The sequence below is a fragment of the Mucor mucedo genome (genome assembly GCF_025094135.1).
Source record: "Mucor mucedo strain NRRL 3635 chromosome Unknown EV154scaffold_137, whole genome shotgun sequence".
In the NCBI taxonomy this organism is placed as follows: domain Eukaryota; kingdom Fungi; phylum Mucoromycota; class Mucoromycetes; order Mucorales; family Mucoraceae; genus Mucor; species Mucor mucedo.
The window spans coordinates 1-113,383 of record NW_026252421.1 but is presented as its reverse complement, the minus strand read 5'-3'; the positions used below and the strand labels follow the sequence as shown (position 1 = coordinate 113,383).

General features: G+C 36.8%; 40 protein-coding genes across 40 annotated transcripts; 19 read left to right on the top strand and 21 right to left on the bottom strand.

Annotated features, from left to right (window-relative positions):
• Window positions 1–2,293: 2,293 nt before the first annotated feature.
• EV154DRAFT_525111 (uncharacterized protein) lies at window positions 2,294–5,015 on the bottom strand. Its single transcript, XM_051603250.1, has one exon. The coding sequence runs from the start codon at window positions 4,875–4,877 to the stop codon at window positions 2,445–2,447; it is 2,433 nt and encodes an 810-aa protein (XP_051452738.1). The 5' UTR covers window positions 4,878–5,015; the 3' UTR covers window positions 2,294–2,444.
• Window positions 5,016–5,974: 959 nt separating this feature from the next.
• Window positions 5,975–7,798, top strand: EV154DRAFT_472116 (hexokinase-domain-containing protein). The gene is made up of 4 exons (XM_051597898.1): window positions 5,975–6,198; window positions 6,268–6,698; window positions 6,787–6,880; window positions 6,978–7,798. The coding sequence occupies exons 1-4, from the start codon at window positions 6,024–6,026 to the stop codon at window positions 7,688–7,690; spliced, it is 1,413 nt and encodes a 470-aa protein (XP_051452737.1). The 5' UTR covers window positions 5,975–6,023; the 3' UTR covers window positions 7,691–7,798.
• A 237-nt stretch (window positions 7,799–8,035) lies between these two features.
• On the top strand, window positions 8,036–9,036 carry EV154DRAFT_525108 (uncharacterized protein). Its single transcript, XM_051603249.1, has 3 exons — window positions 8,036–8,378; window positions 8,454–8,563; window positions 8,614–9,036. The coding sequence occupies exons 1-3, from the start codon at window positions 8,159–8,161 to the stop codon at window positions 8,683–8,685; spliced, it is 402 nt and encodes a 133-aa protein (XP_051452736.1). The 5' UTR covers window positions 8,036–8,158; the 3' UTR covers window positions 8,686–9,036.
• A 1,399-nt stretch (window positions 9,037–10,435) lies between these two features.
• EV154DRAFT_472113 (Septin-domain-containing protein) lies at window positions 10,436–12,208 on the top strand. The gene is made up of 6 exons (XM_051597897.1): window positions 10,436–10,588; window positions 10,657–10,679; window positions 10,754–10,865; window positions 10,948–11,158; window positions 11,222–11,842; window positions 11,905–12,208. Exons 1-6 carry the CDS (start codon window positions 10,582–10,584, stop codon window positions 12,179–12,181), a joined length of 1,251 nt encoding a protein of 416 aa, XP_051452735.1. The 5' UTR covers window positions 10,436–10,581; the 3' UTR covers window positions 12,182–12,208.
• Window positions 12,209–12,282: 74 nt separating this feature from the next.
• EV154DRAFT_555505 (TIM21-domain-containing protein) lies at window positions 12,283–13,129 on the bottom strand (the record flags this gene model as incomplete). The annotated part of the gene is made up of 4 exons (XM_051605277.1): window positions 13,052–13,129; window positions 12,848–12,987; window positions 12,435–12,778; window positions 12,283–12,375 (listed from the first exon to the last, which is right to left on the bottom strand). The coding sequence occupies exons 1-4, from the start codon at window positions 13,066–13,068 to the stop codon at window positions 12,283–12,285; spliced, it is 594 nt and encodes a 197-aa protein (XP_051452734.1). The 5' UTR covers window positions 13,069–13,129.
• A 188-nt stretch (window positions 13,130–13,317) lies between these two features.
• On the bottom strand, window positions 13,318–15,072 carry EV154DRAFT_55832 (uncharacterized protein). Its single transcript, XM_051605485.1, has 3 exons — window positions 14,843–15,072; window positions 13,687–14,761; window positions 13,318–13,606 (listed from the first exon to the last, which is right to left on the bottom strand). The coding sequence occupies exons 1-3, from the start codon at window positions 15,019–15,021 to the stop codon at window positions 13,604–13,606; spliced, it is 1,257 nt and encodes a 418-aa protein (XP_051452733.1). The 5' UTR covers window positions 15,022–15,072; the 3' UTR covers window positions 13,318–13,603.
• Window positions 15,073–15,106: 34 nt separating this feature from the next.
• Window positions 15,107–16,618, bottom strand: EV154DRAFT_525100 (chitin synthase III catalytic subunit). Its single transcript, XM_051603248.1, has 5 exons — window positions 16,329–16,618; window positions 16,187–16,267; window positions 16,008–16,111; window positions 15,805–15,915; window positions 15,107–15,709 (listed from the first exon to the last, which is right to left on the bottom strand). Exons 1-5 carry the CDS (start codon window positions 16,486–16,488, stop codon window positions 15,146–15,148), a joined length of 1,020 nt encoding a protein of 339 aa, XP_051452732.1. The 5' UTR covers window positions 16,489–16,618; the 3' UTR covers window positions 15,107–15,145.
• A 1,712-nt stretch (window positions 16,619–18,330) lies between these two features.
• EV154DRAFT_568924 (uncharacterized protein) lies at window positions 18,331–20,145 on the top strand (the record flags this gene model as incomplete). The annotated part of the gene is made up of 1 exon (XM_051606102.1): window positions 18,331–20,145. One exon carries the CDS (start codon window positions 18,331–18,333, stop codon window positions 20,143–20,145), a length of 1,815 nt encoding a protein of 604 aa, XP_051452731.1.
• A 614-nt stretch (window positions 20,146–20,759) lies between these two features.
• EV154DRAFT_576469 (uncharacterized protein) lies at window positions 20,760–21,766 on the top strand (the record flags this gene model as incomplete). The annotated part of the gene is made up of 1 exon (XM_051606492.1): window positions 20,760–21,766. The coding sequence occupies one exon, from the start codon at window positions 20,760–20,762 to the stop codon at window positions 21,669–21,671; it is 912 nt and encodes a 303-aa protein (XP_051452730.1). The 3' UTR covers window positions 21,672–21,766.
• Window positions 21,767–23,466: 1,700 nt separating this feature from the next.
• On the top strand, window positions 23,467–24,670 carry EV154DRAFT_55738 (nucleotide-diphospho-sugar transferase-domain-containing protein). Its single transcript, XM_051605424.1, has one exon. It carries the CDS (start codon window positions 23,524–23,526, stop codon window positions 24,574–24,576), a length of 1,053 nt encoding a protein of 350 aa, XP_051452729.1. The 5' UTR covers window positions 23,467–23,523; the 3' UTR covers window positions 24,577–24,670.
• Window positions 24,669–25,705, bottom strand: EV154DRAFT_55743 (uncharacterized protein). The gene has a single exon (XM_051605428.1). It carries the CDS (start codon window positions 25,383–25,385, stop codon window positions 24,801–24,803), a length of 585 nt encoding a protein of 194 aa, XP_051452728.1. The 5' UTR covers window positions 25,386–25,705; the 3' UTR covers window positions 24,669–24,800.
• Window positions 25,706–26,483, bottom strand: EV154DRAFT_55753 (uncharacterized protein). Its single transcript, XM_051605434.1, has 2 exons — window positions 26,191–26,483; window positions 25,706–26,128 (listed from the first exon to the last, which is right to left on the bottom strand). Exon 2 carries the CDS (start codon window positions 25,990–25,992, stop codon window positions 25,756–25,758), a length of 237 nt encoding a protein of 78 aa, XP_051452727.1. The 5' UTR covers window positions 25,993–26,128; window positions 26,191–26,483; the 3' UTR covers window positions 25,706–25,755.
• Window positions 26,484–27,514: 1,031 nt separating this feature from the next.
• EV154DRAFT_525090 (uncharacterized protein) lies at window positions 27,515–28,898 on the top strand. Its single transcript, XM_051603247.1, has 4 exons — window positions 27,515–27,813; window positions 27,869–28,138; window positions 28,200–28,283; window positions 28,339–28,898. The coding sequence occupies exons 1-4, from the start codon at window positions 27,552–27,554 to the stop codon at window positions 28,461–28,463; spliced, it is 741 nt and encodes a 246-aa protein (XP_051452726.1). The 5' UTR covers window positions 27,515–27,551; the 3' UTR covers window positions 28,464–28,898.
• Window positions 28,899–29,142: 244 nt separating this feature from the next.
• EV154DRAFT_486211 (uncharacterized protein) lies at window positions 29,143–29,775 on the bottom strand (the record flags this gene model as incomplete). The annotated part of the gene is made up of 1 exon (XM_051598828.1): window positions 29,143–29,775. One exon carries the CDS (start codon window positions 29,773–29,775, stop codon window positions 29,143–29,145), a length of 633 nt encoding a protein of 210 aa, XP_051452725.1.
• A 2,922-nt stretch (window positions 29,776–32,697) lies between these two features.
• On the bottom strand, window positions 32,698–35,663 carry EV154DRAFT_525077 (uncharacterized protein). The gene is made up of 9 exons (XM_051603246.1): window positions 34,940–35,663; window positions 34,664–34,875; window positions 34,479–34,610; window positions 34,244–34,420; window positions 34,038–34,183; window positions 33,869–33,983; window positions 33,552–33,813; window positions 33,266–33,488; window positions 32,698–33,208 (listed from the first exon to the last, which is right to left on the bottom strand). Exons 1-9 carry the CDS (start codon window positions 35,454–35,456, stop codon window positions 32,839–32,841), a joined length of 2,154 nt encoding a protein of 717 aa, XP_051452724.1. The 5' UTR covers window positions 35,457–35,663; the 3' UTR covers window positions 32,698–32,838.
• A 4,583-nt stretch (window positions 35,664–40,246) lies between these two features.
• Window positions 40,247–41,210, top strand: EV154DRAFT_576463 (uncharacterized protein; the record flags this gene model as incomplete). Its single annotated transcript, XM_051606491.1, has 2 exons — window positions 40,247–40,503; window positions 40,574–41,210. 2 exons carry the CDS (start codon window positions 40,247–40,249, stop codon window positions 41,208–41,210), a joined length of 894 nt encoding a protein of 297 aa, XP_051452723.1.
• A 7,702-nt stretch (window positions 41,211–48,912) lies between these two features.
• EV154DRAFT_525061 (uncharacterized protein) lies at window positions 48,913–51,006 on the top strand. Its single transcript, XM_051603245.1, has 3 exons — window positions 48,913–49,924; window positions 49,988–50,552; window positions 50,609–51,006. The coding sequence occupies exons 1-3, from the start codon at window positions 48,942–48,944 to the stop codon at window positions 50,993–50,995; spliced, it is 1,935 nt and encodes a 644-aa protein (XP_051452722.1). The 5' UTR covers window positions 48,913–48,941; the 3' UTR covers window positions 50,996–51,006.
• EV154DRAFT_525060 (uncharacterized protein) lies at window positions 50,855–51,976 on the top strand. Its single transcript, XM_051603244.1, has one exon. The coding sequence runs from the start codon at window positions 51,080–51,082 to the stop codon at window positions 51,815–51,817; it is 738 nt and encodes a 245-aa protein (XP_051452721.1). The 5' UTR covers window positions 50,855–51,079; the 3' UTR covers window positions 51,818–51,976.
• A 5,756-nt stretch (window positions 51,977–57,732) lies between these two features.
• On the top strand, window positions 57,733–60,085 carry EV154DRAFT_472100 (uncharacterized protein). Its single transcript, XM_051597896.1, has 3 exons — window positions 57,733–58,743; window positions 58,807–59,371; window positions 59,428–60,085. The coding sequence occupies exons 1-3, from the start codon at window positions 57,761–57,763 to the stop codon at window positions 59,824–59,826; spliced, it is 1,947 nt and encodes a 648-aa protein (XP_051452720.1). The 5' UTR covers window positions 57,733–57,760; the 3' UTR covers window positions 59,827–60,085.
• A 356-nt stretch (window positions 60,086–60,441) lies between these two features.
• On the top strand, window positions 60,442–62,441 carry EV154DRAFT_545757 (uncharacterized protein). The gene is made up of 4 exons (XM_051604671.1): window positions 60,442–60,688; window positions 60,742–60,913; window positions 60,968–61,108; window positions 61,165–62,441. Exons 1-4 carry the CDS (start codon window positions 60,479–60,481, stop codon window positions 62,280–62,282), a joined length of 1,641 nt encoding a protein of 546 aa, XP_051452719.1. The 5' UTR covers window positions 60,442–60,478; the 3' UTR covers window positions 62,283–62,441.
• Window positions 62,442–63,110: 669 nt separating this feature from the next.
• On the bottom strand, window positions 63,111–64,430 carry EV154DRAFT_525039 (concanavalin A-like lectin/glucanase domain-containing protein). The gene is made up of 5 exons (XM_051603243.1): window positions 64,087–64,430; window positions 63,700–63,997; window positions 63,526–63,633; window positions 63,392–63,464; window positions 63,111–63,331 (listed from the first exon to the last, which is right to left on the bottom strand). The coding sequence occupies exons 1-5, from the start codon at window positions 64,385–64,387 to the stop codon at window positions 63,251–63,253; spliced, it is 861 nt and encodes a 286-aa protein (XP_051452718.1). The 5' UTR covers window positions 64,388–64,430; the 3' UTR covers window positions 63,111–63,250.
• A 1,188-nt stretch (window positions 64,431–65,618) lies between these two features.
• On the bottom strand, window positions 65,619–66,740 carry EV154DRAFT_525038 (uncharacterized protein). Its single transcript, XM_051603242.1, has one exon. It carries the CDS (start codon window positions 66,513–66,515, stop codon window positions 65,778–65,780), a length of 738 nt encoding a protein of 245 aa, XP_051452717.1. The 5' UTR covers window positions 66,516–66,740; the 3' UTR covers window positions 65,619–65,777.
• On the bottom strand, window positions 66,591–68,682 carry EV154DRAFT_525036 (uncharacterized protein). Its single transcript, XM_051603241.1, has 3 exons — window positions 67,671–68,682; window positions 67,043–67,607; window positions 66,591–66,986 (listed from the first exon to the last, which is right to left on the bottom strand). Exons 1-3 carry the CDS (start codon window positions 68,651–68,653, stop codon window positions 66,600–66,602), a joined length of 1,935 nt encoding a protein of 644 aa, XP_051452716.1. The 5' UTR covers window positions 68,654–68,682; the 3' UTR covers window positions 66,591–66,599.
• Window positions 68,683–70,599: 1,917 nt separating this feature from the next.
• Window positions 70,600–71,709, bottom strand: EV154DRAFT_525032 (high mobility group box domain-containing protein). The gene is made up of 5 exons (XM_051603240.1): window positions 71,623–71,709; window positions 71,442–71,559; window positions 71,267–71,366; window positions 70,976–71,209; window positions 70,600–70,921 (listed from the first exon to the last, which is right to left on the bottom strand). Exons 1-5 carry the CDS (start codon window positions 71,627–71,629, stop codon window positions 70,688–70,690), a joined length of 693 nt encoding a protein of 230 aa, XP_051452715.1. The 5' UTR covers window positions 71,630–71,709; the 3' UTR covers window positions 70,600–70,687.
• Window positions 71,710–71,757: 48 nt separating this feature from the next.
• On the bottom strand, window positions 71,758–72,588 carry EV154DRAFT_606467 (HSP20-like chaperone). Its single transcript, XM_051607543.1, has 4 exons — window positions 72,455–72,588; window positions 72,277–72,387; window positions 71,952–72,203; window positions 71,758–71,896 (listed from the first exon to the last, which is right to left on the bottom strand). The coding sequence occupies exons 1-4, from the start codon at window positions 72,530–72,532 to the stop codon at window positions 71,843–71,845; spliced, it is 495 nt and encodes a 164-aa protein (XP_051452714.1). The 5' UTR covers window positions 72,533–72,588; the 3' UTR covers window positions 71,758–71,842.
• Window positions 72,589–74,411: 1,823 nt separating this feature from the next.
• On the bottom strand, window positions 74,412–75,499 carry EV154DRAFT_486200 (uncharacterized protein; the record flags this gene model as incomplete). Its single annotated transcript, XM_051598827.1, has 4 exons — window positions 74,412–74,576; window positions 74,660–74,667; window positions 74,779–74,918; window positions 75,351–75,499. The coding sequence occupies 4 exons, from the start codon at window positions 75,497–75,499 to the stop codon at window positions 74,412–74,414; spliced, it is 462 nt and encodes a 153-aa protein (XP_051452713.1).
• A 577-nt stretch (window positions 75,500–76,076) lies between these two features.
• EV154DRAFT_525027 (40S ribosomal protein S1) lies at window positions 76,077–77,402 on the top strand. The gene is made up of 4 exons (XM_051603239.1): window positions 76,077–76,166; window positions 76,243–76,258; window positions 76,332–76,370; window positions 76,553–77,402. Exons 1-4 carry the CDS (start codon window positions 76,163–76,165, stop codon window positions 77,292–77,294), a joined length of 801 nt encoding a protein of 266 aa, XP_051452712.1. The 5' UTR covers window positions 76,077–76,162; the 3' UTR covers window positions 77,295–77,402.
• A 184-nt stretch (window positions 77,403–77,586) lies between these two features.
• EV154DRAFT_429302 (PGAP1-like protein-domain-containing protein) lies at window positions 77,587–80,178 on the bottom strand (the record flags this gene model as incomplete). The annotated part of the gene is made up of 4 exons (XM_051596460.1): window positions 77,587–78,236; window positions 78,303–78,728; window positions 78,791–79,810; window positions 79,875–80,178. 4 exons carry the CDS (start codon window positions 80,176–80,178, stop codon window positions 77,587–77,589), a joined length of 2,400 nt encoding a protein of 799 aa, XP_051452711.1.
• Window positions 80,179–81,177: 999 nt separating this feature from the next.
• Window positions 81,178–84,708, bottom strand: EV154DRAFT_472081 (P-loop containing nucleoside triphosphate hydrolase protein). Its single transcript, XM_051597895.1, has one exon. It carries the CDS (start codon window positions 84,521–84,523, stop codon window positions 81,395–81,397), a length of 3,129 nt encoding a protein of 1,042 aa, XP_051452710.1. The 5' UTR covers window positions 84,524–84,708; the 3' UTR covers window positions 81,178–81,394.
• On the top strand, window positions 84,678–85,966 carry EV154DRAFT_525019 (uncharacterized protein). Its single transcript, XM_051603238.1, has one exon. The coding sequence runs from the start codon at window positions 85,023–85,025 to the stop codon at window positions 85,932–85,934; it is 912 nt and encodes a 303-aa protein (XP_051452709.1). The 5' UTR covers window positions 84,678–85,022; the 3' UTR covers window positions 85,935–85,966.
• A 3,957-nt stretch (window positions 85,967–89,923) lies between these two features.
• EV154DRAFT_55084 (Aspartate/glutamate/uridylate kinase) lies at window positions 89,924–91,026 on the top strand. The gene has a single exon (XM_051604950.1). The coding sequence runs from the start codon at window positions 90,022–90,024 to the stop codon at window positions 90,919–90,921; it is 900 nt and encodes a 299-aa protein (XP_051452708.1). The 5' UTR covers window positions 89,924–90,021; the 3' UTR covers window positions 90,922–91,026.
• A 106-nt stretch (window positions 91,027–91,132) lies between these two features.
• Window positions 91,133–91,990, bottom strand: EV154DRAFT_486192 (uncharacterized protein; the record flags this gene model as incomplete). The annotated part of the gene is made up of 4 exons (XM_051598826.1): window positions 91,133–91,471; window positions 91,526–91,672; window positions 91,733–91,797; window positions 91,852–91,990. The coding sequence occupies 4 exons, from the start codon at window positions 91,988–91,990 to the stop codon at window positions 91,133–91,135; spliced, it is 690 nt and encodes a 229-aa protein (XP_051452707.1).
• A 333-nt stretch (window positions 91,991–92,323) lies between these two features.
• EV154DRAFT_525011 (kinase-like domain-containing protein) lies at window positions 92,324–95,573 on the top strand (the record flags this gene model as incomplete). Its single annotated transcript, XM_051603237.1, has 4 exons — window positions 92,324–93,330; window positions 93,410–94,537; window positions 94,592–95,201; window positions 95,260–95,573. Coding segments are annotated over exons 1-4 (2,360 nt in total), but the record flags the coding sequence as incomplete, so codon positions are not given.
• A 278-nt stretch (window positions 95,574–95,851) lies between these two features.
• On the top strand, window positions 95,852–98,371 carry EV154DRAFT_451068 (uncharacterized protein). Its single transcript, XM_051597234.1, has 10 exons — window positions 95,852–96,119; window positions 96,175–96,341; window positions 96,400–96,515; window positions 96,571–96,636; window positions 96,701–96,831; window positions 96,890–97,133; window positions 97,184–97,235; window positions 97,290–97,370; window positions 97,427–97,492; window positions 97,553–98,371. The coding sequence occupies exons 1-10, from the start codon at window positions 96,039–96,041 to the stop codon at window positions 98,319–98,321; spliced, it is 1,773 nt and encodes a 590-aa protein (XP_051452705.1). The 5' UTR covers window positions 95,852–96,038; the 3' UTR covers window positions 98,322–98,371.
• A 1,003-nt stretch (window positions 98,372–99,374) lies between these two features.
• On the top strand, window positions 99,375–100,563 carry EV154DRAFT_555480 (uncharacterized protein). Its single transcript, XM_051605276.1, has 2 exons — window positions 99,375–99,628; window positions 99,687–100,563. Exons 1-2 carry the CDS (start codon window positions 99,405–99,407, stop codon window positions 100,468–100,470), a joined length of 1,008 nt encoding a protein of 335 aa, XP_051452704.1. The 5' UTR covers window positions 99,375–99,404; the 3' UTR covers window positions 100,471–100,563.
• A 265-nt stretch (window positions 100,564–100,828) lies between these two features.
• Window positions 100,829–103,442, bottom strand: EV154DRAFT_525007 (glutamate-cysteine ligase-domain-containing protein). The gene is made up of 8 exons (XM_051603236.1): window positions 103,171–103,442; window positions 102,995–103,116; window positions 102,641–102,934; window positions 102,285–102,579; window positions 102,117–102,233; window positions 101,798–102,058; window positions 101,357–101,725; window positions 100,829–101,295 (listed from the first exon to the last, which is right to left on the bottom strand). The coding sequence occupies exons 1-8, from the start codon at window positions 103,318–103,320 to the stop codon at window positions 101,002–101,004; spliced, it is 1,902 nt and encodes a 633-aa protein (XP_051452703.1). The 5' UTR covers window positions 103,321–103,442; the 3' UTR covers window positions 100,829–101,001.
• Window positions 103,443–103,536: 94 nt separating this feature from the next.
• Window positions 103,537–104,582, bottom strand: EV154DRAFT_525005 (Imidazoleglycerol-phosphate dehydratase-domain-containing protein). The gene is made up of 3 exons (XM_051603235.1): window positions 104,430–104,582; window positions 104,176–104,361; window positions 103,537–104,121 (listed from the first exon to the last, which is right to left on the bottom strand). The coding sequence occupies exons 1-3, from the start codon at window positions 104,556–104,558 to the stop codon at window positions 103,840–103,842; spliced, it is 597 nt and encodes a 198-aa protein (XP_051452702.1). The 5' UTR covers window positions 104,559–104,582; the 3' UTR covers window positions 103,537–103,839.
• A 472-nt stretch (window positions 104,583–105,054) lies between these two features.
• Window positions 105,055–106,280, top strand: EV154DRAFT_451059 (malate dehydrogenase, NAD-dependent). The gene is made up of 3 exons (XM_051597233.1): window positions 105,055–105,200; window positions 105,280–105,359; window positions 105,422–106,280. Exons 1-3 carry the CDS (start codon window positions 105,064–105,066, stop codon window positions 106,186–106,188), a joined length of 984 nt encoding a protein of 327 aa, XP_051452701.1. The 5' UTR covers window positions 105,055–105,063; the 3' UTR covers window positions 106,189–106,280.
• A 9-nt stretch (window positions 106,281–106,289) lies between these two features.
• Window positions 106,290–112,446, bottom strand: EV154DRAFT_525001 (SNF2 family N-terminal domain-containing protein). Its single transcript, XM_051603234.1, has 7 exons — window positions 112,275–112,446; window positions 110,900–112,194; window positions 109,888–110,830; window positions 109,577–109,814; window positions 109,306–109,486; window positions 107,252–109,230; window positions 106,290–107,181 (listed from the first exon to the last, which is right to left on the bottom strand). Exons 2-7 carry the CDS (start codon window positions 112,157–112,159, stop codon window positions 106,416–106,418), a joined length of 5,367 nt encoding a protein of 1,788 aa, XP_051452700.1. The 5' UTR covers window positions 112,160–112,194; window positions 112,275–112,446; the 3' UTR covers window positions 106,290–106,415.
• Window positions 112,447–112,451: 5 nt separating this feature from the next.
• Window positions 112,452–113,383, bottom strand: EV154DRAFT_54945 (ATP synthase alpha/beta family, nucleotide-binding domain-containing protein; the record flags this gene model as incomplete). Its single annotated transcript, XM_051604866.1, has 1 exon — window positions 112,452–113,383. A coding segment is annotated over one exon (826 nt), but the record flags the coding sequence as incomplete, so codon positions are not given.

The window sequence follows — 113,383 nt, the reverse complement described above, 5'->3', positions numbered from 1 at the left end:
AACACTGCCACCAAGCATTGGATCAACACCACGAATCATCACCGTACTTCTGTCACCAGCACATCGACCTTCTGTATATTTACCATAGAGAAGACTCGAAAATCGACCCTGTATTTAATTGTTGCGGTGTCTTAGACTCTCCCTACTTGCACTTGACGTTATACTGGCTGTCAAGAAAGAGAGAGTCAAAGATTTTCGCCCAGAGCTTGACCAGACTGTTCAGCTCAGTGTTATCTTTCATGCTGCTATTTAGAGAGCTGCTCCGATGACGATATATGTTGATGACATGAGCATAGATATTAAATATATGTTCCTTGTCACTGTTCAAAGCAGCAGATTCTGACTTTCTTGTACTTTGGTAGGCTTTGTCAAGGTCTGTTGTCATAAAAAAAGGGACGCGAGAACCAAAAGACAAGGAGAATTTAAACAGCAGGCAACCTGATTTGACTACGCTAGATATAGCTATAGAATACCACATCTAGGAAGTTAAGGTGCCAGAATACACGCTCACCAGACACCAAAAAAGGTGTGAGTTCACCTAAAAAGCGTTCTTCATTGCTTTATTGATTTTTTTTTAAAAGGTGGCTTGAACACTTGCTTGTTGAGCTTGATGTTAAACCGGTACTTGCTTTTCATCATGACCCATTCTTCGTCATTAAAAAATCTACGCTGTGAATCTGTAGATTCATCTGATAAGTCAATGATACTGTCAAGACAAAGACCTGCGACGTGCGTTTGCTTGTTGTTGAGTCATTGGTATTGTCTTGCTTCAGTAAACCAATCAGAATGTTTGAAATACTCAAACGCATCTTTTTCAATTAAAACCAGACAGTCCAGGACGGCTTTATCGTTATCCAAACAATAAAGGACATTTCCACCTGCTTAAATCACGAAGCACCGCTTAAAACAAGCCTAGCCAGCTTAAAGCCCAGGCGCGAGCCAATAAAAATGCGTCAGCTTCGCCTTGTCGCTTGATCCTTGTACCTACCGAAACACCATCAAAGAAAAGACTATCAGTCTCCACCTAGTTTTAAATGTTAGAGTATATGAAGCGACATAATGTTATTTTACCATCCTTACCTTGGGGGTCTCCGCTTTGCGTTTCATACGCGTGGCAGTCGACACTTCTCTATGCATAGACGAAGAGGCGGCCAAAAGACGACTTGATGCAGCTGCATCCAGATCAGCACGAAGGAGGTTTGTGTTCAGTTGGTTTCTGGCTTTGCTGCGCATTTCCCAATATAATAAAGCTTCATCTGTGTTAAGCACCTCGTAATTATGGAGCTTAACGTTTTCGCACCATTTTCTGACAACCTCAGGACACGAATCCCTGTTAAGGAGCGAGTCAATGGTGATTTCAAATTGGTATGTAGCACCATCTCTGCTGATATCAAAACAAGTTGACTCAAGAAATCTTACTGCGTCAAAGCTTTGGTAATCAGATAATACAATGACTCCGTAGTATGATACTAAGGAGTATTGCAATTAGTGTTCGGACTTTTCGAGCTTACGAGCAAGCTTCGAATGAGCTTCGAATGAGCTTCGCATGAAACTCGCTCAGTTATAAAGTGAATAAAAGTCACTTTAAATTCAAGGCTGCGAAAAGACGGACAATCACATTCTATTAACAATACTTTCTATTTCATTATTCTTTTTTGCTTTTTTAGTATGGTTTATACTTACAATCAAATGTAGATTAACAAACGTATCTAAAAAAATCCAGCCTTCTCAAATAAATGATACAAAAATTTAAGCTAAACTTGATTAAGCCGAACACGTGTACTGGGCGTACCTATAGTTGAAACAGTTAATAAGCTTTCCTGCTTATGTAAAATCCTATTCATGAAACACTGTACTCTATGTATTACAGTGTACGCCGTAGTTTATCATACACCGTGGGCCACTTCTCAAATTTTATTCTTATCAATTTGTATTTTACGTTAAAATTATATTTCAATAAATAATATTTTAAAATCATAACTATATTACTTTCACGTACAATTCGTGTATCATACTCTTGAGCGAATTCGAGCATTGGTTTACACAACCGAGCCGAGTCTACAAAACTCGAACAAGCTCGAACTTTTAAAAAAAAGCATTTGAGCGAGCTTCGACTGGAACACGAACGATGCGATCTTCATTCCGGATACTAAATTGCAATGATAAAATAGTAAAATGTGAAAATGACAAAATGTGAAAAATGCTTTTGTACGTGGAGCTTAAAATATTGGGTTTTAAATACCCAATATTTTCAATGCTTGCGTCATTATTTCATTCGGGAACAGTTCCGGTGTTTTTGTAACATACATTTTTTTTTTATTGATACAATTATTGATTAATGCGAATAATAATTTTTTTTTTCTAACTTGTTGGGGATAATTAAAAATGTGTAAAAATGGGATGGGGAGGAGGAGGAAATGGTAAAAAAAAAAGGAGGGTAGTGTCTATGCGTTCTTTAAATCGGTCATACGTTCCTGTAATTGTTCATAGGATTTGGTATCTTCAAAAATATCACGTACTTTACCCATTAAACCCTTCAGGATCAAACGAGCTTGATAACGCCAATCTGCACATACGGGAGCACCATCTTGTTTTTTATCACCTAAATTCTCGTACATATCTACGGTTTCAAGTGCGACAATGGTCACATCATCAAACACTGTCTCCTCAGTTTCGATACGAGGATCATGCATGACCGATCGATAGGCCTTGACCGAGGTTTCCAAAGCCTCGGCATAACGTTGCTGCCACAAATAAAATTTAGCACAGATCATCCAAATATCCGGTGAGTTGGTAATACGTGTCAAGATAACTTCTTCTAACAAACGTTGAACGTGGTGTGAGAGTCGAGCACCATCACGATCATGAGGATCTTTCCAGTTTTGAATGACATTTTCAACAATCATGCGTAAAACACCGATATCCACCGCCTTTTCACGAGCAGAATCCCATCTTAATTCGACAATACGTTGCATGGCATAGATGGCGTCTGCAAATTGTCCCACATCCACTGCCGTAAACAATAAATTCTCCCACATCTTCCAGCTATCAAACTTGATCTTGGTGGCTTGCTTCAACGCTAAAAAGGCATCTGTCTTACGGTTCATGCGAAGATAGATACTGGCTAAATTGTTCCAAGCTTCCGGTTGATCATCGTCCAAGGCAACCACACGTTGGAAAGCACGCGATCCGACCTCCCAGTTCTCTGCAAAGATGGCAGCGCATCCAAGGATATACCAGGAGCCTTCAAACAGAGGGTTGATATTGAGGGCCTTTTGGTAACTATCAATGGCGCCTAAATAATCTTGACGCTTGTATTGGTAAGAACCTAAACTACGCATAGCACGGGCATAACGATGGTTGGAGATTTCCCATGACTTGAGCCAATGGGCGGGTTCGGCTTCCAGGTCACCCAGAATACACCAGTACTTTGGTGAATTGGGGTTTTTTTCCATCAAATTCTTCAAAATGTCCTTGGCCTTCTCAGGTTGTTCCAACATTTGATAACAAGAGATAACATCTTCCCACATTTCTAAACGCTCAAAGATTTCGGCAGCAGATCGAATCACACCAAGTGACACAAAACGACGGGCTAACTCACGTTCCATTTCCCATTTACTAGGAATTAATAAATCGTAGAAATAAGCAAGACGTTCCTCTACACCTGAATCCTCCACTTTGACTTGATCTACCAAGGCTTGCAATTGAAGTGCAGAACGTTCTACGGTACGACCTTTATTGGATTCCAAACGCGAACGTAACAATAAACCCATGGTATGGACCATCCAATTATTGGCATTTTCCAGTACACGGGTGACATAAGGGACCATTTGCTCTGCAGTGATACCATGATCGGGATTGGTGTTCTTGACATTCAAACAAAAGGCGAGTAAAAGACATTGATCAATGACGTTCAAGTTACCATGACGTTGATCGGATTCGGTTTGATTTTTTTCGTTCTCAGTAAAGGCGATACGTTCCAAGACGGTATCGTCATTTAAATCCAAGGTCTCGGGACGAAGTGCATCTTCGTTGGTGCTTGACTTTTTTTTACTTTCGGCTAAAACGACCAGTTGTGAGATATCAAATGTCTGAAACTTTGTACGACGACCCAAGGAACCTGTCAGGGACCAGGTGAATCCAGATTCCTTTTGTGCTGATTCCATCTTTTCCAAGGCTTCCTTGTCTTGTCCAAAGAAATTATAAATTAATCCCACTTCCAAATCATGACGAATCTTGAGCGCTTCGGTAGATTCGGCATCCAACTTGGCAGATGTCAATTGGGCGGCACTCTCCTCTGCCAATGTCTTTAATTCGTTTTGAAGTGACGCTGTGAATTCATCTAATAACTGCTGTTGGATAAAGGTGGCACGCATGGCCCAGAAGGAACCTGTCAAGGTGTCGGATCGTACAGCGTAAAGTAATGTACGTGCCATGGCTAATAATCCAAGCTGTTGTGTCAAATGATAGACTTCTTCACTGTCAACCGAAAGTGATTTGAGGCATGCTTCATGAAGGGTCTTTTCTAAACTGTCGTCATGGTGGCCCAGGAATAATTCGGAGACGGAAAAGGCAAGCACAGGTCCAGTCCAGTTGACTTGCACAAAGGCATTAAGACAGGCAATACCTGTGGTCAGGATATGGAAACGCACGTTCTCATCGGTTACATCCAATTGTGAAAGACGGTCGCTGATCCATGCTTGAATGTCGCCTGAGGCCTTAAAGGCTTCTCCATCCACGTTTTTAAACACAAGGCTGTCCTTGATGACTTGAGCATATTTTCCTTGTTGTAATTGGTGTACGATGGTATTGAACTCGGTGTCGGCTGTCACGGGGTTATTGAGCACAATGGCTACTTCTGCATCGGTCATTGACATGTTATAAGTTGGAAAGAGATAGAACTGTCTCTTTTTCTTTTTTAAACTTTTGTATGCAAACTAAAAAAAAAAAAAAAAGCCCGAGAAAAAAAAAAAATTAAAATAAGCCACAATATTTGTAAGGGCAATTCGAATTTAAAGGAACAGGATGGAAGGAAGCAACGGATATGACTAATGTATCCTTGACTACCTTTTTTTTTTTCTAGCTAGCGGTTTGAAAAAAAAAGAGTGACAGCCTCCCAGTGATGCCTCCAATTTAGGCAGTCGTTCAGACTCTTGAGCATCCAAATTTAAGCATAAGCTATCTTTCTTCTTGCTATGCAAAGTACAGTCAACGTAAAATTAAACACTGAACCTTGGATTTACTACCAGCTTTCACTTTAGTTAACGCACTGGCTGCTAACTGTTTATAACTGTTGATTGAATCAACACTAAGAGAAGGTCCCCTAATTCAGACCTACCAAGTACTTTTTTAGGGTGACATTCAGCTACTCCAAACCTATCTCAACATGCTTTTTATTAGGTGTATCTGAATATGCTGTACTAAATCTAAATTTTATGAGAGAAACATGTATGGGAGTAATGTAAATTTTTTTTAAAAAAAGAAGTCCAAACTAATCAACCGAGGGAAGGGCAGGGCATCTAAAACTTTATAGCACCATTTGTGGAGAAACACGGTGGCACTTGATACCCCCACCCAATGATTTGAGTTTGAAATGACGTTCAAAATCATGCTAAAAAAAACGATTGGGATGTGTCTTTCGCAATGGATATTTTATGAATGCAAAAAGCACAGGTATATACAAAAAGGTTGTGCATACAACCAGACACTTATCATGTTTCTATATGGATGTAAATATAGATAAAGAAGGTAAATATTTACACGAATGATGATTTGGAGGGAACAAACAATGATGTAAGTCTTATTTTTGTGTGTGTGTGTGTGTGTGCACACAGGGAAACGAAACGATCTGTCCCCCTTTAAGGGTAAAAGCAAAAAAAGTGGGAGAGCTAGACTATAAAGAGTATCCCGAGTTACACAAGACAGACCTATATAATAGAGCACAAAGGAACGATGAGGTTGCTTTCTTTTTTCTTTTTTTTTCTTTTTTTTTTACTTTGTATTTCTAAATAAACAATTAAAAGATGTTGAGTGCAGATATCCAACATGCTGTACCACAGATTGATGGAACACCAGAACAACAAGAAGCCATGACAGCATTGCATCATGAATTCAACGTTACCACACAACGAGCACGTACCATTGTTCAACAATTTGTTGATGAAATGGAAAAAGGATTAGATCATGAAGGTGCTACAGGTAAGCGTACATTCTTTTTTTTTTTCTTACCGCGTCCCCCAACAATTAAAAAAAAAAAAATCTTCCCAGTTCCAATGATTCCCAGTTTTGTCACTGGTCGTCCCACAGGGCAAGAAAAGGGAAAATACCTTGCCCTGGATTTAGGTGGAACCAATCTTCGGGTGTGTGAATTCGAATTGAAGGGAGACGGTGATTTCTCGGTACATCAACAAAAATACGTGGTTGCTGAAGAGCTCAAGACGGGTGATATGCGTCATTTATGCGATTTCATTGCTGATTGTGTAGATAATTTCATTACGGAATTTGGCTCCCATCATGTAGACCACAGTATTCAATTGGGTTTTACCTTTTCATTTGCTGTCAATCAAACCGATATTAATCGAGGTACCTTGATGCATTGGACAAAAGGATTTAATTGCACAAACGCCATTCATAAAGATGTCGTCGTTCTCTTACAAGACGCCTTTCTTCGAAAAAACGTTCAAGTGCATGTGGCCGCCGTAAGTCCTTTTTTTTTTTCATTTTTGGGAAGTAAATTTTTATTTATCACGGGAAAATTAATTTCTTTACCCAAACCCAATTTTTCAGCTTGTAAATGATACAGTCGGGACTTTGATGGCAAATGCTTATCGTTACCCAAAAACATCAATGGGTATTATTCTTGGTACAGGAACCAATGCTGGTAAAGTATGGGGAAACAATAAAAAAAAATTAGCGGCTTACCTACAAATACTCACACGCCCCCCATTCAATTTATATATATATATATATATATATAGCCTACTATGAAAAGCTCGGGAAAATCAAGAAATGGAAAGGAGGAGAACAAGTGTTTGACGAGATGGTGATTAATATGGAATGGGGAACCTTTGATCTTGAACGTCGTGTACTACCTTTTACAATCTATGATAACAAATTGGACAGAGAATCCATCAATCCACGCAAACAATTGTTTGAAAAGATGATCTCTGGTATGTATCTGGGAGAGATCACACGTAATGTCATTTTACAGCTCGTGGATGAACGTATTCTTTTCTCGGGAGAGTCTTCAGCTGATCTCAACAAACAATGGGGTTTCGAAACCGCTTATCTATCCACCATGGTCGTGGATGATACGCCCCAATTAGACCATGTGCGTCATATATTGGAAGAAACACTTCAGATCCCATCCACCACCCATGGCGATCGTCAGGTCGTCAAGGAGATTGCTATTGCTGTGGGTCGTCGTGCCGCTCGTCTCTCTGCCTGTGGTGTGGCTGGTGTTTTGCTTCATACGGGTGAGATTCATACCGGTGCAGATATCGCTATTGATGGCTCTGTCTATGAGCATTTCCCTCATTTTGAAAAATACATGGTGGAAACCCTGCAAGAACTTTATGGTCAGGATATTGCTAATCAGGTCCAATTTTCTTTAGCAAGAGATGGGTCTGGTTTTGGTGCTGCCATGATTGCCATGATGGCTCACAAAGCTAGTCTTGCCAAGCAAACTTAATTTTTTTTTTATTAATTATGTGTGTGTGTGTGTGTGTGTGTATACACGCAGTTTTTTATTCTATTTAATTAAAAAAAAAGAGAGAATGATTCATCCTAAATTACTGACACTTGTAGCACTGTCCTTCTAAAACCCAGTTCATACAGTGTGGACCCAGTGTCTCCCTTTCTTTTTACCATGGTAACCCGTTCTTCGTGGGAACCGCTTCCGCAGAAAAAAAAAAGGAAGCACGTGAAGAGAGGTTCTATTTGATATCCATCCCCCCCTTTTTTTTTTATCCCAATCTCAACGAGGGGTGGCAAAAGGAAGTCTATTTTTATTTAGTTTTTTTTTGCCCCTGGAGGGGTTTGTAAAAAAAAACAAGCATGAATTTTGTCTAAGCCTCTCTTTCTAACCAAGCTGTCAAACAAATTTTTTTTTTTTTTTTAATTTTTTTCTTATTTATTCTCACTCTCTCTTATTTACACAATGTCTTCCCGTTTAGCTAGACAATCCCTAGATTTATTAACAAGTGCACCAACCAAAAAGACCAACCAGTCAGCGTCACAGGAATCAAAAAAGCAACCAAAGATTAAATTACCAAAGATCAACAAAGGCATCAAGAAGGTGAAACACGAGATTCGCTATGGACAACATCAAAAGACCCGAGCCTTGCAAGCCGAAATTCAAAAGAGAGATAATCCCATTGGTAAGTGTACACAGCGAACAGAAAGAAGGCAATATATAAGGGCAAAAGATGATAATGTTGTTGTTGTATATATAGAAAAGTTAAAGACGGAAGAAGAGGCCCTTGATGAGAGAATGAAGCGTAATGTACAAATTATGAAGCGAGCATTACGGTCCAGCAGTCTGGAAAAGAAGATTCACAAAGAGGTAAAGCACAATCCAAAGAAGAAGAATAGGGATTAATAGTGGGAGAATAGGTCATTCAGGAACGATTTGCCAAAAAGACGAAAAAGTGGAGCAGTAAAGTAGAGGACAGCGATAGCGAATAGTAGTAGTAATAAACTCGTGGCAACATGCTACACACAAATGGAGAGAGAGAGGATACACAAGGAAAAAATTAAACTCCACCTGATTAAAAAAAAAAAAAAAAAAAAAAGTATACAACAGTAATTAATTGCTTAATATATAAAGAATGGTGGTATTTATTACATGAAATTAAAATACGATTGGTATTATTGAGCTTGACTATTCGCTTTAACGAGAGTAGTGCCATCAACATTTGAGAATTTATAAGGATTGCTTTTTTCAGATATTGGGAAAATTAAATACTCCTTATAGGAAAAAAATCCATCTTTGAAAGGCATGAAGGCTGATATCAAAAAAGGGGGGAATTGTTGAAGAAAAATGAGTTGTATCTTTGGTAAAAAAAGCAATGTCCTCATGGGACAATTAGAAGCCATATCCTGCCAATGGCAAGGCACCAGATTTACTATGTACGGATCTCGTTTTACTTTTTTCTGATAAACTTCTTCTACTGTCACGATAACATTATTAACTTACCTTCTAACAATAATGATTACTTTCATTCATATTTGGCATGTCAATCGACGTAAAGACGAATATGTGTGTGTAGATCATCACGTGATTCCAAAAATAAATACGGAGTTTTAGATATTTCCCTCATTTTCAGTAGTAGTGAACAACTTTTGCATTGATTATATACTCGTTCTCCTTATGGTTGGTATTGTATGGTGCATCCTCTCTTATACGTGTGTGCTTTGATGTTGATCGTCTAGGATATACATTATTAAATGAAGAGTGTCGTATAGTAACTATATATATGAATAATGTACAACAGTGTTTACTAGTAACAGATCAAAATACAACATAAAAGCTAAATGCATCACTTGTATACTACCAATACAAGATATCCGCATTGTTACAGTTGGAATGGGGGGTAATTCTTCATTTTACGCGGTACAATAACTACCTGACATCCTACCTGTTCTTTTAGGTCTCACCATGGGTTACAAGAGTTGTTTCTACTACTTTCTTGTCTTCACTCGTCAATTTCGAAAAAGAGAGTGTTAGGAAACTTGCGAGTGAAACTCCTCTCACAACCCAAGTCTCTTATATACGATTTAATCAAATCCATATAAAATGGAAAAATATCTTTTTTTGAAGTACGAGTATACAGCCGTTTTGAGTATTATTTTAAAGTCGAAGAGCCAAACATGATATCCATGAGTAAAACAAACTTTATCTACATTAGATCCTTCATGACTACCAAAATATCTGTGTATTTAGGTTGACAGGGCGGGGCGGGGGAGGTCTTTGACTATCTTGTTCAGTATTAGCTATTTCGTAACCTCAAGGTTTGATAATTTGCCCTTGAGGTGATTGCTTGCTGCTACTGTATCTTTTTTGGTTGAGATGAGATCAGTTTTTTTATTAGCACCTTATTAATGGGCGGCTTTACCGAAAAAGAAGTCAAAAGTTGATATCCTCAATTGGGCTCCCTACTTGCTTGTACATCTAACCTGGAATTTGTACACTCGTTATTTTCAATGATTGTGGATTTTAGTGGGGGAAGAGTTCTATGTTTTGAAGACTATTTCCCTGAAGCTGTAGCAGTGATTCTCCCCATATTTAGAAATGTCTGAGTTTAAATTAAGGCTTTTCTCATTGGAGGATTTCCAAATTCCCCCTCCTTTTTTAGTTGTAAACACACCCTACCACCCCCCATATAAACAACTTGCACCCCCCTTTTTTTTTATCTTTTTAAACTCTTTTTTTTTTGTTACTTCCCCTATATATTTTTTTTTTGTCGTTGCTTTTTGGCTTCCCCCCCCTTTTCTCTCGTTTATCTTTAAACTTTTTTTAATTGGATTTATTCTCTCTTTTCTCTCTCTTTCTTGTATCTTTCTTTTCTTTATTAATAACACATGTCTGGTAAGTTTGATAAAATAATAAATAAAAAGAATAAAGGAACTAGTTAGCTAACCTAAGTTCTAAAACAGACCAAAACAATAGCCCCTCTGGCGTAAGTTTTTTGTTTTTTAAAATAAAGGCATGAGTGTACATCATCATCATCTTTTAACATTCTATTCAACACAGATTACTGTATTACGCAAAAAGTTGCAAGGTTATGTTGGTTTTGCTAACCTTCCTAACCAAGTGCACCGCAAGAGTGTAAAGAAGGGTTTCCAATTTACTACCATGGTAGTAGGTAAGGGGGTTTATTTTAGGAGTGGATCACTTTTAAAAAAAATGGGCACAAGGAGTTTTAACTTTTTTTTATTTAATAAAAGGTGAATCTGGTCTGGGTAAATCAACATTGGTCAACACATTATTCAACGCACAATTGTATCCTCCCAAGGAAGCTGTTGAATTAAGTCATGAAACCACACAAACTGTGGAGGTACAATCCATCACATCAGACATTGAAGAAAACGGTGTCAAATTAAGATTGACCGTGGTAGATACACCTGGTTTTGGTGATTTTGTGAATAACGAAGAAAGGTAACAGACCACGTTTTTTTTTTATTTGTCCCCCCCCCCTAAAATGTATAATGTAATGTATAGTTGGAAACCCATTTTGGATAATATTGAAGCTCGTTGTGACGCCTACCTTGAACAAGAGAACCGTGTCAACCGTCGTCGTATGGTAGATAATCGTATTCATGCCTGTCTTTACTTTATTGCACCCACCGGTCATGCCTTAAAACCTTTGGATATCGAATTTATGCGTAGACTTCATACCCGTGTTAATTTGATCCCCGTCATTGCTAAAGCCGATACCTTAACAGAGGAAGAGGTTGCTGCCTTTAAGGAGCGTATCTTGGCTGATATTGCCTATCATAAAATTCAAATTTATCAAGCTCCCGTCTATGAATACGATGATCAAGAAACCATTGCTGAAAACAAGGAGATCATGTCCAAGATTCCCTTTGCTGTCGTTGGCTCTGATAAAGAGTTTGAGATCGAAGGGGGTCGTAAAGTCCGTGGACGTAAATACCCTTGGGGTGTCATTGAGGTGGATAATGAAGAACATTGTGATTTTGTCAAGCTTAGACAAATGTTGATTCGTACTCATATGGAAGAACTCAAGGAGTTTACAAATGATGTACTTTATGAGAACTATCGTACCGAGAAGCTGACAGCTATGGGTATTCAACAAGATCCTTCTGTCTTTAAGGAAGTCAAGTAATGTGTTTATCCTTTTCTTATTTATCTGTGTACTTATTTGTTTATCAATTATTATGTAGCCCTGTTCAAAAGATGGAAGAGGAACGTCTTGCTCATGAGCAGAAATTAGCCAAGATGGAAGCAGAGATGCGTTCCGTCTTCCAAGCTAAGGTACAAGAAAAGGAAGCTAAATTGAAACAATCGGAAGAAGAGTTGTATGCTCGTCATAAGGAAATGAAGGATGCTCTTGATAAACAACGCTCAGATTTAGAAGAAAAGAAACGTCGTTTGGAATCTGGAAGACCTATGACTCCAGAGAAAACCGCTAAAAAGAAGGGTTTCTCCTTCAACAAGTAAAAAAAAAAAATCTATATTACCTCTCTCTCTCTCTCTCTCTCTCTCTTTCTTTCTTTCTCACCCACATTAATAAACACATACACAAATATTTCTTTTCTTTTTTATTTACGTTCAATGTAGATACGTTTGGAAGGTAAACCTTGACCTGGGACATCCACGTACAATTGTTTATATTCCCACTTTTTCTGTTCATTCTGCAAACAAAACTATTAACATTTCACCTACATACATACATACATTCTTCTTTTTTTACCTTAATCATCTCCAACATGACTGTGCCTTGGTTCTCTGGTCCCTCTACATAGAACCTCATAAACATGTGAGGCTCATTATTGGCATCTTCCACTACTTGCGACGTAATGCGACGATTACGTCGACGACTATTTCGGCTGGGCTCACCATGGCCCTTGACAGGTTCACCCAGTATAGCAACCAACTCCTCATGCTTACGAATCTTATCCACCGCGTCTGAAAAGACACTAGTCGCACTGTCCGAGCCAAAGAGTTCAGACCCAATGTAATATACAATTGTACCTGTAAGTGCTACACCTGCTAAAATCACACCTACATTCACCGTGGTTTTGGAAGCCACCACCACTAACCCAAGGGACGCGTGTTAATTCAAAAAAAAAAAAAAAAGGTCGTCGTTGTTGTTGTTGTTCTTACCCTTTTGTGGTGTGCTTAATTCACTCCATGGCTTCACGTTTTGTACTCCTAAAGCATGATTCGGCTTTTTAGGAACCGCAGGGGTTGAATAGAGTCTGCAACGTGTAGTTGGCTTGCAAATAAGACGTAAAGAGGGCGTACTTTTTTTAAAAACCTGAATTAGTACATGCGTTTTTTGCGTCATACAACTGTATTATTTTTTACCAGAGTGAACGAAGCATTATGTAAATAACAAAGAGAGGCGGGGTGAGGAAATTATATAAAAAGAAAAGTACCCGAAAAAATTATTGCTAGTTCGGTTTGATTTTCTTTTTTAGTGCGACTTCATATTTGAGGTACCCTTCTTTTTGAAAAAAGACAGTAATAGGCTGACTCGTGCTATTCATTACGAGAATAGAGAGGGGAGGCAAACCTTGATGCGTCTCTCTGTTTACTCAAATCTTTTTCTTTCGAAGGCAAATAGGAATGAGACTGAATAGGGTAGTGACATATCAGGCAAGATATTAAAGCAGTTCTGCTATTGACATCATTGGTTTACAAGGCTTTTTTTTTTTTTTTTTTTTTGGTACAAGGCTTTAATACTGTTGCGGTATCAAAATCTTATCTCAAATAACATTTTCCTACCAAGCAACAAATGAAGATGCGCTTGCAGGAGTTTCTTTCTTTTTCGAATTAACGATAATCAATAAAAAAAAGGGTTGTCTCGAATTTATTTCCTGTAACCATAGCACTTTTCTGAGTTTCAAACAAAAATTACTACTGTTTTTAAAAGAAAAAAAAAACGTGTTAGCTTTAATTTACAAGCGAGGATACACACAGGATTATTATTATTTTTTTACCTCCATATCAGCCAACATGGTTTGAATCTTGTTGGATGCAGCTTGAAGTAACTTTTTACTTATGGGTGTTTTCTTTGGTTGATGAAAATTTCGATCCGGTTTTCCACTAGGGTTCACTTGAGGTCGTCCAAAATATTGATCTGAGGAGATGGCTTTGGCATTTCCAAACTTGTCTCTCGCAAACGTATCTTCCTCCTCTGCCACGACGACTGCTTCCTTCTTCTTCTTCTGTGTACTACTTGTATTCAGTGAAAGTGACATCATCCCTAAACGTTCCTCTGTTTCCTTTACACTTTCATCCTTATCTCGATTCGATTCATAATAGTTCAATCGTGTTGAGGTGGGTGGTTGTAATTTAGGTATCGCTATCGTCGTCCCTTCGCTCTTCATGATTTGGTTGCGTTGGTTTCGTCCTATACTCTCTCCATCCATTCCTTCTTCTCGCATCTTTTCTTCTTGTAACGCTAATTGACTTTGTTGTTGGAATACGTTGCTTTGGACTTTACGTGCACCTAATTTACTACGATGATTGGTCTTGGGTTTAAACGTACGCTTGGTGGGTTTCACGGCCTGTTCAAATTGATCAAAAAAATCATCCACCGCCGCATTACCTTTGGGTGAAGGTGGCGTATGAGCGGCTAATTCGTCAAAAATTGAAGGTGGTGTCTCTTTCTGTGTATCAGGTGCTAATTCATCAAAGATGGAATTGCCTGTGTATGTTGTTGTCGTTGTTGTCTTTAGAGGTTTGAAAATATCAAAATCGTCCACATCATGTGTTGTGGGAGGTTCGACATGAACGGGTGGAGTATCGTCGAAATCAATGAGCGATGGCTGTTGTTGTTGTTGTTGCGGCGTGTCTAATTGAATTAAATTGGTATCTGGGACGTTGTCTTCTTTGTGAAGGACCCTTCTTTGTAGTTTCTCCTTGTACAGGAGACTGGCATGACTTGTGTACTTTGATTTCAAGTCTTTACAGTTTAAGACGGTTTCGCCTAATGCTTCACGCGCTTTAGCGTTACCACCCAGTATCATCATGTCGAGTTGGGGTTGAGTCCATGAGTCTAATAGAGTGGACCTGTACTCGTTGTAAGTCAAGATGCTTTGTGTGTGTGTGTGTGTGTTTCAACTTATTGAAAAGGGTTTTAAAGAGGCTTACTTTACAAAACTGATATGAACACCGAGATTACGATGAGCAGCAGCACAGTCTTGGCAGATAAAGATGCCTAACGTGACAGAAGCCCAAGTGGGTCCCTTGGCATTGCAATCAAAACATGCTTTATTGTGCTTTTTTTGAAGTAATTGTTTAAATGTGCTTGTCACTTGTGCTTTATCCATTTTTATAAGAAAAGAAAGAAGGAGGGGGCTGGGCCCTTAAAAATACTCCGTTCTTTTTTTTTTTTTTAAAAAAAAAAAAAAAAGGTATAAAATATAGATAATTTATTGAAAAGTAATTTTTTTTTTAATATGGGTATTGCTGTTGTTGTTGTTGTTGCTGATGATGATATTGTTGACCATATTGTTGTTGTTGTTGAGGTGGTGGTGTATATTGAGTTCCACCATAGGATTGAGAGAGTTCATCCTCTTGTAAAAGTTCCTTCACTTCCCAAATATTTTGTTTAGATCCAACCGAGAATTCCAAATCTTCCTTGGTGATGGAATCCCAGTATTTGTAAACCATCATGACAGCTAATAAAGTACAAATCGTACCAAAGAACAAGCCATCCACATAGTGTTTGACCTGATCACAGATGGTAACGGAAAAGATATAAAGAATGACTTGACCAATCACAAAGAAGGCCGTACCAAACAAGATATCACCCAAGGGCCAACGGTCGTCCAATGTATTGACCACTAAAATCATTTGTGAAATCACATAGACAATGAATGCAACACCATTAATAATGAAATAAAAAGCCCATAATGCACCGGGTTTCGTGAAAGTGAATGGTCCTATTTCTTTAAACGTTGCAATTGCAATAAATCCAGTCACCAAGAATATAACAAACGAACTAATACGGATCGACTATGTATACATATATATATATATGAGGGAGAGAGGGTGAAAATTAGCATGATTTCATAAATGATTACTTTTTCATGCAGCTTATTAAAAATTACCCAGAGTGATAATGGTGTACCGTCTTCTGCAAATTGAAATCCAACAAATCCATTCAGTAATAAACACCAAAATGTAGCACATAAAAATCCAACATGGACTGCTGTAAACCACTAAAAATACATCTTAAATTAATATATTCTTTTTTCATCGCACCCTCCCCCCACCCCTCTCCCCCTCCCCTTAAAAATTATATCTTACTTACTGGATAGACTGGAGAGGATGTAGGAATAATACCAGTAACAAGTAACATCTCTAAAAACGTAGTCATCATGTATAAATAGAAAAACATGACAATTTCCTTTCGACCTAATACATACACAGAAAAGAGTTAAATTGGGAAGAGAGAGAGAACAATCAATAGGTAATCTATATGATAGTTACCAACAGCGGTGTATTTGGATCGAATATGATAAATCATGATGGCCGTCATAACAATAGCCACAATATCAATCACAAGAGTTGCTGTAGGCATCAACAAAAAAGTTAGCGTAAAGACTCTTTCTTTTTATTTAAGACTATATACCAGGCTGAAAAACAAGATTTCCTCCAATATCAATATTACGAGAATAACAAACAGGCTCGACACCATTGACTTGTCCTATTAAAGGACAAAGTGGAAGAGCCACTGTCTGACAAACACCTGTAAAACTAAACGCTTCGAATTTGTATACAATGTCCACCATTTATTAAAGAAATGAGAATGATGATGAAAGAGTTAAAATAAAAAAATTAAAAAGGGAAACAAAAAAAAAACTATAATTAGGGGAGAGAGCCTTTTTTTTTGTGTGTGTGTGTGTGCGTGTGTGTGTGCTTAGTGTGTGTGTAGAGAGCTTGGGGCTTATTCCCAGAAGGGGTGTGTAACTTTTTACTCCCCAAATAAGGCACCCCGATCTACAAACAAGGTTTATTAATAGTTTTTTTTTTTTTTCATTTTTATTAAATTTATAAAACAAAATATATATAATGTCCAATGCCAAAGTCGATTTATCGTCAAATTTGCATCTCAGCGCATATTCAGCAAACCCGGCTTTCTAGCATCTCGAGAAAAAGGGTATTTTAGGCCCTAGAACCGAATATAGGATTCATCTTGTATTCAGCGAGAGGGAGCGCACAAACAACTTTCAGGTCTCTTCTAAAATGGAAACTTAATTGTTCAAATCATACGCTAAAGTCGTCACTAAGATACGTTAATCTTCTAATGCTTTTTTGCCTACTTTACTTTTCATCGTACTTTAAATACTTTTTATAAACCGAGTTGTGGTTCCCTCAACTCTTCTTTTTTTTTAATTTATCTTTTTACCTTCTGACAAGGCTGATGCTTTTGTTTATAATTCTCCCCCCATCCTAAATTGGATGTCCCTTCCAAAAAAAAAAAAAAAAAAAAAAAATAAGCCTCAGTGGTGATTTTGCGCCTAAATAATACAAAAAAAAAAAAAAAATGGTTGCTATACATAAAAAAACAGGATTTGATCAGGTAAAATAGACAAGACCCATGTTCTTTTTACATCTTTCACTAATGAATTAGACCTAATAAAACGATTTATATTAGCTTCCTAACGTAAATCTGTGTCACTTTCCCCTCCCTCCTCCTCTTCTATAGTAATTGACACCCAGTAAACAATGAAAATACTTTTTTTTTTCAGGGACAGATGAGATTCAAAAAAGTTTGTGTTGCGTTAATTTTTAAAAAAAAAAAAAAGATAGAAACTCCTTGGCAACAAAAATACTGGGTTGACCTTCTTTCGCCACCATGTAGTCTTTTCCATGTCACGTCTACAAAAAGTGACATCTCCCACCAGTCAGTGTACCTTTTCTTTTGTGTGTGTATATATATCTGGACAATAACGCAGGACTGGTTTTTAAGAGAGTGTGATTGATAAATATAATTAAATCTTTTTAAACTTGTTTCGATTTAAATGGTCTAGCCCCAGACGTTCCATCCTGAGCTTCTGTCTCAACAGCCATTAGTTTGAGAGATAATAAATAATAATAAAAACACGTGGTCCATGTTTATAATCACGAAACGTGTAGCCTTTACTTGATTTTGCAGTTGTATATTCTGTGCTCACCAATGTATCCTTCAGGTTAGGCCTAAAAGGTTTTTTTTTGTATCTGTCTACTTATCCAAAAAGATAAATCCAGTATTCTTTACTTTTTTTAAAACAAAATTTCGGTTTAGGTACACATGCGGGGGACGGGGAAGGACAGAGAAGAGAGCTCTGAAAAAAAAAAGGAGGAGTATTTAGCTGTACAACTACATCTATTTTTTTTCTCTGGATGTCAGTACTTGGCTTGTGTACTACATGATTATATATGATATGTATACGTCATTAATATATGCACATTATGTATCGGGTCTATTATAGATTCAATACCCTAAAACTTTGAAAGTTGGTACAAATCTGCTTAAATATATCCGTTAGTTATCTTGATTTATGAAGCCTTGTTAATCATGTATCTTTACATATTTATTGTCGCCAGTAAAGAGCAACTTTTCTGTTATTTTAGACTACTCTCTTTCCTGAATGAATACATTGCCAACGCAAATTCTCATCACAATATTCTTACATGTCAAAAAGAACGATAGACTCCAATGCATCCTCGTTTGCAAAAAATGGTTTACCTTGATAACGGAAAACGTTCTTTACGAAAATCTTCAATTCAGAAATATTGACATCTTTGACAAAGCGATCGATCTTTTTGATAAACAACCAGCGTTTGGATCCCATGTTGAAAGTTTGACAATCCAAAGCTGTGACATAGATATGATGTCTGTGTTTTCGATGCCAAGATATTTTCCCAATTTAAAATTTCTGGATTGGAAAGAAGATATTCGACCTACAGAAGAAAGACTTAGAAATGATTTATCGACCAAGGAACTTCCTCGTTCACTTGTATATCAACGCGAACTTAGAAAATGGAACCAACTGGAAAGTATTGATGTCAGGTTGGAAAAACTTCCTTTTTTGACGATGTTGCTTGAATCGTCATCACTAGATAGTTTGACTTCTGTCAAAATTTCCTTTAAGCCATGGCATGTAGACGACCGTTTTGGCAGCGAAACAATGATTAAGCTCCGTCCGATTGTTAAATCCCTCATAAGCAACATTAAGAGCGCTCCTTCTCTTGAACTTTTAGTAATGAAATGCGCTGTTTTGGATTTATCTGACATGGAAGAGCTACATGCTAGTGTACCCAAATTAAAATCATTGGACTTATTTTGCACTGCTATTTCCGGTGGTGCCACAGATGATTGGTTGATCAGCACAAACAAAAAGTCGGTTTTAGACAACAATGGCATGGCAGTTACACCGAATACAGCAAGCACCGTTACAGAGCTCTCCATTACTTTCTATAATACCATATCAGGAATACATAGCATACAGGGTGACTTAAAATATACGATGAAAAAATGGCTGATATATTTAGGATGCAAATATAATGATGCTGAAATCAATCTAAAAGGACGGGGTATCCCATGCTTGCCTGAAATCAGCAATTTCTATGAGCCAATGGTTACTATTATCAGAAAGGGGACAAATAGCACAAGATACCATGCCTTTCTTTACCCAATCACAAAATCGATTATGAATGCAATAGGTGACAGAAAAGTCGAATTAAAATCATTACATATCTATAGTAGCGGGACGATACAAGCTCTTCAAAAGCAGCTGAACATTGTAAAACTATCGAGACAAGCAAAAACTATAACTGGGTTGGAAATCAATTCCAGGTGTTTGCTTCTGAAAGAAAGTCTGGCATGGAGTGTTATTTCAAATAACCTGTCCGTTGACTACTTTCAGTCGTTAAGTATTTTAAGTGTTAACTGTACAATACACCATTGTGCTCTTACTGCGCTGTTTCAAACTTTGCCTCCATTGCTTCAAACTCTATTCTTAAGATCCATTATTCTTAAAGGGGATGACAAGGCTCTGCTGATGATGCCTACTGAAAAATGCAAAATCAACTCTTTATATCTCGGCTTTTCTTGCAAACCAGGTTCAACCATACATCAAATGAATTATGTCTTGGAATTTATACTACAATCTTGTCCGTCATTGACTGACTTTACATTACATGGTCAAACGTGGTCATCTGATAACTCTATGTTGAAGCTTTGGTTTTTCGACCATAATGAATTGAAGAAGATCACTATCAATTTTAATGGAATTCAGTATTACACTTTTTCTTTAATAGAAGAAAAAAGAGGTCTTCGATGGGCAAACTATGATAATCTGGCTGATTCAAGTGACTTGACAGTAGAAAAAATTCATATGGATATTTCATGGAGAAGCAAATATGTTAAGCTCGACTTGGCAAAGGTGCCTCAGAAATGGTAAGGAATAGTATATCATCAATTGTGTGATTAATGTACACATACTTTTTATTGGATTCGTTAAAATGTACAACCATTTAAATTATCACTATTAACTAGTAGCATCATTATTATTTAGTAATTCACTTAGGCCTGCATGGGTTATACCTTCTAAGATGAGTAAACCGGTGAATAGTGCGATATATTTTAACCAATGTTCTAATCCACCAATTAATCAAAATTGAGCTATCCGTCACTAAAGTTTTGTATATACTACAATTTAACAAGGCGTCTGGTTTATTAAAAGGTTATCAATGTCGAATAAAATTACCAAAGAAATTTCAAAAATGCATTGTTTCTGTAGAGTTTGTCAGCAATCAAACCCAATAAATCATGTTTCGGTTGGTTTTTCCTACACGTAATTCGTAAGATGTATCGTTTAGATATATTTAGTCGCTATTAAATCCGAGCAAGTCATTTAATCAAATGTGATACCTGTTCTATCTTAAAAGTTGTCACAAACCCGTTAAATTAATTATATCCTGATTCCAGCATGATTGTGGCATTATAATTAATCACACTTGAACTTTATAAAAGAAAAAAACTTATTTTCTTTCTTCTTTAAAATTATTCGCTTTCATGAATGAACTAAATACAGAAAATCTTATTACGGTCTTCTCAAATATATCTTCTATAAAGGGTAAACTCCAGTGTATTCTTGTATGTAAAAAGTGGTACATGATTATGGCCGAAAATTACCTTTACAAGCAGCTTAACTTCTGCAACATAAACAACTTTAACAAGGCTCTTGATCTATTTGACATAAAACCAAAATTTGGGAATCATGTTGAAAGTCTAACTATCCAAAGCTGCGAAATTGATATTGTATCTGTGTTTTTGTTGCCAAAACAGTTCCCTAATACAAAGCATTTATATTGGTGGGAAGATATTCGGACAGAAGAAGAAAGAATTAATAATGATATATCAATCAAGAATCTTCCTCATCCGCTTATCTATCGACGTGAACTTAGCAGATGGAACCAGCTGGAAAGTATTGATATCAGAACGGAAAGACTTCCTTTTTTGACAGTGTTGTTTGAATCATCGTTACTAGACAATTTGACTTCTGTCAAAATTTGCTTCAACCCATGGCATTTAGACGATTATTTTGACCGCCAAACATTGTCAAAGCTTCGTCCAATAGTCAAATCATTTATCAGCAACATTAAAAACGCCCCATCTCTTGAACGTTTAGTAATGAATTGTGCTGTTTTGGATTTATCTGACATGGAAGACCTACATGCTAGTGTACCCACTTATTATACCCGACCTTCGGGAGATAGAAACAAATCTATCATCCCCCCTCAATTATTCTGTGAAGAAAAACGCCGGTTGTTCCATGAGAGGGTCGTTATTGGAGAGGATAGCCCAGAAGTAGTTACGTTAGAAACAAAAGGAGCTGAGGATATGTTTGGATGGGTCGAAATGGTTGATGACACTTGGTACAATTCTGTAACTGGTGAAAAGAGTGACGTTTCGCCTTACCAATAGTGCTAAACTTAATTTTTTTTTTTTTTCATATATTCCCCTCACCTATTATCATACCAGTACTTGATTAAATAAAAATAATATAACTCAAACTGAACAACAAGACTACTGATTATTTTACATTGTATTCTTACTCACCAGTAAGAGTTATATATTCCCTGAAATAGATATATAAAATAACGGTTACGTTATTTTTATTTTTGTTTTTTGTTTTTTTTTTAAAAAACAACATGATAACTTGTCAAAAAAGAAGTAGTCTCTTATTTGATCATCACAAAACTGATTCAACATATCAGAAATAGTTATTAAATTGTAGAGTAATACCAACTGATAATAATTCGATATTAGCATTGCCTATCTTAGAAACAAGTATGCTCAGAAATTGAGTGATGAGTATCCTCAAGCTAGAGCAGGATTTTTCACTATTTAAAGCATTTCAAGAGGCGACATTTTATTCCTGTGGCGTTTTTTCCTTTTTTAAAAGAACCTGCTTTTCCGATTCCCTCAATAGCAGGTGAAATTGTGTCTCCTTTTTATCAACTTAGTCTCATCCCGTAAGGCATCAGCAGTTAAAAAAAAAAGTAATGGAAAGTAAAGAATCGACATGATTAGCGTAGGTCATCGGAGATTCATTTGAATCCACATTTTTTTTTTTTTCAACTTAAAAATAACCATGGACTGAATTATGACGTTATTTATTTAGCGCCGAATGGGTTATTTATTGCCTATCTCCCTGTCACTCATTGTTCAACTCTTTGCGTTTCACTCTGAAACATTTGTTTACCAAAGGAATCCCAGGAATCCTACATATCTAATTTACTACCGTCGCCATCTTCAGGGACAACCAGGGTGAGTGGCGATATAGAAAAGTCGGACATCGTATTTAATTAACCTTTAAAAGTGCGTCTAGAATTATTCATACACACACTATTCAAGTCTGTCAACCAGATTACATACTTCAAAAAACAAGGAATTAATTCAATGCCTTATTATATAATACCCGTTTAAACATGAAGAGTTTCAAACCTGCATCCTGAATAGAGTCTTTGTTATTTATTTGTATATACCGAATGAAGGAAGTAGTTCATCCAATGTTTCTTTGCAAAACGACGACTAACCCTATCCGTTATACTTTGGCCAGCGCATGAATATGGCTTTGCATTCCCCACTCTAAAATGAGCCATACGTCTCACTATATAATGGGCCCTTCTAATGGGCAAAATCCTCTTTCCTTGCCGAGTGCAACCCAGTTTAGCCTGGAAATGGTTAGATACGCTGCATAACTTATGCGGACTGTACCATATCTTTTATTTTCTCATTTCCACACCTTTGCTGAATCGAACTATAATTAAATATCCCTCTTAGTGGGGAGTCTCCCAGCTATTAGCATGATGTCAAGGGGATTACAGTTTAGCAAACACATTTTAATAATCTCCATTCAGAGGAGCAACCCCACTCCACTCCTTTCACTTGATTTATTATCGTTGCTCTTTAGACTAGGAAACAGAAATGGCCAGAAGGTATCCTGTATACCTGAAAAGCACAACTCCAGGGATCTCTTATCTGGTTTCCCAGGAACTGGGAAAGGGGATGCCTTTTTTTTTTTTACTTAAGCGCTATTGTTGCATTTGTTAGGTTTCACGAAGGCGGAAGTACGCTATATTTACAAGCAAATGTTTTATTGGGCTTAGAAAAAAAAAAAAAAAAAAAAAACTTCGTAATCTATAAAACGAGGTTACACAGAAAAAGACACTTATTCATTTAGTATTTATTTATTAGTTTGCTCCTCTTTTTTTTATTTTTTTTTCTTTTTTTGTTTACTTTTTCCCCTTTTTATATATACATATACACAACAATGATGGAAAGATTTTCAAGGAATAAAGCATTTGCTATGGTGCTGGCAGCGATCTTTGCCATATCGTTACTGGCCCTCTTATCTAATTTGACACCCAACCAATCTTTATTCAAGGGTTCCACTGAGGAAGTGTCGACATTGCCCATGGCGGACGATGGACCTGAAGAAGAAGATCTCGTTGAAATCAGTGCCAAACCACTTAGTGCTGACAAATGGAAGCCCAAGAGCTGGGGACGTTTAAGTGAAGAGATCGAAAAGGCTATTAGTGATAATGTTCGTATTGACAACAAGAAAAAGGGTCAAGAGCGTATTTTATTAACAGCAGTGGCCAACCAAGGCATGGCCGAGTACACATTAAACTGGATTGCGTCACTAAAGAAGACAGGGATGGATAAGAAGTTCTTAGTATTCGCTATTGACGAAGAGATGGTAGAGACAATGAAGGAGCACGGATATGGTAAACATGTAGTGATGATCCCCAAGCAGTGGTTCCACGAAAACTTATCAGGTGAATTTCAACCTTGGTTATCCAATGGATATACGCCTATTACCCACTCCAAGTCACTTGTGGTGGAACGATTACTCTATACCGACGTCACTGTTTGGTTCTCGGATGTCGATATTGTATTCACTTCTCCATCCATTTACGATTATTTGTTGATGAAGTTAAACAGCAGAAAACAAACAGAAACTTTGTTCTCTCAGGAAACCGAGCAAAAGATTATCAATTCTGGTTTTTATATTATGAGACCCACCAACACAAATAAGCGTATTTTGGATGCCTCGATCTATATTCAGGACTCTGAGGCAAAAAAGACCCCTCCTGTCACTCAACAGCGTGCTATGAATCGTGTCTTGGATGATTTAAATTTAAACTATCAAACAAGTAACATCGCTCTCTTGGATTTGGCTTTGTTCCCTCACGGTCGCATGTATTTTGATAATAATGTGCCAACAAAGTTCGGAATGACACCCATGATGGTGCATGCTAACTACCGTAAAGGTGACAACAAGAAGAAGGATTTGCAAAAATTCGGTCTTTGGTATATATAATTGTGGCTGATAAATAAATAAATAATAAATAAAAGCTTTCCCATTTTTCTAAAGACACAAGATTTCCTATTGTACTTAAAATAGTATATGACCTTTTCCTATAATCCGCTTTATACTTGGCAGTGACGCGTATGTACATCATTAATCACATGAGGCAAATAATTAACGCATAACAATGTTTGTAAGTAAAAGAAACAAGTTTTATTCCGGACAATTGAGTGTATTTAGTTATTCACTGGTGCCTTTGCCAAGATGAGTTGTGCATCTTTGTTTCTCCACGCTATATCAACATGCAATTTTTTCCAGGTCAGATCCCAATTCTTTACTGCTCCATTGTAATCCTCCCATTGAAGACCTTGCTTCCCGTCTTTCCATGAAAAAACATAGTAGTGGACTCCTTTGATATTAATTTTGATCGTCTTCAAATCTTCATGATAAAAGAAGCACAGTTTTAAACTCCTGATTTTGGATAGTAGCATAGTTCCGCTTAAAGAGAAATCAACTAGTAGAGGGCAAGACTGAATCACAAACTCCATGACTTGATTCTGCTGTTGCATGGTTGAGTTTTCTTTGCAATTCAAAGTGAGATACAACTTTTGGATTTTGCTTTTGAGTATAGGAACTATGGCTACGTTTTTGTCTTCATCAAAATGAACGGAATCCAAAGATAAGATTTGAAGTGAAGGCAAATTTTGAAGCAATTTAAGTGCACTTTGAAAAATAGCACAGGTGATACCCAAATCGAGCAAAGATTCCAAATGTAAATCAAGAACGATGGAATCTAAAATTGCGCCTTGTCTGAAAATCATGTTATTTGAATTAATCTTCAAGTGACATATAGTTTGTGCTTGTTTTGATGATTTTACCAAAAAGAGATCTAAGTATTTTCTTACAATAACATATTCAAGATCCTTTGAAGTGTGTATAAATTCCGGTATTTTGGGGAAACCGAAACGTGTCTTGGTATACAGCAGCACTAAGACCTTCTGGAAAAAGATGAATTGACATCAAGCGTGCTTCCAGCCCAGAAATTTGAATTCCCCGACCAACCGAGTCTTTGGCAGTTGAATTTCCCATCATTATGACGGATTTTCCATCAATCTGAAAATTTACCTTGATTAAACGTAGTTAACAGCAATCCGATGTTTCGTTGTGAAATAAACGATGTTGTGGCCAAGGCTAAGTTGCATTCAAAATTTTACCATTTTTGATGGCCAAAAAGCATGTATCATGGATAAGCTTGTCGGTTTCGTAGGTATTTATCGCAACTTCTTCAGCACATAAATCGATTTCGTTCCGACCATAATTTAGCAGCAAACGTACATCAATTTTAAATCCTTTTACTTTTTCGTGATCGAAATATTGGGCTTGTTTGCGTTTGGTAGTGTATAGGTTAATCGTTTCGCCTTGTTTCATTCTGATTATCTTTTTTATAGATACAATCCTCTTAATGATGGGAAGCCAGAGGGTGTACACGTCTTGCTCTGAAATGGAACCATTGTTTTCAATAATATTCTTAATCAAACTTGCATCTTCATGGAGAGTAAGGACCCTATAAAATATGGTGAGCTTTTTATCATTTTTAAATATTTATCAGATTATTCTTTCACTTACACATGTCTAAATATCTCAAAATATATAAAATTCACCTCGCTTGTCGATTCAAGACTTTGTAATTTTGAAATATACTTTAATGCAGTAAAAGTACCCTTCTTATGGCAAGTTAAGCAACAGCAGACCAATTATCAGTAACGTTTTTAGGAATAGATGCTGTTATTTCAAATTTGTATTTTTTGTTTAAATAGTCTCCCAACAGCTTCCGTTCTTGATCCGAAAAAATATACTTTTGATAATATACTTTTGATACACGTCTTTTTCATGAGTCAAATCCAAAATTAAGCTTAAACCAAGATCCATTACCAATTTAGCTTCGGAACCAATATTAACCCCCTTTACATATTCGTTATGAATATTCATGGCTTCTTGTTTGATTCGTTTTCCCACGCTTTCGGTTTGATTTTGGACTGTAAAGACGTTGTCAGTTTCTGATATGGTTGATTGTGTTAATGGTGCCTGTAGCTCGGAGTATCATCTTCTGAACTTGAGCTGATGATATCCACGTCCAAAGCCTTCAACAGCGCGTCTGCTTCAAATTTCGCGGCTTGATAATCTTTTGCTGCATTCGCCAGACCTTTCTGTGATTTGGTTTTACTTCTTAGACTATGAGTTATGCGGAGTGTCTCTTTATCAAGTTCTTCTAAATCCTTCAAATCCAGCTTGGTATGGATAACTTCCCGAAGATTAGTTTTGTTCTCCAAGTCAGAAAAGTAGTTTTTGCAAGCTTCGCCATATTTTGACACTGCCATATTAACTGCAAACGAAGTTTTTATGTTGGTAAAAAAGGTCAAGATAGCTCTTATAAATGAATCTGCATCTTGCTTCTTGCTAACTTTCCATTATGTGTCCAATACTTCAATTTTGATCCGTGTAGAATAAGATTAATTTTTCGACTTTTACCTTCATTTAAAGCTATTTCGAGTTAGGGACCAAGTCCAGTCAGGCTCGGCTTTTTAACAGATTTAGGCATGTGAATAAGGTTGATTCTGTTAAAGTGGTAAGAAAACGATAAATTTTTTCTTAAAGGCTGCTCTAAAAAAATTATTGATGACGTAAGATTTTTTTTAAATTTAGCTTTGCTTTTTGGGTGAATTCTCACCACAGAAGACGACACTCAGACAAAAAATAAATCATTAAGACTGCTTTTGCCTGCAAATTTTTTGTAATCTAAATGATTGTTTAGGCCCCGAGTGTCATAAGTGTCATAAGTGTCGTAAGTCCTATTAAACTCAACCACACCTTGGAGGACTGCTAATATACAATAAAAAAATTTTACATGGGAGGGGGGGGGGGGGCATACTACACCATAGCACCTTTTTCTGTTGTTACTATTTTACTATATTGTTATTATAATTCAAATGCCTTTGCAAAACTATTCCGAAGAAAGTAGACAACTCATCAGTGATTTTGACGCTCGAATGAGAGACTTGGTTCAAGAGACAGTTGAAAAGTTAATGCTGGCAGAAAACATTTCTAAGGCCGAGGCTGAAGAGGCCATTGAATTTAATCGTGAAGCAACGCAAGTAGTCTTTCGTAAACGTAAAAGCCCTTACAACGCTTTTACAGAAAAGTTGGCAGCAACTAGGAAAATGGATACTACTGCAGATGTTCAATCCGAAGGTATACTAAACTCACCGTAAATGCTAATTATATCTAATTGTTTGTACGTTTATAGGCTTAATCGCTTTTCAAAAAAATGCGTCTACGCTATACAAAGCATTGAACCCAGCAGAAAAGGCTGCATTGGTAACCGATTATCAACCTGTTAGTAAGCTTACTTCTGAGAAAAAGCACCTGCACCATCTGGAAGCAGTCTCAGAGATGAAGAAAATAATTCACTCCTACAATGCTCTCTGTGGTTCGGACTTCCTCGTTATCAGTGTATTTCCATTAAACGAAAAATCTGGTAATGTTCGTTTGATTATGCATATGCTAACTGCTGGAGGTAAGTCAAATATATTGGGGAGTGTATAGAACAAGCAGCTTACATTATTTTTAAACAAAAGAGCACTGTCTAAGTCTGAAAGACACGATGGGCAGCGAGTTGTCGGCTTTCTTGAAAAAGAGGAACCATGATGCGAACGAGAGAAGTATGTTTTCGTTTAAATTAGATTACTAAAATTATTACTTACATGTTAAAATAAGTATCTAAGCCATATAGTCAGAACGGCAATCTCTTGAGAAAAGAGTATAGTCAAAGAATTTTAGAGTTGTATCGTCAGTTTCCCCTACTACACAAGATTGACACTCTTACTGACATTTTACATTAGATACTCATCCAAGCGCAAAATTTGCTAAAGCATTTCCGTTCCAGAAGTTCAAGGATCAAACTGCTGATCTGAAGATGTTTGGGTGGCCCGAAGATGTCCCAGTTAGAAGGGCCCATGAGCAAACATCTGGCCAAATGCACCTCGTCCTTGAGGCAATTAAAGAAAATAAGATTTCTTTTGCTGTACCAGGTGCAGAAGCAGTTGATACAACTCCGGCTACGCTGGAAGTTTCTTCGCCTGACCTTGCCCATTAACAAAGGTAATTATATCCTTTCTTTTTCCTCGTTTAAATAAATTTAAATACATTTAATACTTGATTTGTTGGGATACTTTTTATTTTGCGTTTTACGTCTTGAATCCCATAAAGAATAAACTGAAATAAAGAATAAACTGAAATAAAGAATAAACTGAAGTAAAGAATAAACTGAAGTAAAGAATAAACTGAAGTAAAGAATAAACTGAAATAAAGAACAGACTGTGGAAATAAAGAACAGACTGTGGAAATAAAGAACAAACTGACATAAATTTAAGATTTTATTAATCTTTCCACTTATAATTTTTTTGTTATAAAACTGCTATGTACAGTAACGTTGCTTTATATGTTGGTTGAGGCTGTGATAGCAGTTTTTTAACGTTTTTCTTTAACAACAATATTTTATTTGACAATATATACACTATCTTATTGGGTATAATAGTACCCTGTAAAAGCTTTGCAATAGGCTTTAAGTAAACAGTTGAATTTAGACGTTGGAGTAGTCCAGAACTTCTGACAGATATTCATATGCTCGCGAGTATAGCTATTGCTGGAATAAACGGCGCTTAAAGGAGACGTCGAGTTAAAAAAAACTTCATGCTCGAAGTATAATTCGTAATTGCGTACTTCATGGGTCATGAGTGCGAAAGTTAGAAACTCCCAGTAGCTTGAGTCGCATTGCCAGTTGTTAAGAGTTGGAAGAGACATAATTTGTCTAGACTTTTGAAGTTGTAATTGCCATTGTTTAAGGCTGGTCTGGTACGATGACACTAAATTACTTTTATCCAAAGACTTCGACTCTTCCATTGCTGAAGTCAAGAACACTGCGCATTTGGGTCTGGTTTTTTCAGCTGTAACTTTTTTATAGTATCTATGGTTGGCTTGTTTCCTTCCACCTAATGAAGGTCGCCCAACATTTGCAGGGGGAGAAGCATTGTGAAATTTAAGTGCATGTCTATTTCGGTTAGAGGTCGAAGAAAATTCTCTTGAACAAACAGAACAACGCGACTTGCTTACGCTACAGTTGTATTTATCATCTTTCGTTGTAAGTGAAGTCATTTGGTTAAAGTGCTAATCTTGTCTATTTAATACATAAAAAAAGGTGTAAAAAGCAAATATTTTAGTTCTTTTAAATGCTCCTTTATGACTGTACGATACGGTGGAAGAGCAATCGACTATCCAATAATTGCGTCTGTTCTTTCATGTCGGGAGAGTCAAAAGATGATTAACTGAGCCACATGTCATGAGTAATATAGCAGCCGATGCTGCATGTAATAATTACGCTGTATATTATAACTTAGAGGCGTATGACAAACGTTATGTTTTATACTCGTTTGTAAGTAAAGCTCTCGTAACTATCAAAACTAGATACGCGCAGTACTACCAACGTCTGCAATTGACACATAAAAGGACTCGTAAGTGGAGGCATACGCTGTGAATTTATTACAATAAAATGATCATGACAATATATTATTACAATAAACATCTCCGAGCAAGCCTATTCTTCTCTACATGTTCTCATCCGAAATTTCAAATAACAAATATTAACTTACAGTGGCAGAGACAAGGCAACTTGTTGTTAGCGAGATGGGTGTGTTTATATTATACGCATTGTGTACATTGGCAAAGGCAATACACTATCTAAAACAGTTTGTTAGTTCTAGAGGAATTGTGATTACAATTTGTCAAGACAAAACAGTATACTTACTCCAAAGCTTAATTCGTTAAAACAAAAATATTTTACTGCCTAGAGATAACACGACGGGAAGGATATTAAAGCAAAGGCGGTACGTTTGATCGGAACACAGTAGTTACATAATCGGTATGTTAAAACTACTTGTTGCTAGCAAGGTGAGATGCCATGTAAGTTAAAAAGTGTAAGGGAGAAAAAAGTAAACAATCACAGGGTATGGGGCTGTAATCTTTCTAATAGAAAAAAAAATTATCTAATTCTATTGGACCGAACAAATGATTCGATTGCGCAATTATTCATCGATTGGATGAAAAAATTTTACTCTTGTATGTCCGATTTTTTTTTGGGATACCCCCCTCACTTTTTCTGAATTTCCTTTTTTTTTAAAAAAAATGGGCGATCTCTAGCTTTATTTTTAGCACACATGATCATTACTGCTTTTCAATATTCAACAAAAACAAAGAATAATAAATGTTTTCAAGTATAGAAGATCTCAGTTTTTTTTATAGTTATATTCAAAATATACTATTTAAATGTGGATATAAATTTAGAGGTATATAATATCATTGGGTTGATCATACAACCAATTCAGTGATTTTTTTTTACATTTCCTTGCAAAATAAATTAGGGCCAATCAAATCCGAGGGATCTGCATATCCAGGAAGTGTCTGTATTGACCATTATACGATATTCTTCTTAATAAAAGTATACAAAAACTATACAGATCAAAAGAAATTAAGTTTCTATATACATGTAAATTTCAACTGTCTTTTTAACCTTTTGTTTTTGCATCTATTTTGATCATTTTCCGATTTCTTGGTTTTTCACACTGTAACATTGCAAATTAGTTTTTTACATGTAGAATAAGTCCCTTCTGATGAAAGTACTCTTTATTTGGTATTTTCTAAAACCTGTAAACATATAGTATATGATATAAGCTTTGAAATAAAAAAAAATATTGTCTATACATGTTTTTATATAAAAAACCCTTAAAAACGAATTATGTATTTTGAAAAATTATGCATAATATGTGGTTATACCTGTTGAAAAAAAAAAGTATGTTTAATTTTGTATTCTTAAATGCAGTTATACTCTATTTTTTTGTAGCTTTCAGATGGTGCTAATACTTTTAGTGATTGTCTTTCCAGTTGTAGCATGAATGTCAAAAAAGAGCTTCAAAATGACAAATGATCCAAAAAAAACTTATACGTATACTATATACATCGCCCAAGCCATGAAACTTTTATATATTGATTTAAGTATAGTATTTAATTAATATTAAATGTAATTCGATGGTTTCTTGTAATATGAATTTAAATAATTCTGGTTTATAGTGTATTCAAATTCGACATTTATGAAATTAAGATTTTATTAATCCTTGCTGAAAAAAAAGCATGAGCCTAAAAAATGTCGTTTTATTAATCCATACTCGGGTGCCGCTTTTTTTTTTGCCCGAGCTTAAAATTAAATCTCTGGTAGAAGATCCATTTCCCCGGCGGCATTCAACAAATCCACCCCTTATCGTGATCGTACACGAGCCTAAAGTTTGTGCGTTTAATGATCCATGAAGGAATTAAGACATTGATATTAAGCTTAAAAGTTTATTATTTGTAATTTTTTTTTTTATTATTGGTTTTCATTTTCTTCTCTACTTTCACTCTCTTCCATGTCTTCTTCCCCATCATCTTCATCCTCCTCTTCACCTTCAGAAACCAGCACCAAGTCTTCTTCATCCTCAACAACATCATCACCTTCAAAATCAACGGTAGGATCAAGGAGGTTGGCAGTGTCAGACTGGGGTTCAGAAGCAAAATTGATAGGAGGGCTGACTCCAAGCAGCACCAAGTATCGCATTGAGTGACTTTTCCATTTATTGCTCTGTTCCAGCTGTCTTTCCAATAAAGTTTTTACACCCTCCGAGATCCCCTTCTCCTCCGCAACACCCGTTCTCTCGAAATCTTCAGCAGCCCAACGCTTTGCCCTTGTGAGTTCCTCGATCTCCACCTCTATATTGGAGAATAGGTTGTGCGCTTCACGCTGTTTTAATGTGAGATGTTAATTATATTTCACACATATAGAGAAACATATAGAGAGTTTATAAGTTCATTTACCTTTAAGAGCTTAAGTTCCTCGTTAGCGTTCCTCACGCACAACCATGGTTCAGTCTTGGGGTGGAGATCGATCCCCCAAAATGGGCTATTTCCATCCAGGAAGGTAGCTGCAGTTATACCTTCCTCTACGATAAAGACTTTAGTGGCCTAAACTTCTAATAACAATTTTGTACTTACGGAATTCCTGGTTGTAGATGTCCAGCAGGTCATCCAGGAGTTTTCGTTGCTTTCCAAGGGCCTTGCCATGTTGACCTGCAAGCTTTGTACCTTATAACGTATTACAATATTTAAAATTTAATTATAACAACAAACAAAAAATTAGGACTTACCAATATGTCCAGATTTGAACATCAAGTTGGTGGTAAACTTGTAAGCTTGCAGGTTGGCTCGCATAGCATCCTTGAAAAGCAACTTTTTTCGTTGGACGAAATCCTCCCACAAGCCAAGGGAGAGCTGGGCAGTTTCAGCGGACAAGTCGGCATAGGCGTGGGGGACGAAATTAGGTATTGTTTGCCTAATTTCATCAAGGACCTTCTCCTGCTTCTTCTCGATATCTTTAATTTGTTGCATGAAGAAGGTCTCCCCAGCTACCTTGATACTACCATCACTGGCCGATACCGTTAATACACCATCTAATCTGTCAATGGCTGCATTACTGGTACCGGTAGAGTTCTCATACATTTTAACTCTGTGATAAAAAAGACATGTTAAATTTAGATATTTTTAGTGATCGTTTCATTATTACCTAAATCTGAACAAGATCGACTCCAAAAGATAAAATCTTGTTACAGATCCCAATGATGGTGGCAAATCACTCCAGATTTTGCTGCACGACTTGCCGCTTCGAGTCAACGCCAGATGCCTCTCCCAAGCCAACGAAATCTCCTCCTGGTTCACACCCTTCAACTTCACTAATCCTGCCGCCAGGATCTTCTTCGTACTTTTGTACTTCCCGTACAAGACACTTGCTATAAACCAAAATAACGTCGTTAGTGATATGCACCATTTCCTTTACAAAAACAACATCTTACCCATTCCCCATTTTTTTTCCATGTTACGATGGCGGATGGCCAACGTAAGAGTCAGCCTTCTGTTGGCCTGAGACATCGGACGTGTAATGGTGACGAATGGTCTGAGTGAAGACCATAAACGTTCCGATGCCTCGCCGTCAGTCCTGCCGTACGATTCAATGTTTTTAGGATTAAAGCTGGACTGACAGCTAATAACATGCGCATAAGCATGAAAAACGGGGAGTGCAAGAGTGCCGTTAGCAGTCAAGTACGGGAAGTGAGTCTATCATAAGAATACATTAGCATTTATGCATCAACAATATTGAATGAGATGTTACCGTCAACGACTTCTCCAAGACACAAATGATGTCGTACATCAAGTTTACTGGCGTCTTAATGCTGTCCTTGTCTTCTTGAAACAAGTCGTGGAGAACAGATAGTGGATATTTAAATCTTTAAATAGAAATTGTGGTTAGTATAAAATAATTTTAAATGTATACAACATACCCTTCACCACTATCCATATCCACCATCTTTAGGGTGAGGTCATGGCGCGCACACGAAGCAGCAAAAAGTCCTTTCACGGGATACAGTTTGGACTTATATGAAGCGCCATTACCTGCAGCTCTGAATGAGTTTTCGTTTAAAAGAGCCTATTGATCGTATTTTCTTGTCAGCAAGCCAAATCGTTTCTAACCTTTCATAATACTTACATCTTTTGGTGGTTTTTCCTTTTTATAGAGCTCAACAGATTCAGGCTTCACCCATGCGTTCTCCACAGTATCAATCGTAAATAATTCATCAAGAAGACTTGCTTTCGACTTACATTTCATACTAAAACATCCATCCATAGTGATGAAAATGCGATCCATAGGATGATTGGAGTCCCTCTATAAAACATGAAGAGGTTACGATCTCATTTGATTTTAATTTATTATGTAAACATACACTGGGACAAGCAGGACAGCACATTGCCAGGTCTTTCAAATCTGTTCGTTGATTGACCTCTTTATCGGCGGCCAAAAGAAGTCGGTTGTACATGTATAGTACATTTCTGCATATATTAGCTGACAAACAACTCTACTCAAACAGATTAGTAGATATATGAAGACTATCTTTACGATAATAAGTACCTGGACGGGGTTTCCCCTTAAGTTGTTGTACAACTTCGCAATACCCTCAGAAGAAGACTTCAGGGTGTTTCGAACTTCATTAAAGAAGCCCAACAAACCCAAGTGGATTGCACTTTTGGGGCTTGAGGGAGAAGAAGGAAACATACCCATCAACATTAATGCTTCTGCCAAGGGCTTACAGCTGCAGTAACAGACTGATACATCCTTGATAGCTATTTCAAAATTATATTCAGGGTTAGAGAATACTAGTATTTTGTCGAATATTTTGCTCCTTACCATGGAAAAAGTACATTCTGACGGTCTTTGTCAGAAGTACTTTTTCACTACATTGGCAATCGAATGCAACTGGCGAATCAATCTCGGTGGATGGCAAGCCACCTTGCTTGCCAACAAAGATCAAGTAGCTGGTACACAATGTTTTAAGTACATTGTACCATTGATATTTCAAATCGACCTTTCTCTTTCTTTCAACAGAAGCCTTTTGCTCCTTGATTTCCTCAGGGGTCGGTTCATTAGAGTCATTACAATCGTTAGAATCAAAGATGTCCTCTTGTTTTTTTTGACGCTTTCTTCCGGGGCCGGCTCCCTGCTTGATTTCAATAACTTCAGATATATCTGTTGTCGTATGACGATCGTCAGGTGGGAGATCGTATTTAGGGCGACGAGTGTATTTGCGACGAGCAGGTTGCAACATAAAGATAGCATCTTCATCGAGTATAAGTTCGGGATCTAAAAGCGCAAGTCGTTTCATTTCTTCCAAACGTTTGTGTGTACTTCTTCTTGATTTTCCCATTGTTGTTGTTTTTAAAATTAAGTAAAGGTGAGAGGGGGTGGCTTCTTCCCGGCTGGGAGGTGCAAGTAAAGATCAATGGTCGTTCTTTAAAAAAAGTGGGTGGTGGTTAGTGTGCCAAAAATACCACTATAGTGTAGGTATTGGACTTATTGTAGTTGTCACATCTTCAAAATTAAACTCAAGTTATAGTGGTTAATGATAAATTTTAGAAAAACGATTAAATGCTTATTTAACGCATGGTATGCCCTCAGGTCTATTAAAATCATTTTAATCACAGAACTGGAGAGCCTTACGACACTTATGACACTTATGACACTCGGGGCCTAAACAATCATTTAGATTACAAAAAATTTGCAGGCAAAAGCAGTCTTAATGATTTATTTTTTGTCTGAGTGTCGTCTTCTGTGGTGTGAATTCTTGATACACGATCAATTTACACGAGATTTTAAGGACCGACTGAATAATAGCAAAAAGCGTGACGGCTCTCTCCTTATGGCTGTAGTTTTTTCACCCAACCAAATTTTAATAAATTCTGTAAATTTCAATCTCAAGCCAATCTTCTCTCTTAAATTTCTGTAAGTTGAGATTCAGAGCCAATTAAATGTCTGTATTTTCTGTAACTTTCGTACCCGCAGTGGATATTGCCACGAGGATCAATCACTATAAATGTTGATTTAAATGCTGTACATAACACTCTTCTCTCTTCAATTACATATTAAATGAAACCGACAAAAAAAGGTCCTGGAAAGTCTACTCTTCCCAAGAGTAATACATCAAATCTGAATTTTTTATCAAAAAAATGTGAAGTAATTGATGATCAAAGTACCCTAGATGGATCTCTTGTCCATGAAGGGTCGTTGGATGAACCTGAAGTATCCACATCTTCCGGAAATTCCATAATACCAAACAGTGTACAAGTTGATTTAAACTCCCAACATTATTTCAGTCGAATCAAGCTAAAACATTTTTTCTAATTCTAGCAAAGCGCTACGTCCGAGGTCGAAGGAATACATTACCTTGTGGATGAAGAAAGCACCGACGAGTAAGAGTTTATAGATTAGGCCTATATGAATAATTGGGACTTTAGATTAACTGTATATTTTACAGTGCAATTGTGGAAGAGGAGTATGAAATAACTGAAGAAGAGTTTTTGAATATTGATGAAGACGCAGGCAAAATCACCAAGGGTGGCCCATTGGATAAGTATCTTCAAAAAATCCAATTAGAATGTGATGTGCGTAATCCGTACAAGAATGGTACATACTGGATCAATCCTATGATGTCAAACTTTGCCTTGTCAAAAAGGCCCTCCCCGGAAGCCCTTTATTTGCCTAAAGTATTTATTTGGCTGCCTCATGCATTGTTAAATACTAGAGATGATAAATTGAAGTGCGTAACTCCAGGTTGCACAAACCCCTTGAACAAGAAAAGTTTTTTGGATGACCCCAAGGCGCGAAAAATTGTGGATGTGCATGAGTAAGTTATTTGTTCCCCCGGTATATATATTTATATTAAATCTGGTGTATCTAACTATTTTTTTTTAGAAATTTTTACTTGATGACATATCGTTATGAGTGTCCAAACAAGGAGCATGGTACATGTATTGGATCTGACAAACGAATAATTGAGCAGCTGCCTATCAGATTTCAGCTGGATTTCCCAGCTCATTTGACCCACAGATCAGGAATATCTAAAGATTTGGGTAAGCTGCTGAGGGCTGGTGCACAAAATTCTCTTGGTCCAAGCAAGGTCAGTCGCCTTTTAAGAGAATTCCATACTCTTAGACACGACGAAATCGAGCTTCGTTATCTTGACTCGTTAAAGCACACACAAAACAACACGTTGATGGGATTATGTAATACAAAAGCTACAGAGAGTACCGAGTTTTCTTCATTTGGTGACAAGGAACATTACGCCGGATCAATTCCCTCCGCAAGTTATCTTAGTTTTGTATATTGCTCGATCATAAATGATCTTCGGCCTTTCATGGACCAAATGACATCGTCATTGGGTGGAGAAGTTCTTAAAGCCGATCACTCTTTCAAGATTTTGGATCATATGGGAAAAATCAATGGTGTTTCTGTTTTTGGTGCTCTCTATACAGTGTGTAACGAATATGAAAAAATTCGGGCCCAAGCTTTAGTTCCGACTAAAGCTCATAGTCATCTTCAACCTGTCTACGATAAATTGATTGAAAGCTACAATATCTATGGTTGCAATTCCCCAAAGTTTGTCTTCACTGATAATGTTACTGCAGATCAAAAATTTCTCGAGTCTGTGATCCCAACATTGAAACAAAATGTTTCACACTATTCAAAAAAAAAAAAAAATTGATCGAAAGGGCAAGGGAAAAGAAATTGTTGATGCAAGCACTTCTAATGAAAACCAGCATCAAGACAACGCAGAAATTTTAAATGAAACTGATCAAATGGTGCAAACTGATCTGGCTCTTCCGATGTATACCCTTCCTTTACATGTCAAAGTCTGTGTTTTAGATAATTTGACAGCTATTAATTCAGTACTCAATAATCTGATTAAGATATCTGAAGATCGTGGCCCATTATGCGTTGGATTTGATTGTGAATGGTACTTCAACCGATCTCCATTTTCAATTGGTAATGTGGCTCTGGTTCAAATTGCACACGAAAACAACGTCTGGCTTATAAGATTGAACAAGTTTAACGAAAACAATTTTCCAAAGGCATTGAAGATCTTTTTAGTTGCTGATAAAATAATTAAAATTGGCCGGGCAGTTGGTGGAGATATGAAAAAATTGGAGCGAGACTTCAAGCTGAGCGAGGGTCATGGGAAGTTAGAATTGGGGACTTATTGTAAGAACAAAGGTGCAATTACAAAAGCAAACGTTGGGCTGGATTTTATTTGTTCCGCCGTTCTTAAAAAGAAATTACCCAAAGATAGCAGTTCACCAAGACTTAGTGATTGGTGCTCCACCAGTCTGTCAGAAAATCAAATCAACTATGCCGCATGCGATGCCTATGTATCATTGGAAATATTCAATTTTTTACAACATGTTACTCCAATTGGTACTCAAATTTTTGAAAATCCTAACCCAAATACCTTTGTATCTGTTCATGTCAAAGGAAGCAAACCAGCTTGTGCTTTTGGTTACACTACGGTGCCTACTGACACAATGCATAGTATGAAGAACAAAGCGGTAATTAAGATAACAAAAATTGCTATTCCTGGTACCACGATGATTGACTCTTTCGACAACACCAACAACAAATCCCTGAGTGATTTTGGTGACACACCTTTTGAAGTTGTAATTGATTTAAATCATTACCAGCTTTTTATTGCTAGTGAAAATTGTTTTGAAAATACAACTAATCATGCAAATCGCCCTGAAGAAACTTTGGATACCAGCTTAAACAACTCTGATGCTCAAAACATTTTACCCTCAAGAGTACTTAAAGATGTTTTCCATCTCATGGATATGATTCCGATTCAAAAAACGCATGGATTTTCCAAAGAGTTCTCAAGAAAGTTTAGAGATGCCTTGTTTGTAAATGTCCCGGAAGATGAAAGACTTGTGACAGAATACTTGAAAACTAGAAACATATCTTTAGAAAAAATGATGGTGAAAAATTCCGACTGGGTGCCTAAGAGAGTTAGACGATATGTCCCCAATCCATCCGAGCTATACCCTGTCGTGAAAATTTTTTTTGAGGTGTATGGAAATGCCATTTGTTCTGTCTCTGGAAACAAGCTTTTTGACAAAAAGGCTTGGAAGGTGTCAAACATGGTACTTGAAGCCATTCGACTTGGGCATGTCTCGTATCCTCCTGGTGTCTCTTGGTACTATCGAATGAGCAAAGATCAAAATGGTCTTCAGGTGTACAGATGCGTGAGAGGCACGAATTCTGTTGAAGGAGGTGTCCACCAGAATATCATCCGTAAATTCTCGTCCTTCAATGCCAGTCCCGCTCTTACCGACTGTGTCTTAGCAGATTACCGTCTCCGTCACAACATAACAGTAAGCTGCTATAAAAATAATTAATAGTACTTATGAGTACTTCATCTAATGTCACCTTGATTTTTAATTTAGGTTGGGTCAAAAAACAGATACGGCGTTATTCACAAGACCCATTTCTCGCCTTGGATCAACCAAGCGATTAATTTTCTCAGGGCTGAAATGAAACAAAATGTATTGCCCTCCTATAGTGATCCAAGTGGAAATACACTCTTTTTTGCCGCATCTTTGAGAAATTCGAGAGATAAAGCTACGAATTAAGAATAAAAATAAAGAAATTTGACGAAGTAAAATTATCAAACTGCAAAAATAAACTAAAGTCTTTATTATACAATAAATTGGGTTCTTTATATACATATTCAGGACTGGCTGAATATCAATCATTAAAGTGAAACCTGTCAAATATACAATAGGCGTATTGTCAATTAAAGATCGAGCATCTCATGGTACCTTCGAGAATCTTGTTATTGACGAGCGATCATATCATTGGATTGTATTATCTGGAATAAATGTATGACTATTGTTTTCTATATGTTGATGAGTAATCAATGCGTAGTAAATAGAGTGTAATAGCATGTATTTGATTTAAAGAGTAATGCAATAATGATTTATAGAAAGGTTATCAAATAAGAAAGAAAGAATTGATGATAGAGTTATATCTGTATATAAGATCGATCACAACAATCTTCAAAAACGTTCGGTATTTGTCGTATGCCAGAAAAGCTTATTGACACATATCATATGCAACGTAAAAACTACAAACTATGATAATGGTAACTGCTATCAGAAATTCGAAAGTATGACCGTCAAAAGCAAGCTAGTTCTATGTGTCAGTCCAACTGTACAAGTTACAAACAGAAACAAGTCCGTTTTTGGTGGTTTGCAACATCTGTATCTCTCTTATATGCAAGGAACAAAGATAGCCGTTACTCCAGTTCATACTGAAGAAGAAATGGAGTTGTATCTGTTATTACGAAGAAATAATCCTTCGCTTGCAAATCAAGTGTTCTCTGAAAAAAACATGGCAAGATTTTACCATCTTATGGTCTCAGCAGTGTAATGATGGCAAGAAAAAAAACATTTTTTACAAAACACCAGAAAATCTACGTCATTACTTTAATCAAAGAGAGGATCAAAGCAGATATCTCAACTCAGTAATTTTAAACAAAGAAAGAGTTGACTCTGCTTCTACCTTGATTAAAGAATCATACGAAAAAAGACCACTTGAAAAAGCTAATCGTTTCCTCCTATTACCAGGACAAACAATCATGCCAAATATTCAAAACTCAAAAGAAATACATCAACAAGATAACGCTTCGTCGACATCCAAACCTCTTCCTAAAATTATGCCATCTCAATACATCTATGCACAAAACTCCAATATGCCTCCCAATTTTAACTATTCTATGCACTTAAATAACATGTTTCCATCTCGCCTACCTCAAAATCTTATGCCTCAAAACCTTATGTCTCAAAACCTTATGTCTCAAAACCCTATGCCTCATAACCCTATGCCTCATAACCCTATGCCTCAAAACCTTATGTCTCAAAACCCTATGTCTCAAAACCTTATGAATCTACCTTTAAGCCCATCACATACGACGTCACGAAAACATCGACTCCTTTATTCCAATACACCACCACCCACTGTAATGTGTGAATCAAACCCTAAGCGAAAAAAAACAAGAACATGTGCACTTTGCCATAGCAATATCTGCCCCGGAAGCTCTAAAAGAAAATATTGTACATATAAGCCTCAATAAAGTATCTAATTCATCTCTTAAATTCAACGCTTTTCTTAGGGACAGCCAAATTTTCCTTAGGGACAGCCAAAGTGCACGTAGTCGCAACGTAAGATCTGTGATTTGGATGTTCTGTAGACCTGGGAACAAGGATATACAATCAGAAACAATATAACAATTACGAATAAATGTAAATATTAAACGATTTATACTTATTTTGACAGTTCTATCATCACTCTTTCGCCTTTGAGCTCGTTTGATCTTAATCTTACGCAGAAATATTAAGGTAAAGTCCAAACGAGAAGCTGAAGTAAGCTGTAAAACACATATACTGGTTTAAAATATGTTGGTTGTAATAAATGTGTATATATTTCAAGTTGTTAAGTTATATTGACCTCTTGATGTCTATAAAAGTATCATAATCCCAACATTACGACTACGCACACCCTGGCTGTCCCTAAGAAAAATGGCTGTCCCTAAGAAAAATGGCTGTCCCTAAGAAAATTTGGCTGTCCCTAAGAGACCCGAATAAAATAAATAAGGATGCTTAGACAAAATAACTGTATCAAAAACCTATGAGAAATAAAGTCATTTTAAACTTAAGCACGTCAATAATTAGGACTTCTAATAAGAACTTCAAAAATAATGTAATGTAACTAAAGTATTTTTTATAGAAAGCATGAAAAACATTAAAAGTTATGTCTGAAGAACTTAAGACTGATAGAATTAAGAGATAGGAATAAACAATACAAAATGTAAGTCTCAAAATTGCAAGTAAGAAAAGTTATGTCAAAGAGCATAAGGTTTATTTTGGTTTGTGAAAGTGAGGATAATTGTGGAAACTATAGTTTAGAAAAGAATGACAAAATCTTGCTTGTTACAGATATCAGGATATGATTGTCTAAGACGGTCATGATCCATGTCAATGACAGGTTTATCAAACTTCTTCAAACGTCCAGTGGGAGTGCGATGGAATTCCACTGCGTAGAAATGCGAGGACGAATATAGAAAAGTGATTGGCATATCGACGTTTTTCAATGGCATATTTACGAGAGGAAAGAAAACTTGTGCTTCACGGTTCACCCTAGGCTCTCCTGTATCTTTTAAGAGATACTTAACATGCCGAAAAGAATCACAGGCCGTTCAAACGTGTCTGCCACAACTTGGGGACAGCTGAATGTGCTGAACCACAAAAGTTGGTCTTCTTCTTCGAGACAATGTGATTTAGAAGAATTAAGTCGTCTAACCATCTTAATCTTTTCTAGTTCAATACACTTTTCATCTACAGGCTTATATAAAGTATCATGATACTGAATATACGTCTGTAACATTTGATGTTTGACCTTTAACCATTGACTTTGGTCATTATATACCTCAAGAGCTACAGCTCTAAAACCACAATTTCCGTCAGCTCCAACGTTATGAATCGCAGCAATTACATTTTTGGGGCTGATATGAATCCAATCAAAGGCCACATCCTTTTTAGAGTTGCGGTAGGTGATAACACTAAATAATATATAAATAAGTAGATTTAAGTCAAAATAAATTGTATTGTGTTAATAGGAATATGCAACTCTTTACCGATCATAATGCGATACTGATTTTTCAGTTTTAATATCGCTACCAGAAGAGGAGGGATCTTCGCGAACAAACATAGTAAGTTTTCTATTTTTTTGTTGAAGATCAATTTCTTTTTCTTCAAGGAACAGTTCTTTTCTCTTTCTCTCAAATTCTTCATTTTCTTTTTTTTCTGTTCTTTCTTTTTTATCTCTTTGTTTTGATGCTCTTCAAACAACTCTGATGCAATCTTGAGCCTTTCAGTGTTACTATTGACACCACGCTTTGACTTACGCCCCTTTCTGTTTGTATTTACGGAAGGCGGTTGCAGCTCATCCATTTTGATTTCTGGTTCTTTTATATCCAAATCAGCCTTTTCCAACACTTTGATGGCATCGCTGATTTCTTGCTGTGTTCCCAGCGAGTTTATTTTGGTAAACATACCATGCAACAGTTTCTCAACACGGAGCATCATTCGTTCTCTGTTGTTCTTTGGCTCGTCTTCTGTATGTTCTACAAAAATAAACATTAGCTTCGGATTTTTTCTTATTAGTAGCTGTAATAATAAATACCTTTAGTTGACGAAGGCATAGGGTTTCCTCTGCGTGCTTCGTTTTTATTGTCATTACCACTTTCAACAAGATACTCGTTGAAGTTTCTTTCTTCGTCATCAATAACTTATACGTCAAAAAATAAGAATTTACGTTTGCTAAATTTTAATTTATACACAACGTACCTTCTTGAACGCGGGTAGCAGTATCTACTACAATTTCGTCGTCTATTTTCTTACATGTTAAGTTCTAATAAAATGATGTGCTTGATATGTACGACTCACCTTCACCGTCTATATCATATATTGCTCTTGCTGTTTTCTCAAATGGAACTTCACCCTTGACTTTGTTTTCAGTTCCCACTTCGTCTATGGTTTAAAGATTGTATTTATGACTTCATTAGTTACTTATTTTCGGCCTTCAACGTAATTTTATGATATGATATTCCATCCTTCTTTGAATACAAAGCACGAAACATTAAAAGGCACAGATTGACAGTTATAATTATCACATACATTTAAGCAGGGTAACAAAAACAATAGCGTAGATACCAGTTCAATATATCACAATTGATGAAGGACTTTGTTTTATTTAAAATATTCACTGAGACAGCGATAAACAGAAACATGCATAACATATAACGTCCCATACTAAATGCCTCACATTTATAATTTTATAGCAAAAATGAAAGAAAAAAAAACTTACCAGGCTTCTCTTTGGTCACATTTTGATTGCTGTCACGGCTCCCGTCACCACATTCTCTAACCTCTTCATAATCTAGAAACCAAAAATCATTAAGCGCATTCGGCCAATATTTTTATGTAAACAATTACCTTCATCGCGCTCAAATCTCCAACGATTATCTACAATTGAAAGAGGCAAGACTCCAGGATGAATGCTGATAACGCATGGACACGGAAGACTATACCTTACACGATCCCAGCAATGCAGTCTTTTTCTTTCGAGACGAAATTATCTTGCAAGGATACAACAACGTTTTCTCTAATCGTATCCATAGCAAAGCGGACAACATTAAAAGCGAGGGCTTTAAATCGATATTCTCGGCTTTCGTCGAATGAAACAGAATCGATACTGATTCTTTCAATTGCTAATCTTCTGTATCTATCATCTCTCTACATTTTAAAAAAGATTGGTGTGATTATTTTACAAATTTTCAACTTAAACAAATCTTAAATGGACAAACCTTTTTTTCATAGTACGCATGCGTTCGTTTGGTTGTAAGCGTCATTCTGGAGGCGGATTGACTTTCCAGAGCTCTCTTAAGTCCCGAATGGAAACTCTCTGCTTTTCCAGATGTACGGTTTCCCATGTGGGCATGGTTATTGGCGTATAATCCAGCCCAGCGTTTCATCTCGTTTTCTTTCATTAAACTTTTTGTAAAATCAGTCATTAGCCATAAGCAAACAAGGAATGTTATCATAAATACTTACACATCCTTCAGATACGACAAAGCCATCTGACCGTTTTCTTTGAAATATCCTACAGTAGTGATCATTTTTTCGAAATTGTCACATGCTTTTCTGAATGATGACATATTCCAGCTACTCATCATTGACTTAAACTCGATTTCTGCTTCGGTGATACGTAAATTGTATTCGGCAGAAGCAACTTTACCAATCGCAAGTTTTGTCAACATGGTGTTCCAGAGATGCCACGAACATAACAAGTACTGACTCTCGGGAAAAACGTTTTCGATTGCATTTCGCAAAGCTTGCTCGTTGTCAGTAACGATGACCGAAGGTAACTTGTATCTGCTTTCGGTTGGCCAAACAGCATCCCTCAATTCTTCCAAAATCCACCGATACGTATTTTCCGTCTCATTGTTGACAAATGCGGCAGCAATAGCGAATGTCTGCAAACGGTTACTTCCTTTAATAGAGGAGGAGTTGCTGGTTCCGACAATGTTAACGAGTGACATTTTGTGAGCGTTTGTCTTATACGTAGCGTCAATTGTTATAGCTTCTGACCATAGTCTGGCTTCCTTTATAGCCTTTTCGTGAATAAAAAAAAGGCTCCTGACTTCCTGATCACCTTTCACCTGGATACGAATGACGTACCCGAGATTTTCTAATTCAGTGATAAGATGATACATCTCTTTTCCTCCATTATCATTCAAATACAAAGACTGGATGTTCTGGATGTCTTTTTTGATTATGTTTTTGACATTCAATGCTTTCAGGGTCTAATAACGTATATGTAATGAGTACATGAGATATTCTGTGCTGTTAAAAAAATAGTTACATCCATAACGCTGGTGACAGTACCTTTGTGTCCACTGGACAAAATTGAGTAGATTCTTTCCATAATTTCTGGACTCTGCTTACGATGAATAGCATAAGTTGTAACATCCTGTGAAATTGGGTGGTTATGGTGCATATGATTTTTAGTGACAGTGAATCCAAATAATGAAATCGAAGCAGGACAAAGAAACTTTTGAGTGCTTTTTTTGTAAACTGTTTTTTTTTTCAGGCACAGTTGAATCTTTAGAAGTAAGGTCAATGGTTTCATCAACCTCTTCATCATCAATAATCGAGTCATTCTTCTTTCCAAGTTCACGCTTGAAACCACCATGTTTACAGTTGTAAATAAACTGACCAAGTCGACGATGAGAGTCTTTGATTGAAAAACCTACGTTATACTTTTTTCCAAAGGTACTAATCGCAGTCTTAAGATCTTCCCTCGATTCAAAATACTTACCTACAGCAAAAGTACAATTAAATTCAGCATGCATGCTGTCGCGAACATTTCTGGTCTGAGAGAACATTATAACAACAAAAATAAAATGGTAACAAAAATTATCGGCGTTATGTCAAAAGTACTTCCTTCATCCCGCAGATACACGATCTACTGAACACGAAACATCACTCTTTTTCAAATTTTAAAGTCTACGTCACGCTTTTTGCTATTATTCAGTCGGTCCTTAAAATCAATCGTGTAAATCGATCGTGTATGAAGAATTCACGCTTTTTGCCAGTATTGTGGTCTAAGCATTGTTCCGATTTGTCCGTTCAATATTATGACATAGTTCACCCCCCTATCCAATACGTACCATTGTATAATGACCTAGCAGTAGATTGATGACAGTATAGGTAAGATTGAAAAAGGAATTAAGTTCTGCACTCAATACAAAAAGAAAAAGAACTAAGTTTCACATTCTCTTCCTATTATAGCACAAGTTATAAATGTTGGATGTATAGTATAGCAAGCCTATGTAAGCCCATGTTATTATGTCTGTTCAAGGCGGAACGTATGGTTTTATGTCAGTATTGTGGTCTAAGCATTGTTCCGACTTGTCCGTTCAATGTTATGGCATGGTTCGCCCCCCCGATCCAATACGCGCTGTATTCTATGAATATGGTAAGCATTTGTAAGATCCATGCTACTATGTCTGTTCAAGGCGGAACGTATGGCTTTAAGTGAGTATTGTGGTCTAAGCATTGTTCCGACTTGTCCGTTCAATGTTATGGCATGGTTCGTCCCCCCGATCCAATATGTACTATACTATAACGACCTAGCAGTAGATTGATGACAGTATAGGTAAGATTGAAAAAGGAATTAAGTTCTGCACTCAATACAAAAAGAAAAAGAACTAAGTTTCACATTCTCTTCCTATTATAGCACACGTTATAAATGTTGGATGCATAGTATAGCAAGCCTATGTAAGCCCATGTTATTATGTCTGTTCAAGGCGGAACGTATGGCTTTAAGTGAGTATTGTGGTCTAAGCATTGTTCCGACTTGTCCGTTCAATGTTATGGCATGGTTCGTCCCCCCGATCCAATACGTACTATACTATAACGACCTAGCAGTAGATTGATGACAGTATAGGTAAGATTGAAAAAGGAATTAAGTTCTGCACTCAATACAAAAAGAAAAAGAACTAAGTTTCACATTCTCTTCCTATTATAGCACACGTTATAAATGTTGGATGCATAGTATAGCAAGCCTATGTAAGCCCATGTTATTATGTCTGTTCAAGGTGGAACGTATTGTGGTCTAAGCATTGTTCCGATTTGTCCGTTCAATGTTATGGCATAGTTCACCCTCCTATCCAATACGTACCATTGTATAATGACCTAGCAGTAGATTGATGACAGTATAGGTAAGATTGAAAAAGGAATTAAGTTCTGCACTCAATACAAAAAGAAAAAGAACTAAGTTTCACATTCTCTTCCTATTATAGCACAAGTTATAAATGTTGGATGCATAGTATAGCAAGCCTATGTAAGCCCATGTTATTATGTCTGTTCAAGGTGGAACGTATTGTGGTCTAAGCACTGTTCCGATTTGTCCGTTCAATGTTATGGCATGGTTCTCCTCCCCTCCCCCCTTCCCAATCCATTATGCATTATGCTATTTTTGACCATATTGCCAGATCTAGACATACGTATTTCGGTATTCATGCCATCAAGCGTACTCATGATTAACTTGGTGACTTCATAAAGAAAATATGTATATACCACCCTTATATACCACCTGCAGGATTATTCCCGGACAATCGATGTCCGGTAGGTAGTGATAGCTCATTATACTTGTAGTATGGATTGATCCAACGGCATTTTTTAGGCTCATAAAGTTAATTACCACCTGCCCCCCCCTTTTTTTTAAGGTGTAGAGCTGGATCAATAAATTTTTTTTTTTTTTTTTTGACTCACGGTAAACTTAAATAGATAATAGGAACACAATAATACTTTATTATGCTTCACTTTACTTTACTTTAAATTAATTTGGATATCGTCTCTTTTGAAATGCTATATAAATGAGGCCTTTCGACAGTCAACACAGATTAAACAGTACTAACAAAATAGGCTTTCAAAAACAGCTTTGCTTTAGATTTCGATAAAAGTGAAATAACATACTTAGTTTTTCGCTGTAAGTATGGAAATGCTTGTAAGACTACAATTGATATCGTTGAAGAAAGAGAGAACAAACGATCAAGCTGTAAGAATAAGTATCTAATCCAATTAGGAATCAAGCATTGAAAGCTTGTACCTGTATAAGCAGTAGACCAATCTGATAAGGTTAAGCAAGAACACTTGCATAGCCATTTCTTGTCCACAAAAGTATGAAGGACAAGACGTTATTATACAGAGCACTGTTAATCTTGTAAAAAAAATGGAGGTAGGAAGGTTCATCCTATATATCACCTGCCAGATTTCACATAACGGACAGACGGTAATAAACTTTATGAGCCTAAAAAATGCCGTTGGATCAATCCATACTACAAGTATAATGAGCTATCACTACCTACCGGACATCGATTGTCCGGGAATAATCCTGCAGGTGGTATATAAGGGTGGTATATACATATTTTCTTTATGAAGTCACCAAGTTAATCATGAGTACGCTTGATGGCATGAATACCGAAATACGTATGTCTAGATCTGGTAATATGGTCAAAAATAGCATAATGCATAATGGATTGGGAAGGGGGGAGGGGAGGAGAACCATGCCATAACATTAAACGGACCACAATACTCACGTTCCGCCTTGAATGAGTTAACCAAAGCTTTAAAATTAAAAAATCCTTACGTCATCAATAATTTTTTTAAAGCAGCCTTACTTTTTTTTTTATATTTCAAAAATCGTTTTCTTACCACTTTAACGGAACAACCTTTTTCACATGCCTAAATCTGTTAAAAAGCCAAGCCTAATTGGAGTTGACCCCCAACTCGAAATAACTTTGAATGAATGTAAAAGCCGAAAAATAAATCCTATTCTACATGGATTAAAATTGAAGTATTGGACACATTATGGAAAGTTAGCGAATTGTGCATTGAAAAACTGCAAGAAGCAAGACGCTGATTCAATTATAAGAGCTATCTTGGCCTTTTTCACCAACATAAAAACTTCGTTTGCAGCCAATATGGCAGTGTCAAAATATGGCGAAGCCTGCAAAAACTACTTTTCCGACTTGGAGAACAAAACTAATCTTCAGGAAGTTATTCGTATCAAGCTAGATTTGAAGGATTTAGAAGAACTTGATAAAGAGACACTCCACATAACTCATAGTCTAAGAAGTAAAACCAAATCACAGAAGGCTCTGGCAAATGCAGCAAAAGACTATCAAGCCGCGAAATTTGAAGCAGACGCGCTGTTAAAGGCTTTAGACGTGGAAATCATCAGCTCAAGTTCAGACGATGATACTCCCGAGCTACAGGCACCATTAACACAATCAAGCATATCAGAGACTGACAACGTCTTTACAGTCCAAAATCAAACCGAAAGCGTGGGAAAACGAATCAAACAAGAAGCCTTGAATATTCATAACGAATATGTAAAAGGGGTTAATATTGGTTCCGAAGCTAAATTAGTAATGGATCTTGGTTTAAGCTCAATTTTGGATTTGACTCATGAAAAAGACGCGTATCAAAAGTATATTTTTTCAGATCAAGAATGGAAGCAGTTGGAAGACTATTTCAACAAGAAATACAAACTCAAAATTACGGCATCTATTCCTAAAAACCTTACTGATACTTGGTCTACTGTTGCTCAACTTGCCATTCACAAGGGTACTTTTACTGCATTAAAGTACATATCAAAATTTCAAAGTCTCGAATCAACAAGCGAGGTTAATTTTATATATTTTGAGATATTTAGACATGTGTAAGTGAAAGAATAATCTGACAAATATTTAAAAATGAAAAAAAAGCTTACTATATTTTATAGGGTCCTTACTCTTCATGAAGATGCAAGTTTGATTAATAGTATTATTGAAAACAATGGCTCCATTTCAGAGCAAGATGTGTATACTCTCTGGTTTCCAATAATTAAGAGGATCGTATCAATAAAAAAGATTATAAGGATGAAACAAGGCGAAACGATCAACTTATACACTACCAAACGCAAACAAGCCCAATATTCCGATCATGAAAAAGTGAAAGGATTTAAAATTGATGTACGTTTGCTGCTGGATTATGGTCAAAATGAAATCGATCTATGTGCTGGAGAAGTTGCAATAAATACCTTTGACACCGACAAGCTTATCCATGATAGGAGCAAATGCATTCGAGAATCAAAAGATATATGTGATCACCACATTGAGGCAGGATTGGGAAGAGACTCGGTTGGCTGGGGAATACAAATTTCTGGGCTTGAAGCACGCTTGATGTCTATTCATCTTTTTAGAGAAGGTCTTTTTGTTGCTGTATGCCAAGACACCTTTCTGTTTCCCCAAAATATTGAAGAATTGCCGGACTTTATGCACACTCTAAAGGGTCTTGAGTATCTCATTGTAAGAAAATACTTAGATCTCATTTTGGTTAATGCTGATATTTTGTTTATTTGTAGGAACGTAACCAAGTTGAAGCTAACAAACTCATTGGAATCTACGACAAGATAAATAGATCGTATAACCCATCATTGAATAGTGAATATAGCACCAGTACCAGTACCGGAACCTCCCATAGTACTTATAACAGCAACATGACAACTTCGCCCACATATTATACCCCACCTTCGGGACAAAGAAACAAATCCGTCATCCCCAATCAAATATTTTATAAAGAAAAACGCCGGTTGTTCCACGAAAGGGTTGTTATTGGAGAGGATAACCCAGAAGTAGTTACGTTAGAAACAAAAGGAGCTGAGGATATGTTTGGATGGGTCGAAATGGTTGATGACACTTGGTACAATTCTGTAACTGGTGAAAAGAGTGACGTTTCGCCTTACCAATAATGCTAAACTTACAAGCCTTTAACACCTGAGCTTGCTGACTACTTGGATTCCCATCAACGGGTTGCTTACATTGCTTTTGGGCAAATGGCTACGCCTTCGCGTCACAATATCCTTTTGATCTTGACGGGTCTTTTCGAAAGTATAGAAGCGGGATTTCTGGACGGTTTTATTTGGGCTACAGTTAATTCTGCAGAGTTTTTCCCTGAAAGTGTCACAAGCTCCTCAGGTACTGTTTATCAAGTGAAAGATATGCTGGATCATGCTCATCCTCATGCGCGTATGGTAAAATGGGCTCCTCAGACCGCTATTTTGTTACATACTTCTACCCATGTCTTTGTATCTCATGGTGCGTTAGGATCTTGGTATGAGTCTATGTATTCTGGTACGCGAATGATCATGTTCCCCTTCTTTGGCGATCAATTTGGGGATGCATTGACGATTGAACGAGATAATCTGGGCGGCCTTTTAAAACCGGATGCTTCCATAGCTACAGCTGTTCAACTCTTTAAAAGAATCAGCGAGGACAAAAATGGTGTTATTAAAGAAAACGTGCAGCGCATCCAGGCTCTTACTCAAATTAGAGCTCAACATGGTACTATACGTGGAGCTGATGTGGTAGAGGAGGTGTTGTTTACGCATAAGGATTCCCAACTTGCTCATCGTCAATCGGTTGATCGTCATATGTCTTACATTAAGTCTCATAATCTGGATATACTGGCTATGTTGTTATTAAGTCTTGGTTTAGTTCTGGCTTTTGTGTGCTATATGTCGTGCCAATATTATGCTACCAAGTTTTATAAGCAAAAGACGAAGAAACTTTAAAAAACAGATACTATGTACACACGTGTTTAACAGTCTTCTGATCATTGACTGGCTGCTTTTCTATGTATGCATCTTATTTTAATATTGTTTCTCTAGTATCATTGCAATGTATAATAAAATGAAAACACAGGAACATAGTTTCCGTCGTCTTGTCATGAACATGAACGTTATTTAATCAATGTTTATATTATTATTCCACGACAACTTTTCTTATCAGTAGCATGTATGCGCTCTTACTGTCGCATTTTATAACACTCTAATTTGCTAATTCAATAATAATTGAGTCAAAATCGGACGAGTAACAAGGAAAAAAAAAGTTTCAATATCAACTGCAGTCAAACTTTAGCGTGGAATCGGTTTAGCCGAAAAAGATGTACATCCTTTTTTTTATTCTTGATAATGTGTCAGTGAAAGCTAAACACCTATTGAAAATAAGGACAAACGCTTTTTTCTTTACAAGAATCCAATTATACATTGATGCAACCGAAAGACCTATAATACAACTGAAATATTCCAAGAAATAAACGGTTAAATTATTTGAGACTAAAACTAGATATCTTTTTATTAAATGGAAAAGGGGATCCTTTTTATAAGGAAGGATTGAAATAGATTGTTATCCGGGAAGATCAGATGGGAGCGTGGATTGGAAGTAGACATTAATATCTTGATCGGTTAATGGTTTATGTTTCAGTGCTGGGTTGCTATTAAATGTCAAGTAGATTTTAGGCTGGATATATAGTGTGTATATATCATTACCTCCCCCCAAATTGGAGCAGCATTTTTTGATTGTAAAGGATATGAGAGAAAAAATGGTGGGAACCGATTTTGTAATCCTGAAATGCAGAAGGGTTGTACTTGATAGATATGATTGTAGCCGGGATAACATGAAGTGAAGAGAAGGGAGAAAAAGGTCCGTTTAAATCAAGAAACAAATCTTGAAAAAAATAGAAAAAGAAAAAAAATTGTGGTAAAGTGTAAAAAAGAAATGGGGAAGGGGCAAAGTATACGATGTATCAGAAAAACCTTAAAAACCTCCAAGAGGGAAAAAAATAAAAAAGGGAAAAAGATACATCACTTTGAGTGTCTAACTATTGTTGGCTGCACGTCGTTGATGACGGCGAGATTTGTGTAAATTGTACCTTTCTTGGCGAGAAGTTGTGTGATTGATTGGAATGGCTTGTGTTGAAGTGCTATGGTCAACATTGGTAATGTGATGTGCATTATTGCGAGCTCGCTTATGATCGTAGCGTTCTTGACGATTAGGAATATGTCGCATATTTACAGTCTGAGGCAATCGAATAGTTCCTGAAGAGGTAATGGCCTGACGACGTGCCCAGTAGCGTTCGATGTGTAATTTGTCAGGAAAATGGTGTGCAGGTTCCCATGTATCTTCCTCGTCGGATTGATCTTTCCATCGTACAAGGTACATATAATTAGTAGGATTGGTTCCTTTGTGGTTAATAATACTTTGAACTTCTTGGAAGTCGGTATCATCCTCTTCGAAATCCGTTGTGGTACTATTGACTTTAAGAAGTTTAATATGGGACGTAGGGACGTCACGAGAGAGGAGATTATTGGCTTGATCGACTAGGACGTAGGAACCATTGGTGGTGTAGTTACGGATAGTGAAAGGACCGATGAAATTAGGATCGGTTTTGCCTGTTTTCATGACATTTCGTATCATGACCTGTCGACCAATAGGAAATTTCTTGTGAATGATATGATGATGTTTGAGGAATCGTGCATTATCTTTTTCCTGTGTCAATTGTATACGTTTTGATAAAGCAGGAATAAGGAATTCGTTAACTTTGTGATATTGAGCAGAAACAAGTTCAGGAGTAATGACTGAATTATCCCAGTTAGGGTCAACGTTAGTGTAATTTTCGAAATCATTAGCTCGTCGATTGAACATAACCGCAAAGGGTGTAGAGTGGTGTAAACGAGAAACCTTGAGGTTCATCTCTAACTGTTTGGCGTCAAGGAGAGTGTCCCATTGCTGTTTCGCGCCTTGTAGCTTTTTGATTAAAGTACGTTTAGTGATATGTACGAAACTTTCATTGGTACCGTTGGAGTTAGGTGTGTATGCTAAACTAAGACGATGGTCAATGCCCAATTGTTGAGTCATTTGAGCTACTAATTGGTTGGTAAACTCGAGGCCGCGATCTGTCTGGAGAACTTTGACCACACCAAATAAGGCAAAGATGCCTTTGAGTTCGTTAGCGATGGTAGATGCTTCCTTGTCAGGCAAGGCACGGAGGATTGTGAAACGTGTGAAGAGATCGACATAGACCATGATGAAGTTATTGCCGGCATCGGATGTGATATTAAGTGTACCTAAATCACAGACCGCATGATGGCCTGGTGCAGTGGGTAAAATCTGTTTAGGAGGATGGTATTCGGTTTTCGACCAATTGAAGGCAAGGCAAGTTAGACATTCACCTACAACTTCGATGATGTCTTTTCGTAAGTTCACCCAGTTAATATGTTCGTCGCGTATGGCGGATTCGATAGCATTGATGCCAAAATGTCCCTTGAGATGGTGACGTTCGATGATAGCACGACGTTGATCAGGTGGAGGCACCATAGGGTCGGCTAGTTCCGATGCGCGTTGTACAAGAATGCGATTGGATTCGTTGTCGTCGTGTGACGTAGAAGAAAATTGGGTGGATTTCTCTACCGCCCCCCTCTGTTTTGTGTGTTGTTGTTTGTTAAATAACTTAGCTTGTTTAGCTTCAGCGTGATTGTCCATCTGACGTTCAACTTCTGGGGAAGCGAATAGACGACTGAGCATGTCAGCAAGATAATTTTCGGAACCTCGAATGTAGACGATTTCAAAATTCTTAGAGTAGATGGTGGTGTACCAGTTCTGAAGTAGAGGTGAACAGTATCGTTGAGAATGAAGGAACGTGAGGCTGTAATGGTCCGTGAAGAGGAGAAAGGGAGTTAAATGTAGCCATGAGTGATAGCGTTGAAACATGTAGGCGATGGCGAGGCATTCAGATTTATTGACGCTGTAGTTACGTTCACTAGCTGTTTTGGACCGTGAAGCGAAACCGAGGAAGCGAACAATATTCTGTCGATCAAGCTGCCATACGAAGCCACCAATAGCATAGTTACTAGCATCCGTGTTGACACGCAAAGGTAAGGATGTATCCATGACTGAAATGACCGGAGCATGCGTGATAGCATATTTTAAAGCGGTGTAGGCTGAGTCGTGAGTGGAGTTCCATGTCTGTGCAAAGATCCGTTTGTCACTAATGCTACGAAGCTTATCCAATGGAGCGGATATGGAAGCGTAATTAGGAATGTGTCGTCGAAAAAAATTAAACAATCCAAGTACTCGCATAAGAGCTTTGTTGTTGGTAATCGGTGGAAGTTGATCCAGGTTACAAATTTTACTGCTGTCGATCTGGAGACCTTTGGAACTGAGACGGAAGCCCAGCAAGGTTAAAGATGTGAGGAGAAAATGGCATTTTTTGGATCGGAGAATTAGACCTGCTTGATTCAGTCGAGTAATGACCTCTTTGACGAGAGTGGCGTGTGCGACTAAATCAGTTGTGTGGGTACCGATTGTGATATCATCAATGTAGGCAAAGACTGTAGGCAAATCACGAAAGAGATTGGAAATAATGCGCTGAACAAATGATGGTACTGTTTTTATGCCGAAACAACATTTTCGAAAGACGTATTGTCCCGTGTGTGTGGTGAAGGCTGTGAATGGCTGGGATTCTTTAGCAATGGCAAAACGAGTAAAGCGGCTTTTAAATCAAGAACTGTAAAAATGGAGCAATGTGATAATTGTTCATGGATCTCATCTATGCGAGGTAAGCTGAACGCATCAGATTTAGGGGCGATGAGATGTTGATTGAGGAATCGCATGTCGGCACAGATTCTGACTTCAGAGCCGTAATTACCTGCAATGTCTCGCTTCTTTGCGAAAAGAATGGGATTATTATGAGGTGTGTTAGCGTCGGCTAAAGTAATAGTTTCTTCCTCGAGCCAAGCCTCAATTTGTTCGTTTAGTTTAGACTTATAGGCTAAGGGTAATGGATATTGTTTACGGAAGATGACTGTGTTCTCAGGGAAATGGAGTGTAACTTCCGAGTTAGGTACTGTACAAACCGATTTAGGATCGATGGAAGCATTAGAATGTAATACGATCTCCAGTGATTGTAAGAATGTGGATCGTTCTGTGATAGAACCGTAATATTCGTATGTAGGTGTGTTGGGTAATGGGTCAATAGGGTCCTCGATTGTAGGTAAACTATTTTCGTCCCATGTAGTAGTGAGCCCAGTGATGTTAATGTTCATTTTAGACGTAAGGTCGGTACCAATGCAAACATCAGCTTCACTATTCAGATTAAAAACTTCGAAGGTATGATGGATGTTAAGATTATTATAGAATATATGAACGTTGTCAATAAAACCAATACGCTCGATGGAGCTATTAGCATCGCCCAAAGAAATAGTATGACTTTTAGATTGTGACAAAGATGTCGTATGTGGTATAATAAGTTTTGGTAAGGAGGGTGTCATGCCCAATTTGGAAGCTAAAGAAGGCTTTAGAGAGGAGAAATTAGAACCAGAGTCGACGTAGGCCCAACATTTATAGCCCTGAATAGTGACAGGAATAATGATAGAATTTGTAGAATCGTTGAGAGGAGCAGGCTCATCATTAATGGTAATGTTAGACTTATTGTGGACTAATTGGGGAGATGAAACGTCCTCGTCTTGGACGAAAGGAGACGTAAGAGTGTGAGCTTCGTCAATGTGGCTCCTGGGAGGCGAACGTTGAGAGGAAGGATGTTGATGAACATCAAATTGATTATTTTTTATGTGCATGGCACGTTGTGTAAGTTCCTGCATGTGAGGAGTAGTGATAGCTGATTCAGGAGCACCAGAATCGTACAAGCAATACAAAGCGCTTTGGGAATCATTAGCACCAATTGCTGTAGACGTACAGTCTTTCATCTCCGTATCGCCTTGGTCAGATATGTCTTGAAGCCCTCCGGTGGCAGGGTTTATCAGAGAAGTACCAGGAGCAAAAGCAGGGGTACCATCGGTAGTAGAAACAGTAGGGTCGGTTGTAGACATAAAAAAAATTAATAAAAAGATAACTAATAAGAATTCAAATAAACGGTTAAATTATTTGAGACTAAAACTAGATATCTTTTTATTAAATGGAAAAGGGGATCCTTTTTATAAGGAAGGATTGAAATAGATTGTTATCCGGGAAGATCAGATGGGAGCGTGGATTGGAAGTAGACATTGATATCTTGATCGGTTAATGGTTTATGTTTCAGTGCTGGGTTGCTATTAAATGTCAAGTAGATTATAGGCTGGATATATAGTGTGTATATATCAACAACTTTTTGTTTTGTTTCTTACAATATGCATAGCATAAAGATGCTTTTTGTTTTGGCTTATTTAATATAATAGATTGTAAAAATAGATACCGAAATCGATTGCTGCAACATTGAGATTATCCATAGCATTGCGTAAAAATAGATTGCGTAAATCATACAGAGAGATTTCTTATTTTCGTTGTCAACCTTTTTGTCTTTGTATCTACCTACCGGACATCGATTGTCGGGGAATAATCCTGCAGGTGGTATATAAGAGAAATTACTATATATAGTACAGCTCAGGGTGATATATAATGAGTACGCTTGATGGCATGTATACCGAAATACGTATGTCTAGATCTGGTAATATGGTCAAAAATAGCATAATGCGTAATGGATTGGGAAGGGGGGAGGGGAGGAGAACCATGCCATAACATTGAACGGACCACAATACTCACGTTCCGCCTTGAATGAGTTAACCAAAGCTTTAAAATTAAAAAATCCTTACGTCATCAATAATTTTTTTAAAGCAGCCTTACTTTTTTTTTATATTTCAAAAATCGTTTTCTTACCACTTTAACGGAACAACCTTTTTCACATGCCTAAATCTGTTAAAAAGCCAAGCCTAATTGGAGTTGACCCCCAACTCGAAATAACTTTGAATGAATGTAAAAGCCGAAAAATAAATCCTATTCTACATGGATTAAAATTGAAGTATTGGACACATTATGGAAAGTTAGCGAATTGTGCATTGAAAAACTGCAAGAAGCAAGACGCTGATTCAATTATAAGAGCTATCTTGGCCTTTTTCACCAACATAAAAACTTCGTTTGCAGCCAATATGGCAGTGTCAAAATATGGCGAAGCCTGCAAAAACTACTTTTCGGACTTGGAGAACAAAACTAATCTTCAGGAAGTTATTCGTACCAAGCTAGATTTGAAGGATTTAGAAGAACTTGATAAAGAGACACTCCACATAACTCATAGTCTAAGAAGTAAAACCAAATCACAGAAGGCTCTGGCAAATGCAGCAAAAGACTATCAAGCCGCGAAATTTGAAGCAGACGCGCTGTTAAAGGCTTTAGACGTGGAAATCATCAGCTCAAGTTCAGACGATGATACTCCCGAGCTACAGGCACCACTGACACAATCAACCATATCAGAGACTGACAACGTCTTTACAGTCCAAAATCAAACCGAAAGCGTGGGAAAACGAATCAAACAAGAAGCCTTGAATATTCATAACGAATATGTAAAGGGGGTTAATATTGGTTCCGAAGCTAAACTAGTAATGGATCTTGGTTTAAGCTCAATTTTGGATTTGACTCATGAAAAAGACGCGTATCAAAAGTATATTTTTTCAGATCAAGAATGGAAGCAGTTGGAAGACTATTTCAACAAGAAATACAAACTCAAAATTACGGCATCTATTCCTAAAAACCTTACTGATACTTGGTCTACTGTTGCTCAACTTGCCATTCACAAGGGTACTTTTACTGCATTAAAGTACATATCAAAATTTCAAAGTCTCGAATCAACAAGCGAGGTTAATTTTATATATTTTGAGATATTTAGACATGTGTAAGTGAAAGAATAATCTGACAAATATTTAAAAATGAAAAAAAAGCTTACTATATTTTATAGGGTCCTTACTCTTCATGAAGATGCAAGTTTGATTAATAGTATTATTGAAAACAATGGCTCCATTTCAGAGCAAGATGTGTATACTCTCTGGTTTCCAATAATTAAGAGGATCGTATCAATAAAAAAGATTATAAGGATGAAACAAGGCGAAACGATCAACTTATACACTACCAAACGCAAACAAGCCCAATATTCCGATCATGAAAAAGTGAAAGGATTTAAAATTGATGTACGTTTGCTGCTGGATTATGGTCAAAATGAAATCGACCTATGTGCTGGAGAAGTTGCAACAAATACCTTTGACACCGATAAGCTTATCCATGATAGGAGCAAATGCATTCGAGAATCAAAAGATATATGTGATCACCACATTGAGGCAGGATTGGGAAGAGACTCGGTTGGCTGGGGAATTCAAATTTCTGGGCTCGAAGCACGCTTGATGTCAATTCATCTTTTTAGAGAAGGTCTTTTTGTTGCTGTATGCCAAGACACCTTTCTGTTTCCCCAAAATATTGAAGAATTGCCGGACTTTATACACACTCTAAAGGGTCTTGAGTATCTCATTGTAAGAAAATACTTAGATTTCTTTTTGGTAAATACTGATATTTTGTTTATTTGTAGGAACGTAACCAGGTTGAAGCTAATAAACTTATTGGAATCTACGACAAGATATATAGGTCGTATCGCCCTTCATTAAATAGTGAAAATAGCACCGGCACCAGTACCAGTACCAGTACCAGCACCTGCCGTAGTAGCTATAACAGCAACATGCCAACTTCGTTTACATATTATACCCCACCTTCGGGAGATAGAAACAAATCTGTCATCCCCCATCAAATATTCTGTAAAGAAAAACGCCGGTTATTCCACGAGAGAGTCATTATTGGAGAGGATAGCCCAGAAGTAGTTACGTTAGAAACGAAAGGAGATGAGGATATGTTTGGATGGGTCGAAATGGTTGATAACACTTGGTATAATTCTGTAACTGGTGAAAAGAGTGACGTTTCGCCTTACCGATAATGCTAAACTTAATTTTTTTTTTCATATATTCCCCTCACCTATTATCATACCAGTACTTGAGTAAATAAATATAATATAACTCAAACTGAACAACAAGACTACTAATTATTTTACATTGTATTCTTACTCACCAGTAAGGATTGTATATTCCCTGAAATAAATATTTAAAATAACGGTTACGCTATTTTTATTTTTGTTTTTAAAAAACATGATAACTTGTCAAAAAAGAACTAGTTTCTTATTTGATCATCACAAAACTAATTCAACATATCAGAAATAGCCATTAAATTGTAGAATAATACCACTGATAATAGTTCAATAATAGCATTGTTGCCTATCTTCGAAACAAGTATGCTCAGAAATTGAGTGGTGAGTATCCTCACTATTTAAAAACATTTCAGGAGGCGATATTTTATTTCTGACACAATTTATTGGATTAAATGTACCGTAAATTGTCTCGGCCGGTTGAGCGCGATTCCCCGGAAATCACGTTACCATTTGTATGGTCACACAGCGCCTTTTTACAAGGTTCGATTTTGTCCGGGACTATGATAGCAGGTTTATATTTGAAACATTTTTCCTAAAAAAGGGCATTTAATTTTCTGTATAAATAGAATCCTTTTACTTTTTTCTTTAGTTGTTTCTTAACACAATGAAATCTAATCTTATCAGATCCGCAGTATTGATTCTATCTTTGTCTGTTTGTTCACATGCATTGGATATGCAGACAACCTATCAACAGGGAGCTCCCAAGAATATAGCATTTAACGCTTTTATGGGTGGATCATCTCATCATACGTGGGTTCTCTCGATCATGGAAACATTAGGCAAGCGCGGGCACAACATGTCATATTTGACTACCGTAAGTGTAATTTATATTTTCTGACGTTATTCTTATTGACTATTTTACATAAGACGGAAGACACTCGATTTGGCCAGCCATATGATAATATAAAGACGATTGATATAGGGCCCGTATTTTCTTACGATAAAGCTAGTTTGAGTTCGGATATAACTAAATCAGGTACGAGTTCGCTAGATACTTTGGTTAAAGTAACAAGAATGATGGCATTAGATTATGAAAGAGGCAAGTAAATTCTCACATTGAAACGAATAAACTATCTGATAGCTTTCTTTATAGATTATCGTACATTGGTAAATTACTTTAAATTCAATAAGATTGACGTGGTTATATGTGATTATTTTATGGTTGCTTGTGTTGATGCAGCAAATACAGTAAAAATTCCATTTATTATTACGTCTGCTATGGATCCTACTACAGGTTATAAATACATGTATGTATAAAAAAAGCATAGCTAATATTTAAAAAAATTACAGAATCTGCTGCGCCTTACATCAACAATGATATCCTCTTGATGAATGACTATACGACCGAATTTCAAAGCCTTATCGAACGCTTCAAGAATAACTATATCCTTCCCTTGCAAGCCTGGTATAAATATAGGCCCTATGTAAAGGATATGTCTGCTCGAAGAAAGGCATTGGGTATTACCAGCAAATTCCAACGGGCCGAAAAATCTTGGGACGGTTCAATCAAGCTGATTAATAATATGTTTGGTTTCACGCCTGCTAGACCCCTGGGTCCCTTAGTAGAATTCGTTGGTCCGATTCTTCCCAAGAAATACAAGCCTTTAACACCTGAGCTTGCTGACTACTTGAATTCCCATCAACGGGTTGCTTACATTGCTTTTGGGCAAATGGCTACGCCTTCGCGTCACAATATTCTTTTGATCTTGACGGGTCTTTTCGAAAGTATAGAAGCGGGATTTCTGGACGGTTTTATTTGGGCTACAGTTAATTCTGCAGAGTTTTTCCCTGAAAGTGTCACAAGCTCCTCAGGTACTGTTTATCAAGTGAAAGATATGCTGGATCATGCTCATCCTCATGCGCGTATGGTAAAATGGGCTCCTCAGACCGCTATTTTGTTACATACTTCTACCCATGTCTTTGTATCTCATGGTGGGTTAGGATCTTGGTATGAGTCTATGTATTCTGGTACGCGAATGATCATGTTCCCCTTCTTTGGCGATCAATTTGGGAATGCATTGACGATTGAACGAGATAATCTGGGCGGCCTTTTAAAACCGGATGCTTCCATAGCTACAGCTGTTCAACTCTTTAAAAGAATCAGCGAGGACAAAAATGGTGTTATTAAAGAAAACGTGCAGCGCATCCAGGCTCTTACTCAAATTAGAGCTCAACATGGTACTATACGTGGAGCTGATGTGGTAGAGGAGGTGTTGTTTACGCATAAGGATTCCCAACTTGCTCATCGTCAATCGGTTGATCGTCATATGTCTTACATTAAGTCTCATAATCTGGATATACTGGCTATGTTGTTATTAAGTCTTGGTTTAGTTCTGGCTTTTGTGTGCTATATGTCGTGCCAATATTATGCTACCAAGTTTTATAAGCAAAAGACGAAGAAACTTTAAAAAACAGATACTATGTACACACGTGTTTAACAGTCTTCTGATCATTGACTGGCTGCTTTTCTATGTATGCATCTTATTTTAATATTGTTTCTCTAGTATCATTGCAATGTATAATAAAATGAAAACACAGGAACATAGTTTCCGTCGTCTTGTCATAAACATGAACGTTATTTAATCAATGTTTATATTATTATTCCACAACAACTTTTCTTATCAGTAGCATGTATGCGCTCTTACTGTCGCATTTTATAACACTCTAATTTGCCAATTCACTAATAATTGAGTCAAAATCGGACGCGTAACAAGGAAAAAAAAAGTTTCAATATCAACTACAGTCAAACTTTAGCGTGGAATCGGTTTACCCGAAAAAGATGTACATCCTTTTTTTTATTCTTGATAATGTGTCAGTGAAAGCTAAACACCTATTGAAAATAAGGACAAACGCTTTTTTCTTTACAAGAATCTAATTATACATTGATGCAACCGAAAGACCTATAATACAACTTTTTGTTTTGTTTCTTACAATATGCATAGCATAAAGATGCTTTTTGTTTTGGCTTAGTCTAGCGATTGAATGTCAATAATATATTTATATATATCAGTCAATATATGTTTACGTCTAATTATTGTATTGTTTCTGATTGTATATTCTTGTTTCCGGGACTTAAGGAAAGCGAAGTTACTTAATCTCACGCTACAACTATGTGTACTTTGCATGTTCTTAAAAGCTAGCAATCATTGGAATATTAGCAAGACAAAAAAAAAAAAAAAAAAAAAAAAAAAAAAAAAAAAAAACGCACGCACGCACGTGTATGATGAGCATTTAAATGCTGAATGAAATGTTTATTTTATTTTACTTGTACATGGATGGGAAGAAAAATGATGTGGGATGCTATAGTATATGATGTTGTTGCATTATTTATAAAAATAATCTATGTTTTTTTTATCTTTTGTTTCTCGCTTTTTGTTTAAGCGATTTGATTATATTCAGGGTTACATTCAATTGAGACTGATTTAATAACAGCAGTAACACTCTCTGTAGTGTTCCACTAAAAAAAAAAAAAATTAGTTAGTTTATCATCTCCCTCTGTTTTTTCTTGTATTCTTACATTGATTGGTCCCTTGGCCCATTCAGCAGTACTGGAAGGATCACTTGAATCCCAAAGTCCAACTTGAACAGATCTAATGGTATGAAAATAAAATAAATTAGCTTAAGAGGAAAAATCACATACAAAGTACTTACGTGGGATGAGATGGGAATGAGCACACATTTTTATCATTACAAGTTTCTTTTTTGGTAGTCGTGCGAATGACTGTACCATCCACTAGCCATTGAATTTGTTCAGGGCTCCTATTTTTAAAAAATACGGTTAAATAAATTTCCGGTAAATCACTTTTGAACATGCGTGTGGCATACCAATCAATAGTATAATTATGGAATCCAGCTGCCGTATCTTCTGTGTCATGATCACCACCGTTCACGCCATAAACAATGCCACCGGCATAGAAGTAATTGGTCTGTACCTTGTTTCGATCACCACCAAGCATTTCAAAATCAATTTCATCACCACCTCCTGGAGCCATTAAAATAGCAGCAGTGACTGCGCCAGCGACCCCGGATGTCTTTAATTGATATGTGACTTTACCGTAGTGCAAGAGTTGAGGTGCAATGAAATTGGGAGCATTGGGAGATGCGAATTCATTGTATGGATTACCTTTAGAAAATTGACAAGTTAGTATCAAAATGACACAATAAGACAGACACTATAGTACTAATATTAGGTGACATCAATCAAATTATTACCATAGTCCGAAGCGTTTGTCAATCGAACAAATTTTTGAGGGGGTTCAAGAACTAATTCGAGTCCGTCATCATCGACAGACCAGCCGGATTTAGCATTAGTTTCTTCTTTCCATTCACCTGTACCATTTTCATCGTTGAATACAGTGATACTGTTGGTACATGCGTTTAAAGAGGAGGTATCCTCAGGAGCGGTAGCTTTGACGGCGGTGTGAGCCTTTTTAGCTGCGGGAGCAGCCATGACTGATTGAGACATTATGCTTAATAAAGCAATAGCACCGATTGAAAGCTTGGGAAGATACATTTTGTTAAAAGAAGAAAGAAGTGATAATGATTTTGTCTTGAATAAAAAAATTCTTTGATCTCTCTCCTCTATCCCTCCTCTCCTCTTTATATACCTTTTTAAGAAATCGGAGAAGGGCCGCTCTTTTTTTTTTTTAGATGCATGCCCAGTGCTCTACCCTACATTTCGATTTATGGAAAGTGATCTTACATGTATTGCGTATATGTTTATCTGTGAGATAAATACAATGTTATATATGTTTATATACAACAGTAATAAAGAGGTGTTGTATCAAAATCAACATTCCGAAAAAGGCAGTATGTTATGTAAAATAAGCTTATTCATTGAGCAGAAAATATATATTATTTCTTTCTATTTTTTTTTTTTGAAAATCTACACAAATATGTCATGTACCTTGGTTATTACAAGCTAATTATAACAATGAGTCCAGACAACAACGAAAAGAGGCGGCCAAGTCACGTTTTTCCTTTTTACCGTGGTCTTTTCATCATGCCTCAGTGACCAAGGAAAATCCATACATGCCGATCGGCATGTAGGGCCTATACACCAACAAGATAAATGCCTTGAGAGAGTATTATCCTTTACCCGAAACCAGATTTTATACACCCTAACCGTATATAGCATATATATTGTATAAGTTTTTAACATTTCACCCCACCTCATCCCCCCTTTTTTTTCCTTGTTGGATACAAAGACAAAAAGGTTGACAACGAAAATAAAAAATTCTCTATGTATGATTTACACAATCTATTTTTACGCAATGCTATGGATAATCTCAATGTTGCAGCAATCGATTTCGGTATCTATTTTTACAACCTAGTATATTGAATAAGCCAAAACAAAAAGCATCTTTATGCTATGCATATTGTAAGAAACAAAACAAAAAGTTGTATTATAGGTCTTTCGGTTGCATCAATGTATAATTAGATTCTTGTAAAGAAAAAAGCGTTTGTCCTTATTTTCAATAGGTGTTTAGCTTTCACTGACACATTATCAAGAATAAAAAAAAGGATGTACATCTTTTTCGGGTAAACCGATTCCACGCTAAAGTTTGACTGTAGTTGATATTGAAACTTTTTTTTTCCTTGTTACGCGTCCGATTTTGACTCAATTATTAGTGAATTGGCAAATTAGAGTGTTATAAAATGCGACAGTAAGAGCGCATACATGCTACTGATAAGAAAAGTTGTTGTGGAATAATAATATAAACATTGATTAAATAACGTTCATGTTTATGACAAGACGACGGAAACTATGTTCCTGTGTTTTCATTTTATTATACATTGCAATGATACTAGAGAAACAATATTAAAATAAGATGCATACATAGAAAAGCAGCCAGTCAATGATCAGAAGACTGTTAAACACGTGTGTACATAGTATCTGTTTTTTAAAGTTTCTTCGTCTTTTGCTTATAAAACTTGGTAGCATAATATTGGCACGACATATAGCACACAAAAGCCAGAACTAAACCAAGACTTAATAACAACATAGCCAGTATATCCAGATTATGAGACTTAATGTAAGACATATGACGATCAACCGATTGACGATGAACAAGTTGGGAATCCTTATGCGTAAACAACACCTCCTCTACCACATCAGCTCCACGTATAGTACCATGTTGAGCTCTAATTTGAGTAAGAGCCTGGATGCGCTGCACGTTTTCTTTAATAACACCATTTTTGTCCTCGCTGATTCTTTTAAAGAGTTGAACAGCTGTAGCTATGGAAGCATCCGGTTTTAAAAGGCCGCCCAGATTATCTCGTTCAATCGTCAATGCATCCCCAAATTGATCGCCAAAGAAGGGGAACATGATCATTCGCGTACCAGAATACATAGACTCATACCAAGATCCTAACCCACCATGAGATACAAAGACATGGGTAGAAGTATGTAACAAAATAGCGGTCTGAGGAGCCCATTTTACCATACGCGCATGAGGATGAGCATGATCCAGCATATCTTTCACTTGATAAACAGTACCTGAGGAGCTTGTGACACTTTCAGGGAAAAACTCTGCAGAATTAACTGTAGCCCAAATAAAACCGTCCAGAAATCCCGCTTCTATACTTTCGAAAAGACCCGTCAAGATCAAAAGAATATTGTGACGCGAAGGTGTAGCCATTTGCCCAAAAGCAATGTAAGCAACCCGTTGGTGGGAATTCAAGTAGTCAGCAAGCTCAGGTGTTTAGGGCTTGTAAGTTTAGCATTATTGGTAAGGCGAAACGTCACTCTTTTCACCAGTTACAGAATTGTACCAAGTGTCATCAACCATTTCGACCCATCCAAACATATCCTCATCTCCTTTTGTTTCTAACGTAACTACTTCTGGGTTATCCTCTCCAATAACGACCCTTTCGTGGAACAACCGGCGTTTTTCTTTATAAAATAATTGATTGGGGATGACGGATTTGTTTCTTTGTCCCGAAGGTGGGGTATAATACGTAGGCGAAGTTGTCATGGTGCTGTTATAACTACTTTGAGAGGTTCTGGTACTGGTACTGGTGCTATATTCACTATTCAATGATGGGTTATACGATCTATTTATCTTGTCGTAGATTCCAATGAGTTTGTTAGCTTCAACTTGGTTACGTTCCTACAAATAAACAAAACATCAGCATTAACCAAAATGAGATCTAAGTATTTTCTTACAATGAGATACTCAAGACCCTTTAGAGTGTGCATAAAGTCCGGCAATTCTTCAATATTTTGGGGAAACAGAAAGGTGTCTTGGCATACAGCAACAAAAAGACCTTCTCTAAAAAGATGAATAGACATCAAGCGTGCTTCAAGCCCAGAAATTTGTATTCCCCAGCCAACCGAGTCTCTTCCCAATCCTGCCTCAATGTGGTGATCACATATATCTTTTGATTCTCGAATGCATTTGCTCCTATCATGGATAAGCTTATCGGTGTCAAAGGTATTTATTGCAACTTCTCCAGCACATAGGTCGATTTCATTTTGACTATAATCCAGCAGCAAACGTACATCAATTTTAAATCCTTTCACTTTTTCATGATCGGAATATTGGGCTTGTTTGCGTTTGGTAGTGTATAAGTTGATCGTTTCGCCTTGTTTCATCCTTATAATCTTTTTTATTGATACGATCCTCTTAATTATTGGAAACCAGAGAGTATACACATCTTGCTCTGAAATGGAGCCATTGTTTTCAATAATACTATTAATCAAACTTGCATCTTCATGAAGAGTAAGGACCCTATAAAATATAGTAAGCTTTTTTTTCATTTTTAAATATTTGTCAGATTATTCTTTCACTTACACATGTCTAAATATCTCAAAATATATAAAATTAACCTCGCTTGTTGATTCGAGACTTTGAAATTTTGATATGTACTTTAATGCAGTAAAAGTACCCTTGTGAATGGCAAGTTGAGCAACAGTAGACCAAGTATCAGTAAGGTTTTTAGGAATTGATGCCGTAATTTTGAATTTGTATTTCTTGTTGAAATAGTCTTCCAACTGCTTCCATTCTTGATCTGAAAAAATATACTTTTGATACGCGTCTTTTTCATGAGTCAAATCCAAAATTGAGCTTAAACCAAGATCCATTACTAGTTTAGCTTCGGAACCAATATTAACCCCCTTTACATATTCGTTATGAATATTCAAGGCTTCTTGTTTGATTCGTTTTCCCACGCTTTCGGTTTGATTTTGGACTGTAAAGACGTTGTCAGTCTCTGATATGCTTGATTGTGTCAATGGTGCCTGTAGCTCGGGAGTATCATCGTCTGAACTTGAGCTGATGATTTCCACGTCTAAAGCCTTTAACAGCGCGTCTGCTTCAAATTTCGCGGCTTGATAGTCTTTTGCTGCATTTGCCAGAGCCTTCTGTGATTTGGTTTTACTTCTTAGACTATGAGTTATGTGGAGTGTCTCTTTATCAAGTTCTTCTAAATCCTTCAAATCTAGCTTGATACGAATAACTTCCTGAAGATTAGTTTTGTTCTCCAAGTCGGAAAAGTAGTTTTTGCAGGCTTCGCCATATTTTGACACTGCCATATTGGCTGCAAACGAAGTTTTTATGTTGGTGAAAAAGGCCAAGATAGCTCTTATAATTGAATCAGCGTCTTGCTTCTTGCAGTTTTTCAATGCACAATTCGCTAACTTTCCATAATGTGTCCAATACTTCAATTTTAATCCATGTAGAATAGGATTTATTTTTCGGCTTTTACATTCATTCAAAGTTATTTCGAGTTGGGGGTCAACTCCAATTAGGCTTGGCTTTTTAACAGATTTAGGCATGTGAAAAAGGTTGTTCCGTTAAAGTGGTAAGAAAACGATTTTTGAAATATAAAAAAAAAAGTAAGGCTGCTTTAAAAAAATTATTGATGACGTAAGGATTTTTTAATTTTAAAGCTTTGGTTAACTCATTCAAGGCGGAACGTGAGTATTGTGGTCCGTTCAATGTTATGGCATGGTTCTCCTCCCCTCCCCCCTTCCTAATCCATTACGCATTATGCTATTTTTGACCATATTACCAGATCTAGACATACGTATTTCGGTATACATGCCATCAAGCGTACTCATTATATATCACCCTGAGCTGTACTATATATAGTAATTTCTCTTATATACCACCTGCAGGATTATTCCCCGACAATCGATGTCCGGTAGGTAGATACAAAGACAAAAAGGTTGACAACGAAAATAAGAAATCTCTCTGTATGATTTACGCAATCTATTTTTACGCAATGCTATGGATAATCTCAATGTTGCAGCAATCGATTTCGGTATCTATTTTTACAATCTGGTATATTGAATAGATACTCGTGAACCCTTGTGTTTGTTTGATCTTAAACTTGGATAGACACATTCCTAGAGAATTCAGAAAAGACATTGGAAGTAAGCTATTACACAAAAAAACAGGATAACCATATGTGTATTGTACTGAATTCGCATATAATGTATGACAATAAATTTATTGGCCTTTTGATGCCAGCTAAGACACCTGATCCTACCTCACGACTAGGCACACCTTGACTGTTCCTAGAGAAAATTGAGCTGTCCCTAAGAAAACAGATCCTAGGCTATGATTACGTGCACTTATTGGCTGTCCTTAAGAAAAGCGCTTAGGTACCCTTTGAGTAAAGACGAAGCTAAGTGGGAATTAGCATGAGCATGGAATTGAGGAAGCCTTGCATACTCGCCAGAGTCACTTTCAATTGTTTGATTTGTGTACAGCTGCTTGCAACATGTAGCTTCAAATTAAAAATGTTACTTGCATTGCCCAGTATAGCAGTCTATGTATCTATCATTACCATAAGTTCGAAAGGACAGCCAAGCATTGCTATGATAGTTTAAAATAGAAAAATAAAATAAGAACAAAATAAGTATTTTGAGATTGATTCTTATTATCAGTATTTGCAATCGGGGATGCTCTTAAGGGGGTCAATTACAACTACACTGTAAAAGCGCCACAGTCCTTCGTTTTTTTTTTGGATTTACTATTATACCCTATACTACTGCTAATGCTATTTTTAAAGGTAGTGTCCTACCACAACAGCGTACAATATTAGGCAATCCACCCACTGTTTGCTCTATACTTTTAAACCAGGAGATAAGAGATTATTACTGTCATTAGTGCAAGGATATACTGTTTGTTGAATGTATTGCTCATGCTCAGGAGTAATTGAGGTAAATTTGCCATAGTTCCCAAGTATCATTTCCAAGCTTCCCGGTTTCTCGGTAGTAATTTCGTCAACGCGTAGTCATGCGAAACTTTATCCTTCATATTCAGAATAAGTATTCCTCATTCCAGGCTTCGTGAATGCCGCTATTTACTACATTTTTTTTTTTCTAATTGACCTTTAGTGTACTCTGGCGGCTCAAGGTTTCATTATAATTTTTTGCTCATTATGGTTTTGAGTGCTAGGTTTGGGATTACTGACTTTACTCAGAGTACGTTCTCCCTCTTCCAGGTGGACATTCTCGTGTGCAACTTCTAAAAGTCTCAGTAAAAAGGCAAGTAACAGCAAATATTGGCTAAGGAGCGACCAATCATTTTTCAGTTGAGACTATATACAACGTTGCACACAAACTAGTTTTGATCAAATGGGTTGTGGAGGGAGATGGGTATAATGAAATTACCTTCTTTGTATAAAGGCATGAGATATGAGTATATTTTTATTCTCCTCCCCCTTCAGTGTAGATCTTGTACAAGGGGGCGGGATAATACAATGCTCTTTTTGGGGGTTAGAACAATAAATCTTTTTTTTTTTTTTTATTATTTTATTTTATTTTGATACAATTAAAAGACGGGTAAAGTATACATGGTTGTTAAAAAGGAGAGAGGCTGATTGGCTCTGTCCAAGAATCTTTTGGCATAATATTTTGAAGGCCTGTATCTATAAGGTTTGCTATGGCTGGTAAATGAACATGTTGATCGATTTGATGATGATGAGGCGAAGATGCAGAGGATTCTGCCTGATCCAGTGATAAACCACTGCTTTTATAAGTTTTCATTGCTTCTTCATACTCTTCCATTTCCTTTTTAAAAGTATCATAGTATATCTAAAGGTAGTGTAAGCACGTCGTTGTTTTTCCACATGCACAAATTAAACTTGCCTGTTTCTCTTCTTTGGGCAATGCTTTCCATTTAAGACCTAAAAGTTTTGTCACATCGCCTATATTTTCTTCTGGGTTTTCATCCTTGATTTTATCACGCTCTAGTCGGCAGAATAGGAAAAAGACGTTACCAGGACCTTTGGGAGCATTAGGATCCTTCTTCTTTTTTGGTGGTTTAATGACAGTAGTATTATTGGGTTGCGCTGGATGTTTATTGTGCTGCTTGTAGATATTCTTTTTTAAATAGATTAAACCCACGTGCGGGAATACAAAAGGGCTTATATTATTTACCTTGTCCAAATCATTATGCAATAGCAAATCAGAGCCAGTATCGGAATCGCTATTTGTATTCATTCCATCATAACCTTTATCGATTCTATCTAATAATAAACTAGTAACAAGCAAAAAAAAAAAAAAGAGATTAATAAAAAAAAAAATTTTTTTCATACCAATCAAAATACTTTACGTTCTTTCTAGTCGAAGACGTTTAATACTTTTCTGAGCTCGAAGTAGCTTTTCCTGAAGTAAATCATTCTCCTGTTCGACGGTTCTGAACCTCTTTTTTAAATCGTCAAGCTTAATATCTAAACAGTGTTAAATTTTATTTTTTTTATTTTTTTATATTTGTAAGTGAATAAAAAGATTACCTTCCATGATTTTGCTGTGAAAGAAAAAAAAGTAGAGGAGTTAAAGAAAGAAAGGAAGAAAAAAAGGGAAAAAAGAAATAAATATAGAAATCCCTCCATGTTTATAATGAAGCAGTCAAAAAGAGCCTTATTCATCCGAAAACGATATGATTTTTTTATTATTGTAACTAATATATTCAAAAGGCGAAATAATTTTATTTTATTTATATTGCATCTACGCTTATTGCTTCTTCTCCTCCTCCTCCTCATCATCATCACTATCGTCACCTTCAGGCTGTTTATTATAATGCAGTTAGTACATGTGTTTAAAAAGAACCAAGAAAACTTACCATATCATCCATATTAGGTAATCCACCACCAGCAGCGCCAGCTTGGGCCATTAAACTTTGGAAGTCTAATCCACCCATGGGGTCAGCAGGTTGTTGACCCTCCTCCTCTTCTTCATCCTCGTCTCTCCACTTTTGGAAATCGACCTTCAAGAAGTTAAGCTTACCACCCTTTTGGAGCTTGGGCCAGTAACCATCTTCTTGCTTGTAGATAGCCATCGTCAAGTTACGAGCTGTTAAGTGCTTCTTGGATTCCTATAATAAACAGGATAAATTCTCCGTGCTTCTTTTTTTTTTCTTTTTCTTTCTTTCTGTTATTACTACTTACTTTGACGTTAACCTTACCGTAGAATTCAATCTCGGCTTCATATTCGTTTTGCTCCTTTTCACCAGTACCCTTGAAAGTGAACTTGTCTTCGGTCAAATCGATTTTATGTTCCTAATAAAACACTTACACTTAGCATTCCCCAATCGTTTCTTTTTTATGTATAAATATATTACTTTACCTTGATGTCAGAGATCTCAACAGTCAAGTAAATCAAATCGGCTCTTTGGGCCCAGAGTACAGTAGGATGGAGAGGCATGTTAAAATACAAAAATATACACTTGTAAAGAGATTAAAGAAAAAAAAAAAACAAAAACTAACGCGTTTTTTTTGTTTAAATATTCGGTCGTTTAAAATAAACTCGGATGACGCAATGGAGCCACTCTTGGGATTCCCAGAACGCTTTACCCCAAGCCACAAAACCTGCATAAAGAATCCTTTCGTGGCCAAACTGAATGTCGGGTTGTTTCAAGTGAATAAATGACTCTAATAAAAAAAACACACTAAAAATTAAAGAGTACGAATATAAATATTTAATCTATTGATTATTACAGGCATCAGTAGCATTATTCTCAAATACACTTTCATAAACCATGTGACGACAGGCTTCTGTCACATTGGGAAGGGATAAACCATGTTGGCTCAGCGACAATGTTTAATCTTTCGGACTTTGTATTTAGCAAGGAATTTTTGAAGCTGTCACGAAATATAAACAAATATTCGATCGAGGGTAGCAACGGGACGTCAAGAAATTCTGCTACACTTTTTGGAAACCTCTCCTGCAGGTTCGATGAACATAGATAGTAAACGAAATTCAGGAACTGTGACATGAAGTATTGATTTTTAGCTGGTTGAAGGGTTCAAAAACTCATTGCGGGCCGATAGACTATCACGACTACACTTTTATGCAATACTATTGAATAGCGATTTTTGCTACTTTCGTTCCTCTTACTAGCCACGGCCGCGCTTTAGTTGAAGGTCGCGTACATTGTTGTGCACTAGAATCAGTTTTTTAAGTCAGCTTCAGCTCAATGGAATTTTCGGGATATAAACTACATTTAGAGGTTTTTAAAAGCATGTGGGTGTTGTTAAAAAAGATGAAGTTGAATAAAGATAAAGCAGGGAAAAAAGAATGAACAAAGTCCGACATTTATTATAAACACGAACAAGTTTACAACAAGACGAGATAATTGAAACAGATTACTATGAAAAATAAAATTTTTACCCTTCTATACTATCCCGCTTAAAGAAACAAGCTCAAAAGCAGGTCTGAGCTTTTCACGAATTGGACAAACTTGGGCCAAAATCACACAGTTCGACCAGATACAAGCAACAAAGCTCATAAGTGCTCCAACATTTCTCAAATTGATTCTGGTATTGTGTCAATCCTGATACAAATTTTACAGACAGTGCTAATTTTAGCGTAGAGAACGATTCTTTATTGCCTAATTGAAGCATGACTTCTGGTTAGTTTATAAGCAGGAACGCATTCGTCTTCAACCTTTTACAAAGATTTATTCTGAGTCCATAAAGTAAAAGAACCCGCGCTGGAGCTGCAATAGCAATTGTGACGAGGATAAGTATGAAAAAAATACAAGAAGGCTTAACAAGCAAACACGTCTCAAATCGCCAAACGTTCTTCTGGAAGATCCATTCTTCTTACCCTGTTGACACTATTAAGTTAGAGGGGGTTTGCAAGATACTATTGTCACTCTTGACAAATCTTTCCTATTAAATTGTTTTAAAAGCAGTTTGAAGATGCCGATAAACCCAAAGAAAATTAATTAATATATGTCCTCAAACGCATTTATAATCGTTTCATTATTTGATTTTATAGTGAGAAAGTGGGCGGAGTTTTCAGAAACCCTATTCCATCTTTCATTTTCCACTGACGACATTCATGCGTTTGCGACACCATCTTCTCGACGATATCTTATGTTTGCTCATAACAAGTCTTTTTATTTCTATTATATTTACCACAAATTGATTGTTTCCTAGTAATTCTGTATGATGCTATTCGTAGTAAGTGTACATATTTAGACATTGCGCACGAATCCTACTGTTTCGTACTGAGCGGAATCCAATTGTAATGCCGGTGAAAAACCAAAAGGAGCGGTATTCTGAGTTGCCTTTGTAGTTTAAAACGATGGCAAACAGTTCTCGAGCTCCATAATTAAAGGGTTTATAAATGCCTGCAAACCATTTTTTGTCTCTTGGCTTAAGGGTGTGAGGATATCATCACCTAGGACGGCAACAGGATCGGGTGATAGTACTTGACCTAAAACATGGTCATATTCAAGTTTCTTTATGGCAGATGTTTTAACGTTTTAAGTCACCAAGTTTGTTTTAATAGATTGTAAATTAGTGCTTCCTGCTAGCAACTTACAGGAAATTCTTAACAAATCATAAAAATGTAGTAGTAGCACATAATGTTCTGAAAATTCTCAATGTAATAGCTATAATAACACGTAGCAGATGCTTCACACGCAGTTGCAAGAAACTAACCATACTTTTTCAGCCCATTTTTTTCTACGTTTAAGCTTACACCCTCTATATTATTAAGCTCCGTCCATATCTTTTCCAAGTGGTGAATATCGGCATACTTTAACTGAAAGTCTTTGATCAGTAGCTGTTTACAAACTACTCTACACAATGAATACCACAAATTTTGTTGAAAAAATTCATCGGGTAAATTATGGGGGTATTGTAAAATGTAGTCATTGACAAAGATTTGAATTTTTAAAAAAACAGGACGTAAGAAACTAGATAGATACTTGAATTATTTTTAGTTAGCCTTCTGTTTCATCCAAAAAGCCCTTTAATGGAAGAGAGATAGTATATCTTTAATATATAGCACCAATATCCTTTTCGATCAATTCTTGCAAGGTATAGTTATGGTTAGGACATAATTTACTTCTCGCGGAGGAGTAACAGGACTTGCAAATTAAGGTGGATGAGCTTGAAGACGCAATGGTCCCTGTTTCTTTTAGCCACACTCTTTTCTTTTTTTCGCTTCAAATGTTTCCGTTCTCTTTAGGCCTGACTTATTTTATGATTTATTATGTTTGGATATATACCTGAACATATACAGTGTATTTTTATCTCTGTTTCCACCAGCAGGTTGATTCATTTTGCTGGTACTTGTTTCGTCCTTCACCTTAGCAAGTTTAGCTTTTATTTTGGCATTTATAAGCTCTTCCGTGTCTGGGTAAATACGAGGTCTCATTTTTTTTTGTGAAAGAAGCACTACTTGATATATTGCCAATTGATTCTAATGCTTAAGTCTACATCATTTGTAGTAATTGAAATTCCGTTTCTCACCCTTTTTTACTGTTATGAACTATCAAGATCAATTGGGGATTTTATAAAGATACACCTTTTAATAATAAACTGTCAATGCAGAATATGAAAGCTGTAAAATTTATAGGACACATCCTTTCATAGCCTTTGTCTGGAAACTTTTTTATTCTATCCAACTATTATAGATACATATTTTTTTTATGTCAGTTTGAATAATTTTTTATTCTTCTGGAATACATTTTAAGTTCATCCGAAAGTAAACTCGACTTGTCTGAATTTAAAATGCTAATTCTAATATGAATGGACTCTATGGGTCCACAACCGAGTAAAAAATATATTCGCTTGCTTCTTTTTGTATTCACTCAATGCTACACAATACACTGTTGTACACACGTGAGGCAATAATGCTTATTTTTTTAAAAAAAAGGTACATTTCGGTAAATTCAAAAGCCACTTTGACATTTTTGCCTGAGGAGTTCGACAGAATGAAAAGCAGTCCGAATAGGCTGTTTTCGGCCCACCGAAAGGGACCACTCTTAATAACGTTCTGGCTACCCAAACAGTGAGATCCTTCTTTTAAAACGATAATATGGGTACGTACATACCATCCATCCATCTGATATAATCATGTATATTAATCCATCATCCATTTTGATTTTCAATGAATAGCTGTCGGCAAGAATAAGTACGCTGGATGCAATTTTTTTTTTAGTTCACCACATGTGTAATTGACACCAATTCTCTTTTTTAAAAAATAGGCGTCTTTCAAAGGGAAAGAAGGGTTTGAAGAAGAAGGTGTAAGTACCATTCCATTTCATAATTGCGAGCGAGAAAGAATTCATTACAGTCAATTGTCGAGCAGAGATCATTACATTTTTGATTTATCGGGATTTGCACATTGAGACAACTTTTCTTTTATCTTTCTCGCCTCTGCATATACATCAGTACCTTAATTGACACGTATTTTTCCCTTTTTTAGCGTTGACCCCTTCACCCGTAAGGATTGGTACGATATCAAGGCTCCTTCCATGTTCGATGTCCGTCAAGTCGGTAAGACTCTTGTCAACCGTACCCAAGGTCTCCGTAACGCCAACGACTCTCTCCTCGGTCGTGTTGTTGAGATGTCTCTTGGTGATTTGTCCAAGGATGAGTCTCGTTCTTTCCGTAAGATCCAATTGAAGGTTGACGAAATCCAAGGTAAGAACTGTCTCACCAACTTCTACCGTATGGATATGACCACCGACAAGCTCCGTTCTATGGTCAAGAAGTGGCAATCTTTGATTGAGGCTTTCGTTGATGTCAAGACTACCGATGGTTATCTTGTCCGTCTCTTCGCCGTCTCTTTCACTTCTCGCCGTCGTAACCAAATCAAGAAGACCACCTATGCTCAAGCTGGTCAAATCCGTCAAATCCGTAAGAAGATGTTCGAGATTATGACTGAAGAAGCTGTTGCTTGTGATCTTAAGGAACTCGTTGCCAAGGTTACCTCTTCCGCCTCTCAATCCGCTCAAGATGCTATCGCTGTCCGTATTGAAAAGGCTTGTCAAGGTATCTACCCTCTCCAAAACACCTACACCCGTAAGGTCAAGATCCTCAAGGCTCCCAAGTTCGATGTCTCTGCTCTTCTTGCTCTTCACGGTGGTGCTAACGCCGCTGGTGATGATACTGGTGCTAAGGCTTCCAAGGATTTCGTTGAACCCGCTGTCCAAGCTTCCGTCTAAATTCTGATTCCAAAATCCTAGATTTTTTTTTTGAATTTAAACTAATAACAAAAAAAAAATAAAACTATTCAAATGTCGCTTGTTTCTTGCCCCATTTTTTAAAAAAAAGAACGACGTGTATTTATGGCTTGATTTTAAAAAAGGTGGGAAATGATAAATGGGTGAAGGAAACCAAATATCACTTGATATATAATTACACAATTCATAATATAGATTAGAGGCTGTAACAACCTATTCGGAAAAAAAAAAAAATGCATTAGCTAATGAAAAGCTTCTGTCTTTTTTCTTCTGCTTACTTTGTTTCCAATACATCGGGATTTTTCCCAAATGTCACCAGATAAATCACTACGAGTAGCCCAGGTATATCATGAGCAAGTTTAATAGGTAACACGCTGTATTGCGTCCAACCGATCATGATATCCTTGACGAACACGATCACGCTGGGAACATAATAAGGCAACAGTGATGTCAAGAATACCAGCCACGATAGTCTATAATTATAAACGTTTTGTACCGTAGGTAAATCAGATCTGGCTGATACCCGCGAAGATGCTGTCATGAATGTCCATACAATAAAATACAGACAGAACAAGACAGAAGGAGGTATAAATCCCAAACATCCGGCAACAATAGTCAAATGTACAGCAAAAGGGCCAGCTGTCTTGATTCGGACAGGAAACACTCCTACGGGTAGACTAATAATATTGACCATGAGAGAAACTGCCAGCCAGATAACAAAGGTCAACCCAATACTGAGTACAAACATAAATAATAATAGACCTGCCATTGTCCAGTCATCGCTTCCAAAAAATATATTCTTGCTTGCAAAAGGTGATGCCGCATATAATTGAATGCTGGTAGCGACTAAAAGCAACGCTGCAATTTGGAGAATCGGTCCCTTGAGACAATTAAATAGAGCAATTTCAAATCTAGAAAATTCACCTATAAAACCCCATAATATTAAAAAAAAAAAAAAACGTTATAGTCAAACGAATTTGTATACGTTACGTTTTCCATTAATTGCATAAGAATATAATTGAGACAAGAGTACAACCAGCGAGATAACCCAGAAAAACAATACCATGATACTGCCATAACGAAGTACACATCGACCAACTGTTCCATACCAATCAATGCTCAATTGGATGTCTAATGTTTGCTCATCCATAAAAAATCGAAGTGATAATCCTTGATGGTTTTTGTCTAAATCTTGATGAAATGTAATTCTATCAGAGATACCTTGTTCAAGTCCTCGATGATATACTATCTCCCGATTATTAATTGCCTGCTGCATAAAAGGCTTGAATAATCTTTCTTGACCATTAATTGATTCTACATGTACATCGAAAGCAAAGAGTGTATTCTTGATAAAAGGGAAAACATGCGTTGTATTAAAACTATCCACGTGAAAATGCAATCCCCTCAGCCCAATATCTATTCGAGTATAATGTCAGTTTACGTCCAAGAGTAGGGAGAGGATTAGATGTTGTACTTACCAAAAATGCTGCTTGTATGCACAACAGGTTTATCTGAAATCGCTTGCCCAGTCAAAAACACCTGGTTATCACCATCCAAAATTCCATCTCCACCGTGATCAATGACACCCACATATTTAAAATTTACTTCTCTTTCAATTTCCAATAGCCTATAAGGATTGGATCCAATCAGATTTTCTGCTGTAGCAGAAGGTAGCAATGTCACATTTGGCTTAACATAATCACAGTTAAAGTTCTCCTGACAAAGGACAGCAGACCATCGACTGTCAAATTCAGGCTGAATATTTGTCAAAAACTGGATTTTTTTAGAAGCATCCATAAATGCCAGAGAAGGGCGTGTTGATTCTTTCGCGAAAGCTAGTAAAATTGAAGGCTCGAAGTGTTTGTCAGTAATTGTATTTAAATCCACCAAAGTGCTTTGTTCTCCAATTGTCGTCCCATCCAATAAGTTGTATCGGAATATGTTCATACGGTCAGCTGGTGTGTCGGCTTTAACCACCTCTAAAAGCGTTGAAGATAATAACTGAATAAATTGTCGACACCATAATATTGCCATATGGTCACATCCTGTCCAGACGTTTGGAATTGATGTGGTGTACGTTGTCAATCCATTCAAAACGCTGCTATCAATATCGATACCGTCCGAATGCACAATATTGTCCAAAGATCCACCTGCAATCGAGATTAATATAACGTCCTTTAGCAACGTATTCTCATTCTGTTTCCAAAACTGCGTAATTTCCTTGTATGTCTTGTAAATAATTGGGTCTAGTAATAAAGGAGCTGTCAAATGAGGTGTTGATATGGTTACAATTGTATCGATGCTATGGGGTATGTAATTATGAAGCATAAACATAGCTCTAGCAACAACACCGCCCATCGAATGGCCAATGATCATGACAGATCTAGGTCTGGGCTCATCGTATAATTGCAAAATGCGTTCGATAACCGCATTTAAATAATTTGCCTGCTCTAACAAGCTTTGTCCGCTTAAAGCCGATAATTCTTCATTTAAATCGACTACGCTATTTTTTTAGTAGTCTCAAAATGCATGTGATCCTCTTCTTTTCTTTTTTTTTTTTACCTGTAAAGAAATCAATGTTTTTTTGTTGATCTGCATTCTGGTGATAAAGATTGGTCGTAGTCGAGGCTAAAGATCTAATTTGACCATAACTTCCGGCTTGTCCGGGTATAAATAAAGCAGGTACACCGTAAAGCTTAAAAACGCGCGAAGTAATTATTATATGATATATATATATTTGACAGTTGTTACAACTTACGCTATTATCGTCTCTGTAACCATCGCGATAAATATAAAGTTTATACTTCTCGGCCAGTTTTGAATCAACACCAGCAATTTCAAAGTAATTAGGCGATGAATAAGTCATTGCACAATTTTGAATATCCTGACGTTGTAAAGGTGAAATGTAGGTCTTTGAACGCTGAAAAAAGTAGGAATCAAACATTGCTGACAGCATGACTATCGTAAAAGAAATCAAAGTCCATGTCAGGACAACTCTTGACTTTTGTCTAGAAATTGGAGTAATTCCATGTCTAGTAAATCCCAACATGAAGAATATGTGTGAAAAAGGGAACACAAATAAACTCCTCTTGAAAATATTTTGTCTAAAATTGATTTGAGAGAATACATGCTATCCTATGCACAAAATTTAAGACCGCCTTGAATAACCATTTAGCCTACGGTCTCGATCGGTATACAGCAAACAAGGTAAGGGTTAAAAAAGGAAGAAACTTGTGGAATAGACATTCTTTTTTTAATACCGTCTTAAAAATAAATTGAAACTGATACACCTTAGCACATCATTCATTGAATGCTGAAACAGGAATATTTTTTCCATCAAGCATAAGAAAGGATTTATTGATCAAGGAACAGGAGAAAGTAGCGTATAATAGTTTGGAGTGGAATTAGTAAAGAAGCATGGACCTTAATTGTCGTTAATCCATAATTTCAAAACTTGGTCGATTAAGGCTGATGCATGAGCTGCTACAAGCATAAACATCGAGTACCAGCAAAGATAAACAAGTTAGAAAACAGAAATATGTTTGTCATTACGTAGAATAAGAAGGTATAAAACGTGTTAAGAATGAAAATACCCGAGATGACCAAAAGTAACACATTATTAGCCGCAAATATCATGATAACGATCTGCTCAATCTATACATAAATGAGATTACGACAAACAACTCATCGCTTTTAATATTATCGTTAAATTTGCATTCCATAAAACGTATGCCCATATATAGTAACTTGGATCGACAATCTATGCATTCTATGCATAAAAAAGTAGTTTAAATTGCACCATTTTAAGATAGATAAGGGATCGTATGATTAAATCGATAATGATTGAACAAAAAATAGTGAAAAATTAGGTGCAAAAAATTCTAGCTTTATTATAATTGTTCTATTGGAGGGTTTTGTATGTTTTTAAAAGAGGAATGCAAAGATATGAAGAAAAGAAAAAGATATATAAAACAAAACAAACGACAAAGTATGGTAGTATAGGTAGAGTATTATGAGATATGATTAAGGGAAAAGAAATGATATAAAAAATTAAAAGCGGATCAAAGAAGGCTCTAACGAAATTAATCGCTATCGGTATCTGGTTCTTTGACACCACCTTCAATCAACCACTTGAGATGACGAGCACGACGACGCTCTTCTTGTAACTTCAAGTCATTTCTAGTCTTCTTCTTCTTCTTGGAAATCTTTGCCTTCACCTTTTCCTCATCAAACTTGGTGGTTTCTTCTTCAACAGATGAGATACCGTCCTTATAAAGCTTACCGGCAATTAACTTCCAACTTTCAGGACATAAGGCATCAACAAACTCGTTTGAATGAGAAATCATAACAACTGCACCATCCCACTTCTTAATAGCAGTAGCAAGACCACCGAGAGCTTCACGATCCAAGAAATTGGTAGGTTCATCAAGAACCAACATATGACAATTGTTCCACATGGCAGCAGCAATAACGACCTTGACCTTTTGACCACCGGAAAGAGCACTCATCTTGGTGAATTGAGCAATATCAGGATCGAGACCAATATCGTTGAAATGTTGACGGATGTGAGGAATAGTCAAGTCACGGTAAAGCAAACCTTCACGAGAAGCTTCCTTATCATCAAATTGTTGAACCACCTTTTGATAACCAAGTTCGAGCAACTTTTCACGAGAGTACCAGGTGTTGAACTTATGAAGCTTATTTCTCCACTTGATCTCATACTGGAAGGTCTTCTTGAGCTTAGTACGACCTAAAAGTGTTTCAATTTGACGGTTTTCACCGTTGACAGAAATCATCTTATCCATTTGCTTGAGTTCATCAGCACTCCATGCACGAGTTTCCTTCTCAGCTACTTCCTTATCTTCACCGGTAGAATAACGCCATTGTAAGTAATCAGTAGGTGTCTTTTCAAGATGTTGGTTCAAATGGTGGAAAGCATGTTGAGCAACATAACCGATACGGAGAGCAGGATGACGCCAGACAGTACCAGTTTGAGGGATAGTCTCACCAGTTAAGAGCTTAATCATAGTAGACTTACCAGCACCATTGGGACCAACAACAGCTACACGAGATGAAAGAGACAAAGAGGCAGATGCGTTGAAGAGAGATGGAACCTTGTTGCCAGGATAAGTGAAGGTACAATCAGTAATCTTGAGAATAGCCTTTGTATTGGATCGAACACCTTGCAAGACAGATGGCTTGGGGAAAGTGAATTCAATAGTAGAGGCATCAAGACTATAGTAAGTACGAGCAGCGGGGTAAACGTCAACGAAGGCAGACAAGTTACCGTGGTACAAACGAAGCTTTCTGTTCTCATAATGGAGAATTTGAGTACAGACATTATCCAAGAAACCAGAGTCATGGGAAACAATAAGACAGGTAACTTGAGATTGATCGTTCAAATAGTCTTCTAACCACTTAATGTTGGTAGTATCCAAATGATTAGTAGGTTCATCCAACAATAAAATATCAGCCTTAGAAAGAATAGCACGAGCAAGTTCAAGCTTCATCTTCCAACCACCGGACAAAGAGGAGACTGACATTTCAAGACGAGCATCATCAAAACCAACATCGCGGAGAGACTTCTCAATTTCGGCACGAGGCAAGTTGGCCAAAAGAGAATCAGCGGCAACATAGTCGATGATTTGAAGAGCAGGATCGGCAGCTTGAGAGTTATAATCAACTAAAGCAGTACGAACCTCATCTTGAGAGGGGAAGCCTTCAACCTTACCACTGTGAATGGCATTCATCAAGGTAGATTTACCAGCACCGTTTTGACCACAGAGACCATAACGTTGACCACGATGCAACTTCAATCTTGTGTGACTCAACAAAAGACGAGTACCATAAGCAAGAGAGAAATCATCGACACGACAAATCTCTTCACCCTCTTGATCATCAAGGAGATCATCGACAGCATCCTTGTTACGACTCTTGTAAAGATCATGAATCTCAGCAAACAAACTATCGACAACGGCGGGAATATCAGACTTCATGACGAAAGCCTTGAGGTAAACAGAAAGAGTTTCGAACCATTTCTCCTTAATGAATGTGTTCTGACGGGTAAAATCGGCAATGATAGTACCAATATAAGAAACATAGGGGTTAAAGAAGGAGTCAACGAAACCTTGGGTCTTGGTAGCAGCAGTCTTGACAGCGGCAACACACTCCTCGATGGAAACCTCGGTAAGGTTACCATCAGCATCAGACTTGACACTATGACCACCGGAAGCGATCAAAGTTTGCTTAGCCTTGTTAGCCAAAACACGGATCTCAGGGAAAGCAGCAGTATCGGCTTGACGTTCAATACCAGGGAACAATTGAGGCAAAAATTGATGAGCGGTACGAGGATCACGAACAAGCTTACACAAGTTATCAGTGATAACAACAGTTTGACGTAAAACAGTAGTAGAACGCTCATTTAAAGCTCTTGTTAAAAGAGGAACCATGATAGCAAGGGTAGGACCGTTTACTTCAGCAACAAAAGTAGTTTGGGCGAGCTTTTCAATGGTTTCGGGTACACGGGTAGGGTTACCCATACACAAGACAAGATCCTTTAAATGACGGTGAATATCAGGGTTACCACCGACAGAACAAATCTTCAACATAGCTTTCTCTGCAGCAAGGGCAACTTCCTTCTTGGTATCAGCAAGACAATCAGAAACGGCGGGAATGATTTCAGGCAAACATTCACCAATTTGTTCAGGAGCTCTTTCAGTGAAACGTTGTAACAACTTCAAAGCACCAATCTTGGTTTGCCATTTCTTACTGTTACCATTACCAAAACCCATACCGGTCAAGAGAACAGGTAAGAGAGCTTTAGTAGCTTCAGCAGGAATTAAATCGACCAAGGTACGAGAAGCAACTTGAGCGGCTTCTTGAACAACAGCACCTTTATCGGCATAGAGATCAAGGAAAGAATCAAGATGGTTTAATAAAAGAGGTTCAATCTCATGAGATAAAACTTCTTCCATAGCGTTGAAAGCGATAAGGCCACCTTCACGTTCTAAACCAGACTTCTTGTTCTTGATTGATGCAGAGAGCTTATCAAGGATTTTGCAAGTCTTGATCATAATCATACCTTGGGTTTGAACAACCTTGGCAAGCTCTTGAGCAGCTTGTTCGACTTCTTCAGAAGTAGGAGCAGTGTTAATCTTGGTGAGGAGATCAGTAACGTTGGTTACTTGTTCATTAGTTGCGGAAACCATCATCTACGTTCTTATTTGGAGTAAAATAGAGAGTGGATTAAACAAAGAAGATAGTGTAAGTGAGTTGTATAAAGAAAAATAAATACAAGTTTAATAAGATTTGGCGATTAACAAATACCAAAAACTATTAAGAGTTTTTTTTCAATAAAAAAAATAGGGAAGGGATAACAACTAAAGAAAACTCTATTAAAAAAAAAAAAAAAAAAGATAGATAAATAAAATTTTTGCTGTGCATTTGAAACCCAGTGCTTTGTTTCGATAAGCGAAAACCACTGATTGACTCCGCAGGAGGTCACTTAACCAATCAAATTGTCTCCCTGTATCAAACAATTTATGCCACCATTAAATTGTGGCTTTTTTACAGAACCAGACAAAGGGGGAAAATAAAGCGAGTCAGCATGTAACATAATTACAAAACACTAGTTTTTGGGGGTAAAAATCATTTAAAATAAACTATTTTGGGAAACGAGTGCATTTCTCCTTTATTTATCCCTCTTCAAGAATGTCTTTATTAACAACTGCTTTCACCATCTTAATAATCATACCCATTGTTCCACTTTTTGCTTATGTGATTGGTTTATTGGTGCCCGCTAGTCACATAGTTCATAGATCTTCTCCGTTTAAAATTTCATCAAAAAGATTATGGGACATCTTAATAAATGTAAATGAATACCCCCAATGGCAGTCCAAGGTTGAAAAAGTAATTCTTTGTGACTCTGATGATGATGAAACAGTCTTTGTAGAATATTCTACTAGAAAACGCCACACCGTTATAATTCATCACGAACGCATTCAAAATCAATGTTTACTTCGTATTCTAGAAGAAAGACACCTTTCTTCTTTGCCGCCTAAAATACCTACATTTTCCGGTTCATGGACTTTTGAAATAATTCAAGAAAAAGAACATGATGATCAAGTGACTCTCAAGATTACTGAACAAGGTGTCATAAAAAAGCCCATGGTTCGTGTCACACATTTGTTACTGTTCGGGTTCTTTAGTCGCATCGATCGATTCATGAATGATTTAAGTAAAAAAATTGATGCCGATAATCAACAATTACTCGTCGACTCTGCTCAAGTTGAAGAGCTATCTATTACGTGTGGTAAAGACGACGGATTAGCCGTAATAGAAGAGTTAGAATTTTCAGTGCCAGCCAAATCAGTAACAGACGACGAATCAGCAGCAGCGGACGAATCAGCAACAGACAGATCAGCAACAGACAGGTCATTAGACGATGAATTAGTAGGGCACGCCACAGCAACGACACTTTTAAGCAGTAAGGAAAATGACACACCTTCCGCGGCTGATCAGAGTCAGCAGTTAGAACCTAATGACACATTGATGACTGAATCAAGAATAGTTGATAAGGAATGGGATTTAATGAGTGAGATTTACGAGCGTACCCCAAATTAAATAAATAATAAATTACCATACATATTATCCACGTTTTATTGTGCATTGGAGTTATGCAGGGATCAACAGTTTGTGAGTATTGATCCAAAAGACTTAAGGTGGTATAAACAAAACCAACGTCATTATCTACTCAGATTTTGGGTTAAAGGATTTCATTGTTTATTTGAAAATCGTTCACAAGACGACTACGTGTAAGACTTTATGTTGTACGAAAACAAATCTAAATTTTAACCAAACGATCATAGGGAAGGTGTTACAAATAGCTACAGGGTATCTTGGAAAGAGGCTTTTTATTTTATTTAATAATTGACAATATATGCAATATTAGCTATAAATCTGTTTATAACTAATGATCAGGGTGTGATAATTTTTACAAAAAAGAAGAGGAAAAATGGAGGGAGGGGGGTATGATTTAACAGCAACACTCATCGGATTCGTCTCCACAACAGAAACAACAAATACATAACGACGCAAAGCTGGGGGAAAAAAATCTGTCAGTAATTTATACTCCTCGTTGTCTATAGTTACTTACATTCCCAAACAGCAATTACAACAAGAGCAATCACAGCAGCAATCGCCACAACAAGGTCTTCTTGGTGGTCCTGGCAAATAATCGGGATAGTGTTGTTGAACCATGACAGGCTGTTGCATACCTTGTCCATTCATTTGCATGGAGGCCATAGGTGGATAAAAGCCTGATTCTCATAAATGAATAAATTTATCGCGAATCATTTTAATAAATATATTTACCTGCTTGCGATTGCTGTGGGCCCATCATACTATAAGCTGGTGTCATACCATTATTGTAATAGGGTGAAGCGACCATTTGTGGCACAGATGGTGAGGGATAGATCGGCGAAGCATACATTTGATTTGGCATTGCCATTTTAAATATTAAGTGTTATATAAGGTGGGAAATAAAAATAAAGAGAGAAAAGAGAAAAAAAAACATCAATGGGTTATAACTTGTTATAAATATTAGGGTCTACATGAAAACAACATTTAGGTCGTACAATGTTTTCATCAATATTTTCTTTTAGTAGCTTTGGTTGAGACGTCATGTTTGCAAAGTCTTGGCCAATCTTTGTGGCATGATGCTCATTGTCTTGAAATCTCTTCTCCATAAATAATTGCGAATGAAGATGCAAAAATAGATCAACATGGGGTTTTCCTTTATTTTACTGCCTTTGGTAGATCCGATTGGTTATCATTTTTCTGTACTCACCAGTTCAGATTTTCTGGCATCATAAACTAATAAGTTTCTTTGTCTACCATTTAAACCATCAGATCCAGAACATTTTTCTCAGAACATGACCAGTTTTTTTGGAGCTCAGTACCAGTAGTGTTTCTGGGTTATTCTTTGCGAGTTTTTTTCATCCTTTTGCTGAGCGTCCTAAGGCAAATCAACAGTTTTCATATTTTTATTCCCAAATCCAAGTATCCGAATAAATAGCAAAAAATAAAAAATAAAAACGCCGGGCCGGTCTGTAGCCGGATGACATTCGGACAAAAACTATGTCCCGTGGGATTTGATAAATGGACTAAAAAGAAAGCTCGAATGCCTTCAAAATTCCTGAAGCGTTAAAAGAATCCAGTAAACTACGTGGTTTACGTATTTATTTATCGTTATAGGGTCTTGTTGTGCAAATAAAAGAACTCATGCAAATTGAGAGCATTAAGCTTTATTAAGTGTAGGTCATTATGTCTGGTATAGAGGTTCTTAGCTCTTTTATTCAAATTCAAGTCCGGATGGGCCCAACATGGTTTTATAAAGGTATTGTGAACCAGCTGATCAATATTTCTTTTATTACGTTTGATTCTAGTGGTGTCTAGTCACGTAAGCTAAATTAAGTAGAAGTCCTTTTTTTATATATATTGGTCCATTGTACTCGATAGTTTATCCAGTAGATTTTGTTTCTTATTACATTGTTCATACGTTTTGAATATCAGTAAACTTTCGGGAGAGATCTATGTATGTTTTAATGGCCCTATTTTTAATTTATGATGATTGTACATAATAGTAAAGCTTCCCAATTGTATTTGCATATTATTTTTAATTTGATTTCCAATATTGTTTAACGAAAATTATCACCATGGTAGAAAGCTGAGATAATAGTTAATCGACTGGTAGAAGAAAAGACCACATTTTATCTATAGTATCGTAAATAATACTTATATAAGTCCACTTCATGTAATTTTTCCTAAGACTCACACAGATGTGGAGAAGGAAAAGAAACACCACACAGAAACACGTCAAATATGTCAAGTATGGAATTATCTGTCTCCTCCTCTTAATGACGGGATAATTATCTTACATTCGATTTGAGACGATTTTTGCTTTGTTTTGTGGAGGTAAAGATCTAAATAAAATGTTTGAGAGAGCCGCAAAGACGGAATATCTTTATGTTGTTTATATGTCGATTCTTTGAAGAAAAAGTTTAATCTTGTATTAAAGGATCTGATCCAAAAGTTCAAGCTGGTTTGTGGGGTCTAGTTCCGCTTGTATTGTATTGTTTAACTTGTCATTCTCCATATTTGTGCTACATTTTATAAAGTAAAATAAACTATATAAAATCGAGTGGTCTCCTCGCGTCCACAATATTTTTGACATCCATAACAAAGAAAAGAAAAAAGAAGTAAAGGATAAAATGCACTCTCATATGTAGTCCAAATAAGTAGGCGTGAATAATAATAAAAATGGTTGTTATTTTTGAATCTATTTTAAGCTATCGCCACTTGATTGTTTGTTATTATTTTTCTGACCTTTAGTACCGAGTTGACCCATGATCGGCTATGACGGGGCCGTTAAATTGTTTTACTACTGATAAACGTCATTGTCTATTAAAAGAATGACAAATTCAGTAGAAACAGTACCTGTTGAATATGTCACTTTTAGCCATTGTGATACGCTTGTATGACCCTGTTCGAGGGTAAATAATTAAACGTGCATTTTGCAATTGTACATGATTTGAAAAGTGTCTTCATAAACTTTACATACCGTAAATTGTATAGTGTATATATGGAAATTCAGGTCATACCAAAAAATCACTGAGCGACCCATTATAAATAAATAATATGGCAGTCGATAAATTATGATTGTCGTTGAAAGTCTGAGAATGCTACAATAGCCCTTTTGTGTATATTACATTTTGCGGCAATAAAATAAATCGGCACGTTTGCATATCTATTTTTGCATCATTTCCGGTCCACTAATAACTTTTATGTACAGTGTAACTATGAATTTTCTTTTATTTTCAGATTATAAAAAAGAAATGGTGATGGTATATATGTACATAATATTATAAGAAAAGGTATCAAAAATTAAGATTTAAGTGCTGGGAGACGTGTAACAGAGTAGGCCTGCAATTTGGGTTTTAATTTATCAAGATCGTCCGAGTAAGCAGAATTGTCAGGACACGATTCAATATGGCTTAAAACATCGGCGACCAATTGATCCAATAAAGAGGAACTAGACTTGACATTATTCGACTTTATATTACTATTTTGTTGCATTTGTAATAACATGGGCGATGGGCGGTAGTTTGTCTCCCTTTTAGCGCTAACCTCATCTATTGGATAGGATGGTTTAGATAGCGGTGATGTGATGATATCATACGTATTATTTTTAACCGGATTAGTCTTGTTATTAAAAGACAATGTTTGTGGAGGACGACGAAGGATACGCGATGGAGAATTAAACAATAGATCTTTTCCGCAAGCTATTCCAAGTTGAATGTCAACAGGCTTTCTCATAGACGAGGCCTCAGTAATTTTGCGAGAAAAATTCAAGAAATGGTGAGCTGAATCAATTGAGGCAATATTCTTGCAGTTATCCTGCTCTTCATCTAATTCTAGTAAAAACTCTGGCTGTTTATTCATGGAAGATATCATAATATAAGGGAAAGAAAGAAAGAAGAGGAGTTAAAGGGAGGTCAAACTCTAATAAATTTATATTCCATGTACACAAGCTATTGCATATCAAATACGGCCATGCGTAAGGGAGCTTAAAAATAAATTATGTGTGTTGTGTGGTTATACGGCCAAAAATATCTATTCTTTTTTCATCTCAAATCCGTTATCATAGGGTATGACAGGCCCTAAAAAAATAGTGATTGTTAAGCTTGGTGGAGCTGCCATTACAAACAAAAGAGGCGTGTGTGAATTGGCACCAGAAAAACAACTTGAGCAAACTTTAAATCATGTGCAATTAGCCTATAAGATATTAAGAAAATCTGGTCACCAACTTGTTTTAGTTCATGGCGCAGGTAGTTTTGGCCATCCACAAGCAAAAAAGTATAATCTAAAAGTCGGTTGGTCTTCATCATCAGATGACAGTAATCCTAACCCTAGTTACGTTAAGGGCTTTTCGCATATCAGATCTTGTTTACAAGAATTGAATTTGGCCATCATTTCAAGGCTGGAATCTAGAAATGTACCTGTATTGGCAATCCCACCAATCGATTATATACAGACACAGAATTGTGAAGACACTTGCACAGAAGAATTCGGTTATATGGCCTCCCGCGTCAAAAAATACTTGGACTTAGGATTTGTACCAGTATTGCACGGTGACGCTGTTTTGGATGATATTAGAGGATGTACGATACTGTCTGGTGATATCATCATGTACCAATTAACAAGATTATTCCCTGCTGTAGCCAGATGTATTTATATTACTGATGTCAGTGGTATATATCAGACAGATCCTAAATTAATCACATCCGAATCGAACGAATTACTTCCTCATGTCTATGTCCAAGAAAATGAAGAAGAAATCGAACAACAGGAAGTATCCGACAGCGTTTTGGCAGATGTCACAGGTGGAATGCAAGGGAAAATTAAATGGGCCAAAAAGATTATTTTGTCAAATAATAGTATTGATACAATCATTTGTAAATGGGGATCCGAAGAAGCTTTAGCCATGATGTCTCTACAATCACCAAATAACGCAATCTATACAATGACTCGATTTACAAAAAAATCATAAATAAACATGATCCAAATTCTATCTCTTTTATTGTTGTGACAAATATTCTTGAACAAGCTTTTTGATCGACTCTGGTTCTTTTTGGTATACTTCCAATAAACGCTCTGTTGCTAAGGCGTGTAAGTCTGATGCATGATTGACTTCATTTGATGTTAATAATTTGGATGCACACTAAACCAGAAATTAGTTGCCGAAAACAATTTTCAAACTTTTAGCTTACCAATTGTAACCCATAAAGCGCTCTAACATTATCTGTACATAACTCTAAAACCTTACAATAATGTTTGAAAGCCAAAGGGAAAAGATTTAAGGTATAAAGGATTTCAGCATACTTTAAAAAGCAAATGTGATTGGAGGGTTGAAGGATGATGATTTCTTCGCAACAATAGGCAGCTTGATCATATAAATGCTTACTCATATATACATCACATAATTCAAGCCATGCTTCATGATCATCATAATAGGTATCTAAATACTTTGTCAAGGCATCGATCATTTCTTGTTCCTTATTTCTTGCCTTCAGTAATGCAATTTGACGCTTTGAAGCCAACTAAGATAAAAGAAATTATGAATACGATGTTGAATTATTCTGTAGTCGTCTTACCATGTTGGTGTCATCTTCTTGTAAGATCGTATCATAGACTTCTTGGGCCTCATCTAATTGACCTTTGGCTTCAAATCGCATACCCAATAGACGACGGAATCGAAGGGACTTTTCTGTGAAACGTTCCTTGAGGTTATCTATACAATACTAGGCACAACAAAAGATATTAGTCATGTTTCAAGAAATCGTCTTTTTTAATACAATTACGTTGGCAAGGGTCAGGTCCTGAACATCAAGAGCGGCGATAGCAACTTGTTCATAAAAAGACCAGACTAAATCAAATAAAATGAATACGAGATGATGATGATGAATTGATCAGATAGTACCTTGATCACCAAGCTTTTGAGTATAATTGTCTTTGATAAGTCTAGCGCCGAGAATAGCTACTCGTTCTGAATTACGCTCGTTTGTTTTACGATACTCCTGAAGATCCTCAATAGCTTGGGCATGATCGAATTTGCTCATTTTTTATGTAAAATAGTAAAAAGGGTATTAAAAAACGCGAAATTTCTGTAGGCCGACGATAATGGCAATGTGTGGTGTATGTATGAAAACGAGATAATCACACACACACCAATAACTACGTCACAAAAAGAAGCTGAAAGGAATACAGAAAGCGACTTGTTTCAAAAGGTTACTGCGAGACCTGTGAGCATGTGTCATTCACATATTTAAAGTAATAGAAATTTCTATTATAAACAAGTATAATGATCAGTTATTTCCCTTTTTTATGTGGTCTTATATAAATAAAAGTTTTTTTTTTTTTTTTTTTTTTTTTTTTCAAAAGGGTTGGTTTCTTCCAATTCAGCTCCGATATTTAAAGTCTATTTTTTTTTATATTTCTACTTTTTCTTTTTTTTCATTATACATTTTTTTTATTACTACATTATTATTATTTTTTAAACATTATATGAATTGTATTCAAACAGGCAAGCCCTTTTAATTTTTTACTTTTTGTTCCTTGACATAATTATTTATACTATTTTTTCTATTTAATAGATAAATTCATTGATTCTCGGTAAAACAACAATTCGGTCTACTGTTTGATCCATTCTAATCAATTTTTAATAACTAGGTTCGATAACAGCACAGAAGAATTAATCCGTATTAGACAATCCGACGATAGTTTAAGCAATAACTATTTAGCACCACTTCAGGATTCACTTCACTCTTTTAGATTTTCTAATTCAAACACTACATCACTTGGTTTGGCATTGGCCCTGTCTAAAGACCATAAGAAAGAATGGAACGACTATCATCGACTTCCACCTCTTACAATGATGGATGATAAATCGGTGTCACCACAACAACTTACACAAATCAGAACTGGACTTCAATCAATTGACATGTCTTCAAATTCTTCGAATATGTCTTCAAATCCAGTCACACCCGATGATAGAGAACCTATCAGCAACATGAAAAGATCAACTTCATTTAGTAATTTCTCTTGCAACTTCCGTAGACATCGTACCACACTTGCTTCAAACTCATTATACCCAAGTACTTCAACCAGTACTACCACTACTACTAAGCCAGCAATCGACTCAAATATATCGAGATATTTGCCTCAAAACCAGGCTGTGATTACAACTCAAGATAACTGGCGCATCAGCCTTTCCAACCATATTGCAACAATGGTTCTATCCGGTTCAAAAAGAAATAATAACCAAGATTTCATTGGAAAGCATATACTCGATTTTATAGATGTGACTCATAGACCCCTATTACTAGAGAAAATAGTGAAGAGAAGAGAGGATCATCATCATTCAAATTTAAACGGAAGCGTATTAATTTGCGGTGACGTTGTAAGTATTAGTCTCCTCATTTTTTTACTTTTTTTTTTTTTTTTTTTTTTTACTTATATGACCTGATATTTTTTTTTAGTTACCCATTGTTAAGCAAGATGGCTCCAAATCATCTGCCTCACTCTGGTTAAAGGAAAAGAAGAATGAAATGGGATCTTCTATTTTTATCTGGATCTTTGAAGAAGTGTTTCAAAGCACAATCAAAGTTGTTCTTAGAAATGGATTGATTGATTCAATTGACGACGGTGTATCCGAATTATTTGGTTATGCTACATGTCAACTATTACAAAAGCCTATTCATACATTATTGCCTCATTTCGACACTTCCCATAGTTTCTTTGGTGCACAAACTAAATTAGATGCCAATTTCCCTGTCATGGTGAAGCATGTGCTTGAAAAAAATATGATCCGAATTATCTCCATGCCGACGTTGGCGGGTCTGGTGACAGTAGGACGAAATGGAACAATTGAAAATTGTAATGCAGCATTCTCAAAATATCTTTTTGGTTACCAAAATGATTTGACACTATCAAATATCTCGCTCTTGATACCCCAATTCACACCACTGATATCTTGTCTTGAACGTGATGATTTGTTACAACCAGGATATATTTTAAACAACCTCGTGTGTCGTGATGTTCTTAATTCTTATTCCAAGATTAGTTGCTCAGCAATTACTGCCAAACATAGAGACGGGACGTCATTTGATATTGATTTGCAAATCAAATTATTGGATGATGGTAATTTCGCTCTGTGGATAACATTTGACAGAGACTCAGTGTTTGCCCAATATGGTCATACGACTTCTATAACTCCAAGACAACAACAACAATTCGAAAAGGAATACAACGGCGTCCTATACCCAACAACAAGTAGCATTCGGTCTAAGTCCATTAATATACCAACTGTACAACAAGACGCCGTAAAGAAAAAAAAATCTGTCAACTTGCCCACGAATCTTAAAGCGGATCGACCTACCGTTGCAATGACCAAAATAACAAGTTTCTCGAGGCCGTCGTTTACATCATCAAAATCCGCTATTGAAACAACAAAACAACATATTATAAATTCAACATGGCCTAGAATTGGCGATTATTCAGCACAAACCTTAAAAACATCCATCGAAGATTACGATATCATCGACGAGCTTGGCCAAGGCGCATATGGATTAGTTAAATTGGCCTGTTTGAAAAACGATCCAGAAAAGGTGCGTGTGTGTGTGCAATTCCCATGAGTTTATTATTAACCCAAATATTTATAGAAACGAGTGGTTATCAAATACGTGATAAAGTCTCGTATTTTAGTTGATTGTTGGACTAGAGATAGGAAATTGGGATTGATTCCTGCTGAAATCCATGTCTTGCATACCCTCAGAAAAATACCCCATATCAACTGCAGTGACATGCTCGATTATTTTGAAGACGAAGACAATTATTATATCGTGATGGATCTCTACGGCGCCGGGATGGACTTATTTGATTATATTGAATTGAAAAATGGAATGAGCGAAGCTGAGATAAAAGCTATCTTCCATCAAGTAGTGTTAGCCGTGGGACATTTGCATGATCACCGTATTGTACATCGTGACATCAAGGACGAAAATGTGATTTTAGATTTAAAAGGTGGTGTCAGATTAATCGACTTCGGCAGTGCCGCATATATAAAAGAAGGTAGAAAATACGAGACATTTGTCGGCACGTTAGATTATGCTGCGCCGGAAATTCTTAAAGGGCAGGCTTACACTGGTCCTCCTCAAGATATCTGGGCTTGTGGTACATTACTTTACACGCTGATTTATAGAGAAAACCCTTTCTATAATATTGATGAAATTATGGAGCACGAATTAAGAATACCTTTTGTATTATCACAAGGTAATATTTATATATAACAAACATGCTCCAAATAACAGCTCACATAAATATTTTTTAGATTCTGTTGACCTCATCAGTAAAATGTTAGACCGTGATATTGATAAAAGATTAAATATCCATCAAGTGCTTGAACATCCTTGGTTTCATTCTAAATAATTTAGGAGGTTATTTTCACACCTCTATGCTGTACTATCCCAACTTTTCTTATTTTTCACATTTAGCCTTTTATTAGTTAAATAATAAAAACTAAGGCCAATACCCTTCCCCTTGTAACATTTTTTTGACAGTGCTTAACAGAGGCAATGTTTGTTATTCATGATCCATGGCTTAATTAAGTTATATCTGGCACTGCATTTATTATTATGAAACTGTATTACAAACACATAAAAAGGCCCAGAAACTAAACTGCCATGATGTGGATCTACTGGTAAAAACAAGTCATTTACAAATAAAAATGCATCATATTGTTTCAATTAAACAAAACAGGAACGAAGCACTAATCAGTCTTAGTACATTCTAAATGCAGGTGTAGACGCACTTTTTTTCCATAAACCTAATATATAAATGTTGGGCGTGTTAATCCACAATTTCGTACACAGTTCCAGAAAAAAAAAAGGGGAGGAGTGTGTGGGGGGAGGGGACGGGAAGGAGGATGTGTGGGGGGCTCTGATTTTTTAAGGAGGTCTGGTGATACGTTGTATTCATGTAACAGGAATGTTTGAATGTCAAAAACAGACATATTGGACTTGCATTACATTGCAGGCTTAACATTTTATTCATAATAATCTCCTTCTTTCACTCTTTCTTCTTCTTTATTTTATTTTTTTTCGCGCCTAAATGAACAACATGTTACCGCCTTTTCATTTTCCTAATGGAAAACCATCTATGAAACATGATGAACATATTTTAAATACAATTGTAAGCTTTGTCATATTATATATTCTTAGTTACAATGTACTTATCTATATATAAGACAACGGTAAAACAATTATACAACTATCGTCCATATTTATCTGAATCACAATTTATACCGATTTCTAAAGCATGTGGGTTACCTCGATATTTAAACATGGCTTTCTTTCGTAAACTGGAATCAATTGGAAAAATGGACATGAAAGTTACATTTTCTGCATTTATAGAGTAAGATTCTTTATGCTTAACAACTTTTTTCCCATCTTTCTAACAATGCTTATTGTAGGGGTTGGACGAGTATGGCAAGATACAAATTTGACGACGAATCGCTGTTTTTTAACGTTCTGCGAAAGACAAACTGCAATTGGATTTCTCCTGAAGACCTTTTACCAGTATTAGAAGGTATGCTAAATTTAAAGTTGTCAACATTGACCTCTAATTTTATTTTAATTTACAGATGTTGTCCTAAATCATCCTGGGCTCAAATTTTTAGGTGACAACCCATTATTTCAAGAAAGATATAGTAAATAATCATGCACATAATTATATATTGAAGCATTGTAAATATTAAAGCATCACTTCTATAGTTGAAACCGTTATTTGCAGAATATATTATGACGGAAGATGCGCAAATGGCCGAATGACTATATCACATTTCCGTAAATCTAACTTTACAAAGATGATAAACAATCTTGGTCCCCATATCGATCTTAACAATGTAATAATTATAATGGACATTGAACATGTAATCACAATAGTGACAACCTTTTGTATAGACTCGCGATTGCTTTTCATACAAGCATTTTTATGTTCTTTATTGCAAATTTTGGGTCCTAGACGAAGATCATGATCTAATTATCTCCGAAAACGATCTTCTAAACTATAACGACGGGCTTCTATCTCCACAAATAACAAAGCAGATCATGCAGCATGGCCGCATACCGGCTTTTGCAAGAGAAAATCAGCCCCCACATTCGTCGATGATGACAGACAAGACGTTGACATATCTAGATTATATATGTATGTCGATATATAAACCCATCGTCATTTTGACTAACATAATAAAACAGGGTTCTTGTTGTCAGAAACCGACAAAAGCACACCAGTCGCTATAGAGTACTGGTACGTAAAATTAGGTATACCACATTTCTAGATCTAATGCATTGCTGTACATAGGTTTCGGTGCATGGATGAAGACGGAGATGGTATCATTACCACCTACGATTTGTCTGAACATTGGAAGGAGCAAGACAAAAAGTAATATAAACCTCGGACAACATTAATAGATATAAAATTAATCATGTTTATTTAAGACTTCAGGATATTATTGAATCATATAGTGACGAATGTATTCGATTTGACGATTTAATATGCCAAATGTAAGCATATCAAACGAACCCCCTTAAACTAATACTTAACCCAATAACTTTAAATTACAGGAATGATTTAATTCAGCCAGAGGTCCCAGGCCAATTTCGCTTAAGTGATTTAAAGCGCAATGGGATTATAGCTGAACGATTCTTTGATACTTTCTTGAATATTGAAAAGTTTCAAATTCACGATACCTATCAAGGGTTAATCCGTTCCATCCAACAACTGGAAAGAGAAAAGAGAAGACTGTACGAACTTGAGAAAAAGAAAACTGTTGACTCCAAACAAAATTTGGCTTCCTTGGTTGGTCATACAGATGACACGATAGTCATTGTAGTAAAAGATCAAGAGTCATCGACAAACGAGGAAGAGCAATTAAGACAGTATCGACAACATCAGCGATCCCAACAACCTTTCTCTTTGGGTGTCTGGTGTGAATATGCCGAAAAAGAATATGATTTATTAATATTGAGTGAACAGTGTAGTTCTGTTGATTCAGATTGGTCTATAAGAAATAATGAACTGGAAGAAGAAGAAGAAGAAGAAGCATTACATCAGATCGCCTTAGAAAACGGCATATTGTCGCTAGGGGAGCAAGAAGTAAATGTATTGATAAGTCCTATTATTCCTGATGTGCCAGAATCAAGATTAAGTGATGAAGAAGTAGAATCGCCCATGCAAGAAAGCAGTGATGATCATGAAAGTGATTCAAGCGCCCCTTCTACCCCTGTTATGCAAGATATAGTCGATGAGAAAAAATGGCTAGACAACGATGGTCAAAAGGTAACAGATGATAAGTCAAGCTGGATCTGGCATTCAGCAGTTAATAATGAATAATATATTTGCTCTTTTTTGTGATAAAAACCTAAATTTTAAAAATAAATCCCATTTTTTCAGTTTGACTGTTTGTTTCTTCTAAGATCGTCATTACAAGGTTAATCTTTTGAAACACGAATAGGCATAAATAAAATATAGTTGTATATGATCTTACATTAATCTTAATCCCTGATATCTTTAACAAAAGTTCAATAGTATCCTTATACTTTAAGTTGTGTTGGTAGTAAATGATGTTAGGAATGCTGGACGTAATACCTTCCCGGGTATTTAATTACAACTGTACCTGCTATGTAGATGAGCCTTGTTATCTGTTGAAAAATTGAGTATTTCAATAGGTTATAGCAGCGGATAGTTTATTTATTTTAAATTAAAAAGTACCCACTTCAATAATATCAATGACATAATTTGAAGTTTGCACTAAGTGAGGCAGGCCTATTTTAGACAAGTTTTTTCGACCGGAGATCAAACTAACTGCTAAAGCTTGACCCTGATTAAAAAAAAAATGCGTAATTCTTCATTTCATCATCGCTATCGGGTATTTGTTTAGCTTGCAATTACAAACTGTTTGTATGATTTACGCAACCATAATAATTGGCTTATAACGTTTACAATCTTTCTAAAAAATTAGAATAAAAAAAAAAAATCAAACGGAACGAGCTTGATTGGTGCTTTTTACTTTTTCTATTTGGACTATGAAAAAATTCTTTTTTCGGGCTCGAGATTTGGGCGGGAATAATAATTTTTCTTGCCCCTGGTCAACAGGAACAATTATGCTATTGGATACTTGTTTTAGCATCCTGTCAAAATACGAGCTATACTTGGAAAGAAGCATCTGAAAAAAGAAGGGCTTAAATTTACATTCTATTTCCTAAATGGTTATTTTAGGGTATTCGTACTTCCTAAAATTTAGTCCAATGTGTAGAAAATGAGCGGAAGTTAACTAAAATGGTAATTTGGGTTGGCGATCTGGTGTAACAAGGTCTCATGTGTGTGGGTATCTCACATTGTATAAATATTTTAGATTGTTTCTTTTTTTTCCATTTTTCATATTAAATTTTTTTCCCATTTCTCCTCAGGCACACTATGATGCTCCTCAAACACCGTATAAATTTTCTGAAAAAGAGACCCCGTGTAGTTAAAAAGAAGACAGCCATATCTATCAAATGCAACACAAGGCAGCTTCCACTTGAAATCCAAGAAATTATATGTTTTATGGTATTGGGCGAAGATAATTCGAGTTCGTTTGCTTTAACAGCAATGAGAGTATGCAAGACATGGGCAAGCTTAGTTTGTGAACGTATGTATAGGTATGTAAACTATATATACACCGATATAATCATGTAATTAAACAGTTTTTTTTTGTAGACAGTATCAGTTTCAAAACTACCTTCAATTTATTGGATTTGTAAATACAATTTCTCTCGAAAATCCAATTCTTCCCTACAATTTGTATGTGAAAGATATTGACCTCGCACCAGTAAACAAATATGGTGTAGATGTCCGAGTTCGGAAATTGATCAAGTACTGCCCAAACATCGTTACCATTACTCTTGGCCATATCACTAGCGTTAAAGCCGATACACTTCAATTGATGGCTCGATACTGCCGAACTGTGCATACGCTTCAGATGGGTGGAATACAAAGCTTCCCATTCATGTTTGATTGTGATTTCTCAGGTATGACAGGTTTACGGAACTTGTCTTTGACTACAACACCTTTGCAAACATCATCACTGCAATCATTACCAACCTCAATTCGCCACTTACAGCTGGTCCAAATGGATTCGATTCAACTTGCCGAACTTTCTGACTTTTTAGGCCGTCATTCCAAGTTAATCACGCTTTCAATTCGCCGCTGCAAACACATTACGAATAACTTTGCGCAATTGATGGCGCAATTGCCCCTTCTAAAAGAGCTTGAAGTGTATGGCCCAGAAATAAATGACTCTGCTCTTAGAGGACTCTTTGATATACCCGCTGTTCTGCACACTTTAAGAATCTGTCATACCCAGATCACAGATTCCACCTTGGATGCTTTGACCAATGGCCGCCTTGTGATACATCATTTGAACATTTCCAACAATGCCAATGTTACAAAAATTGGAATCGAACAATTGTTACGAACAAAGCAACTAAAATTAATTGCTTAAAGATATCATGTCTGAACAATGAGGACAAAATTTTTATCTGATTGAATTTTTATACGATAATAATAAATTGATTCTGTTTATTATACCCCTTTTATTTTCGGATAGTTACTTTATTATACATGATTTTGACTTTCTGCATCATTAGAAATGATGAGATGATGATGGCTCATTGACGTATATTTTTCGATTTTGTTGAAAAATCTATTTTAAGACAATAACAAGGGAACCCGTTTTATGAGTTAAATCGCCTTTAATGCATTTAGTGATATTTTAATCTCAAATCCACAAAATAAAGCCGCGGTAAACAGCCGTTTTTTTAAAGTACGTCGTTAATTGGTTTACTCAATAAGCATTTTTTTTAATAATGGCAGTGTACCCTGTTATAACAATATAGAGGTGATCATTTAATCATTCAAGGTAATGGTTTGTCAGGTAATGCGAATAATTACTCGGAAAATTGTCAGATTACTCTTGTGAACACAATGTTTATTTTTGTCACTGTTTTTTATGATAGTGAGTATAAAAAAAATATTAGGCAGTGAATTCTCCTAATAATTCAGCAGGATGGTATTCGCCCGTTGCAATTTGGTTAGCTCTCTTGACAAGATCATAGGTGATTTCTGAAGACACGACAGAATCTTTTTTATACGCAGGATGGTTCATGACAAATTGACGGATGTATGCGGCGCCGGTCATAAGTTCACCACTTGCTCTCTTACTGATCAAGCTTAAGTAGGATGATATTTTACAGCGAGTTTCAATATCGATATTTGTGCTATTTAAATAGCTGTATATTAAAGGCATGAGACCAGGGAATTCATTTTCCTAAGTGGTACAATGATTTAGTAAAGCGATCATGTGCCAAATTTTCACTTCCTTTTTATACCTTTCCGTTAATGATTTCATTCATAGTCATTAAAACACATTCATCCTCTTTCTCTTCATCCACAGGAGTTCTAGATTGACCATTAGGAGAAGTGAAGATATTTTTACGGAAATAGAATTTTTCATTCAAGACAGCGTCACGTTTATGGGCGGTTTGCATGTTGGCATCCACCTTAGAAATGGGCATGTAAAAGTTAAGACCGAAACTGAGAATGACACGGGTTAACAAGACAATAAAGACAGAATAAGCAGCATTTTCGAAATCGGAAATCTGAACCTCCATACTTCTAAATTCTACACGCCATCCGATAGGCGAGTTTGGTGGTGGTGGCTTGAAACGCATTGTTTGCCAATTCGTAGATTGAAGATTCTAGAAGAAAAAGGAAATCAAGCACATCATAGTTGAGTATAATGTCGCCTTTACATATCTGTGTTGCCTTACCTCGAAATGATCTGAAGATTTTTGATCATCTAAATCTAAAAGTTCCTTGAAGATAACAAGAGGGTCACGGATGAAAAGATGAGCAATATGTCTGGCCAATTTATCGTCAACACCATCCTTTGTCAATGTATCGTACACATCATGATCATATACCAAATCAATATCATCGTATTTAGACTTGTATGTTGCGTCGTTGGATAAGTAAGAATCAATAGAATCATATCGGGACTTGTTGATAACAAAACGGTCATTTTCAAGAGGCTAGTTTTAATTATTAGTGATGAAACCCCAACATGTTTCGAGATCTAACACTTGTTACCTTCAAACCTCTTTCCTCTAAAGTTCTATCGTCAACACTTGAAGAAATAACATTCCATCTAGCGTCCACATCAGCTAAATAACCACGATATATGGGAGAGTTGGCAGAAAGGGCCATCTACGTATATCGCATTAGGTGTCACATTTATTTTAAAGTCGCACTACTTACCATAATAGGTGCAACGGGTGCAAGTTGATCGTATAATCTTCTGCCTTCATCAATATTACATGCTTGGAAGGTAATTTGTAAGCAACAACAACCCATACCGAATGCCATTGCATCCATGTAAATATGATCCGGTAATGCAGCACCGTTCTTTGCTTCTACGTCATGCTTGAATAAATCACGATCCCAAGGGATAGTGGGATCGTAAAAAGGCTTGGGTGTATTTACATCATGATAGATAGGCATATTGATTTGTACTTTAGCTCCTCTACGACGACGGATATTAGCAGTGAGAGTACTATAATTAACGTTGAGTATATAATGTCAATATTGATGCCAGTTTAGAAATAATACTTTACGGGAAGCGTGCATGAGGATTAATAATCTCATCAGGAACGAACATACTTTGACAAGCTTTTCCGTTGGGTTCATGGTCAGGATATAATTCATTGGGACAACCTAAACGAGGATAGTTGACCAAACTAACAGCGTATTCATCGGGGTTCATGGCGTCGTGGGCCATTTTACGACGAAGTTTCATGTTATCTTCGACCGCAATCAAATCACGGAATGTGGCGCCGTAAGGTACTCCCGGAGTACCTTCAATCATATAACGACCATATTCAGGTCTCCATAAAGCATCAGGCACAACCCTGATAATTCAATACCATTCAATATGTGATCCCGACCATAGTTTTATTCTTCCCACTTACTCTGTCTTTCCTTCCAACCATTCATGTTCGGGCTTTTCCAAAATTTCAAGAATATCAAAAGCACGGAGTGATAACTTGGTGGTCTTTTCTTCGTCATTAAATTTTACAACAATATATTCAATCTATAGAGTATCTTCAATACCTGTAAAGTATTTAATATCGTGTATAATTCGTACCTCGTCACCCCAAAGCAAGTGCTGCTTTTGTACGTCCTTATGGCTATGGTAAATATTGAGGAACTGCACAATGCCGTGCTTTCTGACATGGTCGGCATATTTTTTAGCTTCGCTCCAAGGAAGTGGTGTACCGAGAGATAAGAGACCCATACTATTATATTCGTGGTTTTTTTTTTGTGTAAAGTAAAGAAGAAGAAAAAAAAAATGGATTTGTAATCGGCCTTGAGATTTTAAAAGCCACCGCGAGAGATGTAAATTCAGATTACGCTGCCAAACAGCAAAGTCCTTTATTTGGTAGTATACGTAATTTCTGTTCCTTTGAGTTCCATAATGTCCGTGTTACATGTGTAAGGTCTATAAGAGTTAGTAATTTCTATTGAACAGATGATAATCTATTTAAAACCTGTCCCTGTTTACCGAGCATGATTGTATATCATTAAAATCTAATCACAGGTTAAATAAAAAGATGCCAATAAACTCTTAATCAGTCACGGGAAATAATGACATTTTCGGCTTGTGGCCGTTTTCGTAAAAAGGTGTAATTCAAAAGTCTTCAGAACATTGGTTATGCAAAAAATTTAAACCACAATTACACATCATTTCTTTTTTTTTTACCAGGGATATATGGAATAATGTTTAATTTTACAATTTAAATAGCTTGTCTAATTTTTATAAGACGCCCTTAGTTGAAGGGACATCATTGGTACCAGTTCTTGTGACAGCTTCACGAATAGCGACAGCCAAAGACTTGAAGGCGGATTCAGCCTTGTGGTGATCATTTCTACCCTTCAAAACATCAACATGGAGGGTAATACCAGCAGCACCAGCAAAAGATTCCAAGACGTGAGGAATCATCTCACAAGATAATTGTCCAACCATCTCGCGCTTCAAGTCAAGGTTGATATCAGCAAATGGACGACCCGAGATATCAACAACAGATCTGGAAAGTGCCTATTATTTCGGTGTTTAGTCCAAATCAAACAATCAATTAAATCTATATTGTACCTCATCCAATGGGCAGAATGCGGAGCCAAAACGCTTGATACCTCTGGGAGTACCAAGAGCCTTCTTAAATGCCATACCAAGGGCAATACCGGTGTCTTCAGCGGTATGGTGATCATCAATGTGGAGATCTCCCTTACAGGTCAAATTCAAAGACCAGCCACCATGTTTGGCAAGAGCGTGATACATCTATTTACCATACTTATTAGCCATACTCTCTGTATATATTTTTTTTTGACATTTCGACATTGTCTTACATGATCAAGGAAACCAATACCGGTGTCAATGTGAATTTTTTGGTCGAACTTGTCATCAAGATTAATGGTAATCTTAATATCAGTTTCGTTTGTCTTTCTATCTAAAGTTGCTGTACGTGGAGTATCCATTTCAATATAAGTGTGAGCGGAAAGGGGGAAGAGAGAGAGGGGGAGTGTACCAAAAAAGTGGGTTTTTATGACTCTTTTTAGGTTAACCCTTGACTGCCTTTTTTAATAACTTTGATTTGCCCACACATTACAGATACAATTGATTGGACGGATTGACAGGAATACTTGACGAGTTTAGAAGCTTTTAAACAAACTCAGGTGAAAAAGGCGCTTCATTTTCATAATACCTAGCTGTTTAAAGTAGCACTAGCAATACAAATTACGCATGATTGCGTTATTTGGCGTCATTTGCGTTTTATAAACAGGTGGTTCGATTATGTATGCCAAAAAGCAGGATTTAACATGTATTTGTATCCCACATTTTTGGTTGGCGAAATTAATCATGGAGAATAACATAATAAATCAACGGCGGAACAAATGTGAGACTACATATAAATGCACGGAAAAAATTAACAATGTCCTTTTTTTTTTTAATCATTTGAATTTTTTTTTTTTTACTTTCGATATGGTTAAAGTTACTATTTGTGGTGCTGCAGGTGGAATCGGTCAACCTCTCTCGCTCCTGATGAAGCAATCAAATGACATAGATCACCTTTCATTGTTTGATATTGCTAATGCTAAAGGTGTCGCTTCTGATATCAGGTATAAAATTTTTTTTCTTTCGCATGAAATGATCAGCCTTCCCATTTTGCTTTTGTTTTGACCACACCACCGTTTTTAGTCACATTAATACTCACAGCAAAGTTACCGGCCATAATGGACCTCAAGAAGTAAAAGAGGCACTTGAAAATTCAGATATAGGTATGTTGGGGGTTCTTTACATTTACTGGATTTATTCAAAAATATTAATATTGCCAAACCAGTTCTTGTTTCAGCTGGTGTACCACGTAAACCTGGCATGGAAAGAGATGATCTTTTCAAGGTGAACGCAGGCATTGTCAGAGACATCTGTACTTCCATCGCAACTTATGCACCTAACGCACTTGTATGCATCATTTCAAATCCAGTAAATGCTACTGTTGTTGTTGCATCCGAAGTGTTCAAAAAGTACGGTGTATATAACCCACGCAAAATATTCGGTGTTAATACTTTGGATATTATCCGTTCATCTTCCTTCTTGGCAGAATTAATTCATGCCGATCCCGCTAGTATCGAGGTTCCCGTCATTGGTGGTCATAATGGTACAACCATTATTCCTATCTTCTCACAGGTTGAGAGCGCCAAAAATTTGAGCGAAGAAGAAATTGCTCAGATCACAAAACGTGTTCAATATGCAGGTGATGAGGTACTTAAAGCGAAAGAAGGCAAAGGCACTGCGACTTTAGCTATGGCACATGCTGGCGCTCGTTTTGCTTTAAAACTAGTGGATGCTGTTGCAAACAATGTTACTCACACAGAGTGCTCCTATATCAGTCTTCTGGCTGACCCTGAAGGGTCTAAAGAAATGGAGCGTATCTATGGACAGATAGGATACTTTGCTGTTCCTATTGAGCTTGGCAAAGAGGGCATCAAGCGAATCATTCCTATCAAGAAAATTTCTACTGTCGAATTCACTATGCTTCACCATGCTGTTATTGAGTTGAAGGCGAGTATCGCTCAAGGTGTGCAATTTTCTGAAGGCCAACAATAATAATAAGAAAAAAAAAAACGCTTAATACTCAACTCTTTGGTATGAATCCGCTTTTAACTATGTAATAAATAAAACGACCTTTAACCTCTTGCTTATTCCATGATTTTTATTTGCACATATTTTATTTGACCCTTTCGTAACACACACACACACAATCAAGTCATAACGTGGGCGGAAAAATTGGGTTTTTTTTATTCATAATTTTTGTTCTTTTTTTTTAATATGTATCAAAATGCAAATGCTGATTCTACTAACATGCTACTGTTACCTCCACTTTCTTCGTCATCTTCTGAATAGGCAATTTCCCCATCCTCCATTTCATCGTCTTCTTCAAGATTAGAAGAAGTATCCATGGTGCTTTCGGAAGGAGTCATGACGGTATTGGGTGAATGCATCAATGGATGTCTAAAACCTTGAGATTTTAAGGGTTTGGTAGGCACACGTCGTTGATGAGCTTCATAGCGCGCTCGCTTCTGTCGCATCATTTCTTCATCCTCTTCCTCTTCCTCGTCATCCTCGTCTTCACTATCTGTAGCTATGTCGCTGAGGTATTGTCGATTAGCCACATGGGGAGGTGGAGTAATCGATGACAGGACGGGAGTTTTCGATGCTACAGATACAGAAGAGGTTGCACTACCACCACCAATAACAGCGGAACTACTAGAAGCAGAAGCAATCGGTAGCGTATCCGTCATGGATTTACGTTTACGGCTACGGATTTGGCGTTTTTGAGGTTGTTTAGGTCGAAGAATAAGCTCACATAATGCATCAATACGTCTTTGGATCACAAGTTCTTTAGGCCAGGCAATACGGATCAACATCGCGGCAGTCGATTCCAGGTTGGGATCTTCCAGTGTGCTATTCTCAATATTTCGTTGTACAATACGGTGGAATGGCAATTCCGTGTCGTTCACCATCAAATCGTGTCTTCCAATACCATGTTTACAAATACCTTCCAATAAAGCTTTATCATGTAAAGGCACTTCCCACCATCTTTTTTTTTTAAAGGAAGTTTAGCTATATATCCTTCAATTACAATATATATAAAAAAAGAGAAACTTACGGTGGTAGACCGGATGTTTTTCTTGCCTTAGCAATCGAAATGTCATAATCGGGATCCACCACAACTAGCTCACGAATTTTCTTCATTTGATCAACTCGTTTCAGAGCTCGTCTTGCTTTATCATACGGAATTGTATCCACCAATTCCAGCTCCTCCGTGGCAGCTTCCTCACTCGACTCACGACTCTTTTGATCATCTTCCGTCTTTTGTTGTTTCTTCATGATTTCCTTACAAGCCGCAATGAATTTATAATAGTACAAATCCAACGAGGCATCTGTTCGATTCTCCAAACCCGAGATCTCTCGGAATCTCTCCCATCGAATATTAGGATCTCCTTGTACGGTCTCTACACCAAACGATAAAATCGTACGCATGAAATCGCCTCGGTTCTTCTTTTGCCAGCGATTTCCGGAATCCGTGGCTCGACGTGAACTTCGGCCTCCTCCTCCCCCACCAGCTGTACCTGTCGCTCTTCCATGACCTGTCACAGCAGTTGGACCGCCTCCTCGTCTTCTACGATTCTCATTCCCTTCTTCTCGTAAAAATGCTGCAATGATACGTCGCAAGCGCATGCCAATATCAGCTTTTGAAGGCCACACATACACCGTGGCATCTCCTCCCGTTGTACCTACATCATAATCATCTTGTGCGCCCAATGCCGCTTCATCATCATCTTCTTGGAGTGTGCCGGCTTTACTATCATCAAACGTCTTGCCATAAAAACAAAATTCTTTATCTTTACGCATTGTTAAGTATTGTTGATATCCGTGTTTACAAATACCCAATAATAAATCACGATCTTCAGACTCTCCCCACCAATCACACGGTAAAGATCCTGTGACTTTAGGAATTGGTAATACTTTAGCCACTTGCCAGTCTTTGGGCACAATACGATCTCGAACCATATGAAGCATTTGAATTCTTAATAGAAAGTTACGACCTTTTCTTTCAATATGTTCAATATAATCCGTTGGTGCAGAGATCAAGAACGATCTGAATTCAGCAATATGTTTCTTGGATGCGCCGACATAAGGGATTGTAGGATCACTGGATTCATCCTTGGCATCACTGGATAGGATAAAATCAATATCTTCCAATAACTTGCGGTCTTCTTCCGAATTGGCTTCTACCACATGTCTTACTTTGCGCATCAAGTAACGTGTTGCTGCTTTCAGGTCCTTTTCGGTACGACGTGGGAAATGAACTTGCATTTGTTGCCAGGGCCCATATCCATAGATCATGAGTTTACGTTCATATTTCGTCTTTTCAGAAAGTGTCCAAGGTCGAGGAGCATCCCGTTTACCGGATTTATCCGTTTCATCCTCGTACGCATCGGAATCATCGGCATTGTCATTGGAAGAATAGGCACCATCGGCATTACGTGTACCAAATCGTTGTACTTGACGTCGACGACGTGGTTCATATACAATCAAATCATTCTCGTCCGGTGTATCCTGAACATCCAAATTCGCTTTTGCTGCCCACTTTTCCCAAAAATCGGGGTCATCCAATTCCACACCTTGTTCCGTTGAAGAAGAAAACGTAGCCTTGGAGAAAATAGACCCCTTTTCGTTTCCTTCATGACGGATGACGGTCGTACGTCTTTCCAGAATTTGATCAATATCTTCTTCACAAAACTGTTGACTTTCCTCATCATCCATCACAGCACCATACGCTCCCTTTTTCAATAAAGCTTCGATTTCTTTACGGTTCAATTCGTTCTTGGACATATTCGACGCTTCTTCTTCTGCTGTACCAGGATGTGGGTGTTGCGTTGTACTCATACGTTGCATCACGGCTTTATCTAGTCCGAGTTTCATACCCGCTCGATCAAACATGTCTTTTTCATACGTGTTACGACAAATCAATCGATACACTTGCACAGGCTTCGTTTGTCCAATACGATGACAACGTGCTTGCGCTTGTAAATCGTTTTGGGGATTCCAATCACTATCGAAAATAATACACGTATCCGCCGCCTATGGAAAAAATAAAAAGTTAATTATCTCCATCACCATCTGATTTATTATTATTATTATTATTATTCCACTTACGGTTAAATTAATACCAACACCACCTGCTCTGGTACATAATAAAAACACAAACGACTGATCAATGGGAAGAGTTGAGAAACGATCAATGGCAGCCTGTCTTTGATCTCCAGGTACACTACCATCGATACGTTCATGGGGGTATTGTCTTCCACGAAGATAATCAGACAAGATATCCAAGCAACTACGGTAAAGAAAGGATTAGAATTTCCTAATACTCTATGTACACACACACACACTCGTTCATTATATATATATAAAAAAAGAGACAAACCTAGTGAATTGAGAAAAAATCAAGACTTTGTGGTTTCCTTCAAACAATTTACGAAGTAATTTATCAATCAAGACCAATTTACCAGATGAATCAATCAAGCAGGAAAATTGTTCCTGAGGAGTTTTGGCTCGACTGTCACTCACAATCACTTCTTCTGCTCCTTCCAATAAGTAAGGATGGATACAGCATTTTCTTAATTGCATCATGATGTTACGTAAATGAGGCATTTCCTTGTTGGCTATTCCCAGCATCCAATGTCAATAATTTATGTACATTTACATATCCAATATATATATATAAAAAATACTTACATTTGGCTCCCTTGCGTAAGAAACTGAAATTCTTTTCAAGAATGGCTCGGTACCATTTCTTTTGAGGGTTGGTTAATTCCACTTCAATCACGGTTTCTTCCTTGACAGGAATACTCTTTTCGACATCTTCTTTAAATCTTCTCAACATGATGGGTTTCAACAATGCTTGCAATTTCTCTACCTCGTGTGCAGTTTCTAACCTTCCGTATTCGGCGAAAAAGGCACGTTCATTGCTAAACACTTCTGGCTGCATAAAATTCAACAAACTGTATAACTCATCCAAATTATTCTGCAAAGGTGTACCCGTCAACAGCAACTTGTGATCAATCGAAAACGCCTTCAATAATTCGCCGACCTTGGATTGTTTGTTCTTCAATCGATGTGCTTCATCAAACACCGCACATTTCCAAGGAATATCCTTGATATGAGGAGCTCCCACCGAAGCCATTTCATAGGTCGTGATCAACACATCAAACTTGAATCGGTTGGGAATAGGTTTACTCTGAACATCCTTATAATAGAATTCGGTTTCGACCAGCAAATTACGCGACAAGAGACTACCACGATAATCAATCACATTTAAATCGGTCCATGCACGAAACGCTCTTTCCCAGTGCGGAATGGTCGATAATGGTGCCACAATCAAGAAGGGTCCTCGGACATTTAACTGGTAGTACAAGTCATTCAGAAATGCTACCGATTGCACCGTTTTACCCAGTCCCATCTCATCCGCCAATATACACGAACGGTAATTGTAATAACAGAATCGGATCCAATTTAATCCTTCCAATTGGTAACTACGCAATTCGTTACCAAACTTGTATTTCATTCCACCCGCATATTTCATAAATTGAGTATAGTCGGGTCTTTTAGGTGGATTGGGTAGTTTTTCTTGCGGGATGATACGATGGCTTTGGAATTCATGAATCTTTGCAATATCCATCTAGTGGTACCATTTGGTCAGTACAATTCTTTTTTAAAAAAAGAAGCAGACATGTAAATTTAAACGAACCTTTTGTACATCTTCTTCACTCTCCCAGGTACTAGCATCATAGAATAAACCATTCCATTTGACAAGATAAAATATACTAGGTTCACCCGTTACGGGATCCGCCAATTCGCCTTCATCAATGATACGATCCACTTTCAGATATTCCGAAAAATCTTCTCCCTTTTGACCATCCATATGCCATTTCGTCAAGAACTTTTTCACCCGATGTTTTCCTAAGTGTTCCGCCTCGATTTTCTCCTTGGGTAACCATTCGACGTGATGATAACTCGAATATTTGTATTTCACCAATAATTCATGACCTCCCGTTCGACTGTTGAATCGATAATCCAACATCTTTTCAAACGTCTTGGTACCCATCGGAATCATCACCACGGGGGCTTCCGTCTTGGGCTTGGGTTGTTCAAAATCACTATCATCCGATTGCTCAGGTAATCGTAATTCTTCCTCCTCTTCATCATCTTCTTCATCATTTACCATCTCTTCATCATCATCAGAGGATTCATCATATTTAACACGTCTCTTGGTGGTCGTTCGGCTGGATCTCTTTTGAGATTTGGACGACGAAGAAGAGGGAATAGGCGAATGTTGTTGTTGTTGTTGAAATAATATCTGTTGTTGCTGATGTTGTTGTTGCTGCTGTTGTTGAGGACGATATTGATGATGATATTGTTGTTGTTGCTGATGTTGATGATGATGATGTTGTTGTTGCTGTTGTTGCTGCTGCTGCTGCTGTTGTTGTTGGTGCTTTTGTCTTTGCAACTGTTGCTGTAAATGCAACTGCTGTTGTCTTTGTAATAACATATGTTGTTGTTGCTGCAATTGCTGTTGATATTGTTGTTGCTGTTGCTGCTGAGGATGCATTGAGAAAGACTGTTGTTGCAACGGCATGGTATCATATCTTGGCTGATGATTGGGTCCAGATATTGGGACCCCGTCATAGTTGCCCTGATAACTGGAGTTGTTATTTGGAAAGTTCATCAAATTCACATATTGTTGCTGTTGCTGCTGTTGGGGACCAATGGTGACGGCAGATACGGTGGCACCTGTAGAGGCAGTGGGTACCCCTTCTGGTTGTGGTATAAAATGGGTTGGATATTGGGGGCTATGGTTATAGAATCCATTGTTAGTAAAGCCTTCAGCCGTTGCATGCGTATCCACAAATAATTGTTGGTAATCTGAAAATAAATCTTGTTCATCCATAGATTGTTGTCCGTAGGCTTGTTGAGACAATGGAAGTCCTTGTCCTTGTTGATGCGACATTGAACGCGTGTACTTTATTTTTCTTTTTTTATAACCTTTTTTTTATATATATTTGTATGTAAGTTTTTTTTTTTTTTTTTTTTTTTTTTTTTTTTTAGTATATTTTTTTTTTTACAATTGAGATGTATTTTCTTGTGATGAAACTAGAGATGGTGGAGTAATCAACCAAAGAGTACAAACAAAAAAAGGGCAATTGCGGTTGTGTAAATGTATAAAAACAGAAAAAAAAAGTAGAAAAAGAATCAATCTCTTGTTAATGAAAGTGGATTACAATAACTGAAAAAAAAAAAAAAAAGATTGAACAACAAAAAAATTGGGCCAATCAAAATTGTATCACTAAACGTTTCATCCTCCCTTTCCCAAAGTCATATTTGAATTCCCTTATTATGTATTTTTATTTAAGCTTCAAGGTCGCTAAATTTAGCCTCAATTTCCTTGAAAAGAGCAGCATATTTTTCACAAAGAACATCCTCACCATCGGCAGGATCTTCAAACTTCATGGAAGACAACTTGTAAATGATATCACCCATGGATTCACGAATCTTGGACCAAGTGATTTGGTTGTTGGAAGATTCAACAGCATGTGTAGCACGATCATAGAAACCAATCATATTACGTAACATCCAGGTGGTCTTGAAGAAAGGACAGTAACGATCGTAATTACTGTAACCGTTTTGTTGAAGGAAATCATCCTTGATGATTTGAGCAACTTCCAAGGTAATCTTGTCAGATTCGTTCAAACCAGATTTACCGACAAGTTGAACAATTTCCGAAAGATTCTCTTCCATTTGAAGAATCTCTTTACACTTGTCACGAAGATGAATATACTCAGGATCGTTCTTTTCATAGTAAGGTTCCAACACCTTCATGTACTTGGAGTAAGACAAATTCCAGTTCACAGAAGGGAAATGCTTACGTTGAGCCAACTTTTTATCAAGACCCCAAAAGACTTGAACAATACCCAAGGTAGAGGCAGTCACGGGATCAGAGAAATCACCACCAGGTGGGGAAACAGCACCAACAACAGTGACACTACCTTCACGGCTAGGGTTACCAAGACAGGTAGCTCTACCAGCACGTTCGTAGAAGGAAGCAAGACGGGCACCAAGATAAGCGGGGTAACCGGAATCGGCAGGCATCTCTGCAAGACGACCGGAAATTTCACGCAAAGCTTCGGCCCAACGGGAAGTGGAATCAGCCATCATGGCAACGTTCTTACCCATA

Excerpts from the sequence above, each read along its gene's own strand:
- EV154DRAFT_525007 (XM_051603236.1), bottom strand. The coding sequence starts at position 103,320 with ATGGGTCTCTTATCTCTCGGTACACCACTTCCTTGGAGCGAAGCTAAA. Across the intron at positions 103,117-103,170 it reads ACTTGCTTTGGGGTGACGAG|ATTGAATATATTGTTGTAAA; the intron begins GTACGAATTATA and ends GATACTCTATAG. Across the intron at positions 102,935-102,994 it reads TGGTTGGAAGGAAAGACAGA|GGTTGTGCCTGATGCTTTAT; the intron begins GTAAGTGGGAAG and ends TTGAATTATCAG.
- EV154DRAFT_525077 (XM_051603246.1), bottom strand. The coding sequence starts at position 35,456 with ATGGGAAAATCAAGAAGAAGTACACACAAACGTTTGGAAGAAATGAAA. Across the intron at positions 34,421-34,478 it reads GCTGTCCTGCTTGTCCCAGT|AGGGACTCCAATCATCCTAT; the intron begins GTATGTTTACAT and ends CATGTTTTATAG. Across the intron at positions 33,814-33,868 it reads TCTTGGAGAAGTCGTTGACG|ACTCACTTCCCGTACTTGAC; the intron begins GTAACATCTCAT and ends TTCTTATGATAG.
- EV154DRAFT_525111 (XM_051603250.1), bottom strand. The coding sequence starts at position 4,877 with ATGTCAATGACCGATGCAGAAGTAGCCATTGTGCTCAATAACCCCGTG.
- EV154DRAFT_472113 (XM_051597897.1), top strand. Across the intron at positions 10,866-10,947 it reads ATTTACTACCATGGTAGTAG|GTGAATCTGGTCTGGGTAAA; the intron begins GTAAGGGGGTTT and ends ATTTAATAAAAG. Across the intron at positions 11,159-11,221 it reads TTTGTGAATAACGAAGAAAG|TTGGAAACCCATTTTGGATA; the intron begins GTAACAGACCAC and ends TGTAATGTATAG.
- EV154DRAFT_55753 (XM_051605434.1), bottom strand. The coding sequence starts at position 25,992 with ATGAAACAAGGCGAAACGATTAACCTATACACTACCAAACGCAAACAA.
- EV154DRAFT_472081 (XM_051597895.1), bottom strand. The coding sequence starts at position 84,523 with ATGATGGTTTCCGCAACTAATGAACAAGTAACCAACGTTACTGATCTC.
- EV154DRAFT_525005 (XM_051603235.1), bottom strand. The coding sequence starts at position 104,558 with ATGGATACTCCACGTACAGCAACTTTAGATAGAAAGACAAACGAAACT. Across the intron at positions 104,362-104,429 it reads GTATTGGTTTCCTTGATCAT|ATGTATCACGCTCTTGCCAA; the intron begins GTAAGACAATGT and ends TATGGTAAATAG. Across the intron at positions 104,122-104,175 it reads CATTCTGCCCATTGGATGAG|GCACTTTCCAGATCTGTTGT; the intron begins GTACAATATAGA and ends CCGAAATAATAG.
- EV154DRAFT_55743 (XM_051605428.1), bottom strand. The coding sequence starts at position 25,385 with ATGATTTTCAGACAAGGCGCAATTTTAGATTCCATCGTTCTTGATTTA.
- EV154DRAFT_606467 (XM_051607543.1), bottom strand. The coding sequence starts at position 72,532 with ATGCCTCTCCATCCTACTGTACTCTGGGCCCAAAGAGCCGATTTGATT. Across the intron at positions 72,204-72,276 it reads ACGGTAAGGTTAACGTCAAA|GAATCCAAGAAGCACTTAAC; the intron begins GTAAGTAGTAAT and ends TGTTTATTATAG. Across the intron at positions 71,897-71,951 it reads TACCTAATATGGATGATATG|CCTGAAGGTGACGATAGTGA; the intron begins GTAAGTTTTCTT and ends TATAATAAACAG.
- EV154DRAFT_55832 (XM_051605485.1), bottom strand. The coding sequence starts at position 15,021 with ATGGATAAAGCACAAGTGACAAGCACATTTAAACAATTACTTCAAAAA. Across the intron at positions 14,762-14,842 it reads GTTCATATCAGTTTTGTAAA|GTCCACTCTATTAGACTCAT; the intron begins GTAAGCCTCTTT and ends CAACGAGTACAG.
- EV154DRAFT_472116 (XM_051597898.1), top strand. The coding sequence starts at position 6,024 with ATGTTGAGTGCAGATATCCAACATGCTGTACCACAGATTGATGGAACA. Across the intron at positions 6,199-6,267 it reads AGATCATGAAGGTGCTACAG|TTCCAATGATTCCCAGTTTT; the intron begins GTAAGCGTACAT and ends AAATCTTCCCAG. Across the intron at positions 6,699-6,786 it reads TTCAAGTGCATGTGGCCGCC|CTTGTAAATGATACAGTCGG; the intron begins GTAAGTCCTTTT and ends CCAATTTTTCAG.
- EV154DRAFT_525038 (XM_051603242.1), bottom strand. The coding sequence starts at position 66,515 with ATGGCTACACCTTCGCGTCACAATATTCTTTTGATCTTGACGGGTCTT.
- EV154DRAFT_525019 (XM_051603238.1), top strand. The coding sequence starts at position 85,023 with ATGTCTTTATTAACAACTGCTTTCACCATCTTAATAATCATACCCATT.
- EV154DRAFT_55738 (XM_051605424.1), top strand. The coding sequence starts at position 23,524 with ATGATGGAAAGATTTTCAAGGAATAAAGCATTTGCTATGGTGCTGGCA.
- EV154DRAFT_525100 (XM_051603248.1), bottom strand. The coding sequence starts at position 16,488 with ATGGTGGACATTGTATACAAATTCGAAGCGTTTAGTTTTACAGGTGTT. Across the intron at positions 16,112-16,186 it reads ATCCAAATACACCGCTGTTG|GTCGAAAGGAAATTGTCATG; the intron begins GTAACTATCATA and ends TGTATGTATTAG. Across the intron at positions 15,710-15,804 it reads GTACACCATTATCACTCTGG|TCGATCCGTATTAGTTCGTT; the intron begins GTAATTTTTAAT and ends ATGTATACATAG.
- EV154DRAFT_525061 (XM_051603245.1), top strand. The coding sequence starts at position 48,942 with ATGCCTAAATCTGTTAAAAAGCCAAGCCTAATTGGAGTTGACCCCCAA. Across the intron at positions 49,925-49,987 it reads TTTGAGATATTTAGACATGT|GGTCCTTACTCTTCATGAAG; the intron begins GTAAGTGAAAGA and ends TATATTTTATAG. Across the intron at positions 50,553-50,608 it reads AGGGTCTTGAGTATCTCATT|GAACGTAACCAAGTTGAAGC; the intron begins GTAAGAAAATAC and ends GTTTATTTGTAG.
- EV154DRAFT_472100 (XM_051597896.1), top strand. The coding sequence starts at position 57,761 with ATGCCTAAATCTGTTAAAAAGCCAAGCCTAATTGGAGTTGACCCCCAA. Across the intron at positions 58,744-58,806 it reads TTTGAGATATTTAGACATGT|GGTCCTTACTCTTCATGAAG; the intron begins GTAAGTGAAAGA and ends TATATTTTATAG. Across the intron at positions 59,372-59,427 it reads AGGGTCTTGAGTATCTCATT|GAACGTAACCAGGTTGAAGC; the intron begins GTAAGAAAATAC and ends GTTTATTTGTAG.
- EV154DRAFT_525090 (XM_051603247.1), top strand. The coding sequence starts at position 27,552 with ATGCCTTTGCAAAACTATTCCGAAGAAAGTAGACAACTCATCAGTGAT. Across the intron at positions 27,814-27,868 it reads TGCAGATGTTCAATCCGAAG|GCTTAATCGCTTTTCAAAAA; the intron begins GTATACTAAACT and ends GTACGTTTATAG. Across the intron at positions 28,284-28,338 it reads CCATGATGCGAACGAGAGAA|TATCTAAGCCATATAGTCAG; the intron begins GTATGTTTTCGT and ends TGTTAAAATAAG.
- EV154DRAFT_525108 (XM_051603249.1), top strand. The coding sequence starts at position 8,159 with ATGTCTTCCCGTTTAGCTAGACAATCCCTAGATTTATTAACAAGTGCA. Across the intron at positions 8,379-8,453 it reads AAAGAGAGATAATCCCATTG|AAAAGTTAAAGACGGAAGAA; the intron begins GTAAGTGTACAC and ends TTGTATATATAG. Across the intron at positions 8,564-8,613 it reads AAAAGAAGATTCACAAAGAG|GTCATTCAGGAACGATTTGC; the intron begins GTAAAGCACAAT and ends GTGGGAGAATAG.
- EV154DRAFT_525001 (XM_051603234.1), bottom strand. The coding sequence starts at position 112,159 with ATGTCGCATCAACAAGGACAAGGACTTCCATTGTCTCAACAAGCCTAC. Across the intron at positions 109,231-109,305 it reads GTGTTGGTATTAATTTAACC|GCGGCGGATACGTGTATTAT; the intron begins GTAAGTGGAATA and ends TTTTTTCCATAG. Across the intron at positions 107,182-107,251 it reads AAAACATCCGGTCTACCACC|ATGGTGGGAAGTGCCTTTAC; the intron begins GTAAGTTTCTCT and ends TAAAAAAAAAAG.
- EV154DRAFT_525060 (XM_051603244.1), top strand. The coding sequence starts at position 51,080 with ATGGCTACGCCTTCGCGTCACAATATCCTTTTGATCTTGACGGGTCTT.
- EV154DRAFT_451059 (XM_051597233.1), top strand. The coding sequence starts at position 105,064 with ATGGTTAAAGTTACTATTTGTGGTGCTGCAGGTGGAATCGGTCAACCT. Across the intron at positions 105,201-105,279 it reads GGTGTCGCTTCTGATATCAG|TCACATTAATACTCACAGCA; the intron begins GTATAAAATTTT and ends CACCGTTTTTAG. Across the intron at positions 105,360-105,421 it reads ACTTGAAAATTCAGATATAG|TTCTTGTTTCAGCTGGTGTA; the intron begins GTATGTTGGGGG and ends TTGCCAAACCAG.
- EV154DRAFT_545757 (XM_051604671.1), top strand. The coding sequence starts at position 60,479 with ATGAAATCTAATCTTATCAGATCCGCAGTATTGATTCTATCTTTGTCT. Across the intron at positions 60,914-60,967 it reads GGCATTAGATTATGAAAGAG|ATTATCGTACATTGGTAAAT; the intron begins GCAAGTAAATTC and ends CTTTCTTTATAG. Across the intron at positions 61,109-61,164 it reads TGCTATGGATCCTACTACAG|AATCTGCTGCGCCTTACATC; the intron begins GTTATAAATACA and ends AAAAAATTACAG.
- EV154DRAFT_525036 (XM_051603241.1), bottom strand. The coding sequence starts at position 68,653 with ATGCCTAAATCTGTTAAAAAGCCAAGCCTAATTGGAGTTGACCCCCAA. Across the intron at positions 67,608-67,670 it reads TTTGAGATATTTAGACATGT|GGTCCTTACTCTTCATGAAG; the intron begins GTAAGTGAAAGA and ends TATATTTTATAG. Across the intron at positions 66,987-67,042 it reads AGGGTCTTGAGTATCTCATT|GAACGTAACCAAGTTGAAGC; the intron begins GTAAGAAAATAC and ends GTTTATTTGTAG.
- EV154DRAFT_451068 (XM_051597234.1), top strand. The coding sequence starts at position 96,039 with ATGAACAACATGTTACCGCCTTTTCATTTTCCTAATGGAAAACCATCT. Across the intron at positions 96,342-96,399 it reads ACATTTTCTGCATTTATAGA|GGGTTGGACGAGTATGGCAA; the intron begins GTAAGATTCTTT and ends TGCTTATTGTAG. Across the intron at positions 97,493-97,552 it reads GACGATTTAATATGCCAAAT|GAATGATTTAATTCAGCCAG; the intron begins GTAAGCATATCA and ends TTTAAATTACAG.
- EV154DRAFT_555480 (XM_051605276.1), top strand. The coding sequence starts at position 99,405 with ATGATGCTCCTCAAACACCGTATAAATTTTCTGAAAAAGAGACCCCGT. Across the intron at positions 99,629-99,686 it reads GTTTGTGAACGTATGTATAG|ACAGTATCAGTTTCAAAACT; the intron begins GTATGTAAACTA and ends TTTTTTTTGTAG.
- EV154DRAFT_525027 (XM_051603239.1), top strand. Across the intron at positions 76,371-76,552 it reads AAGGGTTTGAAGAAGAAGGT|CGTTGACCCCTTCACCCGTA; the intron begins GTAAGTACCATT and ends TCCCTTTTTTAG.
- EV154DRAFT_525039 (XM_051603243.1), bottom strand. The coding sequence starts at position 64,387 with ATGTATCTTCCCAAGCTTTCAATCGGTGCTATTGCTTTATTAAGCATA. Across the intron at positions 63,998-64,086 it reads GACAAACGCTTCGGACTATG|GTAATCCATACAATGAATTC; the intron begins GTAATAATTTGA and ends AATTTTCTAAAG. Across the intron at positions 63,634-63,699 it reads CATAATTATACTATTGATTG|GAGCCCTGAACAAATTCAAT; the intron begins GTATGCCACACG and ends TTTTAAAAATAG.
- EV154DRAFT_55084 (XM_051604950.1), top strand. The coding sequence starts at position 90,022 with ATGACAGGCCCTAAAAAAATAGTGATTGTTAAGCTTGGTGGAGCTGCC.
- EV154DRAFT_525032 (XM_051603240.1), bottom strand. Across the intron at positions 71,210-71,266 it reads TGCATAATGATTTGGACAAG|AATATCTACAAGCAGCACAA; the intron begins GTAAATAATATA and ends TATTTAAAAAAG. Across the intron at positions 70,922-70,975 it reads TGCCCAAAGAAGAGAAACAG|ATATACTATGATACTTTTAA; the intron begins GCAAGTTTAATT and ends CACTACCTTTAG.